General features: G+C 39.4%; 3 protein-coding genes across 7 annotated transcripts in view; 2 read left to right on the top strand and 1 right to left on the bottom strand.

The window, feature by feature from the left end:
* The window catches only part of SYNCRIP (synaptotagmin binding cytoplasmic RNA interacting protein), a 24855-nt gene extending 22793 nt beyond the window's left edge, over positions 1-2062 (top strand). For 2 of the 5 annotated variants that reach the window (XM_071548714.1, XM_071548711.1), the window contains exon 12: positions 231-2062. In XM_071548714.1, the coding sequence (XP_071404815.1) occupies positions 231-269 (39 nt within the window). In that variant the 3' untranslated portion in view covers positions 270-2062. Of the gene's footprint in view, positions 181-227 lie in introns of those variants that run through there. The other 3 variants (XM_071548712.1, XM_071548710.1, XM_071548715.1) reach the window with 2 other exon arrangements.
* A 15751-nt stretch (positions 2063-17813) lies between these two features.
* On the top strand, positions 17814-68194 carry SNX14 (sorting nexin 14). Its single transcript, XM_071548708.1, is given in 30 exon segments — positions 17814-18036; positions 18125-18245; positions 19090-19166; positions 19278-19356; positions 26490-26533; positions 31820-31907; positions 35856-35940; positions 37229-37385; positions 37668-37743; positions 38606-38650; positions 38725-38805; positions 38950-39064; positions 40616-40771; positions 41046-41170; positions 41498-41556; positions 45057-45083; positions 48664-48796; positions 49974-50175; positions 51118-51201; positions 51327-51427; positions 51716-51827; positions 53573-53613; positions 53773-53892; positions 61557-61680; positions 62169-62333; positions 63383-63478; positions 64336-64427; positions 64575-64631; positions 67958-67975; positions 67978-68194. Coding segments are annotated over 30 exon segments (2898 nt in total). The 5' UTR covers positions 17814-17899; the 3' UTR covers positions 68059-68194.
* Positions 68195-69956: 1762 nt separating this feature from the next.
* Positions 69957-95133, bottom strand: NT5E (5'-nucleotidase ecto). The gene is made up of 9 exons (XM_071548709.1): positions 94478-95133; positions 89855-90077; positions 84199-84387; positions 79599-79796; positions 78047-78198; positions 75060-75168; positions 74140-74289; positions 72380-72580; positions 69957-70736 (listed from the first exon to the last, which is right to left on the bottom strand). The coding sequence occupies exons 1-9, from the start codon at positions 94838-94840 to the stop codon at positions 70579-70581; spliced, it is 1743 nt and encodes a 580-aa protein (XP_071404810.1). The 5' UTR covers positions 94841-95133; the 3' UTR covers positions 69957-70578.
* Positions 95134-139480: the final 44347 nt, after the last annotated feature.

Below are 139480 nucleotides of genomic sequence, written 5' to 3'. Positions count from 1 at the left end.
GGCGATACAAGGTTTAAAACTTAACTTTTTAAATAATACCAGTTTGTGACAAAGTGTTATAACACCCATAGCAAAATTCCAAAGTTAGTGGCAATCAGAAGGCAGAATGTTCTTGTCTAGTAGTTTTATTTAAAAATAATTCATTTTGCTAAGATTTTATGTTAACAAATGTACAGACCAGAGTTTAAAATGATTTATCTAATTGATTCCTTTTGTTACCTGGCTAGCAGGGAAAAGGGGTCGAGGCCGGTCCTGACCTGTTACAATGAAGACTGACTTGCTATGTGGGATTACACCAGAAGCTTGCAGTGGAGTAATGGTAAGGATATCAAGCAACCTTAAATATCTCAGCTGTATAGGAGCATATTCTGTTGCAAAAGACCTTCCTGCGAAGATCATGGATTCAAATATGGGACATTTGAACTAATACTTGGACTTTGAAATGAATTTCTTTAACAGTTTTCTCTGCAGTGGAAGTTATTAAACTAAAGCTACTCTATTTCCCCAATGTGTTGAACAAAATCCTTAACATCTAGCATGGTATCTTAATAAAGAATAAAGTCGTTCTTTAAAAAATCTGCTTTAAGTAGATTTTTCCCCCAAGTTTTCTTAGTTAAGGATTCCAAAAGTGGTATTCACAAATTCTTGCATTTAATTTTTATTGCAGTGGTATAGATGAATACCATCATTGGTATCCTTAAGTTTTATTTCTGCTCATGAAGGTTAATCATGATTGTCTATATAGTAATCACTTACGAATTGTGTTCAGATACAGCAGTTTCAGGTGTAATCATCAGAGCTGGTTAGTCAGGCATTCCAGATAGTGGTTCTTTTCAGAACCTTTTTTAAAGGGTTGGTTAACTACCTCAGTAGCAGAGGATTGAACTATACCCTGTCTGTACTGTACATAGAAAATCTTTGTAGATAAAAGCAAGGCTTGTTTAATATGATATGAGGGTAAGATTATAATATACCAAATGTAACATTCTTAGTTGCCTTTAGTTCCAGAGGCTTTGTAAGACTTCCTCATGACCATCATAACAGGCCTTGCTTTTGTCGTATTTTGTGGCTGAAAAAGCAGCCTTGCTTCTTCAGATATTGTAGTTATTTGGATGTATAATAGTTTAGCAAGATGTTACTTTTGTAAGACATCAGATGTTCAAAAAAAGTGCATCAGCAACTTGTACTAAATACTGCAGTGTCCCTTTATAAAAGGTCAGACTAAAACTGACAACTGTACAGTGAAGCCTGACATTTGAAGTTTTTCATAAATCATAGAATAGTATATGGCTGTAGTTTAGCTTTTTAGGTAAAAGGTATGTTTTCATTAGTGCATTTCTTATTGCTGATCACTGTAAAAACATGTGGATCAGCCTTCCATTTCTTTTACGCAGATCATGATAACCTGTAGAGTAGAGTAGAGTACAATCATTTGTGCTATGTTTTTAATTTTCTAAAGCACCTTGATGACAGTGAGTGTTCAGTGGTGAAGCATCCTCTATTGAACCACCCTTAAAAAAAAGACGAAGTAGAAACAGAAGAACCTTGCCAAGTCCAGCTTCATATAGGTAAAAGATAGATAAAACTATGACTTACTTTGGACTTGGCATAAAGAGTTCCCTTAACCCCCTGCTCAAAGGGATACTGCAGTTATACTACATACCCATAGGCACCACAATGAAAATTGAAGCTTATACCTAATTAAGGTTTTATACACACCAGTTCCCCCAGTAAATGCAAATTTTAACAAAATTAGATATGTCATATGTTGAAAATGCTCATGGCAAACAATCATTTTGCATTCCTGCAAATAAAATTGTTTTATACTGTAAGCTGGAGGCGAGTGTAACTTATTTTTGTAATAAAGTTTTTATTTTTTTTATGTGTCATTAATATAAATGTGTGTTAGTACAGAGATCTTCTGGTTAAAAACTTAGAATCGCACACATTTCAGTATGTTTACTTGTATTTACATAATTTTTAGAATAGTGGTTGCCAATAGCCTGTATGTTTCACATTAATTGATTTTTTTTGTTATCTTAATAAACCATTTTAGTATGTTGTATGTCAATTACTGGGATAGCTGGGACATAAAGTGTAATTTAAAATTGTCAAGTATTCATTGGAATATGTAAATGTGCCTTGCCAGTTTTGAACTTTAAGACAAAGTAAGCGAACAATGGTGAAATGAGTAGTCAGTGCGTAAAAGACGTTTGCTACCACAGTTTGAAATACTGCCCTTGCTGAAGGAAAGGTTTTTTTCCTCAAATCTGAGCATAAAGCTATACAGTTGCATTAGCTTCTAAATTTTCAAATCTAGTGATAGTAATTAGACTTATGGAAAGCGAGTTTGCTAATTGTAGCCTTAAGTATAATTCTGAATTTCAATGTAATCCTTGGTGCTGGCATTCCCAGTGCCAAGGAGTTTAACTGCTCCCTTCAAAGAGGTTGCCATGCCTACTGGCACTTTGACTGTCATACGGTTTTATAAGGAACACTGTCAAGATGTGGAAACCAATTCTGAACTTGCTATGAAGGAAAAACACTGGGGGCTCTAGGAAAAGGAAAGTCCTCAGATTTCCTAATATTTCAATCTCTCCATTGCTGAAAAACTTTAAACGCTTGTGGGCTCACAAGTGCTAGTGAATAGGTTTGAGTCTGGAAATGTGTTGGGGGGATAATATGTTTATGGAATTATAACAGTAGATGGAAGTGCATGAAAACATTGCAACTAAGGCACTGCATGTGTTGAAATTATGGATTATATCCCTAATTTCAGCTCTAATAAAAGCATGGGGGACTGTTAAAAAAAACAAAAGGCAAAATTAAGAAAGTGTTTTTAATGGAATTCAAGCAATGGTGAGAGAGCAAAATACCAAGATCTTGACAGTGTTCCCTCTAATTATGAACTCAAGCCATTATAACTTTTACAATTAAATATGATTTGCACTGTTCTGATATTGGTGCAGTTTTTTAGAAAAATTACCAGAAAACTAAATTGCATGTGGTGGTTAATATTGTGCAAAAAACTAAAATCAAAAAATGTTATTTTCAAAGCTTTAAATTTGATTGTTTGAAGAAAAAACATTTAAGTGGAAATTCTGGTGAGAATGGGCAAGTGCATATATACAACATCAGTCTGGTTGCACTTGGGTGTTGGTAAACTTGAAATGTTCTACAGCAATAATGCATCTCTTAGCAGGTGCTTTGGTGACAAATGAACATATGACACAGTTCTGTTTGGCATGTTGAAGGCAAGCGTTTGACTTAATATATTGTGCTGCCTCTCTTCATTCTCATAGGAGGCTTTCTTTACTGAAACACCTACAAAGGTGTATAAGTAGCATAGTTCACATTGGTTTGTAATGTATTGCTAAATTTGAAGTCTAGCTGAATTTAATAAGAAACCGGAAACTGCTGCTGCTGCTGCTTAACACTTCTGGTTTATAAACACTCCAATACACAGCTTTTTAAATTATACTCTTGTTTTAATCCTCGTTTTTGTTTGAAAGGTTTCATTTAGGACTTGCAACTGTACTTTTCTTTTCTTGCCAGTTTTTAAAGAGGAGATTTGTTACAACCCAGAACTTAAGTTTGTGTTTTTACTGTTGGAGGAAGGCTGTTATTACAGATACTAAGAGCAGTTTCTGAATTCCTGCGTTGTACAACTGTTATGTAAATACTGTCTTAAAATCTAAACTACGAAACACTAATTCTGTTCTTGTGGAGGAGGGGTTGCGGTATGGCAGTGTAAAACAAACTCACCATCCTCTGAAGGCAGGATTCCCAACTTCAGGGTAGAAGTATTATATATAGCTGCAACTTTTTCAGAGGCTTGACTTTCCTGTTCAGCCTAGTGGTTATTTCCATGCTTCCACACATCAGTGATGGGGGACTTTTTTTTAAGATGTCAAACTGAAAGGCAACATGGACATAAACACACATAGCATTTTCTCAAAAGAATGTGTTCAAATTGATGCATTTCACAGAATTAAGACTGTTATTCCCTAACTTGCATTAGTGAAAACATAGTGGAAAACGTTAATTATTTAAAAGGAAGTAGCAAGTTCTGAAATAGGCAGTGAGGCAGCAAACTTTGCAACACAGTGTTTGGACAATTACAATGGGTAAAGTGCAGGTCTGTGTTTGTCCTGAAGCGTATGAATCCTTACTTCTGAACTGGCTATAACGGACTTAAAATTCTGTCTTTACCAAATGTCTTGATGAATTAACTCCCGGCGGCACCAGTGCATGACATCTCTTGGCTTGGGCTAGCTAGTTGCATTAGTCAAGCAGAGGAAATACTAGATTGTACTTTGCCATTTGCTCTGTCAGATGAAAATGGGGTGTGGCAACAGGAGAGGAAGTCAAACAGAAGATTCCTTGATCCTTGAGACAGGTAGTGGGGGGAGAAGTAATAAGTTACTGTCACTTTATACCATCTAATGCAAACAAACAATGCTTCTTAGAAGCTCTGATACTAAAACTCTTTCCAGGAGACTGATTTTCACATAATCATCTGATCACACTTTGTAAGTATATAGTTACTTGTGTTACAAAATCCATGGGATGAGTGACTTTGTTTTGGTGCCCCTTTGCCTTGACTGTTAAAAAAGAGATTTATTGAAAAGTGCCACTAAGACTAGCTTGTTAATTTACTTGCAATTTGGAGAAGGGTGATTGTCTCATGTAGTTACACCTTTTTCTTGCCAGTATATAGTTTTTTTCCCCAAAATACATGTTTTTAAATGGCCAGCTCCAGAGCAGATGCTGCCCAGGCGAGTTCATCTGGAAACTCTGGGTTATGTGATTATTTAAAACTATCTTCATGAAAGCGTCTTTAGATGGTCAGACTTCAGGTACCTCATAAAAGTTTTTTTTAAAAAAGTAGGGGAAAATAAAGCATCTGTGAAGCCTAGAAAAACACAGTCATAATATGTAGGTAATAGGTAATTAAATGCAGCTTGAATATTTAAAGTTTGAATCACAAAATATGTTTCAGTTAAAATGCTTGTTCATGAAACTTAGTTCCTACTCCACGGGCAACCCTTATATTCTAACAAGTCATTGCAAAAATCTAGATTCCCCCTAGTCTGATACATTTGGCAGATTAATGGTGACAGTTCACCGTTTCTGTTTGCATAGGAAGTGTGACAATGTACTTACTTTGGTCACTAACACGTAGAAAAAACATTGAATCTTACCCTTTACTTTCTTTGCACTAAGGAAGTTTTGAAATGCATTCTTAGTTTTCACAGCCAGTAGAATAGGTTATGCCATTTGACTGCACAGAAGATAATGGTAAGTAAAAATAGACTTTCTAGCACTTGCAGTACCTAAAAACCAATTTCAGTAGACTATTTAATTGATTCCTGTTTGGCAGTGATTAACCAAAGTCATACATTTTAACTCGTAATTTTAGTGTGTCCACTTCAATGCCAAGTGTAATCTGACATTGTTTAGTGTTAAATACTTCAGATCTAAAAATGTCTTAAATGCTCCATAGAGCATTTTTAAACCGATGGGTTGTTATTCATAGTAGACAGTCATTGAAAGCCAGAAATGGAATGTATCAGATCCTGAGTTCCTGGTTCCAAGTGTAGTGCTTTCAGTATTATTCTGCCATCTAAAGTAAGTTTTCAGGGTTTTTTTTTCTCTTTAGTGGGATGAAAAATACACCTAATTCTGTCAATTGTAAGTGGTTATTTAAAAACTGTATGACTAAATGTACTGATTTGGGGATTAAAAAGCTTCTTCTGTGAGAATTCAAAAAAGGTAATTTTATAGATGTCCCATTAGGAAATCAGGACTTTTCTTAAGGAGCAATTTCAGAAATCTTAAGAATGAAGCTGTATTACAGAACACTAGTGAGAGCTAGCCTAAAATATAATATTCGTTACGCAGATGTGTATCACAACTGGAAGGTGATTTTTAATATTTATTATTATAGCATTAGAGATGACATAAAAATATGTAGTCCCTGCTTCTGGAAAAGCTGAAGTGGCTATTAAAGGACTGTTCCAGTGTTGAATTGTGGTCAGAGGCTTCCTTTGGATATTGCAATGAAATGTTTTCTCTTTCAGTGCAAACAGTTGTTTTAACAAGCCAACCTGTCTCCAATCCACAGTTTTCAACAGCATTTGATTTTTGTATGTGTGCTTAAATTGATACTTTTAGCAGAAGACAAACCTTCAGTTACAGTCACTGGTGTATCTTTCACAAAGTGACCAGTGGTGTAACTGCCTTCAAGTAGTCCAGTGTAACTTCATATTTTCTACCCTTTTACAGAAGTATGTTTGGTTACACTTGCTTTTGAATTAGTGGGATACTTAAGGGGTACTTTGGAGAAAACTGGCATATACTTTGTTAAAATGTCAGAACTGGCAGATGAAGAAATACGCTGCAGGTTTTATGCTAACAGAAGACCAGGCTTGGATATAAAGAGCTGGGAGGTCATAACTTCCCACTGGAAGATCTGACAGTACAAGCTTTAGGTGGCTTCAAGCATTAGCAGTGAGTACAATGGAAGCTGGGTTCATGTAGTCGAGTAATCTCTGTTGCCTCTCTCCAGTGTTTTCAAAATGCTGACACAACCTCTGAAAAAAAAAGTCTCATGCTGGGATTAACAGCCAAGTAAGATCAGTCTTCCAATTCTGAAGGATCTGAAGGTCTTAAAGCATTGAATTTAAAATAATGTGTTGTGTTTGCATAGATCTTATAATGGAAATGGTGTAATAAATGACACCACACTTTTGTTTAATGTTACACTACCCTGAAGTTTGGTCTGTTGATGTTCTACGCCATTCACATTATCATGTTCCTATCCAACAAAATGCTCTTAATATTCATGTCATGAACTGATCAGTGAGTCCTAGACCCAACAGTATTTTGAGGTAGTTGGTCTTTTCTTAGGTTAACTTGAAGTCAGTACAGGTTTCTACTAGATGGAAGAGAGTTTCATTTTCCTGATAGGAGTATCTAAACTTCCGCAGTTTATTGCCTTATGTGTAACATTTCTAAAGGGTACAGTTTTCATGGAGGAGTAAGTGAGAAGCAGTATACAGATAAATAGTGAAAAAGGATTGCTAACTAAGCTTTTTGGCAAGTGAAACCTGCTACTCTGTAATGCACTTTAAGGTGCATGAAGGTGTACTTGCCATGCAGGTACAGATGGCATTGAGGTATATCAGGTAGTACTCGCATCTATCTCAGCAAGGTTGGCTCAAACTACCTTCAGAGATGGCCTGTGCCAAACCAGAGTATATGGTACCAAAATATGCTAAAATGCTTTTGTGGTTTGAATGTAGAGCATAGGTAGATAATGATCAACTCTGATTTTTGTAGTCTCTTGAAGAGTAAGAGACAGTTGTGCGTAATGTGCATTACACATTTCTACATCCTTGTGAAGTAACCTTTTTGTACTTTATTACAAGAAGATTAAAACATGTAAGATTCAAATTCTTTATACAGTGTAAAGATACACTACCACAGTAACTTAGTAATTCTGGTTTTAAGTTCAGATGGCTGGGTCTAGTCAGAGCCTGGTAATCGAGGCATGTATTTTAGAATCAAGGTGATTTTTTGACTGTAAAGAAAGGCCCTGTTATTAAACAGATTCAGTCTGTCGTAGAATCTCTGTAGCTAGCAAAAAGTTATATAATGGACACGGGGAGAGGGTACCAAAACAAAAAAAAAAAAAATCCCAACCCCCTTGTCCCCTATAAGGTATTTAGGAATAGGTTTGAATATGCAACACTTTCTAAGGGAATGCAGGTTAAACAGGTGATAGGTGTTGAATTCTTAGATATGGGGCAGGTGAGATTAATGTTGTAATCTTGGAACTTCTGCCTCTCAACCACATAGTAAACATGATGTAGAGAGATCTCACTTACCACAAATTGCCTAAAATTGTGGTTAATGTTCAAATGAAAGAACAGACATGTCTTGACTTGGACATTTTGAAGGGCTAAAAGTGTCCCTGTGAAAAGAAAAGCTTATAGGGTCTTCTGTATATTCTTCTGTCCTTCTAAAGCAGTGATGACAACCAGGCAAGTTCCTCCTGAGAGGAATGCAAAGGAGTTTTATTTGTCTTGTTCTTAACAGGTTGACCAAGCTCTGATCATGTTAAAAACGCTCCCCACCTGGGAAAGCTTTTAACAAAGCATATTGTTTGCTCCTTAAGAAAGTGGAAGGTAATGAAACAAATATATAATAAGATAGCCAGGGAAACAACCTGGCGAACCACGATGTAGAACTTCATTTAGCTGTGTTACAGCTTTGTAGGACAGGATCTTTCCTGCCTCTAATCTGTCTGTCCTTTTCTGTGGAAAGAAGGTACACTATAAGCCAGGCACCACCTAGCAGCCACAATACAATGTGAGGGGAATGTCAGGTGATGGATTTTGGCAAGGTTGAAACATCAGGTCGAAAGCAGACACAGGGTCCTTGGATTACATGTCAAAAGGTAAGGATATCCTATAGCAATATGATTATGGCTGTCATAGTCATCAGGGCCTCTTTATCTTGATACAAATTTCAGAAGAAAATTGTATCCCTCTAAGGGACAAGGTTTTAAACAGAACAAAATACAAAAAATGTGATAAAACCCCACGTGTTCAAAAAGATGGTCCTTTTTTCCCTGTGTGGGTGAGGAGTTCTTGCATCTTTTTTTAATGTTGTAATATTTGCCACTCACTGTTCTTAGTAATCCCTTAAAGGGTGGATAAAAGTAGGGTAGTTGGGCAAACTTCTTAAAAAGGCCTAATAATGCTCCATAATTGAATGATGCTTGAGGCGAATGCTGTAGGAAATCTTGTGTGTAAAGTCTTGGTTTGAATGACTTGATGCAAGGCACAAAGTGAGAATAGGTGTTCCACTTGTAAAGCTGATGTGAATCAGTGCCAACTGAGTAGCCTCTTTGCAGATTTAAAATTCAAGATGGGCAAAAAGAGCTTCCAGGTAAACCAGCATCTTATACAGTCGCATTTGTTCAAAGTGTGCAATACAAACCCGGCATCCTGGGAGAGAGAAGTGTCTTATCTTTTCTTGGGACTTGGCCAGGACTGGTGGTGCAAGGAGCCCATATAGGTGTATTCTACACTGAAGGGGATCATCATATGCTCAGAAATTAATGCGCTTAAAATTAACAGTATGTGCTTGGAAACAGACATCTGGAACCCCAAGAGATGAAGACACAAGAACCAGTATGAGGGTGCTTGAACTTTGTCTGAAGATGTTCTGTTTTCTTGAGTTTAGGCTACATGTCTTAATGTCAGAAAATACACTTCCTTAATGAAGAAAAGGAATTTTATTCTAAGGCTACCAGATGTTAGAGCCTGTATTGGATTGGAGGTTAGGAGGAGGTTGAAGAAGGAATGCAGGAAGGGTAGAATGCACCTGGAAGTTTTGGTTTACCAGCATGGTATCAACTTCCTGAGTTAAGATAAAGCTTTGTTCATTGATGCTAAGGATATACAGAAGCATTTGTTTTCATATATTTCAGTGGGGAAATGTCATTTTCTCTGCAGGTGTAAGCATGGTGAGAACAGCATTTCTGAACACTCCGTGAGAGATGGCAATGTACCTAGCAGTAAAAGTAATTTAAAACAAACAGCTGATGGAGATAAGTGCATGTTCTAAGTTGTTGGTGAAAGTCAGGTGAGCAGCTTTCAGCTAAGACATCTTGGACTAAATGAACTAGCTCCACATCTCCTCATTGCCAAGGCTGCTTCTCCAGATAATACACGTTTTCGGGTTTGGTCCTTTCTTTTTGCCCTTGGGCTTTGGGGAAAGAGGGTCATTATGGGTTGCTTGGCTTTGCCAGACCTAACAAACAGAAAAGCAGAGGGGAGCACACAGCTGGGCAGTGGTCCAGGAAGACACCAGATTCATAGGCTTTTCAGAATTGAGACTGTCTGATAGTCCAAGTTTCTTGACCATAATCATCCCAGAAACACCAGATGTAGACAATGCAACACACTATGGTGAAAGTTTAGTACTTGATCTATAGTTTACCATATCTAAGCTGAATGGTGACTGGTGGAGAATTTTCTACTTGTCATAGATAAATAATGGCCAAAAGACTTTCATGTAGTCCTCTTTGAACCTGAATGATACTCAAGAATCCTTTCTCTGTTTTGTCTTCTGAAGCAAAATCTTACTTTCTTCAGGAAAAAAATAACTTCTTGCTTCTTGTGTCTGAACTGCAGTGACCCCAATTTGAGGTCTGTCTGCCACATCCAAGTTCTGTGTGTTGTGTTAGAAGCTATCTTAGAATCTGTTGAAATCTCAAAGATCTCAGTCTTCACCTGTAACTTCTGGGGGAGTGGTGATGAAAATACTAAAACCGGACCTACAGAGAATACCTCAAACTCAAGATTGGACTGGAAGACTCAGCTTCTTAAGGGGAAGAAAATGTTATTCCTTACAATTCGATATAAAGACTAATAAACTGATTTTCATTTTATACACTTATAAATAGGTGTGAAAGAGGAAAAACCTAGTGTCTCATGTTTTAAGCAGTTTATGGTTCTTTCATAAAAAGATAGGTAGCTTATACAATAGCAAGTAATTAGTCACAAATCAGAAATTGATTTACTAAGTTTCAGAAAAGTACTGAGTCATAATAATAATCCCCCATATGGTATCAGACCTTACTAGCTCCAGTGCCTTTCCTTACTAGAGTACTAGTTACTTAAATAAAACAGATAATAAAAAACAAAGCAAAACTTGAATGGAATTTTGCAGTACTCAGCAAAGTCTTCCAAATAGCCCTTGTTTCTTGATTTCACAGTTTGTACCTTTTCCAAACAGCTTGAAGTCCTCTTTTCTGCCTAAGCATGCACTCTGCCTCCCCAAAGGACACTTTGGGGAAACTGTTCAAGTGCCAAGTGTGCACCATAACCAGGAAATGCATTTGCAGAACACGTGGAGGAATTTGTTCTTGCTGCTCTGGGAAGAGAGACCATGGTGTTCTGTCCTGCCAAGGTATGTCTGTTTATAGATCCACCAAGTGACTAGAAGCCCCTTTAATGCCAGCTGAAGTGGTGTATAATACATCACATTTTTCTATTAGATATACCAGAAAAAAAGAGGGCGTGGGAAGCAAAAATGCTTTGGTGTACCTCTTGGAACTTGGGCACCTGTCTTACAGATAGCATGGATCAGCTATGAACTGTAAGGACCTTGCAGAGCATGGGACTGAGCTTTACTTCTTAAATTCTTTCATTGAAACAATAATGTTCCTCTTACAGTGGAACTTTACCATGGAGCTATATGTTCCAGAAACACCACAAAGTAAGACAGGAAAGCTCCCCATGTTCTTCCAAAAGCCTCAAGACTCAAACACAGTAAGAGGAATAGCCCTCTGTCCATCATGTCTCAAAGTATCCCATTGTGCATTCTGCCTGTTTGCACAGAATGAGATTTTTTTGCTTTTATCATATATTGAATATTTATGCCCTATTCATATTTATTTTTTCTTTAACCATTCTGAAAATACTTCTGGTTTTGCTGTACATCATTTAAATGAAGGAAAATGTCAAACTGATTCCATACCTCCTCAGTCAACAAATGGTTAAACAAAACAGTATCTTGTATAAACAACTGATTCTGCAACAGTTCCTGTGAAGTCTCTGATAAAAGACTTAAATAACTTCTTGAGGGTGACAATTAACATCGTTCAACTTTTACCTTATCCTGCTTTTACATCATGTTGTCAGAGAACTGATTGCTTAAACTAAAAATACCTATGGAATTCTGACCTAGCAAAAACATTCAAGGCATTTACTGCTGTGTCCAGAGAACACAAAAGCATTGGGCTTCAAGATACCAGCTCACCAGTCACTAAAAGGCAGCCTTAGAGATCTCATCACTGTGTTTGGGTGTACGTGATTCTCTTCAGCACTGATTATAGACATGTTAGTAAAACGTTCTTTCCTGGCACAACAGCAACTCATAGTTAAAATTAGTCTTTTTTTTCCAATTTTAGCAAGTTCAGCCTCTTGATTAGAACTTCCTGAGTATGGAAATGGTTTAGATTGGGATTTTCTTTTTCACTGTTTTAAGGTGGCAAATACTAATCCATCACAAGTGAGAGTTGTATCCAACTGAGAAAAAAAAATCACAAATCTTCAAAAGGTAAAATGTGTTAAAATACTTTGAGGCAGAGCAAAGAAATGGTTAAGGAACAAATTAGGAAGGCACTAGTTCTACTAATAACAATTTTGAGTTCTTTTAAGTTTTATTTCTCATGTTGCAGCCTGTCCCTGCTCCAGTGGTACATAACAAGGAGATAATAAAATTGAAAAAGGAGAAGGAGAGCAACAAAGATCATAAAAGGTACAAAAGTTGCTCTTATGTGAAAGACTGGAGTGGGAATTTTAATTAGGGAAAATAAAGTTTGCTCAGGTGGTCAAAGTATTTTAGTACAACAATAAGCAGCGATTTTTCTGAGTAGGAAATGATTTTTCACCATATCTAGTAAACACATGAATATTTGGAGAGCTGTATCTTCACTCACATAAGTGTAAATGGTGGGACTCCTTCCTGCATGATTTTTATGGATGTTGAAGTTCATGGCCATTCAAAAAGCAACTTGAAACTTAGGAAGTACATTTTTTTCTCAGGATATCCCCATGATTACAAATCAGAGTAAAAGAATGCTCAAGGAAAGCATTATTGCTGTGCTTTTACAACTTTTTCTAGGTATATATCCCCTGATGGCCATCATCTCAAACAGGATGTGCGCATAGCTAAGCCTTTGCTGATCCAATACAGTTGTTCTCTGAATCCAGAATGTATCTATGATGAAAAACTTGAGACTACTTTAAATTTTCCAGGCCTAATCATAGTTATGAGACATAGGTGCTGCAACAGTTTGCAATGATTTAACAGAAACATGTCATCTTGCAAGGATTATCTTGATACTTTTTCAGCTGAAACAAAGGAACATGGTTCAAGTTCCTCCTCAAACTCCCTAATTTAAAATTTGCCCCAGTGACCAAGGCCGTTCAGTGGGAATTGAATTTCCTTTGAGATCTGACATAGCTATTTTGACTAAGTGTGTATCCAAGGCAGAGTATCCAGTTTAATTTTCATTTAGACTGAGCTCTTAATTATATGCTGTGGCACTGTTTTAAGTGTTTGCATTAGTACACTCCTTATTTCTTTCCCAAACTTTCTCTTAAAAATGCTTAACATCCATGTCAGCATTTCTTCATTCCTCCTTGTTCAACTAGGTTTTTCAAAGGAACTGCATGTTCCAGATCTTTGCCTTGCACATACAACCAATTCACTTAATGCTTAAGGTTTGTACCCAGATACTTGTCTGGTTTTTTTTTTCTCAGGCAAACTAAGATAAAATTTCTTTAGACAATGCCTTTGCCAAATGTTGCCACAAAACCTAATATTAATTTCTTTTAAGCATTTTCCCAATGTCTCTGTGTACATCTAGTTTCTCTCTTTATGCATACATACTCCTGCAGGCCACTATTACTTACTGTTTTGTAGTCACCTTCTGCACCCATTTCGCAACTTTCTGCTCTATTTTCCTTTAATGTCCCATAAATTGTAATTTATGACTGGACAAATTATTTTAATCTCCAATATCTAAATTCTCTCTAGAATCTAGTCTGTGAAAGAATTTCATGTTAGTAATTTGAAGAAAAGCTCTCTATATACCGGTGTTGCTCTGACCCTTTTTACTTTCTCTTTTAGAGTTACAAGTTCTTCAAGGCAAAACTGCCTCTAGAACATTGCCTTTTCCCAGTGAAATTCTAATACATTTTGTGCTACTCAGCACCATTCTGGTTTGCCCGGTATCATTCCTGTTGGGCATACTAAACTGACAATCAGCAAACTGTTCACTTGAAGTGGGTTCTTTTACTTGAATTTCTTTATCAGAACAATCTCTGTATTTTTATTTCCCTGCAAGTCTTTATGTTGCCTGGTCTCAGTCAGTGAGTTCATGGTCCTAAACAGCCTGGTAGGTACTTTCAGGTTTTCTAATTGAACTGTATTTAACAGTCTCAAAACAAACAAACAAACAAACAAAAAAAACAAAAAAAAACCAAAACAAAACAAAAAAAAAACAAAAAAAAAAGAATTACGACTTTTGAGTGACATGTTACAATTGTAACTTCTTAATCCTTCCTCCTAGACTTCAATTGCCTGCTGAATCTGTTTCTAACCAAAGACCAAAATTTTTAAGTCTTTCTCATGTCACTTGGCAATTCTTTCCCTGCAGTGATCTTTCCAAAAGTATTTTGTACATCTCCCCCATTCTAGAAGACAAAATGTGCAGGATTTTATCTGGGGAATGCAAAGCCCCCATTGCTGTATCAAGCAGATACTTTTGTCCAGATTGCTTTAATATTTATGAAATATTAAATATTTATATTTATATATGTTATATATATTTATATTTTTATATTACATATATTATTACATATTATATCAAATAATATATATAATATTATATATATAAATATTTATTAACATTTAATATGTCAATGTGTGGTCCAGGAAGCAAATACAAGAACCCACAACCATGGACAGCACACATTCCTATAGAGCTGGCAAGCACAGGTCTGTGTGGGTGGTATAGGGACTCCCAAATGCCATAAATTTTGATGATTAGAAGTTTATTAAGTCATTAACAGGCAAATGGCTATGACTTTATTTATAACAGTAAAGCTCATTTTGCTTGGCAAAGTTCTAATAATTATCTACCTACCCAAACTAGGAATGTGTGTCACACAGTCAGCTGTCCTCCCCCTCAAGGTTTCAGCGTTCCTGTAAAGGCCAAGAACCACTACTAAATGGCAGTTTTTGCCTTAGGTTTGTTGCATACACCTGAATCATCCTAGACTGAAACCAGTAATGTGGTGGATGCCCTTTAAGTTTTGAACTTGAAGAAGTTGAGTCCCAAGTGCCTGCTAATGCTTAACTTGGGATCTGACTGGCCAACTTCAGTTTCACTTCTTTATTTAAGCTTGGCTATTTGCTGAATATTAAAAATGAATGTTTTCTGCTAAATGGCAGAAAAGGCTAATATGAAACCTTCTACTTAAACGTCTGGCAAGAGCACACAAAATGAACAGGGACTTGTGGGGAATAATTATAAAGGAAAATTAATTCCTTCATGGGCAAATATCAAGGATTAGCTATTGTAAGCTAGCCTTGACAACTATCCTTGAAAGAGACAAATATGCCTTGAAAAGAGCAAATGCAGACTTGCAGAGTAAATGAAATGCAATCAGCTGGTGAGAATCTCTGTATTACAGCTAACTGCCTGGTTTATTTAAACAAGACATTTTTTAAAGTAAATAAAAAAAGCACTTTGGTAAATACAATCTCTCTTATAACTGATAGTACTCAGCCATGAATTGTAGGTTTATATTTTAAGTTGTTGAAAATCTATGCTAGTAACTTTTTGAATGCTAGAATATACAAGCTTCTGTTGCCATTAAACAACTGCCTCTGACCTCAGTAAACCCCCAAACGGGAAGAACTGGCTCCATAAGATGACTCATATGATCAGTGAAAGATACAATTAAACTACTAAAATGAAAGCCATCTTTCCAGAATAACCCAGTCCTGGCCACATTGCTTCAGAGCCCATCTCCAGATACATGCTTTTCCTTGACAGTTCTCCAGCTGACCACACAATCATCCTAAGAATTAATGTGAAGAGAGAGATACTTGCTATTGCTAGGGAATGGATAAAGTTCCTATTTCTTACAGAATTTTGAAAAGCTTGGCATTGTCAGTATTTCCCTTTTGTTCTTCTGTACTTCCATTTTGTTGGAAAACAAACATCAGCTGTCTTTCACTGTACCAGAACAATCCAGGGGTGATGATGACAGAGGGTGATGGGCACTGCCAGTGCATCCATCTGCAGCAGAGCAGGATGGGGTAAAGCAGGTTGTTGTATCTACCCAGCAGATAGGAAGTCTGTAAACTGAAGGAATTTGTACAGCTTCTCAGATAGTAATGTACAATTACTGTCAAATGTGCATGTGGCAGTTTTAGAGTAAATACAGTTCTGAACAATGAAGCTACAAACTAAAGAAACTTCACCTGAAGTAGAGAATGCAAATGGAAGCTCCTTCTGGTTTGCTGTGCAAGTCACTTCCTATGTTATAGATATGTGATGTGTGGCATCTTCATGAAATAGTGTTGCTTCTTTTTAAAAACATTTCAAGATAAGTGACTAAAAATCAAAGAAAGTAAAGCTGAGTATAAAGTGAGCAGATAGCAAAAAGAATGCATCTCAGGAAAATTAATGTCCTTTGAGTAGACTGTATGGAGAGTTGCTGTGTGAATGTGCCTTGTTTTTTTAACAGAAAAAGTGGGCTGTCATGAAATAATACTGTGCAGAGGCTCTTAAAGAAATTCAAGCTGACCCTGGGCTTTTGCCAAGCTCTCTGAGAAAGGTCAACATACTGAAGTCAAACTACAGCGTTTCACCTGCTTGAGAGGTCAGGGGAAGTGTTGCATAAACTGGCAAAACATCTGACCAAAGATTCCAAAGGCCATTTTCAGCTTTTGATTTCTAAGTATTGAATCATCTCCCAAGTACCAACTTTTGCTTAACAACTTTTGCAGGGTTCTCACTGAACATTTCTAAACAAGACTTTTCTGAATGAAAGTGGTTCAGGTGTTCTCACTCACTCAGTGTACTCAATTTTGCCTGCGTGGGGCCAGTGCAAATGAACATAGAAGGCAAAAGCAGCTTCTCAAAAGAGTCCAAAAGCAGGCACCTCTCCTTGAGCTTTCTTATTTGCCACCTAGAAGCCCCTTTATCACTAGGATTTCCCATGTTATTTTGTCAATTGATCTGATATTCCCATAACCAGTAGTGTCCTGTTAACAGAGCCTTGCATTTCTTAAGACTGAATAACTACAGAGCTGCTGAAAGGCACTCCAGTGTTTTGAAAGTTTGTGATTTGCAGTGTAACTGAAGGCATTATTATTAATGTGAAGTTGGCTTTAAATTGTCCTCACTAGCAATGAACTGCATTCCAGAACTCCTGTTTTCAATGTCTTACCCTTTTACCTTACTGATGTTAACGTGGGGTCTTGTTACGTTTCCTACTGTGTTCCTTTACAACCAATTACGATGCTTTGAGAGGTGTTTATACGGTTTTAGTGTCCCAGTCACGGAATGATTTAGTTCAGTCATCATCTAAATATAGAGCATTTAATCAGATGCAGCAGTTTCTGTCCACTTGGCGCTGGGAGCCCCTTGCTGTCCAGAACCCAAGTATTTATAACTAGGTAAGCTTTCCGTCATCAGAGATCTTCTATTTACGGGGCTTAGCACGCTATGTTACACAGCAGAGCTCCAAATACCACCGGGGGAGTGCTGGGAGGATTTCGCTGAGTGCTCTGGCGATCCCAAACGGGAGCTCGTTCCTCCTCCGCTTCTCTTCTCCCCGCGGAGAAGCGCGGCTGTGTCTCCGGCAGGCTGAGCCTCCAGCGGGGCTGTGCCTCCGGCGGGGCTGCGGCTCTGAAGGTCCCGTACCTCCAGTCGAGCTGTACCTACAACTGGGCTGTACCTCCAGCGGGGCTGCGGCTCCGTAGGTGCCGTACCTCCAGCGGGGCGGTACCTCCAGCCGGGTGGTACCTCCAACAGGGCTGAGCCTCCAGCGCAGCGGTGCCTCCGGCGGAGCTGAGCCTTTAGCGGGGCGGTACCTCCGGCGAGGCTGCGGCTCCAGCGGGGCGGTACCTCCGGCGAGGCTGAGCCTCCCTGCCCGGCCGCGCCCCCAGCACCGCCCCCGTGCCCCGCCCGCCGCCGTCGTGCCCGTCACGCCGCCGCCGTCACGGGGCGCCGGCAGCGGAAGCGGCCGCGGCTCCGCCCGCCGGCGCGGAGCGGAGGGAGCGGGCAGCGGCCGGCATGGGGTGGCTGCGGGCGGCCAGGCGGCGGCTGCGGCGGCTGCGGGGTGCCGAGGCGGTGCGGGAGAGCTGCCGGCAGTACCCGCTGTCCTGCTGCCTGCTGCTGGCGCTCGGCGCCGCCACGCTCCTCCTCCACCGGTAACCCGCGGGCGCGGAGGGGCGACCGGGCCCGAGCCGGCGCTGCCGCTTCTCACACCGCGATGTTTCTTCCCTGTGTGTCTGTAAGGTATCTGCACGTTTTGATGATCTTCTGGTCGTTCGTGGCTGGTGTCGTCACCTTCTACTGTTCCTTAGGACCGGATTCCCTCTTGCCCAATATTCTTTTCACAATAAAATATAAACCCAAGGTAAATATGTCGGAATAGTCTTTAAAGATAAGAGTTTGTATTGGACAGCAATTCTTGTGTAATTCTAGTTGCTTCCAGACATGCTGCACATCAAATGCAGCTCATGGCCCCCCACTGATAGGTATTTTGTAGCAAATAGACGATGCTTAGGACTTTGAGTTCTTCACACGTTTCTGCATGGCCTCGTCCAATCTACGTATGGCTGCAAAGCCAGTTGTTGGGAGTGTTCATGGATGTTGTTTCTTGCTTTGCTCTTTTTACTTTTCCGAGTAATTGTAACTAAATACGTTTTGAGCATTTGAGTAGCAGGCAATGGAGAAACGGTGTAGTTGTTTGCTCTGTTATTGGGGCTTTTTCTTTTCTAAAGATGCACTTCCACTGGCAAGCCAGTGCTGAGTCTTCTTTGCTCACTGTAATCAAAATTCTGTAAGTGGTATGCATTTCAAAGGAAAAACGTTCCCAAAGCAAATTGCTGTTTTCCATCTTAAAATGGTTTAATGTAGAATTTCACAGGACTCAAAAGTTATAGTTGCAGTAGTTCAATTCTATGAGTAAGGCAAGTTTTTCAGAAAAGGTATGTTATTAGACCAACTAATGTATAGGGAGATGGAATGTGAAAGGATATCTCTCCTCACGTTTTGTTTCGGTGAAAGTGATTTTTCTGTTTGGTTCATTTATTTCTCTTAGTGTGCCTTGTTATCTTGTTTTCCTACTGGGAAAACAACACTGTCTTTGTTCAGTTCTCTATAATAGTATAATCTAAAAGGAAATTCAGGAATGTGTGGGTATGTTAATAGACTTATCATTTTGAAGAATGTAAACTTGTCCAGATATCTTCTCTTAGCAGTTAGAATTGCCGGAGCTGTTTCCCCACGGTCACAGTTGCGCTGTATGTGGCAAGGTCAAATGCAAGAGGCACAGGTAAATTGAATCTGTGGTACCAGTAAGCTTAGTATTACTGACATTGTACACATCACAATAGGAAACTTTCAATTACATATTGTTACATAAACTTTCCATGCTCTCCTACAGACCTACTTTGCTTCTGGAAAACTATCAGCCATGGCTGGATCTGAAAGTACCTTCCAAGGTTGATGCATCACTCTCAGAGGTAATTGGTACATCGTTTCTTTAGTACCTTAAAGTTCTGCGTGTTCTTATTACATGTCTTTTAGACCTCATTTCTGATTCAATAAATAGCTCAGATGTACTTTCCAGTTTTCTTAACTTGTTCATGTGAAAGTCAAATCAAAAGAACATGTGCCAGGAGCAGAGGGGTGAGATGGCCTCCTTGTTAACAAGGATGTGACTGCTTGTGTGGTAGTGCACCTAGAACACAGAAGAAATGTCTGTTTAAATTTAGAAGAATATTGGTAAGAACAGTTGTAACTGAACACGTATGATTCTTGAAAAGATGACAATTTTGTCCTCCTTGGTTTGTTGGGAGTGGAGGAAAGAGATTATTTGCTCCAGCTACAAAATTTCTGTAATGAAGATGGTAATTTGATAGTAGGGAGACTCCGAAAAAGTTGGAAAGAGGCTTTTTACAAGAGCATGGAATGATGGGACAAGGGGGAATAGATTTGATTTGGAACAGGATAGGTTTAGATTACATATTAAGAAGAACTTCTTTACTATGAGGGTGGTGGGACACTGGAACAGGTTGCCCAGAGAAGCTGTGGATTCCCTGTTCCTAGAGGTGTTTAGGGCCTGGCTGGCTGGAGCTCTGATCAACCTGGTCTAGTGAAAGGTGCCTCTGCCCATGACTGGAGGTTGGAACAAGATGATCTTTAAGGTCCCTTTCAAACCAAACCATTCTATGTTTCTGTCAGTCTATTTAAAATCATCGGGCAAGGCTGTAACAACATCTAAAAAAAGCAATTAGTGGATTTACTCAAAGAGATTTAGCATAGATATATTTTTAAAAAGGCTTTAAATGAGGAATTTTGTTTTGTTCCTATCTCTTTTAAAAAGAGCTTTCTGAAGAGCAGTTTTTCTTCGGGCTTTTTTTTTTAAACTTGATTGGTAATTGATGAAATATATTCGCAGCAAAAAAGATAAGCTTTTGTTGTTTTTTGAAGCTAGGAAAATACACAAGTACCTGTGTACCTTAATATCCATTTATGTAGAATTCCAGCTTTGGAGTTCTGTGGCAGGAGGATGAACAATTGGCATGCCAGAAGTGGAAAGATTTTTGCAAGTCAGTTCTTGCAATTAACAGAATGGTTTATGAAGTGCTTATGTTTGTGGTATGAGCTATGACTTTAGTTCAGCTCCGCCTGATGGTGTCCCAGGCGAGGCCCAGTGCAGGAAGCCCCAAGAATGGCCACTGCAGGAATAGAAGAATAAAAACCTTAAGGGAAGGGAGGGATGGACCGTTGAGAATTTTTTTAAAAAGAACAGATCACAACTTGATTTCCTTTAGTTTAATGAAGTGACTTCCTCTGCCATTTCAGAAGTGAACATTTATTCTTTGAAACAACTTAATCTAATTTTGAAATAAGTTTAAGTGTATTTGACAGTAATCCTGGGTATCATTTCAAAAGGCTCATGCTTTAATAGTAGAATATAAAATACACAGTTCTATGCAGTAGCATTTTTAGAATTTTGAGGAGCAAATAGATGTGACAGTTTACCAAAGGGTGTGGTAAATGTTGAAGAACGGAATTTTTTCCTTAGCTTAAATGGAAATTTCGTGCTAAAAAGGTTCTTTGTAGTATCTTATTCATAAGAGATATGAGTAGATACCATAGTTGTCTTCTAAGACTGATCTTTAAATTGTGTTGCTGCACCTTGACATTTTGTATTTGATTTCTGTTGCTGTAATTCTGCCTTTCCAAAGCCTTGAGTTTTTCTTTGCTGTCACTTTATACTTCAGTGACATGTCTCAGGCCCTGCTTTATTTAGCATTGTGGACATGGCTTTTGTATATCTATGCCATGTTTCTCATTCCTTTATCTTGGTGTGCTTAACTAGAGGGAAGTACCAGGCCCGGTTCTGTGCCTTCCCAGGGCAGCGAGCCAGGGTAATCCTCTTCAATGGGCCCCAAGCACTCTGAGGCCCCATTTTCTGCTGTTTAGGACAGACACTATTGGGAATGAGAAATCTTATTGTATTGTTCCTCATTGCAGCTCTTCTTTACTGGTTAAAAGAGTAGCAGGGGTTCTGCCTACACCATATTCCTCCTGACCTGAGGATGGCATGCAATGCCAGCCTGGAATTGGATAGCCTGCTTCAGGTTGGAAGGAGAGACTGCTCTTACTTTGTTTTGTGGGTTAGTCATACATTAGAGAGAAGCTGATACAGTGTGAACTGAATTAAGATTAATTAGATTCTAAAGGAGTGCCCAGTGCAGCCTGCATCTAAAAAGGAGAATCTTCAAATACTTGGAATAATTCTGGGATTTTCTTTTATTATGTATTAGTTTTTCTACTTCTTCTTTTGTAGGTTGAAGAATTTTGACAATATTCCCATTTCCAAATGTTTCTAATTTGAACTGGTTGTGTAACCTTTAAGCTTGTGTTTTCAAATGCTTTCAGAATAATTTAATACACACTCAAATCAGAAGAAATCCAAGTTTTTCTCACAAGTGTGGATTTTTTTTGTCTTGGATTGTGATGGCAGTTTGTCTCACTTTGCAAATTCTTAATCTTTTGCAGCCTTGTTTTAGTCTACTTAGCTGCTGTACCTGGTTTAGAGGAATAGCAAAAATCCGTACTTGGGTATTCCTCCCCCCTAGTTATGTTTATTATTATAGTTGAACACTAAACTGTCTCAACCATGCATCTATCAATGTGTTATTATTTGGGCTGTATCCTGCACAAAAATAATGCAGTGACTTAAGTGTAATTTTATTTCTCCTTTCTAACCCATTTTGTGTTATGTTAGTTTCTTCAGTGTCTTCTTTCTCTCTGAATTAGGACATGGTATCTGTTGCTCAGTTTTATGTTGCATATAGTCCGGGTGCTGCAGATTGTAGAGAGGAGAATTTAATTCTGTTGTTCTCTTAATGAACTCATCTTTTTTCCTTACAATTTCATTTTTGCTATGTAAGGAATGGTTGCAAGTAAAATCTATGGAAAGCTGCTCAGCTATTCTTGATTGGTATCATGAAAGAAATGCCTTACTGGACCAAGGTGCTGCTGTCTGTTGATCCTACAATTTTTTTTTTTAATTCTTAACTTCTCAGGTCTTTGGCTCATCTATGGGACTAGACTTTTTTGTTTCCTAAGAGTAAGAAATGGACAAATGCATGATAAGAAATCAGTTACTGTCTGAACATGCTCTTTGCCATTCCGTAGCAGCCCAATGGGCTGCATGCATTGTTATTGGGAACAGCTTGTTCTCCCCTCAGAAAGTGGTCTCAGATATTTAGCTGGACTGTCTTTTAAGGCTTTATAATTGTCATCGTGGCTTATTACTCCTTCTAATTTGGCCTGGTAGTTCTGACCTGCTACTGACTCAGTCATCACTCTGATCTACAATTCCTCTTCTGACACCTGGCATCAGTTGTACAGCAGTCCCCAGAAAGCTTGTCTCAGCAGCAGAGATTGATGAGCTTTGCAGTGTTGTAGTGCATGCTAGAAAATAATTTCTTTTTTTCTGCAACTGCTGCTTATGTTGCTATCTGCTGCATTTGGCTTTACACTTGTAATCTCCTTCCAATTCAAAGCTGCCTACGCACAGTAGAAACAGTCATTTTGCAAAATGCTTGAAAATAGGTAGGCTTTTAATGAAATTACTCATCATTTGTATTTAAAACTGGAGACTAATAACTTACAGACCAGGAATACCATTATCTGTCATTCCTAGAGATGTCCCATCTACTTTTTTGGCGTGGTGTCATATGAGCAATTGAGCTTGAATAATATTGTAGATGTTGCTAGAATGGAAATAGGTGCACGTGTCCTGCTTTCCCAATGCTTTTTGGAAGTACAGTGGGTGATGTGACAGTTTTTTTTCTGTCTTGCAGAATCACACTGAGTCTGGAATGCTCACAGCATCCAAGGGAAAGCAGTATGGACTGTATGCCTTGAAATCCAGTTACTGACAGTCCATGGCCTATTACTCCTTGAGTGCTTGTATTTTTCAGTAGGGATGATTTCACACTGTAGCTCTCTTTTAACTTCTGTACAGCACTTTGGTGCAATGGATCGTTCTACATAACTGTCTCTGCTATGCCATTTGTTTAGTAAATGCACAAATAGGGGCTGCTTTCTGTGTGTCCACACATTTTTTATTAAGGTCATATAGATCATTTGGGGCAGTCCCGTGGTGTAAAGGAGAGCACTCTGGGCTCTGAATCCCAAGGACGTGAGTTCGAGTCTCAGTGGGACCATCCCCTGGCAGTTCAATGCCTCCCTGCCATCCCATCCCGTCACATCTCGGATGCTCAGCAGGGTCAGCCCCGGTTAGTACCGGGTGCTGTGACAGTCCTGAGGACTTCACTGTCACTGTCCAAGCTCTCTCGGCTGTGGCAGATGGACCTCAGGACTGAAACAGTGGGGCCAGTTCTGCACACGCTGTACCTCACCTAAAACATCCACTGCACAAGTTGGAAGGGCACACCCACATGGGGAGAGCCCTTCCCAAATCTGCATTCACGAAGTCTGGCCATACATACATATATAGAACATTTGAGTTCTAACAGGACATGTCTTGCCTTCTGATATCACGACCAGTGATAGGTGGACTCCAAGTGCATATTGAGTTAATTGTCTGTCTCTGTGCATGCTGTCTCTGGGTCTTTGTCTAGTGGGATTATCTGCAAGGCATTGTCCTGTGGAGGCAGTACCATAAAGCCTGTCCTTACGGTGTGACTGTGGAAGAGAAACACTGGCAAGTGTGTGAAATGGTTCAACTGGAACTCAGTTACTACAAATATGGGATGAGTCTCAAGGAGACTGTCCAAAATGGCACATGAGGCCTTTGCTTCTGTAAGGCGCTTTTTTTAAAGAGTCTGCATTTTGAGCCTTGAAAGAGGTGTATTTTGTTAGAAAGTCTGCATTAGCAAGAATAATGTTGCAATACCAGTAAGACTTGAAATTTTCTGTGGGGTAAATTGATGGTTGATATACTGGCAGTGCTATGGAAGGCATCAGGGAAATTCATTTGAGTGGCCTAATATGTTCTTAAGGCATCAGGGAAATTCATTTGTGTGGCCTAATATGTTCTTAAGGCCAATGTCCTGTGATTGCTGACTGGAGCTGGATGTGATCTTCTTCCTGTTGTATGAAGATTAACTTCCAAAGAAGGTTCTCTGGGGTTTCTTGGTCTCTTCTAGACTGAGAATTAAAGCATCTGTTGTCATCTCCTCCCACCTTTCCACTCTGCCTTTAATGGAAATATAAGACTTGGCCAGGGGGGTGACACAGGGGACAGCTTGACACAACATTTAGCTTACCTATCCATCATTAACACGTGATGGTATTATGTTTTGAACATCTATTACTGCTATAGCACATAAGATAATATAGCACGTAGGTGGGGGAAGAGACATTGGTGACTTTGTACGGTCCATAACACAGACATCTAAAATCATCCCAATTGGAGAACATCTCTTTAGAGAGGGAAAGGAACAGTGAAAGGGAACAACTGGGAAAGAGAGTGTATCTTGCCAAATTTGAGTAGGTGATATTCTTAAAAGACAGAAAAAGAGTATTTGTTCATGAGCTGCTCAAGTCTGAAGAATTGAAAGGGATTAAAAAGGCCAAGGTGTGCTTTTTCTTGAGTGTGCTTTTATAATCATGAGAGGAGCAGAGGCATGCAGTGCCCTAAAGATAGCATAAATTTAGGAAGTCTTGAATTCTTGCAGTGCATATAGTGTGAGTGAGTGCAGCAGCAGATCTTGTAAGAAGAGTAACACTTATTCTCCTTGTATATCAGCTGTTACATTCAGCTTTCCTTTCAAACAGATTTTACATTTTAATTTGTACACAGTAGCTTTGCAGAACCTTTCCTTCTATAGAATATGTCACAGCAGCCTCACATAGCAACACATATATTCTGTCTTACTACCCTTATCATCGCAGATGTTGCTGGGGACAAACTGATTTCTAAAGCCATGTTTCAAATTAAGGAATAGGTGTGATGGAAGAAAATAGGGTGGGTTATATCTTGAGGTTATAGTGAAGGAGGGGTAATCTCAAGAAAATTTCATCCTTTCCTCATTTTATTTTTTTTGTCTTGGCACTGTCTGTCGGTTTTCCTTCCTTTCAGAAGTTTTCATTTTACTAATCATGTTGCAAGGACTGTGACAGGTACTTGAAGCTTGTGTGTACATGTAAGGTGAGGTGTCAAAGCTGCAGTCCTGCAAGCAGTACACGTGTACGGGGTGTTGGCAGCCAGCCCACTGTTTGAACAAGGACTGTCATCTCCTCTGCCCTCCTCCTGTCACACTGAAAGCCAAGCTGAACCAGGGCATGACTGTGGCGTGACTGCAGTAGTGCTGGTTCTTCCTGATTAACCCAGGTTTTCTGGCGTGGAGAAGGCAAACACAGGCTTGACCTGTGTTGAACAGGCTTAATGGAAATGGTGGAAAAGATTCTTCTACAGAGATCTACAGGGGCTGGGAACAGGATGGAGGAGGCCATGAGGATATATACAGGTTAAGAACTTTGAGTAATGCTCGAGTTAGGACTTCAGGAGATGGCTGGACCACAAGGCAGGCTTTCTTGCAAGCTGTGACACAGGATATGGAGAAAGGCTGATGACTTTTACAGGAATTGCTTTTTATGACCCTTCTGCTTTCTTTGAGAGTGGATTGACTGTGCCAGCTTGAGAGTGGGGGAGAGCTGGAAAAGGTGGAGGTTTGGACGAAAAAGGATGGAAATGTTTGTTAGTGTAGGAGGGTAACTGTGCCTGTGGGACACTCTATGCTACTTCAGAAAAGAACAGTGACTGATTTGGAAAGTTAGTGAAGGACTGTTTGAGCTAAAATGATGTGTTTCATAGCATTCACCTGACAGTGGCCATGGTACTGTGCTTCCTGTTACTGATAGTACTAGTGGCAGATGTTGATATCTGATGAAACCATCACTTTGTTGCTATTTGTGCAAAGTACTGACTATGATGCAAAATGGATTATCTCACAATAAACACAACTTACATGTTTATACCTTAAAGTTTTATGACGTATGAATTATTCCCTGTGAGTTTTGGAAGATGCTTTTGTTTTTGACTCCTCGAACAGGAATTTATAGTAAACTGTTTATTTTCTAACATGGTTGTCTTTGTTCTGTACAGGTGCTTGAGTTGGTGCTGGAAAACTTTATTTATCCGTGGTACAGGTATGAGCTTTACCTAAAAGTTGCTATTTTTAATATGATAAATATTTGGCAGCCTGTTTAAGAAATAGTCACCTGAAAATAAACATTTCTGTTTCTTTAGTGAAATGTAAAGCATATATTTGAGTGCTACAGTTTCATAATTTTATTTTCTCTTAGCAGAGTAGAACAGATCTTTTAACAATTTAGGTATGATAGAAGTGGTTCTGAAATTTGTATTTCATCCTAAAATCACTTTTATATTATTTATTTTTATATGTTCATTTTCTAATAACTGTTACTTGGAAGTAAGTATGGGTTGATTAAAACCTGTGTAAAAAGTCAACCCCTCCCATACCCTCTAAAATTAGAGGCATACTGATCTTTCATATTGTTTTAAAAATAAATCAGTCACTTCACAGGGTTTTAAAAAGACAAAAATTCCACTTTTAGTTAGTATAGAAAAGGTATTTTGAATACATATCACCAAGTTCTTGGAGATCACATGGTGATTTGCTGAGTTTTAAGACTGACTGGTTATTTTGCACTGAATAGAACAGTGAATAAAGAAAAGACTGTGGCTAACTATTTTTTCGGGGGGTGGGTGGTTTTTTTAGATTTTGGGTGGTTTTTTCCTTGTGCCTTTGTATATTAATGAGTACTTTGCAGTACTTTGTAAGAAGACATTAAAATGTATCTAACTGATCATTCTGGCATTAGTGTGTTGAAACATCTCACCATAATTCTGAATTTGACTTTTTCATTGGATGGAAATGTTCAGTTTGTGCTAAAAGGAAGTATTTACTTTCTTTTATTTTACTCTAAGAATTTTTTTTCCTGTCTCTGGGATCTAAAATTTTTTGGGCAGACTTATTTGTTCTTTGGTTTTTGATCGTGGCCAATACCTGCATGCCTCACTTCCAACTTTGTGTGATGAATATACTGAAGTGTAAAAACGTCACTGCTGATGCAAACAGCAGAGGGAGCTTTAGCACCGTGTATTGTGAATGTTCAAGTTGGAAAACTCAAGGTTTTAAACTTTCAAATACGGAAAACTAGAGCATGTTCTATTGAGTTGTTTGTTAAAATAACAAATGTAAGGCAACCATCTTCTTTATTTCATAATTTGAAAATATTTTTTTCTTGGCTGGTGGAAGTTGTCTTCAATGTCTTTGTTACGGATTGACAAGGAAATTTGGCTTCCACCAATTACTTACATCTCTGGCACCTAAGACAGTGGAAGTCTGGAATATATCATCTGGTGGGGATAGTAATATGCATGGTTTGAAGTGTAGTGTAAAATATACTTGGCATGGAGCCAACCAGTTTAGATTCTGTTACATCTTGCCCTCTGGTGAGCAGTATAGGTGTTTCTGCACTGTCTTTACTTTTGCCTGTCTGCATCTCCAGGTTTTGAACTAGCTCCATAAATTCACACCATGCTGATCAAACCTACTAAGCTTTCCGTGAACCTGAAGTATTGGGAGTTCAGAGAGCTATAGTGAGTGCAAGTGATAACTGAGTAATTCTACAGGAAACAACTTGGTCCTGAAAGGCTTACTGGTTTCAGCTTAGCAGTAGGAATGTCAGATCTGGTCTGGTTTCCTGTAGACATTCACGTGTTTCTGTGCTTCCCTGTGTTTCCAGCAACAGATGTGCAGGGAGGCTTGAACTCTGTGTCTCTGTGCCACCATTTGAGGTCTGGCTTGTAAAGCATTCCAGTTCTGAGTTTTCCTAATTAGCTGTACCTGCACTGTTTGCAAAACTCAGCTCACCCAGGACAAAGGACTCCTGCATTCAGGACATGTTTTTTTTCTGAGCTAACAAACTTCACTGACTTGGGATAATTCTTGACAGAGTTAAAGGAAAAGCCTTTGCATCCAGACTATCCTTATTTAGCAGTGTGGTTGGGTAACCACCAGCAGGCAATTCATATTTGCCAGACTGGGCTGGTAAAACTGTTCACTGCTCTCCCTTGGAAAAACGTCTGGGCGTAACTCCTTATGCAAACTGCCCTCCTTTCAGGTGAATCATAGAATCAATCATAGAATCGATTGGGTTGAAAAAGACCTCTGAGATCATTAAGTCCAACCCTTGGTCCAACTCCAGTCCATTTACTAGATCATGGCACTCAGTCCAATCTCAGTTTAAAAACCTCCAGGGATGGTGAATCCACCACCTCTCTGGGCAGCCCATTCCAATGCCTGATTACTCTCTCTGGAAAGAATTTTTTCTGACATCCAACTTAAACTTCCCCTGGCAGAGCTTGAGCCCGTGCCCCCTTGTCCTATTGCTGAGTGCCTGGAAGAAGAGACCAGCCCCCACCTGGCTAGAACTTCCCTTCAGGTAGTTCTAGACAGTGCTGAGGTCACCTCTGATCCTCCTCTTCTCCAGGCTAAACAACCCCAGCTCCCTCAGCCTCTCCCCATAGGACTTGTGCTCCAGTCCCTTCACCAGCCTTGTTGCTCTTCTCTGGACCTGTTCCAGCACCTCAATATCTTTCCTGAACTGAAGGGCCCAGAACTGAACATAATACTCAAGGTGTGGCCTCACCAATGCAGAGTACAGGAGAAGGATCACTGGAGATATATATATATATATATAAATAAAAAAGTGTTTCTTTTTGGTGCTCTGCTGACTGGTGCTGTCTTGCAGCAGCTTGCACACTCTGGGTATCAGTGGCATCAGTGTTACCAGGATGTGCCTCACTCCAAAGCCTGGGAAGTGTAATGTTTGCCAGAAATGTGTGTTGCAAGATAAAATCACAGATTTATTGCTTGGGGAATGAAGTGCTATATCAGAGAAAAACTGTGTTGTTTTATGTTTATTTCATTAATAAACTGTATGAGAATTTGTAGTACGTTATTACCAGGTTAAAGTTTAAAGGCAAACATCCCCGAATTTGGATCACTTTAGGGGAATGAGAATTAATACTTAAAATCCAGTGAACTCTACTGAAATAGGTAGTTATACCTCTGTTCATTTTTGTTTGGTATTTGTTAAAGTATTCATGATGGTTATCTTTAAAGATTTGTTTTAAGAATTTTTTTCAACTATGTAAGAAGAACAGAGCATAGTAATCCAAGTTTGTAGAGCTACTGGTCAGCCACTGGTCTGAGTCTACTGTTTTTGCTTTATGCTGTACAGTAGAACTATATAATATCTTGCTTATACCAACCGCATTTTAAATAGGAGAATGTAAAGTTCGAAAGAGTCACTCTACACTTAGGGAATTTTTTTGGTCAGTGATGCTATTGCAACTCCAGTTCTCTGATTGCATTAGAACTCAGTAATTATCACATTTTTGTAACATATTACTATGAAAACATTTTTATTTGATAGTGATTAAACCTAGTGTTTTCACATATGGAGCTGCTTCTATTTTAAATTCAAGTAATGCAAGAAAAGTTCAGGATTTTTGTTGAGTTACAAACCATAGCTTTACATTTTTATTAGCTTGAACTTACTTTCTACATCTTTTTTATAGAGTTAGCCAAATTCTGTAAGAAGAATTGACACACAGAAAAAACCCAACCACTTCAGTGTTTATATATGATTTTCATTTATGAGTAGATCCTGTAAGATTTTGCATGCAATAGCAGTTGGGTCTTTCTCTCTTGAGGCACTGGACTCTGTAACTGTTTACAATTAAGAGTCAGCCTTTTTCTTTTAGCACATTTCTCCGTTATATTGACAGTTGTGTTTTTAAGTTATTTCTAAAGTTCTGGAAAAATGCAGCCAATTTTTAATATATTTCCAAGCAAGTTATTTGGACCTTCCACTATGTCACAAGAGACTTGAGATTTTACAGGTTCATGATGTTTTTTTCACCAGTCTTCTGATGATTAAAAGAAAGTGCTTGCAAACCAATGGCACGTTGTGAGGGTACGTGACTTAAAGTCATGTCCAAGTAGAGTTAGCCAAGAATCTGGTTATCCAAGTGTCAATAAAATATCAGCTTCTTAGTCCAAATTACTTCATATATCTTGTTGTCTGTCAAATACTAGTAATATCGTAATACAGTTTGTTTGCTGATCCCTTGGCAATGCTAATCCCTTTGACAGTGCTAGCCATGTTGCTTCTAAAATGTCAACTGCTGATCTTAAAACAAACCAAACTTTCCCCTACAGTATTCTTATCTGCATATGATTAGCTGTTGGAGGATGGTTGTGTTCCTTATGCCAGGCTGCTTTCTTTGAGGTGCTTCTTTCATGCAATTTGTTGCATAGTTTGACTGTCAGGTCACTAGTGTGTATACCTAGCAGTTAATCTGCAACACGGATTTGAAGGCTAACCCAGCCTAGCACTGCTTTACAAAACTGGATGCTGAATAATTAAAATGATGTTATATGCATGTTTTTTTAATTTTTAAATGTCCTTTCATTGCTTGTAGTGATTTTTTTTTAATACAAATAATATTTGTACTTCCTACATATGCACTCATTACCAAAAAATGTGTTGACTTTTGCACATGGTCATTAAGTAAAGCTGGATGTGACTTTCTTTTTTATGTCATTACTCAGCTGTAACAGTGTTGCACTGCAGTTTTACCAATATTGTTAGTAATGAACATTAAGAAATGTTCATGTTAATTTCGGTTAGATTTCTTTGGGTTTTTCGCTTGCATTTCGTGGAATGCTGTTATCATAGTCTCTTTTTCCACTCAGTGTAGTTGCCATTTCTGCATCTAAGACATAGTGTATTTCCCATTTTCTTTCAGTTTCCCAAAAAAGTCATGAAGTTAGGTAGCTTTTTTTCTGAATCGGCTTTGAATTATTTTTGCTATGATTTTTCACCGAATGTACTTTATTGCGTCAAATGGAAACTGGCAAAACAGGTAAAAAGTTTAGATGATATTTTGACATAGTGATAATGGTCTTGAAAGACTTACTGGAAATCTATTTAAATTCTTGTTTCCAAGCAGAAACCACTTAAATAATTTTAATTCAGTTTCCTTTATGCCACTGAATAAAGATAGATTTATAGTTGTAGCAACTACGTTACATTTTGCTCAATCAAAATCATGTATATAGTATATGAGAGCAGGAATTGGTATATCATTCCAACTTACTGAGTATTTCTTAAGCCATTGTGTGCAGAGATGTAGTGAGAATGCTATTCCCACTATTTTTTATTTTCCTTGAATAGAAGACTGCTTACCTTCTGGTAGCTTTCATTTCAATTAATACTAGTTGAAGTATCACTGTCAAATGCTTTTATTCCTGCTTTTAATAGTGTCGTTGAATTTTATGTATTTTAGAAATGTATTTTATTCTGTTTTCTTGCATGGGGCGCTTTACAACACTGCAGAAATATTACTGATGATGAGTCCTCAGTGGATGAACTGAGAGGCACACTGCGGTTTTTTGCATCTGTGTTAGTTCGGAGAATTCACAAGGTATGGCAACTTAAAGGTATTTGTGTTGGTTTTTCCATCAGAAATTATTGATATCCATCTGTAGTGAGTTCTTTAATTTTTTAAAAATATTGTGAGTCCAAAGTCAAGTCTTACAGAGTGTGTACACAGCTTCTAACCACCTAAGGTAGATCCTTGTGGTATCTGCTCCCTCCTTCTGGAGCTTATTGCATTCCTGGTTGTAAACCATCTCTGAAGATTTGTCATTGGAAGGGTTCAACATGCAGTTGGATCAGCCTGTTCTAGTGAAGTATGTACCTGCCATGGGAATAAGTTATCTGTGAAGTCCCTTGCAACCCAACCCATTCGCCAATTCTTGCAAATGGGTATATTTTTACACCACAGCAAGGCATTTTCAAAACCTTGTGATGATCTTCTGGCTGTCTTTTAGTGACTAAATCCAAGTGAACACAATTTTGAGAATTACTGAAAAATAACTATTAGAAAATGGTTAGCAGTGTACCTGTCTTGTAGCTTCTGCTTGCTTGACTTACTAAAGTGCAAACAAGGTCTATACATTGTCTATAAAGAATAGAGTGTAATTAGGTGAGAACATCTTACTAGAAGAATTAAAAGATACCGTTCATATATTAATGCAATTCTTAAGGAACATCCTGAATACTAAAGATAAAAGGTTTTGTTGCCGTGTTTAATCTGTTAGCACAGTCTGTTTTGCAGGAACTGCTTCTAACTTTCTGGCTGTTCTAAGCAGGAAGAGTTGCTAAAGTCAATTTCCAGAATTATTCAATGCTGGCCCCTTTGGTAGAGCATAATGTGTGTCTTTTTCCCCCTGCCTTAGTAACAATAATATTTCCTGAGCTACAAGTTGTACATGTACTCTGTCATGACTGATTAACAGCTTGATTCTGTCCTCGTTATATATCAAATCCAGATGACTTTTTTGTTTACTCTAACTCAGGCATGTTGCTTTATACAGTGAACATGGGGGAAGATTAGGAAATGTCCATGTAGCAATAGAGACATTGTATGGAGTTGTGGAAATCTTTCAAAGTGGAAATTTAGACCAAGGTCTTAAAATTCAGTTTGGACTTGTAGTACATGTTGGTGTTTGTTGCATTGTTTGTGAATTTGTTGTTGATTCAGAAAATTGTCATGTCTCCTCTACTGATCATGTAATAAGGTTTTAATTGTATTAGATCAGCTGTAGCATCTTTATGTAGAGCATCGATTTAGCACATCTGCCTTCGACAGTAATGATTTAAATGTAATATCTTCAGTTCTATGTATGTTGTTATTGCATATGTGCAACAAAAACTCAAGATGTGTGCAAGTATTAAGCACTGTCAGGGGACCTACAAAATAAAGGTAATCCCAGAAATGTATTGTTCTTTACAAATGTTTAGATTTAATTGTATTCATTCTACAAAATAACATATTTTGTCTCTTTGTGTGAAGTGGTACAGATTCTTCAAGCAAAAAGATTCTCATAGTAACTTGTATTTTGAAGTAAAATTGAAACCTGGCATGCTCAGCTGTGCAGGGAGCCTGGTGTCTCATACTGTGCTATATTTTTCCTGCTGCCTGTGTTTCTGTATATGCACACACCCACATACAGATTCAGACAGCCTCAATTAATAGTTGTGCTGCATATACTGTGAAAAATGTTGTGTAGAAATCAGAGTTGATATGTGGCATGTTGCAAATAAAGTACCAACTTTGTGTCATTTCAGGATTCCTAGTTTAAAGCTTCAGCAGTTAGCACAAAAGGATTATGGCAATGTTTTATAGCCTTTCAGCTCTGATACACTGTCCTCTCTGACCTCATTTGAGGAGAAGTTCATCACCAGTTGCAAAGTAAAATAGTTGTACCTTGGCTAAGGAGCTGTGCTTTGATGTGGATTTATTACTACATAGTTGAAGGCAATAGTTCTAGCTAATAGAGATGAAGTGTTTTAATCAAGAAGAATTGTGTAAGAAAAATGAGACTATTTTTCCTTTTTAAGGTTATATCTCTATAATTTTTTTTTGCCAAAGAATCTTCTGCTTTTGAATTGAGATGCAAAATTACGAATTGCTACAGTAAAAAGAATGCTTTTGTTTTCTGTTTAAAGGTGCCTAGGTGGAATTTTTTGAAGCACAGTTGTTGAATGAAGTGCCAAGCACTTTAGACCAGTCAGCTCTTAAGTGTCTGCTGAAATACTTGAAGTCTGGCTTTTCCTTGTTGTGGCCATTTCTGCATCGGTTTTGGGTTTTCAAGGGAAAGGGAAAGGTTCCCTTCGTATGGTGTGTAGATAGCCCTGCATCTGACTGAAGTTTTTGTCAAAAGTTCCAAGTGTCTGCTACAGTGTCAACAACTCGCTTGTTTTGCTCTTTGACTTCTGCAGGAATAAACACTGCCCTAGCCCTATGTTCCATAGGAAACTCCTGATTTATAGAAATTACTGTTGAAACGTGAGGCACAAAAGGCGGAGTTTTCAATTGATAAGCAGAAGTTCCTTATTTCCTGCTTGTTAATAGGAGTTGACCTTACTTTTAGGCAGTTCTAATCAATTGTACTGCCTTGTCTGGGCTGGCCAGGCCAGGTCATAGCTGTGCACCTCAAATATTACAGGAGAGTGTGCAGGAATATATGTTATTCTCCTTGTATGACTGAATACAATAACAACTTTTCTCTCAGCTCTGGTGGCCTTTGGAATTTCAGTCTTTCCTTGTCTGGCAAGAAATGCTTTTATGCTGTATCAAGGAGGGACAAATTCTATTAGGAAAGAAACTTGTTCAAACTGTTAGATTTTGAACATTTACAAATGTTGTTTTTGCATCCCTGAGACATATTTTGCTTAAAAACAAAGAGCATGCAAAGTGTAAATTTGTTTCTAGATGAGTTTCCATGAAAACTGCAGCAGCAGATTAAGAAAAGTCCCTTGAGACTGTAGAGGCTGGGAACTCACTGGCTGCTGAGAGAAGCTCTGCTTTCTGTAAAGGACTTGTCCCTGTGGTAGGCTCTGAGCTGAATATGAGCCATCAGTGGCAGCTTACCACACCACCAGTGTCTTGGGCTGTAATAACAGGAGCAGAGACAGTCAGTCAAGGAAAAAGATTATTTTACTTGATGCTCTTTGGATGGCATCTAGGATACTGATCCAGTTTGGGGCTCCTCTTACAAAGAGCGGAGCAGGTTCAACCAAGGGGCCACCGAGATGGTTGGGGCTGGAGGAGCTGACTGTCTTTGTCCCAGGAGGTTTTCAGCACTAGGATGGATACAGCCCTGAGCACCCTAATAACTGTCTGGAGTAGAGCTAAGACATTTCAAGGTCCTTTGGTGCCTGAATTGTTCTATAATTCTCCTTTCATTTTCATAGCCATCAAAGAATATATAAATGCAAGACCCTAGTACAGTGCTTGATAAAATCATATGTGCTTTTTGTTTGGCTTATGATCACATGGTATAATTTTTGGCACTAATGCTCATCCTGACTCTGTAACTCAAATTTTCTTTTGGTTCTGCCATCACCTGAGATGTGACATTTTTTTGTGTATGTATAAGAGATTTCTCTTTGGTTTTAGTCCTTGTGTACTTGAGTGCAGAGTGTTAAGGTACAGAAGTACTAGAAGCAGAGCACAGTTGTTGCTTTTGTTCACACAGAACTAGGCTTTCTATGCTGTGACTCAGAAATCTTACTGCATTTCTGTATTTATTGCAATGGAAAAATCATAATGGGAATGAGTTGACAATAAATATGTTACGTTAACAGTGTCATTTTTGGCATTTAGTTCTGCGTACTGTTGCATGCTTAGTCAAGAAGAACGGGCATACTGTCAGTTCATCTAGAATATTCATGGCTTGTTTCCTGATGATTCATTTTATGGTTCGAATGAGGACATAGGAGTGAAGTATATTGATAATTATCTGTAATAAAATTTAAGGATAAAAATAGAATCATTTTGGTTTTATTTAAAACTGTTCTTTAGGTGGATATTCCAACAGTTGTAACAAAGAAGATGCTCAAGGCAGCAATGAAACACATTGAAGTGATAGCCAAGGCCAGGCAAAAAGGTAATGTAAAGACTTACTGTGTTGTCAGTTTCAAAGAGCAAGTTTGAATGTTTCTTTATTCATGTTTAAGATTATATTGCTGTGTCTTTTCATCCTTATGCCTTCTTTTTTAAAAAAATAGTGATCGTTTTGCATTATTCTTCTGGTGGTTGCAGAGACAAATAGGGAGAAAATTGCAGTACATATTTGTAGTCTGTTTTGATTTTTATTTCGCCACATTAAAAAATACTAAATTTCCATCTGTGTAGTGAACAGGAATGGGGTTTTTGTCTGTTCAGAGCAATCGAGATCCTTTACTAATGCTTCTTGAAGTTTTTCCTTTATATGCCAGATGAGCAGTTACAGGTGAAAGGATTTCTGCATCTGCACTGTACTGTAAATAAGTCATAGGTAGAATGATTTCATATCTGCTTTAGTTGAGTTGATCAATATTTGAAAAGTTACGTTCATGTTTGTAAGCTATGGTGAGATTTTGACCAGTACCATGTTTAATTATTATCCCAGTAGAAGTATCTTCACAAGCCTAATGTAAAAATTATATTAAAACTGCATATTGAAGGAGTATGTGGAAACACTTGTGTTGTTATCTTTATTTTTTTCATTGGCTCTGTTCCACAATGCTCTATCTACTAAATGTGGTTTCATTCAAGTTTTAAGCATAGATGTTTACTTTAACTGGAGTCATGAACTTTTCTTCCTTCCCTCAAAAAGTCTGCTTGATATCCATAAATATATGCCATTGGCCCTGTGAGTAGTGGGTAATGAATAACATGAAAAATGAAACATAACATAATCACGTTGGATGTCATTCATGGCACAGCAACAATTTCAAGATAGTAGATAATCTTGCAGTGCTCTTTACGCCAAATTTCATATTTCCTTTGACTTCTTCCAAGGAGTTGGAAATATTTGTCTTATCAGCAAAGAACTGCATTCTACATTAACAATATAGCCATAGAAAAAGACTTTGTTTCCTAAGGGCAGGTATGTGAAGTAGCAGCTGAAAATGAATTCTTCAATAATTTTAAATGAGGAAGCATTCCGGATACCATGCAAACTGCAATTGTTTGTTGAATCAATTCTTATTTTAATGTGAGATTTTATTTTTAAATAGCTAGGCTTCCAAGTCTAAGCCAAGGTTCTTTCATAACATTTCAACATTTTATCCCTTTGGCAGTTGTATATGTATTAAAAGTATTTTCTTTTTAGCTCAAATCAAAAACTGTTGCCTTTTGTTTCATAGTAAGAAAAAACTAAAGTAACTTGTGATACTGTTTTTTACCTTCAGTAAAAAATGCAGAATTTTTGCAGCAAGCTGCATTAGAAGAATATGGACCAGAACTTCATGTTGCTTTGAGAAGCCGAAGAGATGAACTTAATTACTTAAGAAAACTTACTGAACTTCTTTTTCCTTACATTTTGCCCCCAAAGTCAACAGAGTGCAGGTATAGAAATTATTTGGAATTGTATTTTTTAAAGTATCTATATACTATGTCGTACAATAATTTTGGGAAGTGAAAGAATGAACTCCAAAGTCATCCTCCTCAACCCCTCTTCTTTTATCTCTTTGTTTATGATTTTTTAATTTGTCTTTAAGATAGCATGCTTATGGTGTTACTAAAATCCTAAACCATTTGCCAGTAGTATATAATGGGATTAGAAACCACTTAGAAAATTATGTAATGTAGTATTCGTTTGGATTTTTATTTCCTTTATTTTCTTTCCAGATCCCTGGCTCTTCTGATAAGAGAGATTCTGCCTGGTTCTGTTTTCCTTCCCTCAATGGATTTCTTAGCTGATCCTGTAAGACTCTGGAACAGAAGAGTAACCTTAATTTATTCAATATGACTGTTTTCCTACTAAGTATGTTGTGGGTGAAGCAAATGATGCAGAATGACTTACTTGCTGTGCGTTTTGACTGGGTAAAAGAAAAAAAGAATCTTTTGGCCGATTGTTCTGTTTGTTTGTTTAACTGGTTTCAGTGTTTAACTCGCTAAACTGACTAAAGTAACAGTAGAGGTGTAATCTCTTAAGAATGTATTTTTAATGATGGACTACAAGTCCTTTCAAATGGGAGAATTCTGGGCTAGTAGAAACATTTTCAAATTGCTGCTTGCTATTGCTACATTTAAACAAGGACTGAAGTACTTGAACTCTACTTGTGTGGATCTTACAGCAGTCTAAGTAAAACAGCCCTTTTTTCAGCCATATTGAGATAAATGCTTTTTTTCTTAATTCTGTAAATAAGAGGGCATTTATTTGTAAAGATGGAAGACTCCCATCTTTGATTTTGTGTAAGCATGTATTTTAATAGGCAAAATTGCAATACTTATGCAGGCACCACCTAGGTGCAAACAGAAAGTACTGTAGCTGTGGAAGTGTTACTAGTTCGTTAGATTTGTGCTTGCAGTAAAAATACTTGGTAGAGATTTCTTCCACTAGTAAAGAAAGTTTCTGTGCAGGTCTCTTCTGAAATTCCCTGACTTGTAAAAGCTTGAGGAGACTGTTGAAGGTCAATTCTCAGACATGTGTTTCCAGGCTTTGCTTTTTTAAAAGTATTAATACACTCACAGGTTTAAACTTCGGCATAACGGAGTATTGAAATTGTTTTAAACTATTTTGTTGAATTTCTTTAATATTAATTTTGTTTTGTGTTTTTCTGCAGGACACTGTCAACCATTTGCTGCTGATCTTCATTGATGACAGTCCAGTGAGTACTGACAAAATTAAAACAGTAGCAATTGGTTCATCCATTAAGCTTTCTTAATAATTTTATTTTTGCAGCCTGAGATAGCAACTGAGCCTACTTCTTCATTGGTTCCATTCCTTCAGAAATTTGCGGAGCCAAGAAATAAAAAACCATCTGTAAGCAAAGGCAACATTTATTTCCTTTCCTCTTTTGAATAAGTGTTTTGCTTTACCTGCTGTTTCTGTTCTACAACTCTTCACATTATTTATGTACTCGGAGAAAGTTTGAAAATTGGCTGACTGCATTTTTAACCTACTCAGGTACTGAAACTGGAGCTAAAGGAGATCAGAGATCAGCAAGACCTTTTATTTCGGTTTATGAACTTCCTGAAACAGGAAGGGGCAGTACATGTGCTACAGTTCTGCCTGACTGTAGGTAAGATTGCATATGTGTGCTCAAGTTATTTGATTATCTTTAAGCATTTGCAGGTTGAAGTGAATATTCAAAAGTCTCAAAACTAGGCAGCATTATTTAGCAAGAGATTACCTTTCAAGATCTGTGCTCACTTATGTCAATGTGTCCCAATTCTTCAATGCTAATCTTGGCAACATTAATGTTGGTCTTGAGTGTTTTTCTGTTTAGTGATAAAAGTTGTGCATTTTGAAATGGAATATTCTTGCAAGAAAAAAATTCTGACCACTGATACAAAGTACAGCCACCTTGCTTTTTACGATGTTGTTACCAAAGTATTTCTAAAATGAGCTTTCATCATTGAAAGCTTGTCATGTTCTTTTAGCTGTAGAACTTTGATTTCTGTAAAGAACAGAAACGTAACATTAGTGTTGAAACATTTTATTCAGTAACCTGTACCTTGGTTAAGAGGTGTGTGCTTGGTTTTGGCATTACACAGGCATTGTTTGAAAAGCTGTCTACTTTCCAATGATAGATTTTTCTGTGAAGTTTTATAAATTTGAGTGGTTTATTTCAAGTTTTTTGGTCAACAAGTAATTACTGGTTTAGCAAAGTGATGTTGCTCTTTGGTTTTTGGTAACTGAGTATTTTTATATTACATAGGGCATAATGGATGTGCCTTTATATCCCAAGCCCATGCATACATTTGGATCATGTGAAATTAGATTAGACAGACCTAATCTTATAAAATACTGCAGAAATTGTTAATCATTGCAGAAGGGAAATAATAATCTTTGTGCTTCTTATGTGTTCATAATCCTTTAGCAGGAAATTCACTCTCTTTTCCATGATCAGTTTATTTTTCTGGATAAAACTTGGCATTTTTTTCCTTGTGAACTTCTCTTGCATTTCTGTAGGTGGCAGATCTGTGTATTAGCTTATAAAACAAAAGAATGAGGTTTAGGGGTCTCCACCTCTGCTGTCCCAAATTGTCTACTGTAGGTGGTTTTTCACTTGATAGAAATATTTTAGGTAAGAAGCACTTACTGAGGAAAATAATAAAAAAAATTCAAAGAGGATTGCACAGTAATAAAGATGATATTGAAATTATTACAATGGATTTGGTCTTACAAATGAAATAGCAGCATAAGCATACGGGCAGGTGATTGGTATAAAGGGCTATTGGGCCTCTGTGTCTGTGTGTGTTTAGTATGAATTGGAAATTGTGCTAAAGAAAACTACAACTGGGTAATTTAAGAATTAAAAACCATTCTTTTGATTCATTATTATGCCAGGAATGACTTAATGGTTTTATACTTGCTGTGATAAGGAATAATTTGTTTTACTTGCATTATATTTTTAGTAATAATTTTATTAACACATCTGAATTATAGTTAATAAGAAGGCAGCTACTTTATTACCTAAGACTTTGGGATGTCTTAGGTTTCTATTAACTTTAAAGTTTTACCAATTACTGTATCTGCTGGAAAATGACTTGATGTTACAGGATGCTTCAAGATGCTATCTGTTTGCCAAGTTGACCAAGAGATGCTTTTTCTTTCCTTTGCTTCCCAGAGGAATTCAATGATCGAATTTTGCGACCAGAACTATCAGATACTGAAAAGATGTCTCTTCATGAGGAAGTACAGAAAATTTACAAAACTTACTGTTTGGATGAAAGCATTGACAAAATTAGATTTGACCCTTTCATTGTGGAAGAGATTCAAAGAAGTAAGTTTAAATTTGAAAGGAATAATGTACACTGGAATTTTACTACAACATTCTGTAGTAAAGACAAATTTAGCTATAATCCATCTTTTTTTTGTCTGTTTTTTTGCTATCCTCTTGCTATATTGTACCTTGTTTTGTTAGTTTATTTCTATTTTTTATCTGTGTAACTTAAAACATCTTGCAAAGTAGTCACAAGCTCAGACCAGAAAAAACCCCCATGAACTTTTTATGTCTGTATGTATATCTCTATTCATACTTACAATTTTTTTTATAGTTGCTGAAGGTCCATCTATGGATGTCGTGAAACTTCAAACTATGCGGTGCCTTTTTGAGGCTTACGAGCACGTACTTTCTCTGCTTGAGAATGTTTTTACTCCTATGTTCTGTCACAGTGATGAAGTAAGTGTGAAAGATTTCTTGAAGAGTAGTCTTAAAAGCAAGGTTGTATTTGTTTAGTATATGCTGCTTACAACAGTCATGTGTATGTGGGACTGAAAAATACGGCTTCATTTTCCACTTCAGTTAGCAATCCAGAGCTGGGGCGGTCTCGGTAGGAAAATTGAATTTATTCTAATTCACTACAACTTCACAGAACAACTTGTGTGATTTTGACTAACTTACCTTTTACTTCTGTTCTTGTTTCCTAAATTTTGCACTGTTGTTGCATAGTAGCCTTTACCTCAATTAATCCAGTGTTTTCTCTGATACCTTATTTGTCTGCTATAGTACTTCAGACACCTTTTAAGAGGAGCAGAGTCACCAACACGCAATTCAAAATTTAACAGGTAGGTGTGGTAGAGTTTTTAAGTGTTTTTCTTTGGTTGTTAGTTAAAAGCATCAGAAGATTAAACCATAGGAATTTTGCTACTACCTGATATTATTTTGACTAAATTTTTAGCTCAACATTTTTGTTTTTAAATTAGCAAATTACGTATTAAAGGATCAAGCAATATTGTACAAGGTGTCTCATCACTTTGAAGTGTTTTACGTTAAAGAATTAAAATGTGATTTAGACCTCAACATTTGAGAAGAGGGAAGGGAAAAATAATTGTGCACCAAGAATAAGATAACGTGGAAATATAGTGATGATTTAATTGACCGTGTATATATAGTAGCATTTTAGTGGTGCAAAGCTGGATCTTCTTGCATGTTACAGGGATAGGTACAGTATACCCTGGGTCTGACTGACCTGGTCATGCAATGGGAGTTGCTTCATGTTGTGACAAGAAGGATTTGCTATTTCTCCCTGGTCAAATGTATTTTTTATCCCACAACTCCATTGCAGAACTATAGTGTCAGAAGCTTGTTTCTGGGCTTGAACTACCTACTTTCAGACCACTTTCAGGCTCCTTAGGGCCTGTGGGGAAGAGCATCTCCTGTGGTGTGGATGGGTGATCTCCCACAGCGGGGTTGGGTTAATAAACCTTGAGGTCTGATGATTTCTTGTCTTCCATTTTATGTTAGGTGGTTTGGTCATAGACTAGCCCAGCTGAACTGCTCTTATGGTCTAGCCAAAAGAATGAAAACTTCAGTGAGACAATCTTTAATTTGGATGGACTTTCTTTACTAGTATGACATAAGATCTGTGGTATAATGGAAAGTGCTAGTGTTTATCATTTTAGGTGGTAAACTCTTTTAGAGAAGTAACAGTGATGTATTTAGCCTTTTCTGCTTTCATTAGAGATAGACCTAGCAGCAGCGCTCTTGTTTTGCAGCCTGCTGTGAGATGTGTTACTGAGACATACCTTTCTTCCCTGCTCCTCTTCTTTAAAAAAGACATTGTTGTTCTCTTCAATATATCTCCATTGGTGACATCTTTTATGTAGTCTTTATAGTTCTTGTAGGTCCAGAACTGGAGCTTTGGTGCAGTGTTTTCTCACATTGGTGCTGGCAAGCTTCTGTTTCTTAGCAAATGGGTGTGGAATGCACAAACAAACAGCATCTCTTTCCTACATGATACTCCCCTAGGAATGGTGACCTTAAAACACACTTCACCCTTCTGTTGAAAATGGCTGCAGGATTCCATCTAGACCTTTAAAGCTACTATCTGGTTTCTTTCCCCAAATTATTCATGCCAGGTGTTGAAAGTACCCTGTCACACACTTCTTAAATCTAGTTAAAGTGTGAAAATTTAGGTCACATCCTTGGTGCTTTTCTTTTAAAAATATAAAAGGTGAAATGACAGGCAGTCTCTACCTGGAGTTTTTGAAGTACATCTCTGGCCACAAAATAAGCAAATTTTGTTTGGGGACTGTTACAACATATTCTCAAACAGCATCCACAGCATTAGTGAAAATCTATCTGGTTTACATTTTGAAACAGTCAGAATTTCCTCAGTATATATGCTGGTTTACAGTACAAGATTATGTTCCTGAAGTGGTGCCTCAGTGATTATTTCCCTGAAATGGAGATCCTATTTGCAAGTAATTTGCCTGTTGCTTTGGAGTTTCCCTCTGCAGAATTTGGTACAGACAGTCACTGCCAAGGTAGGGTGAAATAAAGCCACTTACAGCATTATTCCCGGTGTTACTCCGTATATTTTGTCCTGACTTCTGTTCCCTATTCTAGCATTAGTTCCACTTGAAAGAAATTACATGCAAAGAGATGAGTTTTGTTTCCCATATCTTTGATACTTTGCTATGGGTCCCATGTGTATCTTGCTTAGATACTGCTGGTTGAAAAATCAGCTAGGAGCAGGTATGAAATTCCAGTGGAATGTGCATGTGGGTAATGTGTTGAAACACTTCGCTTACTGTAAGACAAGAAAATTACAGAGTTTCCAGAAAATACAGGTGGGAAGGTAGGAAGATGTGACTATCTGTGTAATTTTGCTTTGAATCACTTCTTTGATCTATACAAAATAATCATAGCTTTTTGCCTACAGATAGGACAAATAATGTGTGCTGTGAAAACTGCTATGCCATAGATGGGAAGCCTCAAGTGCTTCTGCAGTGTAGAGAACTCATCTTGAGGATATTCTGACAACTTGATAACCAGCTGTGGTTGTCAACAGTTTTAGCTTCATAACTTACGTTTTCTATCTCATATTTAATGTGTGTGGCCAGTGATAACTGATGCTCTGAGGTCCAATTCTGTTACCTTAAGTTGGATAGTGTGGAAGAGACGACAAGCGTTCCCTCTTCCCCTCTCACAGGCATGTGTTTTATAATACATTGCTACATTACTTAAAGGTATTCTGTGTTAGAAGTCCAACAAAGAAAGAAAAGCTGTCATGTAGTATAAAGACACAAATTTCTAGATAGCTGTGTATCTGTCTTCATTTTCTACATGCCATGACCACAAATAGAAGTAGATGCATCCTGATTTCTCATCATTGGGATAGCAATGAAATTAAAGCATCTTTTAAGTTAAAGGATGAAATAGAAAAGATACTAACAATTTCAGAAAATGGTCAGGAATAAAACCTGTGGAATTAAGTCTGTGAACAGTTCTTTGCAATGTAATAGTCACTGTAATTTCTTACTTGATAGGTTATGTTTCCAGTTTTGCAGCTAACATGGCTAAAGACAGTGTAAGATATCTTACACTCAGACCCCTTTGTAAAATGAAAGCTAAAATTTTAGTGTTTTAATCCCATAGCAGTTTGTCCAGAATTCAGTAGCTCCGGAGAATTAAAATCTTGTGTATGTTGATAATGTTAATAATTAATTTTAACATCTTGATTGGAATTACTGGCTTGGTGTCTGAGGCATTGGTTCTATGTACCAATTTATGTAGAATATCAAAAATACATGACAGTTCTTAAAGTCTATGAAAATTTTTAATAGTGGCTTTTACTATATCTATTACAAAGGGGGAAAGAGGGCATGTCTTACTACAAAAAGTCCACAACCTTTTCATTTTATTGGTCAAATTAACTAGATTCCTACCTGACTTCTGAACTTAAGTTATAGAAAAAGTTAGCTGCCTGTTTGGCATTATGGAATACTCTAAAATTAAAGTTGCTCTCTGTAGATTTATAGTTGCTTGTGCTCAATGTCAGTGAAGACCTGAAATATTCAGTAACTGAGGTTTTATATTCAAAGGCCAAGCATATGGTGATGAAATGAGCAAGTACTGTTCATCTATCGCTTTCTTAGGATTTTAGGTCTGAAACTCCTATTTGTATCACCTTTTTTGTTAACCCGTGATGATGGTCAAAGCCGGTTCAATTTTGTTGAGATAGGTGTGTCAAGTTTGGTTTGGTTTTTTGTTGGCTTGTTTTTTGATTTAAACATTATTTTCTGCTGGGCTCTGGAGGTAATTTATGTGCCTGTTGTTGCAGAAGTAGCCTGAGTTTGGATGACATACGGTAAGTCTAACACTCAATATGTGTGTGTTAGTTACGCTGCATCTCTCATGATTTCATCGTACAGCCTTTATAACAGTAGTTAACTGTCCGTTTTATTTTTTAAAAACATGTGAATGTCTTCTCTGGACTACAGTACATTTCTTCTCACAATAAGCTTTACTCCCCATGTCCTCTTGACAAGTGTTTAGAAATTGCTTAATTACTAATTTCACAAGTTTGCAATACATGTGAACATTGTTTGCTATTAACATTTTGTCTGTTGTCATTTGTTTTGAAATATATTTGCAGAACTTGAAGCATTTTTTTCAGCCTGTGACTGCTGGCTGCCCCAAAGTTTCCTTTACTCCATGTTGTATTTCCTGATCCTGTTTGAGGTTTTGTCCATTTAAGTGCTTGTTTTATCTTGCACAGCTGTATTCGGGGTGATCATTGTCTTAACATTGCATGCATATGTAACCATTTAATGATTAGTATCAACCAGTCAAAACCAAGAGCTCCCCTAATTAGTTCTCTCTTCAGTTTCTCTTGTGACTGCTACAGGTTTGATTACAACATATGCTTTTTTATATTTTGCTGTAGGTAGTCTGTGACCACTCATTAATGCCTTAATAGCTGTTCAGTGGGTTTTTTTTCTCATTAGTTGTGCCTCTTTAAATACACGCTATCCAAACTCAGAAAAAAATCTTTTCTTTATGAGATTTTTCCTTAGAATTCATCAGAGCATCAGTATGACATAAATTTCCCTTGAGACTAGTATGAATAGTGTTTCTACTTCATTTTTCAGGTTAGGAATCAGGATAATTAGATGCTTTTATATTTACGTGTCCATTCAGTGTGTTGAGCTAAATCTTGCTAGATTGTTGAGTAATAAGGAGTACTTGAGATATAAATGCAGCGCATTAATTTTCAAGTGTGGCAATATATGTTTAGCATTTCTCCTGATTCACCTGATTGGGTGTAGGGATTTTTTACCAGCCAAAAAGAAATGGTACTCTGACTTCAGATGCATATTAATATCTAGCTTGTCTGGTGTGTACAACTGGTCTGGTACTTCTTGACCCAAAGACACTCACAACAGTATTCTTCAGCTCTGGCTCATCACTTGCCTAGATCTGTTCAGTGCACTGAGCGAGGCAGGGATCCTGTGGGAAAATGATTTTGCAACCATCCATGATTAAAGAATGTCATAGTGCACAGTGGCACTACTGCAATATTTGGTCTGCAATTCCCAGTTACACAGTGAACAATTTTATTTTTTTTAATGTTAGGTTTGTGTGAATCCTAGAATGTTTAAAAAAAAAAAGTGTTCCAACCTCTTGTCACATCATTCATCAGGAATGTTGGATCCTATATGACAGTAGCAGAGTTGATAAGTCTTGAAAAATCTGGTATCTGTTCTAAACTGGCTACCTCCTGTCCTGTTTGGTCTGTCATGTCTTGAACATGCCCCTATCCTAGTTCCATCTCTTTCCTCCTATCTACCCTCAAGTTCTTTCTTCTGCTTCTGCTTAACTAATGAATCTATTAAACTTTCATCCTGATAGCTTTTTCTAATATTTATTTTTCTTTTTCCATTTCTTAAAAATGTCTGTCATCCTGTTTCCGTCCATCTCTGCTAACACCCACAGGTTTTTTGCCATGCTCTTCTAATATGATTTGTGCTCTGTGTGCTTGCTGAAGGACTTTTGCTAAATAAGTTGTATGTTGTCTCCATATATTGTGGAGGATGTCCATGTACCCTCTTCCTCTCCAGAGTTTGTTCTGAATTTGTCTCTTCATGTGAAGAGAATACCATCCTAGTTGGTCACGTTATACTTGTCCAGTTCACTGGTTGCTCTTTATTTAGTCAGTGTCACCTTTGGACTCAGCACTGGGGCTGGAGGGCTCAGTTCCCAGCTGTCAGGCTGAATCCTGGCTCCATACAGCTCAGCACAGACACTCGGTATGCTGCCTTCAGCAGGAGCATGATCAGTGTGGGAAAGAACTGTTTTGAGCCTAGAGTACTCCTATCAAGTCATTGAACTTGTGCAAATTAATGTTTTTTATGAAGTTCTTGAGAATTGCGCAAGTTTTCACAGGAATGATGAAAACTTCCTTCAAGAGTCAAACCAGAGGTCTGAAGTATTAACCTTCCAGAAAAGCTGGTTTTATCTGATTAAGGTTTGTATTTTCTAGTCCAGTGTTGAAGCACTTGAATGAGATTCAGGAAGGTCCCCAATGGGACACAGTTCAGTTCAGCACAATAATGTGTAGTAGACGGTATTTAAAAATTGAGTAAAATTTTTCAAGCATGGATTTCGACTTACAAACAGCCAAGCAACTTTATCTTTGCATAGCAGAGATAAGTAAGATAGATGGTGCCAGTCCGCTTTGGAGCTGATGATAGTATGAGATAGAAAAAGCGAAATATTTGGAAATTATGCAGTTTTAGTCAAGTACACAGTCTGTGTAAAATTGTAAACAGGAAGATCATTAGTAACACACACGTGTTTGGGGTCAGCAGTTTATCTTGGCTTCATGGTGATGAAGATGCTTTATCTCTGATCCCTGCTGTTCTGTTGGTACTACTGTAAAATAGTCAAAGATTTTTTGTTTTAAAGGAAAAAGAAACAGGATTTTTTTTTGTTCTCTAAAATACTAATTGTGCTTTCAATATCAATCCATACATTTCTTTTGAGTCTTTGATTCTGCAGTCCACTGCATTGATTTTTAACTTGCCTGTCAACTGTATATGTTGAAGCACCGTAAGCAACCTCAGGCTGATTCCATATTCAACAGAAACATTTTTCTTTCCAGAATTACTAGCATTTCTACACAAGAAGTAATCTTTGATGTTAGGACCTGTGTAATGACATAAGAATGCTACAAAGTCTGTTCTCTCAGCATGGGATGTACTTTCTGCCCAAGTACCTTTCTTTTTCCGTACCTTGTTTGTTGCTCTTTGGATGCTTTGTCATAAGTGTCAAGACTTTAAAAAGTTTTCATCTTTCAGTCAGATGAAAGATCTTCAAGCCAAGATTCTTCAGTTGCATCTGTTTTCTCTCATGCTCAGTCTTGCTTCTTGCACATTCTTTTTGTCTGTCCTTACTGCTTAAAAATTGAGATCTATCTTGAATGATTCATGTTTGTAAAATTCCATTAAGAAAATTCATCTACCGGCAGTATTTGAAGTACTTGGCAGGAATGGATAAATATTTAAATATGAGCACATGGAAGAGGACAGAGTTAATGACCTTGATGTGCATGCCTGTAGCAATACTACAGTTTCTGCTGTCAAAACAAAGTTGCTTTACCTAGCTAATTGTTTATTCTGTGTCCTGAATTGCTGGGATACTATTCTAAGAGTTTACTTGTGGTTAAGTATATGGGAATCACATATCTCTTAGAAGTGTAATGAAGAAATTTTGCTGATTGATCAGAGAACAGAATTACCATAAATGAATTTTAATCTAAGTGGAACTGTAAATAGATTGGCTACTTGTTTACAGAGTTGTTTCTCTTATCTGCAAATGGTGTGCAATGGCCTACTGAGCAGCTGTGTAATCATATGCCTTGTGAACTGTGGCTTCTGTGATCCTAGGACTACACAGAAGAGAGGAGAATCATTTGGAATCAGCAAAATAGGAAACAAAATAAAAGGTGTATTCAAGAGTTCTGCAATGGAAGGAGCTATGTTGCCTAATTATAACTTAAATGAAGGAGAAGATGACTTTGTGAGTAAAAGCATTAAGTTTCAGTCTCTGTTGATTTTGAGTGATTCGGGTTTTTTCCTTTCTTATTTGAAAATGTTAAGTTTCTGCTGTTCTAACTGCACACTTTGTGTGTGCTGGCATCTGATTAAGTTGCCTATCTTCCCTGTATTCATTCACAAGCCAAGGCCACATCACCAATTAGTGTGCCTCTGAGCTTATTGCTTTAGTACTGAGAAGTACTAAAAGTAGCAGTGTCAGACATTTTTGTAAGCAATGAAGTTTTCTCTAAAAACTTACCATGCCAGTTTATAATTCTAGATAATAAGGCATGCATAGGACTACATGCATGGCTCTTCATCTGGAGCTTGCCACAAGACCTTAAACCCATAAATAAAGTAGTGGAGAAACTGCTGTCAAGTTAGTCTGTGCTGCAGCATTTTCTCTAAAGATCACGGGCCAGTAGTCCTATCTCATTTGTCTTGGGTGTCTCCCTCAACTAGTGGTTTTCTTCCTTGCTAAACAGTCATGAATAGAGCCAATGGTAGAATTTATTGCCGGGGACTTTGTTATCTGAAGCGGAGTTGGAAGACAAATGGAAAATTTTACAAGGGGAAGAGGAGGGAATTGATCAGAAGCTATAGATAGCCATGTATTTTTTACAGCATGTCTGTCAGTTCAATCTTTTGACCTATTCCTACCTAATAAAATATTTGAGTGTTTGTCACCTTGATAAACTGCTAGCTCATTTCCCATGCTCATTAGACTGAAAAGAAAGTGTAAATATGACTTTGTATTATTCATCTGGCTCAGAATTGTTTTCAGAAGAAGGTGAAAGCACTCAGCAACTTAGAACTCTAAATAGATTTTTTTTTCTTTTTGTAATTCCAGCTGTCTCCTTTAGTACTTCTGTGTCCCACTCCCTCTTCCTGAAGTATCAGCTATGGAACTTGACAGTGCTGTAAAAATTTTCTGATCTCACTAAAAGTTGCTAATTTCAAATGAATGTGCAGTGGATCTAACCCCAGAAATTCATCTACATAAAAACTCTATTAGTGAAATGATTTTTTTTAATTCTTTTCTTACTTAGTGATGCATTCTTAAAACTTGATTTATGTTTCATTACCTTATAGAAGTTTTGGAGAAGTCAACTGTACCAATTAAAAGAGAACCAGAGATCTTTGTGTTTGAATCTTTACAGATTGAAGAAGGCGTTATGGTGATGGAAGATGATTGTCCTGAGGAGGCTGTGACTACCCCGAATACACCCCGCAACCTCGCAGCGTGGAAAATTAGCATCCCTTATGTAGATTTTTTTGAGGATCCCTCTTTGGAAAGAAAAGACAGAAAGGAGAGAATTCCTGTATTCTGCATTGATGTAGAGAGAAATGATAGAAGGGCAGGTATGCAGTGTTGTGGATAAATAAAGTGTCATTTAAAAGCAAACTCAAAATATTCTAACGTGCTCTGTTCTGGTGGCTCTTGCGGTGTGTTTTGCATATGTGTTCTGATTTTGAAACAGTGGCTTGAAATTTCTGAGGAAATGTGTTTGAGAAAGAAATTATCACATTTAGTGCTTGCAGGTTGAGAACTGATTCCTCAGCATGAATCAGTTCTATTTAGACGCTGTGCCAGAGTTCGAGATGTTCTCTTTCCAAAAATATTTATCCTCCAATTCATGTTAATAAGCACCTGGCATATTTTCTTTCACCCAGTCTGAACTTTTTGGAATAGTGAACAATAAACAACTTTTTATATAATATTAAAATATAGTTCTTAAGAAATGAAAATGTTTTGCTTATTGGAAACCATCCTGGCTTGCAGTTAGTTTATCAGTATCTAGATAGCAATACATCCATAGGAAGTGGAGGAAAATAGCATCATCCAAAGGCTGTGTGGATTTGTGTTAGTGAGGCTAATACTTCCACAATAAGCAGAAAGTATTTAAGATTAACGTAGCGATATCTTCCAGGATTAAGAGTGATCAGCATTCAAGCTGATGATGCAGAGGATTGTGTTCAGCAAAGTATATACTACTTCTGTAAATAATTTGGTTAAAAGTTTAAAAACAGATCTAACATAGCCATCCCTCAGCACTCCGTTGTTTAGATTTTAGGAATTCCCTAAATGAGGTGATAATTTCCTTACTAGGACTGTGTCTGTGTACCATACCTATCTGTCTAGGCGTGCATTTCAAAAAAAAGTATCTTAAAGTTTGTTTTGCAATACAGGGGACTAATATTACTGAGATTTTTCCTGTAACAATCCAGCATATGCTTCCTGTTGCTAATTTGTCTCACAGGCAGCATAAAACTTGGTTTATTTTTGTCTTTTTTTTTCCCTAGTTGGACATGAACCTGAGCATTGGTCTGTCTACAGGAGGTATCTCGAATTTTATGTGCTTGAGTCAAAGCTTACGGAATTTCACGGTATGTTCTCAGTCATCTGGAAAGCCATTTTTCCCATTTGTTACTGAATTGAAATTTAAAATAATGAAACCAGTGTTTATTACTGCATTATAAGAATAATTTAGTCTCCTTGTTATCTCTGTTAGGTACATTCCCTGATGCTCAGCTTCCCTCAAAGAGAATTATTGGCCCCAAGAATTATGAGTTCCTAAAATCCAAGAGAGAGGAGTTTCAGGAATATCTGCAGGTATCAAACAAACATTTGGAACAAAGAATATTCTAAAACTGAATGATGCAAAACAAATTAAAGAATATCTGCTTGTTTTTGTTTGTTTCTGAGTAACTTGAATTAGAGAAAGTATTCAAGTGGGCAAATAAAACTTCTCAGTTTCACATGACTGAAAACAGAAATGTCTTGCAAATGATGGTATCTGTGGCAGTATAACGCTCCTTGGATATCTTTTTGCTATAGAGAAAAAAATTATTTTTAAAGATGACTTTTAAAATACTTCTTTATTTCCTTCTGTCTCAAAAGAAACTTCTGCAACATCCAGAACTAAGTAACAGCCAGCTTTTAGCTGACTTCCTGTCCCCTAATGGAGGAGAGACTCAGTTTCTTGATAAAATGTTGCCTGATGTGAATCTTGGTATGTAATACGCTGTGTGTTTATACCGACAGATAGTAATACTGTGGATGCTGTGATTGAATCCTGTGAATGATAGTAGTAATGAGTAGATAATTCTTGTGGATGTGGGCAATACCAACCCTGCTTCTTCACAGCCCCTAAAATTACAGATTAGCAAGGAAGATGTGCTGATACTTCTTCCTTGAAAAAAACAAAAGACCTTTTTGAAATTCTGACAAAAAGTGTTTAAGTGGTTGCTTTTGAATTTTTGTGTCAGCAAGCAAGTTGATAAGATTTCTCTTAATAAATTTCGTAGTTCAAGAAGATTTATGGTATTGTCACAAGTCAAATCTGCATTAGTTAGTCATTGTTTACTGATCAGATGGCACAAACAATTATAGTATAAAACTACCCTTGGGATTTAGTTGATAAAAATCTGTTTATTTTATTCTGAAAGCTACAATATTTGGTATTTCTAGTGTTAGCTAGTGTTAAGATCTATTTTAACATGAGCTACTTAATAGAATTTGAGGCAGCAATATGTGTGATATAGGCAGGTCAAATAGAAATTGAGAAGTTGAGAAATTCATGATGTCTAATGTAAGAGTTCATAATAAATGAAAAAAGTAGACTGCAGCGTGACTTTACAGCTTGGCTGCAGTGTCACTGTCCTGAGCTGGTGAGCTCAACCTCATGTCTTGTGCCACTCGTGGTTCTGGCACTGGTATGGTTCTAGAGAGCCACGTCTGAACTGTGTCCTGGTCCCAGTGTGAACCTGCTGGGGTGGCCATTCTCTTAGTGTCCCTTATGAGTTGTTGAATGAGATTTAAGTTTTCATTCTCCAGTTGAAAGGTTTTTTGTTTGAGACCTCCCTTCTAGATCCAACTGTACATTGTTAAAAAAAGCTTGTAATTATGGTGTTGACTGTAATGTATTTCCTGTCTGAGACTGTGCTTCACTTCCATAAACAGCACTACAAGTTGTGGCATTTCAGTAGGACTTATTATGAGGATGAGAGTTCTTACTATTATCATTTGATCATTGTACATACTTTCCGATGTAAATTCCAAATTTAATGACATGTAGATAAGAAAAAAATGGCAGTAAATGTAATGCTTAAAATAAAACTAGTCCTAGACACTTTCCTTTTTCAGCATTCAAAGTTACTGCGTCATACCATGATAGACTTATCAGGACAGAAGAGCTGATTTTTAAGGCCAAACCTATAGTCTGTCCAGTTTATAAAGTTTTACTCACCAGGGTTTTTGAGGCTGGATCTTCCCAGAATCTCTCTAGATTAGCTGATCTTTTCATGGAAAGAGGAAGAGTCTCAGTTATCTTGGTTTCTTGTGATAAGTGTTCATGATTCCATGAAAAACTTAAAGACAGGGAATTTTGCCTGTACTGGTGTGTCAGTAGTACTGCTATTATGGTACTATAGTTATTTATGTTTAAGCCTCTAGAACAATTAAAAGGTAGACCTGCAATACTTTACTGTGGGGTATTTTAAGTATTCTGATAATAATATGTATATTTAATATTTTAAGTATCTTTTTTTGAAGAGTACTAAGCACTAAGTTACAGGATGGTTATGTGCAAGCCTATTTTCATAGCTTTTTATGCCAAATTAAAAAAAATCAGATTTAAAAAAAATTATCATATTTTTAAATAACTACTAGACAATAAGTAGATAAAATGTAGCAGAGAAAAATATCTTCAAATCAGACAGTTAACAGATAGTTTTCTTTCTTTGTTTCTAATTATAGGTAAAATCATAAAATCTGTTCCAGGAAAACTGATGAAAGAGGTAAGTCTTTCAAGTTGCCAGCATTTTAACTTCAACAACTAATTTTACAAGATTACTAATTTACAGGCTAGTCAAAACTTTCTTTGAAAATTCATTTTTTGTTTGGTTTTCATTTTCCTATAATTATGCAAGTAACAGGTCACTCATATCTTTTTTCAGAAAGGTCAGCATTTGGAGCCATTCATCATGAATTTTATCAACTCCTGTGAGTCTCCCAAGCCTAAACCAAGTAGGCCTGAACTTACCATTTTGAGTCCCACTTCTGAAAATAATAAGAAGGTACAGTAAGTTAAGTTCCTTTCTCACTTCATAGGAGTGGGGAAAACTTACTGTACTGTGAAAATGGAAAGAAGAAACAGAAAAAAAGCTCATAAATACAACAACTTACCTACTTTGTGTTATTTTGTACAAGATTTAGAATAGTAATGGAGAGATCTTTACCTTCTGATTTGTAAATAGTCTGCGTGATTTTTGAGGGTTGTGGGTGAGTTTTATTGTTTTGTTGTTGCTGTTTTTTAAATCTCAATGCATATGGAGATGAGAATACAAAGCAGAGAGACTGGGAAGTACAGAGAGGAGAAGAGGGGAAAGCAAAGGTCTAAAATGGGGACTGTTTTAATGCCATAAAGAAGCTTCCTTTTCAAAGGGAAGAGCTTGAGTGTTTGATGCAAATGTGACTTGTCAAAGTGCTGCAAGGTAAAAGTGTTAAGGTATCTGTTTTCTGCCTTCAAAATGTTCATTATTGTCTGACATCTGTACCATTTTGTGCATAGTTTCTTTTTCCAACATGGGCACAGTGAAAGCTTAGCACTTCCAGTTTTAACCGTTTACTTGACTGCAGGTCAAGATAGTTCCTTTCTTCCTGTACCTGTAGTTAGAGCCTGGTAAACTTTAAGATTTCCACGAGTTTCAGGGGCTTTAGAAAGATGCTGATCTTCATATTTCTGTGTCGGACTGCATTAGAATCATAATGTATTTGTGGAATTTACAGAGGAATATTGTTTCTGGTCTAGGATTTCAAAGACCCAAACTCAGTGCTACAGAGCTGTTAAGGTTTGGGACAAAATACGTAATGTGCATACACTTGACTGTATGAGAGGTTCTGAAGGAAAGGTCAGTAGTACATGATTCCCTCCTATCTCATTTGCTTGAAGAGGAGTTGAACTACATGGGAGACTGGACTACACAAGTGTCAGTCTTTTCCTGAGTAACAAGTGATGGGAAGAGAGAAAATTGCCTCAAGTTGTGCCGGGGGGGGTTAGATTTGATGTTAGGAAAAATCTCTTTGCAGAATGGGTTGTCAAGCATTGAACAGGCTGCCCAGGGAAATGATGGAGTCTTCATCTGTGGAGGTATTTAAAAGATGTGTAGATGTGGCACATGCTTTAGTGCTGGGTTTGGTAGTGTTGGGTTAACAGTTGGACTTAATGATCTTAGATGTCTTTTTTAACATAAATATTACTATGACTCAGTGTAAGTCAGGACACTTCATTTTGCAAAGTGATAAATTGGAGATCTATGATAGTCTGAAGAACAGTGCATAACATGAGAGGACAGGGCATAAAGATTCGGGTGGATTTTTTTCCCCTCTAGTGCAAAAACTAAGAGACACTAAATGAAGGTGGTAGAAGCCGTGTTCTAAACAAAAAGTGGTAGCTCTTGCAATGGCTACTAGATTTGTGGAACTCTGCCAAAACATTATGTGCATACAAGAAGGTTAAAGAAGGTTAAGCAATTATCCACTGTGCAGGCTTGAAGGACACACCCATGTGGGTAGAGCCCTTCCCAAATCTTCATTCATGAAGCCGAGCCATGATGAAGCAATTACGAAATGAGACAGGACAAATTCACAAAAAGGAAATCTCTTCACGTTGAATACCTGTAGAGAGACTGAATCCAGATCTTGACTGGTTTTTTTCAGTTGAAAACAATTGGAGACTGGAAGAATTTGGTGAAAAGTACTGTCTAGGATGCTTCTTCCCAGGATCTGTTTATGCTTCTTGGTAGTGATGGGCTGTTGAAAAAATGGACCTTTTGATCTCCTTCACTATGGACATTTTTGTAGTGTTATGACACTTACAGAATTTGCAGCCACAAAATATTTATACTGAATAAGTTCAATACCAGTTAAATCTATTCATTTGTTTGGGTTTCATCTTCTGAACATGAAGGCTGAATTACTACAGCCAGTATTTAGTGTTAGCTTACATGTGCATATATACAAAATGAGTATCCTTTATTTCAAGTTCTTTCTCACCTCAGACACTATTTCCAAGGTTATATTTTACCGTTGCTCTCTATTCAGAGGGGTATAAATGTATCAGCAGTCTTAAAAATCGGATGTAGAGTTTTTGACTTCTTCCAGAAACAGTACATGCATAAATAATTCCAGTGTTATTTATAAAACAGCTGACAGCACAGTACAGCAGCGTATGAACAATCAGTTAATTTTTTTACTGTGATCTGACAAGAACTGTGGAAGTTAGCAGTTTTAATACATTTAACTTACTTAAATACCTGAACTACCAGCTTTGCATTCTGAAAGATTGCTCAGTTAAAATGTAAACACATTCTTTGAAGTGTCAGTATGTTATTCTTGTAAAAAACATGTGTACAGAAATTCAGGCTCTGAAATGAGGTTTTCCCAGTGATTTTCAACCATGGTGATCTGTACTTTGGCTTTCCTTTTAGAATACTGAAGTTTCCTTATAAGCAAAACAGGGCTTCACTGCCTTCTGTTTTTGAATGTCATTTTCAGAAGTAGCATTGTGGGAGAAAACTCCTTATCACTGCTGACTAAGTGTCCATGTATGCAGTCCATTGGAGACACAAGTTTGTAGAGTCTGCGGCCAAGTTGTTCCTGGCTCTGCAGTTTAGCCTGCAGCAGATGCTTTTGTCACAGGATACGAGTTTCTCTGCAAAGAGCAAAAAGATGAGGGTAGCCCCAGCATCTCATTCCTTCTCACTGTCTGGTGTTGCAAGTTCACTGTTTTTCTAAGCACCTTTATTCTATTCAGCTCTTTTATGAATAAGTAATTGATTCTGCATATGCATATGTTTTTGAATGCTAATTCCTTTCACAGAAGAAACCTGGTTTGTTTTGGGGAGCCATTTGCTGTAAATAAATAGAAAGTTTCAGACTTCATTGTATCTCCTGCAGAGCTGTGATTAGTGGTGGGCACTCAACACACTTTGCCTTGGGGGAGGCTGCAAGACAGTTCTGTGATCAGATACCGAATACCTGTGCTCAAATTATGCTACTAATTTTGACCAGCAGAGGCATTGTATGCATGGGGAGTTCATGTGCCAACTGCTTTCTCACTAATTTGCAATCTCTCAGTTCAGCCAGGACACACACTTGCACAATTGATGGTAATTATTAGAGATCTGATAGACCGGATTGTGCTGGGTTATGGTCTCTACTGAGTTTTCCCATGCATATGGTGAAATTCATCCCTCTTGATTTTTCTGGGGTGCTTGTGCCTCTTCCAGTTTTCTCTTTCTCAAGTCATCTCACACTTGGGAAAAGATTTGTGCCAGATGCCTGGACACCAGACCATTTACATCTTGTCACTTCTTTGATTCGATTTGTAAGCAGCACTGGTTTCATTTGCCAGACCACTTTAGTTCATATCAATGATGCTTTTTGTGGAAGTAAATCTCCTAATCATATCTACTTGTCACACTTTCTCTTATACTAGGGAGCCGTCTTAGAACTCATTAACAGAATTTATTTCACATGAAAGTAAACTGGAAAATGCAGTCTAGGAGTGCAGGCCCCAAGGGTGTTTGGTTCGAAGGCCAGACCAAAGGTAGGCTGGAGCAACACCCCTCCCTACTCCCATAATACATGTGACAAAGACTTCAGCTGTTCAGTTCTGCAGTTTCACTTCTGTTCTGAGAATGTGATATCTTTGTGAAAATGTGTGGCCTTCCAATTTCTGAAGGGAGCCCCCAGGAAAACCAGAGAGAGACTTTTACAAGAGCGTTTAGTGACAGGGCAAGGGAGAATGGTTTTGAACTGAAAAAGAGTAGCTATAGAACAGATGTTAGGAAATCTTTACTGTGAGGGTGATTAGGTGCTGGAACAGTTTGCCCAGAGAGGTTGTGGATTCCCCGTCCTTGGAAAGTGTTTAATGCCAGGCTGGAGCAACCTGGTATAGAGTGGACAGTGTCCCTGCCCATGACAGAAAGGTTGGAACTAAATGATCTTTGAGGTCCCTTCCAATCCAGGCCATTCTATTCTATGATACAAATGCTGTGCAGTAGCCAGGCAGCCTCACTGCTGGAGATGGAGGTGGATGTCTACTAGGACTGTGTGAGCTGCCTATATGGAGTCAGATCTGGCAAGCAGCCAGAGATTAAAGGTTTGTTCTTTCTGAGTACCCGTCTGTGAGAAACGTACATTCTCTTGTAGCAAGAAAGTTCTTCAGTTTTTGGTAAATGGTGTAGTTGCGTTGCAGCTGGTGCTTGTATTGCCACAGTGTTCTCATATACCTTGTCTGAAGCAGACCTATTTATTCCAGTTTCAACATGTTGGAAACTGCTGAGACTACAGTGCTTTTGCTGCCAACTTTGTTACCGTAAGTAGGATACACCCAGGCTACCTTAGCAGGCTGAGTAAGAAATGCCTGAAGGTCTGTCAGGACAGGTGAAAGCTTAAGTTCAGTCAGAAATGTTCCTAGTGCTCTGACAGATTTTCTGCATGCTGCTTCCTTTTGAATATTCCTGGTGAGTGTGTCTGTCTGGATGTTTTAAATATTGGTGAAAAGACTTCTAGTTAAAAATGCACAATGAATGTGGGTATTCCACATTACTTGGATTTCATCCTGTATCAGGTCCACTAGATAGAAAAAGTTACCAACTGCCCGGTTAAAAAAACTAAGTGAATAAAACCCCCTTTTCCCCACTCCTAGGGGCACTAATGGGGTTTCTGGCTATCCCAGCCATGTTTCTGTTCTGAAGGTCTGTAGGCTGCTTGCCCACCTTCTGAAGATATGTTTGTCAGTCTTGCTAGAATAGGTCAGGACTTCTCAGCTGATGCAGACTGCAAAATATGCCTCTAAAGGCATTGTTCTTCTGTCTTGTAATGGCCTGCCAACAGCAATAAAAAATGCTTTGGAACACCAGCAGTATAATGTGTGTTTATGTGCAGTTACTTGGAGGAAGACACAGTTGCCTTTCAGTATGTTGGCTGACATGATTTAGGCACTACATACATCCTTTCTTCTTGCCATTTTGTTATAGTCCTCTGTACTTTGCAAACGAGCAGAAAAAATAGGGGAGAGGTTCATGCCACTGGCTGTGGATATGGTTCATAATCGTGGTAGTGCTTTTATGCACCTCACCTCTGCTGGAATGTATGGGTGTATGTTTGCATATGCGCTTGTTTGCCATTGAGTAACTGCTTTTTTTTGTTTCTGTGAGGCACTTTATGTGTGCATTCATGCTTACTTTGCTCACTTTTCCCATCAAAGTGCAATAACCTATGGTACAATGGGTTACTTCGGTCTTTTAGTACAGGCCTTTTATTTTTTATTTGCTTCAAGAGATTGACTCCCCTTATTAATCAATACCAGGTCATAGAATTTTCTCATTGAAAGCCTTTTAAGACTCTTTCATGATTATAATCGTAATGACTGTTTAATCTTAAATATGCTTGTGAATAATGGTAGCATTGAGGTTCATCTTGCCAATCTCAAATATTAACATACACAGAAACATTCAAAGCAAAATCCTGTGCTTATCTGAATTGCGGATGTGATCTCAACTTTAGTGTCAGATAACCAGTTCCATGTTTTTTGCTTAAATTTCCTGAGCCAAAATTCTGGAAAGCACAAAACTTAGAAGTAGAGATGTAGTGCTGCTTTGTGTTATGGCTGCTGCTGTGCATTGCAAATGACTGCAGAATACTCACTCATACTGGAATAGTATAAAGTATACTTGATAAAAACTGCTCATTGGCTCAGCTGTATTGGCATTCATTGTACTGCTGTTGCATTCTGAAATGCTACTTGCAAAAGTCTGAGCTTTCAAAGCTTGACTCTGATCAGGGAGCCATTATATTTAAGGTGCAAGACAGATTATCTGTGTGCAGAGATACTTACATCATTCAAAAGATGCTGCTTCTGGTTTGGGATGAAGTGAAAATAGTGTTTGGAAGCAAAAAGCTTTGCCCTAAGATGGCCTTCAGGTTTGATGTTTTTATAGGTCACCTGGCAGGTTGCTGTTAATGATTTAGTTTGGCCTCCAGACACTCCTGAACCTGTGTCTACATTGCACAATGGGCTGCTTTGAATTGCCTCAGTATGTATTGACTCTGTCAGGTTGTGGGGTCTTATCTGAAAAATAAAGGAGACTCTTGTTTAAGTTAGAATAATTCAGCTAAGATTTTTCCGGTGTTCCAGTTTCAGTATTGAGGAGGATCTAGACTTCAGTTTATACAAGGGTTTTTAAACAACATACCAGGTTTGCTTTCATACAGTAGGCGTGAATAATTATGTGTTCTTTTTAGGTTTGGTACATTCCTGGATACCAGTCATCCACCAGTGCATTAACCATATTTGCCCTTTCATGTAATTTATGTAATAACCTGGTGTTGTTTAGGTTGAGTGAACCTTGTCAAGGTAATCCCAGAAGCTCAGCACTTAACAGAAGAGAAGGCCTGAAGAAGTACAGGTCACAGCCTGAGTCTTGCCAGATGTGCTGATGTAGTTTTTCCTAAGAGTGCAAAGCATTCTGTTTAGAGACTTGCATGATCCAAAGCTTGTTGTGATTTGGATGTTTCATGGCTTTATTTATTTCAGAGTGAATTGCTGTACAGAAAGTGAACCACATATAAGCAAATTACTTCCTGTTCCTTAGAACTAATTTTAACGTGGGAGTGATAAAGAAAAGCCTGTGTCAGTGGCAATCATCTCAACCCAGGCAGTGCTATGATTATGTTGCATTTGTTTCTAGTTCTGTGATATTTTTTTTAAAACCTTGGCATGAACTTTTGAACTTTCTTTTCATAATACAGAGTATTTTGTGTAAATCCTACTTGATCTTTAGATCAACTATTTTGGGGATAATTTGAAATAAACTGTTAATGGGGATTGCTAGGAATTAAATATGGAAAGCACCAGGATTCAGAGACTTTTTGCTTTATAGCTTTGGGAATGCACAAACTTGGGGGCGGAAGGGACAAGGAGTACTGCCTGGGTGGTATGGGACCCTTTACGGTGTGCAGGGAAAAGTCTCCTGGGGTATTGCAAGAGACATCTTTTGGGAAAGAACCAAGGACAAGGAAATAGAGGGATTAGGGAGGATTGTGATGACATGAGAAAACAGAAGGCTGAAGGAATATAATTGAGAAATTAGGTAAAGGGAGGGAAACCCAAACTTTAGTAACTTAAAAAGATTGATGATGTTTTTTCTATAAGTAATCAAGTTGGCAGAGAGAAAAGGTATTCCTCTACATAAAAAAGCTGTACATTTTGACCAGAAACCATTCTACTTATTTCAAAATGGAAGCCAACAGGACTGTTTAGGAATACATGAATGTCATAGGCTTTCCCTGTGATTGAAATCAAGGCTGACAAACTCTATATGCTTTTTGCCCCTCATCAACAGAACAGGGTGCATGAAGGAAATCAAAGGCTATGATAAAAGTCTAGATGCATAGGATCAGAATTGTTTAGGTTGGAAGAAGGTAGCAAGAGCAAAAGGCTCATGCATTGATGTCTCAGTCACCATACTGACCAGGTATTTTGGTTGTTGTGTATCTTGGCAACATAGAATTAAAAAAAAACAAAACGAGAAACAATGAAACATCAACCCCTATGATTAGTTCTTTGAAAGCTCTAGAAAGAAGTTATTTCTAGTAAAAAACAACCCAAAGAACTGATGGCCATCCTCTTGCCTTTGAGTGAATGATTTCAGTTTTACATTTCTATTTTTAGCTTTTTAATGATTTATTCAAGAATAATGCAAACCGGTCTGAGAATACAGAAAGACGACAAAATCAGAACTACTTCATGGAAATGATGACTGTAGAAGGAGTCTATGACTACTTAATGTATGTTGGTAAGAAGTGATTTCTCTTAATTATTCATATCCTTCATGCCAAATGTGATGTTCACACAAATGTGATGTTCTTTGGTAAGATACATTGTAGGACTTGTATAAAACTCAGCACTTTCAAACTTATCAATATACAACTTAGTAACACAGTTGTTCCTTAGAAGACTTTATTGTAGTGCGAAAATGTCATATTTTATCATTCATTACTGCTTAGTTGTTTTGTTATGTCTTTCTTTCTGCATCTCAGTATTATGAGCTTATGGAAGTAGGTCCCTTCCCTTTTCTCAGATGTGGCTAGACTACTTGGGAAGTGTTTAATTAATAAAAATAGCTAAAGGATTTGATAAGCACTGTGGAGAATACCAGGTTTTTTGGTGTTGCACTAACAAAATTAAAATATTATTTGCTTGCAATTTTTTTTTGCTTTTGAATAAATGATTGTCATAAATAATAGGAGAACCTCATATATGGATGTTCCTTTAACTTTTCAGGTAGAGTAGTTTTCCGCATTCCTGACTGGCTGCATCATCTCTTGATGGGCGGAAGAATTCTCTTCAAAAATACATTGGAACTGTACACAGACTATTATTTGCATTACAAGTTAGAACAACTATTTGAGGAGCACCGGTTGGTTTCTCTGATAACACTGCTGAGAGGTTAGTAATAGTTACATCTTGGGTGTGAAAATACCACTTCAGTTTGATATTTGAAATCCCTTCTGTGAAGTTTCCAAGTACTAAACTTTGCAATGCTTGACTAAAGCTAATGGAGTATTAAAAATCAAGTGGGTCTATAAAAAGACTGCAGAAGCTCATTGTGGAAAGATGCTGAGTCAGCCATGTTCTCTGTTAGTGATGATTACAGAAAAAAGTATTAAAAGTAGTAATTTGCTAAGCTGTGCAAGGAACAAGAAAAACAGAATGATGGTATATTTAAGGTGTAGTTAATGTATCATAGCAAAATGCTTTATGCAATCTTTCAGTTACTTCACTTGTGTGCTACATCACAGTCCTTTATTTTTACTTTTTTTTTGGTTCCATTTCTTGTGGTGGGCTTTTGAGAGGGCTCGACTGTTCTTGACCTTCAAAAAGGCAAGGGGAGAGACGTTAAAAAATGTAAAAAATGACCACACAATTGCACCTGAATGCAATCTGATCCAAACACCACATCTTGCCAAAGCTCTAGTACCAAGGTGGCTCTGTCCTTATCAAGCCAAAAAGAAAACTTGTGAAAGACGACAAAGGACAGGAGTAAGTCTTTCAGAGCCTAAAATCAAAACTGAGCACCTGCTATTTCAGATGAAGAGCAGCTCTTGCTTGCTTCTTCATAGGTAAATCTGAAGTTTTTGACAGTTCCAGACAATGTTTTGGCACAGGGTGTAAATACTGCTTATAGTTTTGAAAGCACAAGGAAAATCATGAGTAGATCATAACTAACCTAAGGTAGCATTGATCCAAACTTGGAAGATAGTGCTTTAATATTTATAAAAGTATGGAAAAGAATTGTGGAAAAGTGGTTGTCCTCCATATTTAGATTTGATCAGAGTAAGGTAAGCAAAAACTATGATCCGACAAGGCTAAAATTCCCTTCCAGTCAAGGTCATTTGGAAAAGATGCTCAATTTTGAAGCCATAATCCATAACACATTTCTGTGTCAGTGATGTGTAGCTGCCTAAAGACTTTTTTCCAATATGTCTCTGCTGCAGATGCTGTTTTCTGTGAGAACACTGAGCCTCGCTCTCTCCAGGATAAACAGAAGCGAGCAAAGCAGACTTTTGAAGAAATGATGAGATACATTCCAGGTTCTGTATTTCATGATTGTGTTTATGAATGATTGTGTGTGTAATGGTTCAAACAGATATATAACCCAAATGCAGTCACATTACCTTTCCAAATCAAATAATACTTAGGCTGCTGAGATTTGAGTTGGCTGGAATACTAGGTGTAAAAATCCAGCAGTTCAGTTTTGTCACTTAAGTGTTGCTGACAAGGTTGTAGCACAGTAATTAGTGAAGACATGCTGATGGAAATCAAGAGCTTTACAAATGTACTTAATACCATAATTTCTTCATTGTTAGAATGTTCCTCTATTTTGTATTTTATCCAGATGAAAAATGGGTTAAAAAAGGAACATCATGAATTTAGAAGGTACATCTGAGCTCTCCTTACACTGTATAAACTAGGAGAGAAGAGCCTGTTTAATCAGAAAGTAATTTTAAAAAATCAGCTTGTAGTTTATAAAACAATGTGTTAGGACAATACATTGATATTATAAAAAGTGTTATGATTACTTAGGTGTGCAGCCCTGAAGTATAGGGAGGTGGACCCTGAGATTAGCTCAGTTGGTTAAAACCTGGTTGTAATAATGCCATGGTCGTGGGTTCAATCCCCTATGTGGGCCATTGACTTAAGAGTTGGACTTGATGATCCTTGTGAGTCCCTTCCAACTCAGAATAGTCTGTGATTCTGTGTGAAAAAAGGATGAACCATAAGTGTGTTTGTTTCTTCCATTTACCACTTGAGATAGGTAAAATTTGAACTCTTTATTTAATTTAAATTTTTTTTTTGGTTGATAATAACGACGACCATAATTGCAGCATATAGCTATTTTGCAGTGCTTCCTTGTGACTTGTGGTTTTGTTTTTGGAATTTGGTCTAGATTTAATAGGGAAGTGCATTGGGGAAGAGGCTAAATATGAAGGCATTAGGCTTCTGTTTGATGGACTGCAGCAACCAGTGCTCAACAAACAGGTAACTCATGTGAGAAACTTGCCTTTTCACAAAGGATTTCCTGAAGTGAATGTTTGGTATAGCAGAGGAGTGGGCTCTAATTCAGTTAAAAATAAAAAGCAGTAGTGTTGCCTTGGAATCTCCTCAGTTTTCTTTGTTTTCTTTTAGTTAACCTATGTGCTGCTGGACATTGGGATTCAAGAACTCTTTCCAGAGCTGAGTAAGGTATGTGCTCTGTTCACGAACTCTAGAATTCTTCTAGCTGCTATTGAGTCTGGTCACTGGTACATTTTTGCTTTTCTTCCCATGTAATACAAATTTTAAATTTTGGGGAAAATTGTATTTTTCCAATATACTGAAATCATCAAAATCTGGATTACTTACATATTGGTTAGTTAGCGCTTTTTCCAAATCAGCCTAGGCCCACTTGTCTAGCAGACAGCAAGTCTGAGCTGCTTTTCAGCAGAATTGGACAAAGCAGTCAGTGGTTGGGATCTCTGTGCCTTTCTCTTTGATTTGCCTCCACTCTATTTTATGTATTTCCAGATTTAGGTCAAACTGCAGCATTTTTCTTGAGAATATTTGGCAGGAGGGTTTCTTAACATTGCAGTGACCAAACTAAAGGTAATTCCAGCTATCCAGATAACGGAGACAGAATTTGCACAAGAGAAATCGCTATATAAATGCCTATCAAACCATCGTAGAGTTCTACATAGTAATTTTACAGTTTGGTCTTCATGGTAAGAAGGAGATACTTGCTAGTTAGCTAGATAGAAAATAAACCCTAAACAAATAAAAACCCCTCTCACTAACAATAAATATTGGTTGCATGAACCTTGTGTCTGAGAACAGCGAAGTGATTTGTTTTGTGTGATAAACAGAAACAAGTATTAGATATCAGAACAACCCAGGACACCATCCATTATTTTCACTGAAAGGAGGCTGACTCACCGTGTCTGGCCTACTGTGTGCTTCAGCTCTGTAGCTGCCCTCCTTGTGCCAGTGTTCAGACAGCTAAAAACAAGCTAAAGACTGAACTGACCAAGGGAATGAGGAATTAGCCTGGAGACTTGTGTGCCGAAAAAAAGACCTGACTTAACCGGGCTGTTTTACTCTGCTGAACTGGTTTTGTGTTTAATAATAGATACAGCAGCTAATAGTGTGTATATGTGTATATATATATATATATAGGAACACTGATCTTTTTCAGTTGATGATGGAAAAAAAACAAGTGGCATTTAAAGCATTTAAATAGTCTTTAAAGCACTGGTCAGGCCCACAGGGTGGTGACCAATGGAATGAAGTCCAACTGGAGGCAGGCCAGTACCTGGGGAGATATTCCAGGAGTCAGTTGTGATTCCAGTCCTGTTTAACGTCTCCAGTAATGATATGGATGGGACAGAGTGCAAGGCTGATGATGACACAAAACTGAGAAGAGTGGCTGATACATCAGAGGATCCTGGTGCCATCCAGAGGGACTTTTAACAGGCTGGAGAAGCAGACTGACAGGAACCTCGTGAACTTCACCAAAGGGAAGGGCAAAGTCATGCTCCTGGGGAAGAACAACCCCAGGATGGGTTGGGGGCTATCCCAGCTGGGAAGCAGCTTTTCAGAAAAGGACCTGGGTGTCCCAGTAGACACGAAGTTGAACAAAAAGCTGACAGTATCCTGGGCTGCATCAGGAGTGTTACCAGCAGGTTGAGGGAGGTGATGCTGCCCCCTCTGCTCAGCACTGGTGAGGCCACATTTGGAGTATTGTGTTTGGGACTGGGCTCCCCAGTACAAGAGAGACGTGGACATACTGGAGAGAGTCCACTGGAGGGCCATGAGGATGATGAACTGGAGCATCCCTCCTGTGACAAGAGGTTGAGAGAGCTGGGACTGTTCAGTCTGGAGAACAGAAAGCTCAGAAGATCTTATTTGTATGTGTAAACACCTGAGGGTATGGTACAAAGAGTAACTGGACCAGAGGTAAGAGGCACAGAATGAAACACAAGAGGTTGCTCCTGAACATCAGGAAATACTTTTCACTGTGAGGGTGACCAAGCACTGTCACAGGTTGCCCAGGGATGCTGTGGAGTGTTCATCCTTGGAGATACTTAAAAGCTGTCTGGACATAGTCCTGGGCAACCATCTCTAGGTGGCCCTGCTTGAGGGTCTAGACCAAGTGACCTGGAGGCACCTTCCAACCCCAAGCCTGCTGTGATTCCATAACTCTCTATATTTAGTGAGGTAACAGTTTTTCTTCAAAAACAAATCAAGAAAAAATTATTTCATGTAAATCAAGATCACATTTTGTACTTCTTAATCCGTTCTTTTTTTTTTTGTGTTAACTGTGACACCGCCTGCTCTGCAGTGTTTCATAACCACCTGGTGAACGGGGACCTCTAACGCCACCTTTGCTCCTGGTTAAACAGCAGAGTTGAGGGCTGGGCTCCCCCCTATCCCTGTGACTGAAGCTGGTAGGAACAAAGCAAGGCAATCACTGGTCCAGATTTCAGTAGAGGAAAGGAAGAAAAATAGTTCAACTAGGAACTTCAGCTGTTTTCTTATTTTGGATGTACTGAGAGCAACGCAGAACAAAGTGCTGCACCTGTGATGTTCGGCAGTGGGGCCAGGACTGAGAAGGGAAATGAAAGGTAGAGAGGGTATGGACGGAGTGATGGCAGTGGTTTTCATCTGGAGCCCTGAAAAATGTTTCCCCAAAATCACTGCAAACAGACTCTGAAGCCATTTGGAAAGAGAATTGTTTCCTCCTAATAATTGGAACTGGGAAGTTTAAAATATTGCCGTGGGAGGAATCAATCCAATGCCTGTTCTCTCTATTCAGTACTAGTTCTTTTTGAGTTGCTTCATACCATAATGGATTTGTAATTACAGTGAAGAACAGAAAAATACTTCAGGTCAGTCATCATTTAAAGGGAAAACTGAGCATCCTGAAAGTGTTTTTTCAAGCATTGCTCCTTTGGCAGAGAAAACAGCAATGGGAGAAATTTTCATTAGCAAGGATGTCCGTCTGCTTCCCACTCTTGAGATTGATATCTCGAAAGTATTTCCTGCTACAGCTACCAATGCAGATACATTTTGGATCACTTGATGTGTTTCATGGCAACACGCATAAGTGAGCAAGCTCTAAGGATAAGAGGTCAAAAACTCCTGAGATACAAGGAACAGCCAGTCCTTTGGAAGTCTGTCAGTCAGGATACAAGGAAAAGGGATAGCTGAGAAGAGAGAAGCATTCCTAGTAGAGGAAGGAAAGAAACCCAATTGAAAAAACATTGCTCCACTACCATTTCCAGAGCAGAAAATTGCTCTGTTAAGAAAATTGTATTTAGCAGTTAGGAATAGGGGAAGTGAGAACTTCCAGAGAGAGAAGAAAATACTTGTTTTGAGAAATAGTATTAAAACCCAGTATCCTTCCTTTCTCTTAACTCTGGTTTCAAGTGGATGTTTTCATACCATTAACAATTGCAGCTCTATTTATTCTTTTCTATGTAAATACATGTTTTTGAACTTAAAAGTAATTGGTTTTCTCCCTTACTGTTTAACAGGGTCCAAAGGAAACAAGCTCTGTGTCAAGTTGGATGTGAGTGAAGAGACCTTCCTGGACACCCAGTGGCATCTGATGTGCACTTTTGTAATGGACATGTGACATTTTAACCTTGCCTTGTATATTTTGCTGTAAATAACATAAAATCTGAGTTCTAAAAAATATCTTTATTCAATAAAGACATTAGAATTTAATACCAATTGCAAGTAAATAAAATATCTGTACTTTTTATTTCAAATTTGTTTTAGCTGTTATCAGTAAAAGTCAAATTAATTTCCCCCAAATCTCTCCATATTTGAAATTACAGGATGACATCAAATAAAACAGCTGGGAGATCAGCCAACTTTAAAAGAGCAATTACTGGATGTCTTCCTTGAAGGATATGTAGAAAAATTGTTCGAAAGAAGTTGTAGAATGCCCTCATTAATTTATTTTTAACTGTCTTAACAAATCTTACTATTTTTTAAAAAACAAAATTACACAATTGAATCTATTGCATACAGGTAAGCTCAGAACTATCTTTGGCTTTCATGCTCTCTGTGAGCATGGAAATTAGTGTGGAATTTATTCTGTTTAATACCTGACCATCAGACCTTAAAATAATAATGGGTGGGAAAAGTGGTTTTGACTTTTACCTTAGCCTTTATTTTTCGGTGGTTTCTTACCTGAAATTGTTGGGGGTTTTTTCTGACATCCTCTTTATAGGCTCAGAAAAGAGGATGCGAGTCTGCTCAGAGCAAAGCCTATTAAAAAATATATTCCTATAAAATTGTATGGAAGACTTTTCCTGTGAATCTTCATTTGTTGGCCCAGCCTTTATAAAACAGACTTTGAAATGGACTTACATGTGTGGATTTTTAACAAGGTTTACTCACAGAACAATACAGGGATTCTTTAATAGGCATTCCTTAGTTTTGATTTTCAAACAATATCCATTTTCTCCTTTGCTGCAAACCAACCAATCTAATGCAGCATTAGTGTTCTTTGTCAATACGATTCGTGTTACCTGTCTGTGTTACTACTGCAAATCTTTTCCTTATGTTTTTCAAAGGAAGGTAAGCATTACTTCTTTCTGGCTATGCCAAAGGAGTTGTTACAACTCTGAAAACTGGTGTGCAGGTACAGCTTGGTCTTTAAGGGCCCTCTCTGTTCCTGGTTTTATGTTGATTTGGGAAAGACTGGTATTGGTAAACTGTCAATGTCAGGGTATAACTAATAGTGTATCAAGGTCAGGCATTGTTTGTCTCCCTGTTCTACCACCACTTAGCCATTGCAGCTGTGCGGTCCAGAGCTTTTCATGCACAAGCTTTGAACGTATGTGAAACAAACGAGGTCTTGAAATTTAGACATATTGAGTGTTTGTCTTAGTACACCTTCTCCTTGAAATCTGCAGGTGCAGTGAATTTAAGTTGCTTCAGTGTTGAAAAAGAATGTAATGAGCTTTCTAGAAAAACAAAGCACATTTATTCAAAACACTGATAATCAGTTTAAACCAGCAATGAACAACATGGAAACACGTTGATGTCAAAACTCCCAGTGTGAATGAACTTTGAAAAATAATGGTTGTTTGCATTCACTTCTTGATAAAGCATCAGAAATGGTACACTTAGCATTTCATCTGATTTCTGATTTTATACTTGTTAGCCCATATTTACAACTGTATTTTTTAAACACAGCTTTCCCATAGGGGAGCTGGACTTTTGAGGTATAATCAGACTTATTGTAAAGCCAGGTTATGCTGTAAAAAGCCCCATTACCTGGCTATTTCCAAAAGATTTCATGGTGCTGCAGGAATCAATGCCTGTGTCTGACATTATCTCTGAACGTTTCTTATACAGAGTAACAAGCAGCAGTTCTATGCTTTGTTCTTTGGAAAAGGTATAAAATTGAGTATATTTATATGAAACATAATCAGAGATTGTGTTCTTATTCTAGTCACAGTCACCAAACTGGTCATACTACAGAATGAAGAATACTCAGTTTGTTAAAATGGATCAAAATCAAGTTTTCACTGCATCCTTTATTAATGGAAAACATAAGTGAGATGCTGTATCTTCAAAAGTAAAAAAAAAACCAAACTTTTAAAAATTGCATTATAAATGGACCTCATGATTTTAATGGCACTGAGTTTAATCCAGCTCTCTTTCAGCAAAGTAGAAATACTAGATTGAATACTTTAACCCTGACTGGAGATGAAAGAAAGGAATATACATCTATAATAAATCCATTTCTAGAAGCTTGTTTACATTACTGGAATCAGGTTCTTAACTCACTAAGGCAGTTAAAAGAATTTGACAAAAATATCCCGTTTTGGTCTGTTGTTGCTTTATGATTGAGCAGTCAGTATTGACTGCAACTTCGCTTCTTGAATCTTCACGCCAAAGTGTGGGTACTTGCTGATTCAGACCAAGACAAGTTATGAATTCCGCCCCCTCACTCTGCACAGAGTGCTTTAATGCACCACTAGATGAAAGACTGGATTGAGCTACTTACTGCTGACGTGCAGCAACCTAACTGCTCATTCATTGTTAGGTGTAAGAAAAGAGAAAAGAGAACAGTTCTCTTTTCCCTTCATCAGCATCGTCTCCTCCTGTCTTCCTCCAAACAAAAACAGAGCAAAAATCAAGTGTGCAGGAATGTTACAGTGAACAATGCAGAAATCAGGGTAAGACTTGCTTTGTTAAGACTTCCAGAAGAAAACCTTATTCGGCCATCAATTGCTGGGTAAACTCTCTTCATTCTCTGTAGGTAGCGGGAAACAACCGCAATATCAGGTTCACCTAAATAAACAAACAAACAAGTATTCTCTGCAGCAGCCAAGCTCTTGAGAGTTCTTTAGGAACCTGTCTAAAATTGCACTTTTAGCTCAAGTCTTAAACTGTTTTCTATGGCTTGCCATGCTTAATTAGTACACATTGAGACAGTGTAGGGGTGTGGAGAGTTGTTTCTAATGCACAGAAAATCATCTCTGATGATTTGTAGCCAGAATTCGTGGTAGCAACTTTTATTAAGAAAAAAAAATCTCTTTACATTGTTTGCCTTGTTTTGTTTTGTATCTGTTACAATGGTAATTTCCAGCCAGTTTTAGGTATAGGGTGTAGGGCTGTAGACCTGGCAAAGCTATCACGTACACCTGCTCAAATTTAACTACTTTTATTAGGAGGAATTTCTAGTCTGTGCTGCTGTGTGCACATGAAGTATTTTGTGGACTTTTCTGCAGTCGGACTCTCTTCAGTCACTGCTGCTAACCATGTCACAAGCCCCTTCTGATCCAAGCTCTTACAGTCCTAAAGTGTAATCCTCCATCTTAACAATAATTGCAGTTTTACCCCTTTGCACCAGAACCTTACAAGCTGTTCCTTTTGTTATTCCTGATGATTTCTCTCTGTGTGTTTATTTCTGCATATACAGATATTTACTGAAAATTACAGCCTCTCCAAATTTACAAGCTATAGGCTGAACTTGATTTAAAACACCAGTCCTACCTGTGAGAATCAATTTTAAATTGAAACACCTGTAGAAATAAAAAAACTGTAGCAAAGGTCAGAAAGAACGATTTTTTGGGGGGGATTGGGACAGTAAAGGCATGCTTTTATCATCCAGAAGCAGAACATAGGAAATTAAAGTTTGGCAAAATGCAAATTAGATCCTAGAACATACTCTTTTTTTTTTTCTTAAATACAGCACTGCCTTCTTTTATTCTCAAAATTCTTTTTAGTTTCTCTTCCTCCTAGAAGATGGACATGTCAGTTGTACAAATGCTGAATTTCTAACACCTCACATGCAATTTTAGAGGACGTTAATCCAACATTACAAAACACTTCCTTTCTACCCCTCTGGTGTGGTGTTTGTGGGATGCTGCTCACTGCTGCCTGCAGGACTCCCAAGAATTCCACTGTTCTTGGATGGGCAGACTAATTCCCGTTGAGCAGGTCAGCAGCTTTCCCCTCACCCTGTGTTGCTCACCTGAGCTGCGTGTCCTTTAGAAGTAGAGGTGATCATTCTGTCTTTCCAAATACTTCTATACAGTGGAAATTAAAGGTCTAAATAAAACAGCTCCTTTCTTTTTGTTTCACTGTTCAGTAATGAGTACAAGTTCAAGGCAGTACATGTAAGATACAGTGTACATGGTGCTGGTTTTGCTGCTTTTTTGGTTTATTATGATCTTAGAACTGCTATCTGAGCACTGTTGTATTGGTAAGGCTCAGTTTCTCTTTGAAACTTCTGCGATCTAACTGAAAAAGTTTAAGTTCCTGCCTACAACCAAAACTAGCACTCCGGAGCTGTTAGATTAGAAATAAATTTGATCTATCCAGTAAAGGCAAAAAGTCTGGGACTTGTACTACAGAATGATCTTTTAACTTTTGGGAATTGTCTGCTACTCTGTTAGTGCCCATTCTGAGCTTTACTGTATCCCACTTACCTTTGCTGTATCCCAGATTTTTGTCTTTCAGCATATTATAGCCATCTCCTCCAAATAACATATAGGATGGAAGAGTCACATTGTATATTTCATCCATCTGAAGTGGGACATAGGCTGGGACTCGGCAGGCTGTGCAAAGCACTTCTAAGCTAACAACTCTGCTTCCTGGAGCTCTGGAAAGATCATACACCACATGGATGCCTACAAAAATACATGTTGGAATGTCACTTTGTGCAGTGCCTATTGAACATACAGGGCTAGAATTAGCACCCTCCATCTTTAGCTGATTCTTTGCATTACTTTCTGTGACTGAGAGGTTGTATTGCTCTGAATCACACCAGTTAATGCCCTATTTTCTTTGCACACAACTCAACTTTTATGCAAGAAAATTCAAGAGCATAAGAATTGCTGAAGCACTGTCCCACCTCATTTACTTACCTGATTGTTCTCATCACTATTCCACAGAAGGAAATTACTAGTCATGGGATTAGGATACTCCAAGATAAAAATACCTTTCCTTATTTATGTAGTGACATGCTTTCTCATTCCCCTGGCTTGTTGGTTGAAATTTTTTTAAAGCAGGCCAGTCACCCAAACTTGGTGGCTGCTATGGTTAATAGGTACTGTCCTGAAAAAAAGAAAGCCAGGCCAGGACTCTACTTTGCAGTTTCCACTCACTGTAAGAGAAGCAACATTTCTAGTTGTGAGCTTTTCCTTGATCAAAGCCTGGGGAGAGCCAGGCCCCCAGAACAGCATTGCCAAGAAATGCAGATCAGGAAGCCACTAAAGCTCATCCAAAGCACAGAGGCTCTTCCAACCCTGGCACTCTTCCTGCTCTGGGTCTTCTGTCCTGAACCCATTCCAGAGCTACTGGTTGTCTTCTTCTCCTGTAAGGAGGCAGCAAAGCTTGCTCGTGCTTTACTTTAGTGGTACCTAAGAACATGGTAACTTACTGGTGAAAACACAAGACGTGAGTTGTTTCTGGCAAATGAGGGTTCTAATCACATCGTGGGGATAGTGCCCCCATCACTGGGCTGTGTGGGAGGAGATGTATGGAGAGGGGGAACGGCCTAGCCCCTGCCCTTGAAGTTTAGCTTTTCTGCTAAAAAACCCAATGAAATCTACACAGCATGACAGAGAGACGAGGAATAAACATGACTGTAACCTGGTATACATCTGGATAAACATATAAAGCTGCAATTCAAGAAATTTGTAGGGTTTTAATATTAAATGTTCGTTCATAAAATATTTAAATATTTAAAATTCATGGGAGCAATTCCATACCTACTTGAACAAACTCTAAAACTGTCAGCCAGTATTAGAGAATTGCACACAATTATATTGATAAACTGAAATTTGGCAATAACTGGCACTGCCATCCAGTCTGGGGTTTCAGGTAGGCTACCAGCGAAGAACTGAAAATTGGAGTTTGTTGTAGCTATTTCTGTGTTACAGCTACACTAAATTATATCTTCCTCTAGTTAACTGAAGTGTTATACTGATGTCATTATGGGTTTGGGAACCAGCTTGGGAATGCTGTCTCTGCTGAAGTGAACAGCAGTGGCCTGTGTGCTGCAGTGGCTGAATTAAACGTACACAGGATAAAGAGGGATAGCTGCCTGGCATGTGCAAGACACAGAGCTAAGATACATGGACAGCTTGGCTTCCATTCTTAAAAGAGGCTCCCAGGTGTAATAAACAAGGCCAACAGGTGGGATAGCTGGCTTGGAAAACTGAGAAGAGGAAAGAAGAAAACATACCTCCAACTTGCAGCAGCTCTCCACTTCCTTTTCCATATCTACGCACACTGTGCTCAAAAGCTTCTTTCAGAGTGGAGCCCTTTACCTTTACCATATCAAAACGACCTCCAAATGGCAAAACAGACAGCAAATCTTCCATGGTAATGCTACCTGGAGGGAGAAGACTTTATTTACTTCTTGCTTTTTTCATTTGCTTGTTTACAGAACTATTTTAGGATTGTTTAACAGTAAGGTTTTGACAAGGAATGTGGGAAATACAATTTAAGAAAATGTGGGGTGGTAGAGGTGAGAATCTGATATATTGTCTCAATCAAAGAAGCTGCATCTTTTATCACTCAGCAAGTATCAAGACCAATAAATCAGAGTTTGTTGTAACTGCATGTATTGCTACTCAAGCAATGCTGCTAAAAGAGATGAAGAAACACTGCTATTTGTACTAGACCAGGCAATTTTTTCAGTTGACTGAGATTTAGTCATGTACAACAGAAAAATTTAGCTAAACTGAAAAAGCTGTTTGTTTTCAGGTTTCATTTATGTAGTATCAGGAAAATAAAGTATTAAAATCTTAGCATTCAGAAAAACCCAGGATTTACTTACTCTACAGCAGACTACAGAAGGCTCCCAGCGCCCATACTGGATGACCCTATACAGTAGGAGGTCTTTCTTTGTTCCAAGGCAGCAAAGAGAGAGGGAAATTATAAAAAGCATTGTGTACAAACAATGCTAGAGACTTCTATTAATGTCAGCCTAAGTGCAGTTGTGCTTTAATTATATATAACCATTTGAGAAAGTTTGAAATCACTTTCAAACACCCTGCATATCCCACCAAAACAAGCCCATACCTAAAACTGTATTCAGGCTGGCATAACTTGATTTCTCTTTCTTGATAAAGTTGCCATTCATCTTGTAATTTTACATACCATTAGTACTCTGTTCATCAATGGGTGAACGTATCCCACCTCCATTCAGGATGCACATTGAAACGTGGTTCCATGATTTTTTATCCGGACGCCCGACATTTTCATAAAGCTACGAAAAGAAAATGTTTGAACGGATTTTATCTTCACTTATTCTAGGCTCTGGAAATTTACACCAAATACAATCTGAGACTGAAAAGAGACAAAAAGGTTTTACATCTTTGACATTACCTTCAGCACCACTGGAAAATGCTTAGTTATTGAAAAACTCAAATAAGTATTTCACGTTTTATAACTCTCCCCTATTCTATATGTCTGTGTCATGGCCAGGGCAGGCCAGTTGAACAAAGGAAAGGTTATTTTTTGATCAGCAGTGTGTCTCAAACAGTAGTAAGACTCTGGCAAAATGCCAGAACAGAATAATATTTGCTTGTGACATCCTAAGTATTTGCACAGTTGCATAAGGATAATAAGCCTACACTGTTAATTCTCAGAAATAACTGAATAGAACAGGAAAAGGGTGAGAAAATAAACTAGGATAGTGCAGGCGATGGACTGGTTTCTGTACAGGAATGACTATGGTCATGAGTCTTCAGTCTCACAGACAGAGAAGCACAAGAACCACATGACAGAAGCTTATAAAATGAAGAAGGTATGTGGAGGCTGGAGAGGAATCTGTGTTTTCTTGTTTCAAAAATGATAAAAACCCAAGAAAGATTCAGAGAGGATGATGAGGAGGGTCAACTACACAGGAAAACTTCTGAACATAGAATGGTGATGTAGGCTTGTACTGCCTGACCTTGTAAAGAGACAACAGAAGGAAATATTTGAGAAGCCTATAAAGTCATGAGTGATGTGAGGGTGGGCAGGAGACAGGTATTCTAAAGCAGGGACCACTTGACCTACAGCAGTTATACAGCCAGTGGGCAGCTACAGGCTACACACCGACAAGACCAAGGTCTCTGCAGGTTGTGTAGGTCACTGGTGGAACACTCTGCCTCCAGCTGTTGTGAAGACGAAGGAAGGCAAAGGGAGATGTGGCAAACTCAGGGAAGAGAAGTTCCAGCTAAGCTAGTAAATATCAAGAGAGCACTTCTGGCTTGGGGAATCCCCGAGCTGCAAGTTGGTGGGAGGCACAGGCAGATCTGAGTACACCAGGTCTACAGGCTTCTCCAAGACCATGCTCTTCTCCCACTATCCTCACGTGGTCACTCTTGGAGACAAAACATTGGGATGGATGATCCTGTCATCTGTTCCAGGTGGGTCACTTCCTTGCTGCACCCCTATGTGGAATGTTTGTGATCTCTGACTTGCAGGTGTATAAATGCTTTGTGCCTCCAGCTTAGTCATCAAAGATACTGCCTGAGGCCAGACCCATCCCCACTAACACTTGTAACTCATAATCAAAGAATGCATTGCAACTCCCAGCCCTGAGCAGAGGTAATTTAAAAGAGCTCACACAGTGCTTTTACCAGTTTCATAATCATTTCACATTTGAGTTCCTTTAAAGTCCTTTGTAAAATGCCATCTGGGCCTGTCAACCTTTTATACTGAGATTTTGGGCTACTGTTGGAGATGGATCACTGCACTAAACAGATCTCTTGTTTTGATCTAGCACAAGCATTCAGTCTCCTACAACTCTCCATCTCTCAGTTTTTCAGGACAACTCTAAATAATAGAGCTTGTGGAACAGGCAGGTCTGTTTTTTGTCTTCATACTCCTGAAAAATGTCAGTAGACAAGAAAGCAAGTGTTGAACTGGTAAGGCAAAGAACGTGAAGAGACATCAATGTATTTATTGATGACTGCAGGTTTTGTCTAAAGACATAGATTTAATTAAAGTAGAAGTAGATCCCCCTAAGACAAAATGTATGACAAGAAAATCTACATACTTCTGAAAGATTACGGAGTTACATTCTTTAAGCTTGAAAGGTGGCAAAACATTTGTTCACATTTTTTCAAATAAAATTATTAAAAGTCTAGCAGAAAGAAAAAGCAAGGTGCTGCAATTCCAGTAGAACTGTACAAAGAATTCCAAAATATTATTCTGATTTGGAAATTAGCCCATGAACTAACCACTGTTTGAACAATTATAATAAAAGCAATCACTAGGACTGGAGAAATAGCTTTAGGGACATACCTAAGTGAAAGCTCATGATTATTAAATGGCTCTTGACTTTGTGGCAATACTGCGGGACATTTATGGCAGAGCTCATTTTCTGGAAACAGTCCCATTAGTGAATGTCTTTCCCTGGAACCCAAATAAAATGGTGCTGCTGCTGGACTGTAAAACAAGCAAAACCAGGTAGTTTAAAAACTGGAAGTGACTTCTCATAGAGGCTTTCTGGTGTTCTGGGACAGTTGAAGTCCAGTGGTACCTGTCAGGATGCCACAGAGGCCTGAGGCTCCACCTGAGCTTGGGTGTTCTGTGCCTGGCTGTGTGTATGACCTTTCCCACCACTTTGCTTCAGCTGGCACTTTTTGAGCTCTTCATGGAGACAATCCACATCAGCAACTTGGGAGAAAACTACTTAGATTTTTTTCCGTGCTTGTGCATTAAAGTAAGAGCACAGCTGAGTGAGTAATGAGGGCAGAAGGTAAGTGCTATGAGAAGGGGCCCAGAGTGGGACAGAGGAGCTGAGCTCTCCCTGCCTAAGGAATGAGCTCTTAGATCAGAATGCCAGAATGAACTCTTAGATCAGAATGCCATGTCTCTTAAAACTGCAGCCTCAGAGCCAACTGTGAACAAGCTGTTCTCCATATGAGGCTATACACAAAGAATAAACTGCTCCTTACTCCATACAGCAAGATTCATTAGAGCCTCGCTTCTGCCAGGTCTTTTCTAGGGACATACTACATGTTAGATGTCACTACTGAAAAGCAGCACAGAGCCCATGTGCTGATAGTTTGGAGGCTAGATGCATTTCTTCTGATAGCTCTGGATTAATTAACTCTTAGATGTAATTGCCACCTGCAGTGGAAACATCTTACCACAGCATCACAAAGCAAATTTCCCATGTTACATTCTTGGAAACGACATGCTTGGCTTGTACCATTCAGGTAAACACTAGTTTTTCCAATCTCTTTAGAATAATTCCCCAGGTTTTCTCTCCATTTTTCCACTTCTTCTTTAATGTGCTCATCTATAAAACAATATAGAAGTGTAAAATAAGCATCACACATATCTCATATGAGTGACACTTCAGTGAATACGAATCTTAGGAAAAACCCAAACCCTGTTTATGACTAAAATGTTACACTATCCCTAAAGGCTTCTCAAGAAAATAATATCTATATTCACTTCAAACAAAGCCTATAAAGAAAGATGTTAAAAAACTAGTCCTATGCCAGGGCAAGGTTACCTCCTCTGTAACACTTCGAAATACTTTTGCCCAGTCCTGTTCTAACCTCTGACTGATGAGGTTTCTAGTATCTACCTTGAGAGGTGAGAGAATTTTTAATATACAAGTGAGATTGGTCTTTATTTGACAAAGTTGGGTTTTTTTCCCTATTTGTAATTTCCTCCCTTTAAAATTGTTCTAAAAGGAAAACTAGCTCCAATATCAATGTCAAGGAATAAACATTTATAGAAATTAATTGTCTATGCACACCTGTCTGTCAGGTGGAAATTTAATTATTTGACAAAAAAGGATACTTGTATATGCAGACAGATGTCACAACTACTTTATATGAACTATTAGTTTTAATCATTTGCTCACCCTTGTCAGCAAGAGCAACATTAATAAAATGAGAGCACTGATGTATCTGAATTTTTACTTGTACTGACATCAGAGAGAGCATGCAAATTTTCTTTACATCACCTTATCATTAATATATCACTGAGAATAACACAGTAAATCTACTAGTTATAGTTTTTAATAGTTTTAATAGTTATTAATAGAATAAATACTTTTTAAAGGATTTATTTTACAGATACTCAGAACCTAGAAGGGCTTATAAAAGCTCAGAACTTCACACAGCAAACACTGGAGAAAAAACAAAGACTAGAGAATCAGTCCCATGGGATTACAGAGCTGACAAAAAAAAAAAAACAGGTAGCAGAGCTTGGATGGAGTTACAACCAGAAAGAGAGGCTTTCCTCCTCTCAGTTCTGTGAATGTTTCAGAGCTAAAACATTGAACACACTTAGCACTGAAAACAAGAAGTCATGGAAGGTTTTTTAGGAATATTTCCACTTTCCTATATTGCACTAAACTCTGTTTTGAAGAACCCAGCCTCTGGCAAAACAGTGTAAATTAGTCCTCATAATCTTTTAAATCATAATTGTAAGAGTAGCTAAAATGAGTTCTACAAAATGGTAAGTTGCTGCATCACCTGAAATCCTACAAAAGGGCTTTCACTGATTTAAAAAAGATAAAAACACACACTGAATATGTGCATATTCACCTGTAACACAGCCTGAACCCTACACAGAAGAGAACAGCAAGCTCAGGAAGAAAGTTGAATTCTTTGACATTGCACTTAACAAGACTTGAATTGCAGCAGAGTGCTGCAGGCAAATTCAAATGCCTAGTCCACATACCTTCGGGGATCCTGCTGTCCAGCAAAATGGGGTTCCCAACTGCTTCAACTACATTTCCTTTCTTGTCAAATGTAACATTTAAGTAACCAAGATATTTTCCATAAGCGTAAGCTTGTACAACTGGCACCTTCCTCCCATCATCTGAGTCAACCATGAATGGATAAGGGCCAGCTGGCAGTTCAGTAGAGGGTGGGGTGCCTGCACAGAACAAGCATGGAAAGTGGGTCTTCAGCTTATGTGACCTTCAAGGAATTATTAGAATGACATTTCAAATGTTTCTCAGCCCTAAAAAAATCAAATAGAATACTAGGCAGAAACGATAATGAATACATTGGACAACAAACACACATTTGATTGTTCAGTTGTTTCATAAGAGACAATTTTGTTTTCAGGACATGAACAGGAATAACTGCCACAGTGTTTTTAAGTTAAGTGTTACAGCACAGTCCTCCATGACATCATGCCACAATAGCAACAAAGGAACTTTTCATTCCAATTACTACAATCTAAAACTCTCAGTAATGCAAACATATTGGCATCTGTGTGAAAAGATCACTGAGCCCTCACACTGCTTTATTCTGTACCAGATAGAAAATGAGAATCTTAGCCAAACATACATCGGACTTAAAACAAAAAAGTCTAAACTATTTATGGTTAATATGCAGTCAGAATGCCTACAAGTAGTTCCATGAATTTGAGCATACAGCCAACTGGTTTTTTTTTCACTAGACCAAATGTCTACAAAATTTCAAAGAGGCTGCAAATCCTCCACAAAACCAAACTTAATTAGCATTAGAGCTCTGTGATCAACCTGCAGTCTGAAACGTGATCAAATGTAGGACTTGGAATTAGATAGATTTAAGCAAGGCATTGGCAGAGAAAAGAGGTAGCTCAGCTTAATTAGCATAGGCTACCACAGGATTTAGAAACCACACAGTGGGGGAATGCAGCAAAGAAAACTAGAACTACATGGAACAGCTCTTTTCTCAAGGGAACCAGCCTTCTCCCTGTCTCCTTGACATATTATCTGAGTAGTATCTCTCCATGCTAGTATTTCTGTCCATATTTCTACCCCACTGCCAGCAAAGACCAAGGATGGGAAGCTCCAAGGCATCATGGGCAGCATGGCAGGCCCCACTACAGAGTCCCCTAAAAGCCTGATGCTTGCTCCTGTTCCAAAGCTGGTGGCATTTCCCATCCATGTATTGGGGAGAGCTGGGATGCCAGTGGGGCAGCAGCATGAGGGAGCAGGTCCAGAGAACATGGATCCAGAGAAAAGCAGGCTCTTTCCTTCCACTGCTTGCAGAACTTGTTTCTTTCCATTTACAGTTGTTTATGTAATATGAAATCCTAGGACAAGAAGCATGACAAATGTTTCTTCCAGAACTCCAATATGCTTCATATTTCTCTCTAATTCCTCCTATTTTCCAGGGAGAGTGTCTGTAATAAACTGCAAGTTGAACCCAACTTATCACAGAACTAGTTTTTCTACTTTCCGCCTGGATGAGAGAGTGGTGGAACCTCTTAACTATTTATTTATTTTGGAAAGAATTAAAGAAAACCTGTAGCTAATGAGAACTCTGCAGGCTTTATACACACAGAAGTGGCTTTGGGATTTTTAGGACTGAAAAAGGAATCAGTTTGGACTTCTCACAGTTCTGTAGCCATCTAACAAACAGAGCATTAAACACAGAAAGTTACTTTTTCTGGCCATCATTTTAGTTGACATCAGCTGTGCATGGTTAAGTGCTTGTCTAGAGCCTTACTCATTTCTTGCTTTCTGAAGAAATACTTTCTGATTCTGATACTTCCTTGCAGGAGTAATTACCGCTATGACATTATTCAATTGTAAGATAGATGTATTCCTTCTGAAAGACTTTTCAGCGCATTTTATTCCCAAAGAATGCAGCAGTAGTATTCATTCACCCATCTCAGTCAAAATGTGAGATGCTGTTTCATTACAAATGCACAAACATACTGGATAAGTGAAGAACATGTTTTAGCCAACACACTGACATTTTCAGAGCATCCATTCCAATCAAAACCAGAAATTAAACTGCTCCAACCCCAAACTACAATTACTGTTTGAACGAGTTCTACAAACCCAATGCTGGCACACCTGAACAAATCAAGACAACATTTGCCATATAACCTGTGGATAAACCAGAGATTGGAAAATGTCTTACAGACAGTTTAGACCAGTCCAACATTAAGCCCTTACATTAAGGTATCTCTATGGAGGTGTCAGCAGGAGCAGTATGTCTCTAAACCTCCACAACAGAGATTCAGCTGGTTTATCTCCACTTACACTGAGCTGAAGCATTCTCCCAGATTCCACTGCCAGTTATTGATTACACCTCTTGATTTAAATAAGAGCTTATAGGCTTTATATACACATAGAGATACACACAGAAACACTTTGAAATAGATGTTTTACTCTGCAGTGAAATCACCTCCACAGATGTGGCTATTTTGATGTGAATGTTGGCTGATGGCTTTGACTCAGCAGGGAATGGTTCGCAAATGTACTCATGATGTTCCTGAATGGATTAGCATGTGCTTCACAGCACTTGGAATTATCTGCTCAGACCACATTAAGTCAAAAATCATACTTTGACTAAATAGATATGTATTTTTTGTCTATCTCCCCCAGACATTACTTTTTTAATTTTCTCACCTTGCCAGTTCTAACAAAAAAACTAAGACAGTCTTTTTTATCAAAACAACAGAGCCTTTGGAAGAGGGACCAGAACTCATTCCCAGCTGAGCTTTTTAAGCTGACGGCTGCAGTCTCATGCTGTGTGATCACTCTGGCCTTGTGAATCTTGGACAGCTTCAAATGGGGAAGAATGGAACAGCTTGACCTAGTCTAGTCTGACAGCAGCGTACTCTCTGGGATGACAAGAGATGTGCATGTGAACCCCTACAGATAGGATATGAACTAAATTCCTGCAGCACTTCAGATCAAATTCAAAATTGTAACAAGTGGCAACCCTTTGGACCACACCCACTAAGGTATTTTGACTACCACGGCTACCATTATGAGACACAAAATCTCTACAGGCATTGACCTACAAGACCATGCAAAAGAGTGGATTCCACTGTGTAAATCCACAATGAATGCACACTTGGAATATGACATGTTTCCTTGGTTTTCCCATCTCAAAAACTATTCAATAAAACTGCAGACTGCACACAGGTAAGACTAAGGCCTCTGCAGGATGAGCAGGTCAGTGGTGGAATGCCCTGCTAGAGGCTATTGTGAAAGTTGAATGTAGTCAAGAGGAGATGAGGCAAGTTCAGGAAAGAGAAGTTTCAGTGGAGTTAGTAAATATCAAGACACCACTCCTGGCTTAGGGAGTCCCTGAGATGCAAGCTGGTGGGAAGCAGGGGCAGATCTGAGTAAAGTGTCTCCACAGGCTTGTCCAGTTCTCTCACCCTTCCCTCTTAGTCACTCTTAGAGACAAGATCTTAGGATGGTCTGTCCTGTTGTTTTTTCCAGTTTGGCCACTTCTCTGCTCTCATGTGAAGTGTTTGTGACCTCTTCCTCATAGGAAGGTGTGTAAATGCTTTGTGCCTCCCGCTTAGTCATCAAAGTTATTCCCTGAGGTAAAATTCAAGAGATATACTGATCTGCTTAACGTATAACTGTAGCATGCAATTGTTTCTTTTTAACAAGTGCAATAACAAAAGGTGAGAGCCTAGATAAGACAAAAAAAACATCAGAAAGAGAGAGATGAATAGGGAGAGGAGAGCATGACGGACAGTGCAAACCTTTTAACAGTTTAAGTTCCTAGAGTACATGGTGCTATCCTCTGGGAAATTTTTCTGAAAATTTCAGAAAGTTCCCATTATAATCTCAACGAATTATTAACATTTCTGCTAAATTTAATGAACTTAAAAAATGAAACAAAACAAAAAACCAAGACAGCCTTTCTTTTGCTTGTGTCCTTACACACTGGCACGGAGAAGGCAGCAGTGCTGGGGAAGCTGCTGATGTCAGGTTTCCCCTAAAGTAGCAATGCTGCTGGAGAAATCACATCAGCAATGTTTATGACATCTACCTCTAGAGAAAAGAAGAATGAAGTCAGAGATTATAAGAAGGACTGAAATAAAGAGAAGAAACTCAGGAAGGGTGTTTTAACGGCAGGGTTAATGGAGACTTACAAATATAGAATCAGATTCTAGACAAAATTGATATTGGTATCGTTCCTGAAGTCTTTTATGAATAATTTTTCAGGTTAACCCATATACAAGTTTAAAAGTAGACATCTTATGTAGTTCATTATAGGTGTGGGCTTGAAACAGGTACAGTATGTTTAGCAGTAATTTATCAGTATTACTACCTTTGCTCCTCTGTCCCACTTTGTATAGGTCACTTCGAACATCCACAGCATTAAGGAACCTTTCAGTGAGTTATGGTACTTCTTGTGCACCAACCATTTTGAACTGGTTTCCTCCATGGAAGTTATGGATACATACGAGCTATGAATCTGGTTGAGGGCAGCCAGCAGTAAACTATGTTGGCGAAAGTTCATGGAGTTTAAAGATAAACAGTTTCAGCTTTGCTTTAGAAGCAACATTTTAGTAAGTAAAATACCTGTATAGAGAAACGTGTTTGTATGTCCTCCAATCACAACATCCACTCCTTTCACTTTTTGGGCAATATTTTTGTCCACGGTAAAACCTGAATGTCCTAGTGCAATTATTTTGTTCACTCCCATAGCAGTAAGTTTGTTCACTTGCACTTGCAATGCTTCAATTTCATCTTCAAAGATTATATCATCCCCTTGGAAAAAAAGAAAAAAAGAAAAGAATTTATTTATAAAGTACCCTAATTACTAGTTTAAAAAGAAGTAGCTGATATTGGATAATATTGTGTATAGTTAATGGAACTTTGAATATCAGTGGCTCTCAAATGTCCTTATCTAGTTCAAATTTCCAATCTGATGATCTCCAGTGTTTCAGGAGCACCCATGTGCTTAGACTAACACAACATTCCTGCCCCAAGCTGTATGTACTTGCCTAAACTAAGTAAGTCTATAAAAAATTTAGTGACACCAAATATAGGATCAAAAATTGAATGGCTTTTATTATTTAACTATGGAAAGGAAACTAAATATATCAATGTTTGCACATAAACACGTGCATTCTATTATAAAGCCTTTTTTCTTTCCAAATTGCATTCCTTTGTGATCTTCTATCTTTTTCCAAGTTAAATCTCTCTTTCTTTTTACGCCAAGCTCATTTTGCTCTTTTCCTTATCCCCCCCTTCTTCAAAGTCCACCACTAAACTCTGAATTGCCTTTTTATACAAACTATCTCATCTTCTGTGAACCACTCTCAGTGACACCAATACAGGACAGCACACGTCTGAGACACTATACTGAAATGAGAACATAAAGAACAGAAAGTCTTGAAAGGAAAAACCTTTTCTGGACCACAGTGTTGGGAAATTCACTATCTTTCTGCAAGGTTTCTGTGCTTGCTGAAAGTATTCCAACATGACCAACAGTTGCACAAGCACTAGACAAACAACTGCTTTTATCCTGGGCGCAGTGTTTCAGGTTGCACAGAAGGACTTCCTATATAAGAAACTAATTTCTTTAGAGGTTTTAAGTTAGTTTAGGAATAGACTCAACCAACTATAAACTTAAACTTTCTGGTAAAGATAATTGAGTAACATTTCTACCAATTCCTCCTCTACCTAATTCCTCTCCTTCTTGCAGAATTTTTTGATCAAACCATTTGAAATAAGCCTTTAAGGTCAAAAGATTTACACTATTTCAAAACAAAGTGAGAAGTGAAACAAATTGCCAATCCACTGCAAAATGTCTCAGGAAATGAGGAGGAAGCTGCTACAATGGAAGAGATAAAAGAGGGTTACATAAATTGGTTCACCACCACACCCACTGAATAGTTCTCTTACTGCCAGAGGGAATATCTGTACTGCACATTGCAGAGTGAATTGTGCAGTGCATCCCCACATTTTCTTCCTGTGGACCTCTTCTTAGAATCAAAGAGTCATAAGTTAATTGAGGTTGGAAGGGACCTCCTGGGGCAATGTGATCCAAAACCCACTCAAAGCAGGAACTCAAAACCAGATGAGGATGCTCAGGGTCTCATCCAAGCAAGCTGAAATTCCACAATCTCACTGTTTCAGGGCTTAGCTGCCCTTACCATGACAAATTTTTTCCTTGCATCCCACGATAATTTCCTGTTGTACTACTTGAGCCCATTGTTTCTTGTCCTTTCTATTCCCCTCTGGGAAGAGTCTGTCCCTGTGTTCTCTACAAACCCCCTGATGCCAGTGGATGACTGCACTTGGTTCCCTCTTAGCCTTCCTCCTCCAGGGCTGAAGAAAGCCACTGGCTTCAGCCCCGCTTTGTACATCTTTGTATTTGACAGATGCTGGTCCTGATGTAGAGCTACTGGCAAAAAAAGAAAGTCTGGGAAATGCTCCCTGAGCGTATGCTCTTCACATGCTCATCTCACCACCATGGGCCAGTTGCAATGACCATGTGCCCCATGGTGTCACGACCAGTTCTGCAAAGAGACCTGAGGTCTCTAAACAAAGACCAAGGAGACCCACTGCCTAGGTGTGCTAGCATGCAGTTGCCTGCAGGTTAACTTCTCCCATGACACATAACCAGGTGGTCCATGGTAACTAAACTCTCCCCATCACCACCAGCTCTGTTACTTCTCTATGCCACTGCAGCCTACAAATGAACCATACACTGAAGACATATTATTATTAATCTTCAAGCCACAGAGTCATTTAGGTTGGGAAAAACCTCTAGGATCTTCTAGTCTAACCGTTAATCCAGCACTGCCAAGTCCACCACTAAGCTGTGTCCCTAAGTGCCACATCTATGTGACTTTTAAATACCTCCAGGGATGGTGACGGCCACTTCCCTGGACAGCCTGTTCCAATGCTTGACAAACCTGTTCAAGCAGAAATTTTTTCCTGATATCCAGTGTACACCTCTCCTGCTGCAACTTGAAGCCAATTCGTCTTGTCCTGTTGCTTGTTATCTAGGAGAAGAGACTGTTCCCCACCTTGCAACACCTTTAGGCAATTGTGGAGAAAACATTAAAACAACGTAATCTACTTTCATAATGAGGGGAAAAACGACGTCTGTCATATGCCAGTAAGCCCACCTCTCTCCCAGGATGGTTATGACAGGACACAGGCAGACACCAGTGCTGTGGTGGGTCATCTCACTGCCACGCCACCTGCCTGCCAATTGCCTGCTGTCCACCTTGCCCTCAAAAAGGGAATTCTGCCTGGAGATGCAGGGGCTTCTTGCACCCCCTCTCTGTGACCTAGCCATAGGATTTCCTACAGCTTTGTGTTCTAATCATCTCAGCACTTGATGTAACTGAGATGAAACGAGCCAGCAGGTTCAAAAGTTATACAGCGGGAGACACAGTTCTCAGTCCTCTAAGAAACCAGGCAAAAGGCAATAAACTGCTTAGCACTCATCTGTGCATTTTTCCAAACAATCTTAATTGAAATAACTAACTTATTTCAGAGTTAATTACTGCTCATGTCAATATTTCTCTTTCAGGATAAACTGATATGACATCCTCTTCTCTTTATAGGTGAGGTAGAGTTTCACAAGAAATATCCAAAGTGTGCTACAAATGAGCAAAGGAAAAGAAATGGATGCATATTAAAAACATTATGCAAGATAACCAGAATAAAATGGAATAAATGGAATTTAAAACTCCATTTTAGGAAATTCTGCCAAGTTGATAAGTTTAGTAAATATTTTGCTGTTTAAAGGATTACAGAGCAAGAAGCTTTGGGTTTCAACCTTATACAAAAAGACAGTGGACTAAACATCACTGCAGAATTAAAGCAAGCAAGCTGCTATCATCCAATACTAGAAAGATGGTCTTAGATTTTCAGTGCAAAGCAAAGACATGGACAACTCTGCCTATGTGCCAAGTTGTGAACAATTCTTGCAGGACATGGAAAAGTTGGCTGGGCATTCAGCTGAGACAGTCGTATATAGCAAGAGAGAGAACTTCAGAAAAACTGCCAGCTGGCTGTTATCTATAAATGTGTTTCCCATCCCTATGGTTTCCAAACAGGAACATTAACAGTACCTTCAGCTGAGATTAACTGTACCTTCCCAATAGAAACACTAAGATTTAAGGACTTCACACTGTTCAAGTCTTTTGATAATTGTTTTCAGCAGACTATGAAAAGTACAAGTTATAATGTCATACTTGTGTGAAAGTTATCGAGATCTAAGAATGGAAGAAATCACACTCAGAAAACACTTCCATGTACAGTCATAATGTAGGAATTTACATGTTTCAGCATTCTCAAGCTTCCTGTTTGCCTTGAGAATGTCCTAAGAGCATGCTGAAGTATACAAAGGCTGAGAAAACTGAATCAGCTGGAAGAAGTGCACAGAGATAAGCAAGGTGCTGAATTTAAAATTCTCTTACTATTTGAATGAAGGAACTAGGTTGATAATTATTTCGCCATTGACCCACCTCTCCCATGATTTTATCAGTCTTAAGGATTGCTAGGTCATGGATGATTTATGCAATCACTGAGTTTTATTAACGTATCCTGAATTCACCTTTTCAAAGCTTCCAAATGTTCCTTCACACACTGATATGGCAAGGTAGAAAATTACAAAAACTCTGATCACCATAACTTTTGTAGTTAGAACTTGCTCTTCTTGTTGCTCAGTTACCCAGTGGGATATACTTAGCTTAGGGATGCCTCAGCTCCATCTATGGAGCTAACAAGCTTTTCCTTTCAGCACTGCTTTCTTTTCTAGCTGTGGCACACTGAGGTATTGGATATGCTGTCTAAACGTTATGGGAAATGTATTCAAATGCTTCACAGAATCACTTCAACACTGTCTGGATTTTCATCTAGTATATTTGCAAGAAAGTTAATTTGATGATCTCACCACACCAACAGAGTTGTTTGGAAGAAGGGTGGCAACAGATTTTATTAATCCCTGATGAAGAACAATATTAGCTGTCTATTATTCAAACTTAGTATGCTGGCAGATGATATCTGCCCTCATGCCCTCAAGTACAGGTGAAATTCTATTGCCTACATAAAATACAGATCAATTTTCTTTTTTATCAGGGTGAAAAAAAGTAAAGAATCCAAAACCACAAAACTGCAAAATAGAAGTGAGATAAAGAATTCTATTTAGACTGCAGATATCCACTTCTCAACAGTTTAAACATACAGCATTGGAATTAAAAAGCATAAAAGGAACAGTTTTGTATTCTAATATTTCCTCAAAGTTTTGAGTATTCTTTTTGTCAGGAAAACCATGCACTATTTTTGTATTGTTAAGAAATGGAAAGAGAAATAATAATATGAAGTCCCTTTTTGGTGTGAAAATGCTTTAAACTAGTGCTTAAGGCATCCCTACAGGAAAACCCAGAGAAGATTCTGTTTTTACCAGAAGTAGGCTGAACTTTGAATAGTCAGTGACTCATATCTCCTACAGCTGATTTAAATGTGTTTCTCATTCTAGTAGATCACTTTACTAAAAAAATCCACTACCCCCCAAAAAAAACCAAACTCCCCCCAAATCAACAAAAAACCCTCAGAACACTCATCAAACCAAAACCCCTGAAATGTAGGAAAAAATAGCCAGAAACTGAAAAGTCTTTTTCCTCATCAATTCTAATTTTACTCATGAATGAAGCAATTGTGGTAAAAGCCAAATGGGTGTTCCTTCTGTAGTCTAATTTCTGCAAATATTTTGAGAGTCTAAAAGCACGTTGGGCAACTTTTGCTTCAAAAACACAACTGAAGCTCTTCTTGTTTTCACTAGGGCTTGAGCATGGAGGTATCCCATGAGCAAAATTTCAACACAGAGAAATGTCACATTTCATGCTAGAGACAATCTGTATTCATGTTTTAACTTTTGTTTAAATGGATAAATAACAACAAAATATTATACAATATAACTTAAAACCCTCCCAAAACAATAAAACCTCTAAAGGCCCCACAGCTCTCTTGCAATCTCACTGACCTTCTTTTATTCTTAGATATAATCCATGTCTATTTGAAAATGGCTTTTAATGTTAAAAACCATTCCTAAGGTTAAAAATCAGGCAAAGTTGAGTAATACAAGTAAATACTAGTAAAACAACAAACTTCTCACTATTCAGCTGAAAACATTTGTCTCTGGACTCAAAAAAGTGGGCAAGAAACAAAATAGTAACAAAGGATAGAAACTTAGATACCAAGGAAAACATACCTGGCTGTGAAAGAAAGGAAGTTTCTTTTGTAGTGTAGCCAACAATTCCTACTGGTTCTGAGTCAAAATGAACTATTTTAAAAGGATGAACATATTTCATCATTTCATCTGCTAATGGAGTTTTCCCTTTAATATTTGCACTTAGGACTGTAAAATTAGCATTTTTCAGAAGAGGATCCAATAATCCACTCACACCTTCATCGAACTCATGGTTACCCAGAGCCTGCAAAAAGCAAGAAGAAAATATGAGACCCAACCTAAAATATTCAGCCTAAATAATCCAATAAATTATATACATGGTATGTCTGAGAAAACAAAGTCTATTTCTAGAGAAGAAAACCCTAACTTGTCTAAACCAGCAAATTCGTGTTTCTCATGAACACGGAAATGCTATTTTAAAGTTTTTAAATTTATTTTGTTTTTGGATTTAGGTATTTGCTTTTCAGACTCTCTTACAACAATACAGATAAAAAAGTTGAAATCTAAAACCTATCTATGTCTTTGCAACTATGCAGCAGATTAAAACCCATTAGTTTTTTATCCTGTATCTGCAAGAAAGAGAATTAATGAAAACCATAAAGGAAAGTATGTATTTTGTGTATGGAAAATACATTGTTTAAATGCTGAAGAAAATGTTAAATGTCAATGACTATCTTACTACCTTTAAGTAAAAAGTGCATTTTAAGAGTTTTGCGCTTTGACCACAGTATTTTAAACACATCTAGTACACATTTAGTACAGATTCTTCTGTGCTTTAACATGCAACAAGAAAGTATCATTTTCTAGCCATCATCACCATCATTAGCTACCGGAAGCTCTAACATTTATCAGTCAGGGAGAATCCCTAGGGTGTGTGTGTGCATGCAGGCAGGTCTGTACACAGCACTGTGAAGTACCAAGACTTTCATGGAAAATGAGTAGTCCAGTTTATTTATGAGCATGGTAATACCAGCCAGATGAGAATATTTAGTTGTTCCAGGTTGGTTAAGTAGACAAAAAGGGACTTACCTCGAGGGAAATTTCTCCTACCTGCCTCTTTTTCATGCTCAGCCTAAGTTGCCCATGCCTGTGCCTGTAAGTTTGGTGATAAGCCAGAAAAACTCCACAGATGGCATTTTTGCAGAAGCACAACACACACAAGAACTTTGTAGTGTATTTAGGTGTTAGTGAAGGAAAATAGGTATATACAGAAACATGACAATAGTGTAATTGGTACATAGTAACTTCATACAGATGGCAGCTGGAGCCACACATGTTAGGAGTGTTGAAGCCAATGGGCCAACTCGTCCAGGCAAAGTGTGCTCATAATTTCACTCAGAGATTAAGAGGGGAAAGTTGCATTCATCATCTAAGAAAGATTATATACTGTTCTGTTCTACTTTGATAAATAACCTCTGCGTGCTTGCTCCAACTTTTATTCTCCAAACAAGTACATTAACCCTGATAATATTCCAAGCTGACCAGGACCTCGAGGCCACTACAGGCTCAGCATTTGGATCAACTAATTGGCAGTGTCTTTCTTTTGCAACAGACAAAGACTCATGACTCTTTTTATCCTCATATGCAGGTAATTAATGACCCTGTGGAAATAAACCATGATATCAGCAGTAACTTGCATTGGAAATCAACTGCTCCTGCTGACAGCTAGTGGAAACACCACTCACACCCCAGGGAAAGAGCCAATTTGCTTGCATGCTGCTGCAGCACTTTACTAAAAGAACCATCTTTAAGAAAATTCTGACTTTGGAAGACACACTATTCTTCAACTACATTCCATTTCTAATTGTAAACTATTTTCTGTAAAAATTAGAAATAAAAAAAAGATACTAATTTTGATGCTGCCTGGATGGTCTGAAAAGATATCCATGGAAAGGTAGAGCATCTCAAAATGTTAACATATGCAATTAAAACCCAACCAAAAAGGTTGAAAATTAATTAAGAAATTGAATTGGATATTTTTGACGTTAGTTTTTGTGGAAGAAAAAAGCAAACAAAACCAAACAACCCAACCAATCACTTACAAAGCCTTGTTTCTCTTGGCTTTGTATCTTGCACTTGGATTATTTCATGTCCATTAGGATACAAACATTGATCAAAACTTATCCCATGGTGGGGGTGGTTATAAAGTCTCTTGTTTAGGAGAAATCACTAGAGGCTAAATTTTTGCGCTTTTTTTTGATGCAACTCCTCCTTTGGAGAGGAGGATGGGGACCATTTTGGGTTCCTATACTCTACCTAACTATCCTTACACCTTATCCTTCTTGGACTCTGTACCTGTGCAATATCCCTTCACCAAATCTAAATTCACTGGCCAACATAAGTCACAAGAGAGAATAAAGAGAAATATTCAGGCACACATCATGTGATTATATAATCCTCCTTTTCACAAGAAGCAAAGCTAAAAATATTTCAAAATTAGGCTACAAATTAACAGGAGGATGCAAAGTAAAACAAAAGCTAGGAGACTGCCAATTACTGTCAATTACTGTCTTTCAGGCATTTAAATCGGATTTTAGTCTTAATTACACCAGAAAACAAGGGTAGTGCCAAGAAAATCTTTGGAAGGCAATAACTACCTAAACAGGAGAAAACAGGCTGGAGGTGATAATAGGTATATATGAGAAAAAGGCAAAATTAGAAAAGGAAATTTCTCCTGTTTGTGGAGCAAATCTCTAACTTTCCAGGCCGCCCTAAATCCTCCTATGGCTTCTGCCCACATTCTACGGCAACTTTTATGACTCACACTCCCTCTTGCATCCTGTTTCTAATCCTAATCCTGTATCTCACTTCTAAATATTTTAGTAATCCCCACCCCTTCTGTTAGGGATGTGACTCACCAAATTTTGCTTGAAGAAACACTAGCTCACCCTTCTGCAGTGTGGCCGTTACCTTGCTCACTGTGCCCCCCCAGCCACCATCACCATTGCATGATCAGCATGGTCTGCAGACAGAAGAATCAAAATAGATGCTGCAGCACTGCTCAACACTCAGCATCTGTCCTCAGACCCTTTGGCAGCAGAGAAAGGTGCTAACGTTTCTATAGCTTAACATATAGTATATCCTGTCTCCTTCTATTCAACTTATAATAAGCAGCACTTCCACAGAGAACTGGTGGTGACTAAGGCATTAGCATCCAACACTGTCCTCTGGCCATCTGGTGTAGTGCAGGTTTATTTTTAAAGCTTATTCTGATGAAAAAGCTCATGGTCTCTCCTAAACCAGATACATCCTATGTAACATGTTTCTAAAACTGAACACTTCAACACTGCTGATTTTGACTGAAAGAATTTCTTCTTGTGATATGATGAGGAACTGCACAGGCTCGCCGGCTGCCCACGAACCAGTTAAATCAGCAAAAACAAGGTTGAGAAATAATAGCAGAAACTTTGGGAAGAAAGGTAGGAAAAACCACCTCCAGCTATTTCTACACTGTAGAGCACCAAAGTGCTCCCCAGCTTTTTGTGAGGATGAGTCCTAAATGCACACACTCCTCCTCACACCTGGGAAGAAAAACCCTGTTAACATGTTTTACAATTACAAAACCATTCACTGGGCCATGGGAATAGGGAGTAGTATCCTTCACAGACCTGCCTGTATGGTATGAGGCATGTGTAGCCTAGGAAAGTACACTGGGGCATGCCTTTCTCTTCCATAGTTGTACTCAATGCAGAGGGTAAAAAACAGATAAAGCCGTTTTAACCTGGGATAGTGCAGTCCTTTCCATAGAAAGCAAAATAAGATGAAGACAGAAAACATGATATGCCCAGAGGATTTTCCACTCAATCTGTCCATTGGGATGAAATAAATATGCAGTCACTCTCAAACACTCCTCTCTGGTGTTTTACACAAGCAAAATAAGCCACTGCCCTGAAACAAAAATTAAAGGGCATGGAGTGACATCCCCCAATCTCAGCCTCAAATTCTACTTTTCTTTCAGCACTTGGATGACCAAAAGAGACAGAGTAAAGGTGCAGGACTGGCAAAGTCTCAGAGAGCTACCTCAGCGATTTGCTGTTACAATCTCTGGGCCACTTGCTCACGACCCCTCCCATGACCACAGCTCTGGTGAGATTGGACACAATCAGAATGGGACTAAAGAAAACTAAAAATCTTCACCCTTTGAAACAGCATTGCCAACATATGCCACCTGTCCCTGTCCACAAGACCGAAGCAGGACAGGTTACGAGCTTAACCCCAGACTCACCCGGCTTTTGCTGGGGTCATTTCCATGTCTTGTCAGTCCCTCTCCAGCAGAGCCCGTGCAGTTCCCTGCCCGCCCCAAGCCCCTGGCTCTTTCAAGACCTGCTCTTCCCCTGCATCACACTGTAGCCGTGCCATCCTCTCCCGGTTTGTAGCTGCCCGTGGGGCTGCCAGCTCACACCTTAATTCGGCCGATCACCCCTAGCACATCACTTCTCTTCTGCTCGCTTACCTCCCAGCTGCCTTTGACCATGATTTTAGCATGACCTACAGCCTTTTCTGATGCAGCGTTACGCACTCAAGGAGAAGGCAGAGCAAAAAATCGGCAGCCAGCGAGGAAAGGCAGAAATTGACACAGCACCCAAGGAGAGAGAGGGAGCAGCCCCACCACCGCTCCGCGCGCAGTTCCCCGGCCCGCTTTACCATGGCATCGTAGCGCAGGAGGTTCATGAAGTGGACCGCCTCCCGACCTTTGAAGCGAGAGAACCACACCGTGCCCTGGTACTGGTCCCCGGCGTCCAGCAGCAGCACGTTGCGGTGCGCGGCCCGTTCCGCCGCCACCCGCGCCGCTCTCCGCGCCACGCCGCCGAAGCATCCCGGCGCATCCCCCGCACAGCGCCGCGGCCCCGCGCCCTGCGCCTCCACCCGCCCGTGCACGTCGTTGGTGTGCAGCAGGGTCAGCCGCAGCTCCGCCGCCGCGCACAGACCCAATCGCAGCTCCAGCCACAGCCCCAACCACAGCCACAGTCCCAACCACGGCCACGGCGCGCCGGCACGACCCGCCATGCCGCAGAGGCTGCACGCCGCTCCGTGGGACCGGAGAGGGGGCGGCCGCGGCAGGGGAGGAGGCACGGGGTGCGCCGCGGCGGGGCGGGGAGCGGACGAGCCGCCGGGGGCACCGGGCAGCCTGTCGGGCGCGGCAGCCGCAGGTGCTCTGCATCTGCTGTGCGTGTGCGAGGGCTGGGGGCGGTCGCCTGGCACTGCCGCCTCTCTCCCGTCCTCAGGGCTCTCCGAGCCCCAGGCGGCGTCCTGCGCCCGCGCACGTCCCAGCCCTCGCTATCCCGTTTTCCCCACCGATGTCCTTCACCCGAAGACAGCTGCTGTCGTGTTGGAGACGGGCTTTCAGCCAGCTGCTGGAGGTCAAACGGGACGAAAATACAGCTAGCAGCGAAGGGACAAACTCCAGTGCTCACAGGAAGCCTTGGTGAATGTTTAGTAACGCTGAAAGGCGTTTCCAAGCCTTCACATGGAAATGTTTGCCTCTTCTCCTCTTTCTCCAACGATGCTTAAAATAAAGACTGCCATTTCAGCCACAAAAAGTTACAGTACTTTAAGAGTTGATTTAATTATAGCTCTAGTGGTTTTAGTGTAGATTGCTTTCAAGACTTTCTTTCCCTGGTTAAATGCAAAGCTTTTAGTTGTGGTTTGGCACAAGCACGCTGAGGGGAAAATCTGCCAATGCCTTAAATAAACATCTCGTTAGGAATATGGTGTGGGGTGACCATCACTTGGGTAAATCAAACTGACTAGGGGCCCCACCTGTTCATTTAAGTCATGCATTCACAGTTTGGGTCCAAATCTTCTTCCACTATTAAATGACAAAATTATCTGGAGAAAGAATTTTTTGCAAAGTTAGCTTTTGAAATGCTGTCACTTCTGTACACTTCCTTGCAACTTCTGGACAATCACACATTGTGAGCAGTGAGCGGTCACTTTTATTCTTAAAAACAGAAGCTCACCCACGGTGCAGGGAAGTGATGGTTTCTTAGGACATTACAGAGGCTGTACAAGCTGCTGTCTCCTTTTTGCTGGCTGATGTCACCCTGCAGTTTCCTGGGTACCCAAAGCCCATGGAACGGAATCTGAACTCATTTGGTCTGTTTGTTTCCTCAGATGGCTGGAAAGTGAATGAACCTGTATTTTCTTCCATCATGGCTATGTTCCACTGTCCCTGTGCTCCCATACGTGACTTAAATTAAAACAGCTCTGTGGTACATAGTTCTTCCCCTGAGTGACTGCACTGTGTACTGCCCATTCCACCCCAGGGGAATCCCTAATGGTATGAGCTGAGCACTAGCAAAATCTGGACGTGTGTTTCCTCCTGTCCTTTTCCCATCCTCTTTGACTGTGCTTCCCTCCTCCACTCATCTCTGCTGACAGCCCGGGTGGGATTCAGTTCAAAGCCAAAATACATTTAGGTGTCTACAAGGAGGTGCCTACATGTGCTCTAGTTTGCTTAAGTTTTCACTGTGGCCAATGGAAATCTTGTTGGGACAATCACTGGCAGCGAGAGAGGGATCCAGTCACCCTAAAGTAGACACACCAGCTGGGACTCATCACCTAAACAAAGGTGTGGTGATGTTTAGTGGTCTCCAGGTTTCCCTCCAGAAAGGGAGATCTCGTGTAGGTCTTGTGCCGTATTTGTCAGCATCATGTGGCTGTCTTGGCGGTCTGGATATCTCTGGGCAACCGAGTGTTTCATGCCATGCCTGGTCTGCTGGATTGCTCTTTGGAGTGCATTCCCTGTATTGACTAGATCTCCACTGAATTGGTAAGTTTACACAGCTTGCAACATGTTGAAAGTAAATGTGTGTCATAAATTCAGTCACATCCACTTCACCCTGATCCACTGGCCCTGCTCTAATCTATCAGACATACAGCAACACCAGCATTACCAAGTGGCTCAAATCTGCTAGGAATTCATCTGTGTGGGACACAAAAATAACTCTGGCCAGTCGCTCTGCTTCTGGATGGCCAAACTCATATGTTTGTGCACACCCAGAACATTCACCTCATTGGTGTTGATCTGACCTTGTCTCCTTTCCTCATCAATCACTGTCCACACCACAACATTTCTAAATAGATGCTGGTTCTGCCCACCACAACAAACCTCAAAGGAAGTAGGAAGTACTTGCATACACAATATTATCTTTGGCTTCCCTGCCCCAAACTCCTCAGAGTGCTTCATGTCTGGAACTTTAGCCTAACACTGATTCTTTAATGAAAAGAGAAACATTGTGAAAATGCACAGAAATACACCCAAGACTGCTGGAACTAGAGAAGACAAGAGAGCACCAGAGAGCATCTGTCTAGCAAGTCTATGAGAAAGAGAGAGGGATAAAGAGAGGAAAAAGGGCTTCATGTGTAACTTTCAGTTGACTTTTTCCTTTCTGCCCTTCTGTGCCTCTGAAAGAAGTGATTAAGACTTGCGCGAGGAGATTGGTGGTACATCCCATAACAGTAGAGATCAGACTTCATATTCAGTACTGTTGTGTATTTCAGAAAAGCTCTTCTGAAGTTTCTTTAACTATCTCCAAACCTCTCACACAGTTCTGACATGGGAGAGTGTTGCAAACATTGGCTGGTGAATCCCACAGCCAGCCAGCAGTACCTTGAGAGAGCATAAGTATTACTTCTCCTTTGTTGTAGTTTCCCTCTAGGAGTAGGTTGCTCTATATTGTTCCTCTAGGTCACTCAGAAGAGCTGTATGGTAAACGAACTCTTAGTCTTATTCTGGAGGCCAGCATGAAACAAAGGATAATTAATCCATCTTGACTTTAGGAGTTTAATGTTACTAGAAGTAATTTCTGGAGTGTGTGCAAAGGGCTTCCAGTAAACGGCTTCTTTTGTCATTGTATCTCTTCCCGGCATCTCTGTCATACCAGCCTAGCAGCTCACATCAGGCATTACAAAATACTTGGTTTCAAAATATTTTGGATGGGCCAAGACAGGGCCACTCAGCTGCACTGGCTGGCTTCTAGAGAAACTCAGGCACTGAGGCCAAGGGAGTTCTCTCTTCAGGGACTGGCTCTGAAATGACTAAAAGCTGTCACAAACTCTACCAGCCAGCTGGGTAAATGTCCCATATGGGTGGAATTTCCCATGCTCTACTACAAGCATTCCAGGGTGGTCTGGCTCAGCAATCTGTTAAGCTGCTAGCAATCATGAGTCACAGCATTTCTTTGCTTGGAGATGTTACAGGAATAACTAGACTTCCCTCTTAAGCCTTGACATAGAAAGGGTCTTTCTCTGCTATCTTTCTAGCTTTGTGATTGAGAGAGTCTAAACTGATGCCAGCCCTTCTTACCCAAGTGAGAATCCAGAACAATGAACTGTCTCAGCCAACTTCAGAAGACTGTCAGGGTCATAAACAATATCACTGGCTTCTCATACAGCTCATCACCTCCACATGCAGCTTCATTTTGCCCCAGCTCACATTATCACTGAGACATGCTGTCATTCCAGAGCTGAACAAGACACACTTCCTCCTTGGGAACACTCTCCTGACTGTAGCAGTGGGCTCCTACGTATGCCTTAGAAGACAGAATGATCCCTCACATTGTTCTTTCCCTCAGTACATCCTTTGGACATAATTTTTATTTCCATACTGGTGCAATGGGTATCCTGATCCTTTCTCTCTCCTTCCTGTGTCTTGGAAGTGGGAATTTTCATTGCAATGCTTAGTCCAAACAGACTCAATCCCTTTGATGCAACTGTATTTCTTACTTTTCTTGATATCACTGGCTCAGAGAATAGGTAAGGTTGGAAGGGACTACAGTGAACCATCTAGTCCAATACCCCTGCTCAAGCAGCGCCATCCTAGAGCACATGGCACAGCATTCCATCCAGATGGTTCTTGAGTATGTCCAGTAAGGAAGACTCCACAACCTCTCTGAGCAACCTGTTCCAGTCCTTGGTCACCTGCAAAGTGAAGTTCTTCCTCCTATTCAGGTGGGACTCCTGTGCATCGGTTTCTGCCAATATCACTAACTGTTGTTAGCCTTGTGGCATTAATTGAAGTAATATCTACTGCCTTATCTTTGGTATTGTGATTTTACTTTAATAACATCAAAAGGTACTTTGCTTTCACTGAAAATAATTCACTAACTGCTCTGTGCACATGACTAGGGACATAGGGAAAGGAGAGTTGCTATCCACCAACCATAATTTTTTTTGCGGGGGCTCTACACAGAGGTTTCTCAGGCAGTATGGTTAGTCGGAAATGTGCAAAAAACCTTCTAGAAAAAAGGCTCCTTCCTTCCCAGAGCAGAGTAGTGCTGGAATGGGAAAGTGCCAGTGACAGCATCTCTCCCTGTTGGTAAGGAACAGACACTTTCCCTTAGAAGAGAACAGCAAACACATGTGGTTGGTAGAACCCTGTGCTGCTGCTGAAAGCAAATTTAACTTCCTCAGTATCTGTTCCCATTCCCATGGCATCTGCATCATGGTTCACTATAAACATTTGACCAGGGCATTTCACTAGTACTGCTTAGACCTCCTGGCTGCAGTGACTAGATCCAGGGAGCCATGGATTTCTGGGATAAACCACTTCATTTCTACTTGATTGGAAACCATTATGATGCTGGTATTCTGAGTATTTATTGCCTCTTCTACACAAGTGCTTTTTTCCCCCACACCAAGAACTGTCTCAGAGATTAGGTGTCACTGAGACAGTACATAAAAAAGAGCCCTTAGGCCAGAGTTTACAGCCCAGATTAAGAGTACATGGAGCAGGCTGTTAAACAAAGAATTGGCTAGGAAAAAGTATCAGATGGCAAAAAAGAGTCTGGAAAAGGCAGTGTAGAAATCTGAAATAAATTTTGAGATCAAAGTTGGATTTTGCTTATGCCTTTATTTTTTGGTCAGACAATAAAGTTTGGAAATCAAATTCGCAGAATAGCTGGGTTTCTTCTTGCCTGATCTGTTCAATAGGGTAGTTGTATATTTTGCACCTACCACTAATAAAGTATGTTAGTTTTCACTAACAATGTGAAGCATTATTGTACCTTTTAAGCCATGAAGCAAAATACCTAGTTCTTAAATAAATTGTCTATGAGAAAATGGCTAGCAAGTAGATGCAGAGAGACCGGCACCCTGCCTGTCATGGATACCTACTTTGGAATAAAATCCATATTGACTGGAGCAAATTTAGATGACTGAAACTAGGTCAGATGGATCCATGTGCATACAGGATGTAAGCACGACTTTCAACATACATATGTGAACTTATACACACATAACATGCATCATAATGGTATAAAAAACTTAAGATTAGTATGTAAAATATTGCTAAATGTCAGAAAATCTCACAACCAATGTTGGCTACACTGTATTAATTTCACTTCACCGTGCATATGTATTATGATCAGATTTTAATGAAAAGATCATTACACATGCTTTTCAATTGGAATTCTGATTCATGTACTGTGCAAAGCAGACTATGGAATCCCTCACTGCTGTGACACCCCTCTGGAGTAACATCATGATGTCATTGCCATTTTATAAATCAGGGATTTATGCTGTACAGAAATTCAGATTTGAATTGTCACTTTCCCCAGCATCAGTTTTAAAAGACATGGCTTTTCCGAGCACTCAGGTGGGGGTAGTCATTGTCTGAAGCATGGTTCAATTTCAGTTGTAGCCTTTGGTAGTCCTACACACTGCAGACCACTGATACTCAAGACAAGCACCATATGACATGATCACCCCTGAGGAAGCCAAAGTGAGCAAAAAAGCAAAAGAAAACAAAGGTGACTCGCAAAAATTTCACTAAATGAATTCCCAAATATTATGGTGAACTGAGGAAGTGCTAAGGTGCTGAAGTAAAGTGCTGTTATTCAGAGTTTGTCCAGTGTCTCTAACCATGACACCACCGTTCTTCTATAAACCTCTGCCTCATGTCTTGCGTCCTTTGTACTTCTGCAACAAATGAGGTATGAAGGGAGGGAAAGTACTCTCTTTCACTGTACAAACCTGATCACCCCCAAATCAAAATTTTTCCATACAGAAAATGAAACAGAATTCCAGTGGAGAAATAGCAGGTAGCCATGTACTTCAAGACCCCACCAAAGTGTCTTTTCACAGGGGACTGGGTAAAATGCTGTCATTACCTGAGTTTACTAGATTTAACTCCGTGATCTTAGCAAGGTTAAAAAAAATTGTCTGCAACGTCCTAGTGGTTTTAAGAAAGAAAATGGAATCAAAAACAAATCCGGAAATTCTGTCATGTGGCAGCATCTTATGATCTCCATATACCACTGTTGGCTCGGGACCTCTAAATCTGCAGTATCAACTTCTTCCTGCTGACTTTTGTCAAAATGAAAAACAATCACAGCATGTTTTCATCCTTTTCAGAGCAGTGTTATATTATGTCAGATGTGGGGTTTCACAGAGACTTGCAGGGGAATGATGTCACATATGCATCCCAAGGCCTCTGTGGAGATGGGCTTTACTGGTTAACAGAATACCCTTTCAGCTTGTGCCTTCCCTCTCTGATCCCTCCTGTCTCATCTCTTCCAGCATGTTTTCTTCCTTCGCCTGTTTGTGGCTCCAGGTACTAATCCTATTATCTTTGCCTATACTACCTCTCATTACATTCTCTGCTCTGTCAGTCCTGTGAGTTCATTTATTTTCAATGTCCTGCTCTACCACTAGGCTATCAGTCAACTCTTTAGTTCTTTGGCTAACCTTACTCCACTCCTCCCTGTGTGTCTGGATCTTTCTGACTCCCACTTCCAATTCCAGGCCCAGACTTTTTCTCCTACTTTATAACCTCAACACGTCTATGTTGAAAAATACAGTCAATGACTAAGAGCATCTAAGTGTTAATGAAAACTCACAAATGGAAAGGTATAATTATTTTTCCTGTGAGCTTTATTTGCAACTGACGCCTATTATTTTATCGGAAGGCAAACCGTCAGTCGTCGCGCTCATGCACAGTTCTTCCAGGGTGATGCTGCACTCTGCTGGATGCGGCTGGTTCTGCCACTTGCATTTTTCAGTCTTCCCTATTTCTCCGCAATTAGTTTTGTGTTCAATACTTTTCAGTACATTTCTGCTTTGCAGTGCTGATTTTCATGAAAGCTGACTGCCACACCTCTTTCTGATTTGACTTCCATTATACTCAAATCCTAAGATAAAAGAAAATAAAAGGAAGATTAAAAGGGGTGGAAATACATCTGACCATCCAGGTGTTTCCTTTGTGTTTGCCAGTCCTCAGTTCTGCAAGTGCCATCTCCTGTGAGAATTTTCCATAGTCCAAGCCTCTTTGACCAAACATCCCAAGTATGATAGGCTCCAGGCATCTTTCTATAGCTCCTCTTCTTTAGAAGCACCGCTAAGGAAAAGTCTGCATGAAATTTGCAAACAATCAAGGACTCAACTGGTCTAATTAAAACAGAATGTACTAAGAATGTATAGGAAACCAGAGTGGACTGAAAGGACTTGTCTGAGTGAGTAACTAACTCAGTTTATTCAGTAAATGTCAGGCTAGGGAGGTACATCTTGGATTCATTACAAAGGAAGCAATATCTTACTTGTCCTCCGCTCCTATCCTCGGGCAGCTGTCAGCAAGACAATCTCTTCCTTCCTTTCCTTTCAGATCCTCTTGACTACAGCATTTCAGAGACACAGCCCCCAGTGTCCAACATTTCTTGCCCCTACTGCTCCCACAAACACCATTCCTTTATAGCCTGTGACCACTTTTGATGTTCAAGTTGTGACAGATTTCATTACCTTAGAACATGGGCTAGTCACAGTTGTATTTCAACAACAAAATGTCTGCACCATATGGGATAAGAGTCTCTCTTCTCTATACAGTGGTTAACACCTTCTAACATGACCCTCATCCCTGCCCCCTCCAGCTAACTCTGGAGTTATATTTCCCAATTTCCTTTCTCAGAACTTGGCATTTCAAAAGCCTCTTTGATCTTGCCATCACCTCAGCATGGCTGAAGGCTAAAGATGTGTAGACCGTGGTTTGCATGTCAGTCTCCCCTCATTCAAGGTGTTGGACTGGCTGGGTCGATTTGTTCATAAAGGAACAAGACTGGTATTTTCCTACTATTTTATTATTGATACTTCTCCTCCATAACAGTGATGAATTATTGACAAATTAAAGTCCATCCATACCAGTGACTCAAAAATTCACTGCCTTTTGGTCCACAGAGTTCTGTTTCTGGACTGTTTTTAATTTTGCATTTCTCATATCTTACGCATTTGATTTGTGTTTGCCCTGAATTGTCAGCAATGCGAAAGAAGATTCCATTAATGGAGCAACAAGCAAAACAAAAAGTACAACGCACTGCTAACCTCTTATTTACGGCAGAGACAAGCATGCAGGATCTGAAGGGCCACACCTACAAAGAGCAAGCCCAGTCAAACTTCAGAGTAAAAATGAAACCCTGGAACAGTGTCATATTATTTAGCTGATAATACCCTGATCTCTTAAGATTGCAAATGGCAGTAGTTTTGCTTCTCCAGTAGGCAGTTAAATGCCTCTGTGACATCTGATCTTGTCAGATCTCAGAAGCTAAGCAGGGTCAGTCCCGGTTAGTACTTGAATGGGAGATCCTCCTAGGAATACTTGGGGGCTGTAGATTCCTAGTCCTGAGGACTTCACTGTCACTGTCCAAGCTCAGTGTGGCCAGTTTCATGCACACTGTGCCTCATGTACAAAATCCACTGTGCAGGCTTGAAGGACACACCCACGTGGGTAGCACCCTTCCCAAATCTTCATTTGTAAAGCTGAGCCATGCACACTATGCAGCAACAAAAGGTAGTGACTTATTCTACAGAAACCCAGAATAATTTCAAATGATAAAGTTTTCACCAAAGGACAACCTCAACAATCTGTAACTCTGTTTCCCTGGCTCCAGCTCAGGTACTTTCCTTCTGACACTGTTCATAAGGTAAGCACTTCCCAATCACCACAGGCTATGAACACAGGAAGGACCCAGTAGATCTGTTCTTTTACTGTATTATTTTGCATACTCATGACCCAGCTACTGTTTCTGAGCTGTTCCCATACAGTTTAGCATGACTGTCAGGAGGCTCCTCTTAGAAAACTACAAGTATTTCCCCTTAGCCCATCCCTTTCACCGCTCATCTCACATTTTGGAAACAGTTTTTATTTTGCAGCTGTGTGCTTATTCTGCCCATTAAGATATACTGCCATAGCTAAATGGTAACCACAGGTATTGTGCGCTGCTACGTATAGATGCCTGAGACATTGGGATTTCAGAAGAGAACTGGAATTTCTTGGCACTTGTGATATCAAATAATGCTGGTGATATAATGATGATGATTATGATGATTACAATGATTATTATTATTATTCCATTCAACAATGCTTTCATTTGGAACAAAATGTCAAGCTAAAAGGATCAGTTCCCATTAATCTTGATGGAAAAGCGTGTTGAAGAGATGATAAGTTACCAGCATAACCTCCTTACATCTTAAGTTGAAACTTTTTTCTTTTTTTTAATTTGAAAGTGCACATCATTTGGACTTTTAGCTAATTTAAGCTGAATTGGTGGAAGAGTGTTAAGGTAAAAATAAAACAGCCTTTCAATTTTTCAGTGAACCTGTTTTATTTTCTATTCACATTATTTGTTCACATAAAAATGTCTGAAGTGGTGTCTTTTGGCTGGTTTCAGAGCAGTAATTCCAGTTTTATGTTATAAACCTTTCCCATTAAGCTGGAGTGCGACTTGCCTGTGACATGTATGCACAAGTTACCCACCAGGCTCACGGACAACAGCAGGCATGTGGGTGACAAGAATAGAATCACAGAACCAATTAGTTTGGAAAAGACATCTGAGGTCAGGTCCAATCTATGAACAAATACCACCACGTGAACTAGACCATGGTACCAAGTGCTATGTCCAGTCTTTCCCTGGACACCGTCAGGGATGGTGACTCCCACCCCCACCCTGGGCAACCCATTCCAATGTCTAATCACCCTTTCTGTGAAGAAGTCCTTCCTAATTGTCCAACCTGAACCTCCCCTGGCTCAGTTTAAGACTACGTCCTTTTGTCCCATTTCTAGTTTCCTGGGAGAAGAGGCCAACTCGTCCCTGGCTATACAACTTCCTTTCAGGTAGCTGTTGAGTGATAAAGTCTCCTCTGAGCCTCCTTTTCTCCAGGCTGAACAACCCCAGCTCTCTCAGCCACTCCTCCTGACTTGTGCTTCAAATTGTTCACCAACCCTACATGGGACAACACAGGAGGGTACAAAATCATCATGGAGATGATTGGCCACAAGGCTGGATCTGGACCTAGACAGACTTGGATGAAGGCCCTGTGTGGTGTAAAGGACACAGCATGGCCCAGAGTCTTGGCACAGAACCTCGGTGTCTTCAGCAAGGAGGTGCAGGTGGCAGTTGTAGGGGTGTGGGAAAGGTTTATAGCACCTAACTGGAAGTCCTACTCAAAACCCCGCCAAAACGCATAGCTTTTTGTAGGTATTTTTTTGCGAGGCAATAATCTGAATAGAAAATAAAACAGCTCCACTGAAAAATTGAAAGGCTGTTTTATTTTGACCTTAACACTCTTCCACTAGTGATCTCCCAGGCCGTTTTCCTGCCGTTTCGAAGCCGGCTCTGAGGGCTTGGAGCACACGCCGTGTGCCCCGGCTGCATCTCCCACGGCCCTGCGGGAGGGAGCGAGGCACACGTGGTGTATGTGCCGCGGTGCCCGGCATGGCTGCCACACCTGCCCTGCCTCCCTGCCACGCCTGCCCTTCCTCCCTTCCCGCGCAGTTCCCTGCGTCCCGCCCGCTGCCGTCCGCCGCTCCACAGCCATCACGGCCTTGGGGATCCCCGCGGGGCGGTGGATCTTTGCGGGCAGCAGCCGGCTCGCCCACCCCGGCTGTCCCAGCTGGCAGCGGCGAGCCCCGCATTGGGAACGGCGGTGGCTCCGCGGGCTCCGAGCTGCGGCAGGGAGGAGGGAGATCGGCCCCTCGGGGCGCCTTTCTCCCCATTTCCATGAGAGGGTGCGCGGGCTCTTCGCGTGGCTTAGTCTCCCACCGCTGCTTCCTTCCCGCAGCCCGCAGTCTGGGGGAGGGTGAAGCCTTGGAACGGGATGACCAGCGGGAGCGTTTGCGTGAAACTTTATTAGGCGGCATGTAGCTAATTTGGGGTCGGGGGCAGCGGAGGGGGAACAGCAGTAGGTTGGTTTCCTCTTCCTCGTCGCTAGCGGAGGAATTGCAGCTCCCTCCTTCAGGGGCTGGTACCGGGGCAGGAGCGACCGCGGGGCAGAGCCACTCCCGAGGCGGGCAGCAGGGCCGCAGCAGGGCCCCAGCAGGGCGCCTGCCTCCTCTTGCTCTCGCCCCGGAACATCCCCTCAGGGATGGAGAAACCCATCAGGGACAATGGGCTCCCGGGATTGTGCCCGCTCCTTTGAGGACTAGTCAGGCTGCAGGGCTTCACGCGGAAGGCCAGCGGTCTATATAGATTGATGTTGCTGAAGAGGTGCCTCATATTCCATCCAGTTCAGTGTTGGGATAATCCCAGCCTGAATCTCAGCCTGTTGCAATACTATGTGGAAAACGGACACTCCAATCATAACATCCAAGCATTGGCTTATTTCAGTATATTTAGGGTTCTGTGGTAGATGTAAAACTGGAGTAAAAGGTGTTACAGAAAGGATTGGCTACTGGTCTCTTTCATTTGAAGCTGTTACCTCCTCCTGCTTTCCTTATCAGATGGAAAATCTAGAAATGACATTTGGTTTAGAATATTAAAAACCAAGATAAAGAAGCTGTGAGAGAGCAGAGTTTGTGTGTCTCTCTTTGCTAACAGAGTGCAACAGACCTAGGACAAAATGGCTGCTGCCTTTGTACACCAGCAATGGCAAAGGAGAAGTGGGGAAAACACACACAGCTCCCTGGCTTCTTCCCTTGATGCCATCCATCTGCCTTTACACGTCTAAGGAGATGGTGTTTGCACTAAAACTTGTGGATGTTTGCATTTGTAACTTATTAAACAAAGTGCAATTCTTAGCATTTTGCCTTTTTTAAGGGTCTTCAGGCAGTCATTACTATTAATTAGTATTAACCCTAAGGTGCAGTTTATGAGTATTGCAAGGGCTTGGATATTGAAAATGTGTATTTTTTTGCAGTGTGTAATACGGAAATTGTGCAGTTGATACCAGTTTGGGGGTATTTGGTCTCACACGAAGTGTTAGCTCCAGTCCTGCTACTCCAGTGGAAGAGAGAGATGTTGCCACGTAGTTGGTATAGTGGTTGTCCTCACAGAAACCTCCAAGTCTGTGATTCTTTTCCAGCTGCCAACTCAGTTTTGAAAGGCTGTTGATATTACAGGTGATAAAATTTAAAATTATATGCAGCCCTAAGATGCTCAATACCTGACAGACAAATAAACAGGTTGGGGGGAAAAATTATTTCCTGTTTTCTCACAGTTCTTTTGTGATGTTCTAAGGATGTGAGGCCAGATTTGCAGAGGAAGTTAACATGTTTTATCAGGTTATCTTAAAGAGTTAAAAAATACATACAAACTATTGGGCTTGTATGTGCACATAAGCACTTACCTGTTTTCCCCAGTTATAACCTCATTTTTGATATTCAGCTGAGTATCTGAATTTTTATGTCTGAATTTGTTCAGAGCCTTTCAAGGCCTTTCTCAGAGCCTGTTACAGAAGTCTTGCAGTGTATGTCTTAAATTTCTAACAATTTATTTATTTTAATACTAGATGTATGCATATGCAGTACACTGATTGCATCGCTACTATGTGTGTGTGTGCCTCCTTAAATATCAATATGAATTAGGGAAATGGAAAGAGAAATATGCAAAAAGTTATTTCCAGCAAGGCAAAGTTGGTTATTGTTGTTGGTTATTATTATATTTAAGCATGCAGAAGACCGTAAATATATAGTGCAGCATAGATGATTTAGGATGTGCCACTTTCCAGTCAGCTCTTACATCCCAGTAATAGCTGCTATCCATCAGAGGGCACTCCTGATCCTACAAAGAAATAATGTGGTTTGCTAGAACAATAGTGAACAGCCAGACTTTCCTAATCTGGAAACATGCTTTACATGATTTATATCCCATTGGCATCTGGATTATGAGTCAACAGATGATAAAGTCAGATATTTATGACACCTCCATTTACCACTCTTAACAGCACAGTGCTAAATACTGTGTAACTGATGCACTTGATTTAAAAGTCACTTGCAGCATAGTAGTTCTAGTGGTTTATTCACAATTTAGTATAGCAGTTAGCTCAGGCTGTGAGGGAAGTTTGCTAAAAGAAATGATTAACAATAGGGTCTGTGTTTCTTTAGCAATGTCCATGTAAGAGTGTTAGTCCAGGTCAAGATTTCATGTCTGGTGTAGTTTGTTCTTACTGACATTCACCTAGGAGCAGTATGTAAAAAGAGAGGCAGTCAGGTTAGGTAAGCTTTAATATTTCCTTTCTTATTGACTGTACCCATGTGAATTTTGCCTTATATATCCTTTCATATGAGTGGCTTTTTTGTTTTCCTGTGAGAAATGTGCCTAAAGTATGCATTTTTTTAAAATGCGCTTCTATCCTCTCTTTTAAATGCAGCACTTTTTTTCTCCTTGGAAAAACAAAAACTTTTAAACAGCACAGTTTCCGAGTTTATAACAGAATGTCCACACAAACAACAAATCAACTACGAGAAGGTTTTTCTGTTTCCCTTGAGAGCAATGCTTGATGGCAACCTCTGACTCTAAGACAGGCATTAAAAATGGGGAGAACCTGTTGAGCCTTTACCTTTTCTTCTTATCCCCCCCCCCCCCCCCCCCGCAGCTTCAACCCCACAGTGTTTTAGCATGTTTATTCCTTGAGAATAGGTAATTTCATGAAATTGGTTGTACACAGTCTCCTTGTACCTGTGTCAAGACCGCATAGAGGGATATGCAATAAAAAGGGCTGGGTTCCTAGTTTGGTCTCTGGTCTGGACTCTGTATTCATTCCAGTGTTCCTCTCAGTGATTTATCAGAACGATGCTGTTGCTGGAACCCAGAAAAAGATTTCCATTTTACCAGGTAGATCTTGTTGCATCTTCTTTTGTAGGGAGACAGTTTTGGACTGTGTGCACAGAGGTCTGTTGTACCATTCATTTTAACTCCAGTACTCCAATTATTGAGCTTCAATATCCATGTGCTTTAAGCAATGTCCCTATGTTGCTGTAATGGTACAAACTAGGCTGACATCTACCTTGAACCAAAGTCCCAAATCCCATCCCAAAACAGTATGTCTCCAGAAGAGTTCTGGAGAGAATTTTCTGGCTTTTGCCACTGCTTTTCCTTGTCAGCTGATGGCTGGAAATCAAGTGTATGTAGGCATCTTCAGAGGTAGTTTTTAAGTTGCCTAGAGAGCAGAAGGGAAAGGTGTCTTCTTCCTCATAATAGGCATATTAACTTAGACTTTACTTCTCTGGAATTAGTTTACATGCTAAGGCCATGGGCAAATAAGACAAAAGAGGTCTGGTTACTTATTACTGTGTCTCATAGACATGACAGAAACACACAATATGAGAGTAGAGTTTGTTTTTTATGACTAAAACAGTCTTGTTTCCTGTATGTAACTTACTGGTGAGTACTTGGGGTATTAGGAAGTGTTGCTGTTGAGTCAGCTCTCTGTTTACAGTGTAGATTCAGAAATGCTTTTAACTGAACAAATTCATCCAGGACTTTTTTGTGGCTTATTAAAATGTCTTTACTGATAGCAAAGAATATGGAAACAAAGTGTGGGTTGGGAGTACATGCCAAAAGTTGATTTCTCTTCAGCAGGTCAAATGTTTCCAGGCTGGGAACAAGAAACATTTTTAATGGCCTGGCATACTCACAGGGAACTGCCTGAGGAGTGTGTGTGTGTATACACTGTGCTCCCAAAGGTTTACTGGAAGCTCATAAGCACGGATAGCTCCTGGACTGGGTGAGATTTGGGCTGGATCAAGAATGTATGATGGTTAAGATGAGTGGAGCCAAGCAATTGTCACCTGCTGGCAGGATTCTTGGACTCTCCTCTTCAGGCTGTGATCAGCTAACCTAAATCCCACCTCAGCCCCTCTGCCTAGCATATGGGGAGTGCCAGGCAGCTTTGATGGCTTCTGGAGAGCAGCCCATGGAGTCTAAACAAGGCACTGAGCAGGGAGATACCTAAAGGAAGCAGAGTTGGTTTTACTTAATAAGAAACATGGACAGTGTCTCAGTGTGCTGAGAACTGAGATTTGGGTGGAATTGCAGCTAATTAGATGGTGGTTCTTCTGTTAAGCAGTGATCTCTCCCACTTACGGAGAGAAGTACACAGCTGAACTGTTGAAGAGGCCAAAGTCAGTCACCCTGCTCATGAGATGGTTAGTATCCAACAAGATCCATATGGTCAGGGACCAAGAACTGATGTAAACCATTAAGTTTTGTGTGATTAGCCCTCCTATTTTTACTTTCTCTTAGAAGGACACTACAACAGGTTTTCTGTGGTTCAGGCTTGCAGATTACTACATGTTTGTTTTTGACTTTTTTCATCCAAGGGAAATTATGACAGAGGACTATTGTAATTATTTGGCTGGAATATTATTTTAAACTGTCTTTTGTTGCTGTCTATTTTGAAAGTATTTTTCTTATCAGTGTTCTTCTCCCCCCTATCCCCCCCAATATTTTCCTCAAACTTTCATAAGATTTATTAAATGCTTGCCTGCTGGAAAGTGTTGTGCAGGGGATTTCTTCTCCTTCTAAATCAAGGGCAGCAGTCATAGGACTTAGACTGCTTCTGATCATAGAACTGTTTTTTATATTTCCTTGAAATGATCCATTCATGGAGAAAAATGATCCAGGAATAATGAGATTGTTTGACATTCAGAAGTAAAGTCCATCTGAAGATGCCCTTCGAGGGATTTAGGTGTGGTGATGGCAGTCATTTTAGTCCTTATGATCTGCTGCCCTGGAGCAGAGATAACAGAAGAGAGCTGTTGGTACACAACAGTTTCTACCATCTCTGTGCTACGGATGGTCACCTCTGTAATTTGGAAAAGGCACACCCTGGGACACTGGTGTCTTAAACTGTCTCAACTGGGCCTGACAAAGCTGATACATAGAGCCCAAGGACAGTTAAGGGGTTGTTCAGTGACAATCTTTCAAGCAACCCTGATAAAGCTGAGCTTATCATATTTGTCAGCACTACAGAAGTGATGTATGAGGTTGGTTGAAATGCTGGGAGTGTAGAGATGCTGGAGAGAGACTAGTGAAGGGCTACAAAGATGGCCAGAAGCATGGAGGATGAGCCCTTTACAGAAAGGTGAAGGATACTCTGCTTGCAGGGCCTGGTGAGGAGGCACCTATAGGCAGTCTGCAATTGCCTGAAGGCAAGCTATGGAGATGATGTAGCCAAACCCTTCCTGATAGTTTCATGTTGCCAAACAAAGGAACGCAGCACCGAATTGTGACTATGGAATTTAGAATGGAAGTTTTCTTTGAGTGTTCACAGAAAACTTAACACACTGCATCTCAGTGTTTTAAACAATGCTAGTGCAGCTGTAGGCTTTGATTAAAATTATTTTCATCTTGAACAATCTTTAAAAATGGTCTCTTTTCACATAATTCACACAAAAGAGAGCACTTTTCTTTTCATGTCACTGAATAAGCACTGTAGCTGATTAGGTATTTCTCCCTATCCAGTCTGAATAGCTGCTGCATATGTATGTGTGTGTATATATAGGATATCTCTAAAAAGGATAAATGCAAACATTTTTTCACTCAGCAGACTGCTAGCTCTCAGTTGTCACCTCATAACTATAAATAATAGCTTTGGAGCTAGGTATATTTCAGACAGAGGTAGAGAAAGAGCAAGCAAGTAGAGGTTTGGGGGTTTTTTCCTGTCATTGGCACACCATTGTTCCGCTGTGGTCAGTGGTAGGATGTACAAACAGTATTTCAGATTCCATAGGAACCTGTTTCATATTTATACTAGGCCAGCATCATGTGTTACTTGACCGACCGGAGGGATGGGAATGATAACCAGCAGCTTGCTTGGGCAAGAAGGAAGAGGTGCTCTCCCACAGTTAATAGAGAGGCAGAAACTTGAAACAAAATCAGACTAAGATATATGCTTTTAGAACTTGAATTTGCCTACATCAGCTAAGTTTTGTCATAGCAGAAGTGCAAAAAGGAATGTGGGAATGCTTTCACCAGGTTGTCTTCATCTGAAAAAACAAAGCAAGAAAGTGAGCAAATGTTAACCAGAAATTGAACATTAGCCACTTCTGTAAGTCTTTAAATGTTAACATCTATGGAAGGAATACTATATAGGAAATGCTAAACAATAATGCTCTCCAGTTTAAGACATGAGTCATATGACAGAAGGAAAATGCACGTGTAAATGGTATATTCTGCCTTCTTTAGTAAATTTTAATGTTACTTTTTTTCTTTGTTTGTTGAAGTCAGCTTTTTGCTATGATCACTGCTGTGGCAACACTGGAGGACAGCAATGCAGTGGTTGCACACACGGCAGTAATTTGGCAGTGTCCTGCTGCTCAGATGCACTCCAGTTTGCTCCTGTTACATTAAGGGTGTTCTAAAATGGGCCATCATTTACAGAATCCATCTGAAGTAGTTCTCAGCTGGCCCTGCAACTTGTCTTTATGGCCATTTCCTCTGCTGCATATTTATCCTTGGAGAGTTACAAAATTCAGAGGCCAAGTGGTTGTTCAGGTTCACTGAAATGCACGAGAAGGATTTTTACTGATGATTTCAAATTCTGTACTAACTTCAAAAAAATATTTATTATCATTAGTAATCTGACTATATAATTCCTCTTGCCACTTTTAATGGTGTATTTTCATGCAGTTTTAAAGATGGAGGAAGAAAGAGAAGCCATACTTGAATCTGACATAATTTACTTTAAAATTTTGAAGATTTTTTTCATAGTGTTAACCTGCCATCTCAGATTCAGAGAATAATTGTTATGGATTTGTAAATTTGTATCATGGCAGAATAATGCTTTACATGAAGCTTAATTGGCAAAGAAAGTGACTTTTCTGTTGCTTCACCGATGCCCAGTCAGCTCTGTGGTTGGTAACTGGACTACTCAGGCACAGAAGGTCATAAGGAAAACAGATCCATTGGTTGCACAAAAACTAAGAGCACTGTGCACTCTTTCAAAATAAGTTTCTTTAAGTCAGGTTTCAGTTAAGATTCAATTTTACCTTTAAATTAGTTCTTGCGTAAGTTTTCTTACATCAGTAATGGAAAGGCTAAATTATCTGCTCAAAATTGCATTTCTGCTCATTTTATGCTTTCACTCTTTTCATTAAGAGAGTTCTTTGGACAAATTGCAGTAGAAGTTACTGGTGTTTTGTAAAGTATCTGTACTTTCCTATTTATTTGTGTACCAAAGGGCCAATGGCAGTTATGTACAGTAATGTAGGTTCTTAACACTTAAGTCTGGCCCTGTGTGTATAATAAATGAGATCTACTCCGAAGAATTTGGAAAGCCAGGAGGTTGCAGGGTTAGCCTGCTATGGAATACCAGGGGACTGAGGCCCTGATCCCCAGTCCATTCTTATTTGTAAAAGCACTTCAGCACATATGTATCTCTAGGCATGTGTTTAAGACCCATTGACATCAATGAGACTTTAGCTGATGCTTAACCTCTGAGCATATGCTTAAGTTTCCTGCTGAATAAGGAGGGCCTTGAGCATGTGCTTAAAAATACCCTGCTGAATTGCTGATCTCTCTCATGCCTCTAGCCTGCTCCAAATACAAACCTTCACTTGCTCCTCTAGGTCACTTGTTTTGGCTTGGACTTCAGATTTTTTCTTCTTTAGCATTTCCTTTTCACTCAGCTGGCCAGATCTATTTTCTACAATCCCCATTATCACACACACATGGTGTTCATTATCACTCCACATTGCTCCACATTACAAAGTCGAGTACCCAGTTGGCTAATTTAATTCTTTCAGTGAAAGTGCTATCTATTTATAGTTTTCTGCAAATTTAAAATCAAATATGGAAGGAGCTGTTGTCAGTGAAACAAACATGTTGTTTATATTCAGGTGCTGTTGGGATACAAACCTTTCACTGTAATCTTTTCACACTCTCACTGTGCAACATTATTACTGCATTAGGTGGGATATTTAAAAGGTTCCAAGAATCCATTGTAGCTCTCTTAGGATTTTGGACAAATTGTAATTACTCTTGGATGCAGTATTTAGTGCAGAAAATTTTCTTATCAAAAATACTATTTTGTTAATGCTGATTTTTTATAGTGTTACTTTATTTCCACTGGAAATTTTTAATTTCTCTGCAGCAAATACATCCACAAGTGGTTTTCACGCTATACCAGTGTTTCAGAAAGAAATATTTTTGAATAATTTTAATTTATACTGTTGGGGGGTTTTGGTAAAAAACTTGGTATTTTAAGTCAAAGTGAAACTAAAATACTCCTTTAAAATTCTCAAAAATTTTCCATGATGAAAACCTGCTACTTCAAAGGGAAAAGTTCAAACCGAAATTTTCCCCCTTAAAACATTTCCCATGTGAAAAAATAATTCCCATTTACTGATAGTTAACAATGCAGAATTTACCTGGTGTCTTTTATTAATAACAAGAGAAGCTTAGGAAAGAATGACCTAAATAAGGGCTCACTACTTTGAGTTATTATGCAGTGGTCATTGTGTCAGAAGACTGAATATGCTGATCTAAACCGTGGATGTGAAATCTTACAAAATTCATGGGCCTTGAGATAAGTGGGTTTTAGGTTTAGTAAAGGCTTCTGAATCTGTCTGTAGCTCATGGATTTCTGTTAGACCACAGAGTAATCTTGCAGATACCTAGGTACACATGAAAGGATAAGCATCTCTCAATTCCTACAACTGTTTTTGGAAATGATAAAGATTATTTAATTAGCAGTTGTTTTTATTATCTGATGTCCACTTTCAGATGTTTGCCATTGAACTTTCATGACTACAACTGGTTTCTGGTGCACATACTGTTTGAATACATTTCTTGGATGAATCCAGAAAACCACCAATCAATGAACTGAAACTTAAGCTCCTACTCTACTTGTCAAGAGATTCTAGATCCTCATGTTACATAAAAACATAACAAACTGCTAAGACCATTTCATGCTTTGTTGGCTTCAAATAAACCAGAGGCACCCAGAAAAAGGTTTCCTCCAATTTTCATTTGCCTGCATCTGAATTTGCCAAAATTCAGATGTTCTGCACACTTTGCTCTTGGCTTCAGTCTCTGCATCTTACTAGCAGGGCAATGTATATAATTTTCCTTGTAAGTAAGGTACAGAAGACACATTTTTTTTTCTAAGCAAAGCAGTGTGCTTCAGGGAGTGTTTGTGTTTTACTCCCCACAGAGGCCTACATTATTAACTTGCAAGATGTTGCCCCAGGTTGATGGAGTCCAAAGCTCCCTTGCAGTGGGGCAGTTTGCAGTATTGCTGCAGGCACGTTGGTGCCGTGTGAGTGCCAGTAGCTGGCATGATTAGAATAGGGATTTTCCAGGGCAGATGGAATCCAACACATACTTTATAAGATTGAGGACAGACTGGATTCTTAATTCAATAAAAAATTCCTTTAGCCTCCTTTTTTGCTGACTCAGCATATTGTTTGCAGCTGGACCAGAGTGGGAAAGCCTGTGTAGAAGAGTTATATGACTTTCTGGAAAAACTAACTAGTATGGAACTAATTGCAGCCCACCCAAACCTAGCAGGAGGCAGGGTTTTCCTTTCAATTAAAAGCATTCTGCTAGAAGGCAGCACGCAAGATCTACTGAGTGTGTTTGGATGAACGCTTAATAAGGGCTTTCATGCACTTTGAAAAGAGAAAAAAGTCTTCAGGAATGAAGGCAAACAGGCCATGGAATTTAAAAGAAAAGTATTAACCAAGGGATCCAATTCCAGACCAGAAGCTGCTAAAAGGATAGATCTGAAAGGAAAATTATGAAGGTCATTATTGATTGGACTGTTCTCATTTATTAAGATTTCCACAGCAAGCTGACAACGTGCATCTTCCCAACCCCTCTTGTTAGCAAATTTTGAACCCTCTGGTTCTTGTAAGTCTCTTGCTTATTTGTGTGTGTAAGACACTGACTTTATACTGGTTCTAAGACAGATGGTGTTAGAAGGGCAATTACCTCCTAAAACACAGGGAGCTTTGATTTAGGACAGGAATTTTACTGAGGAAAGCTCCAAAACAGTTTGGCTCAGTTAACAATTACATTTGTACTCTTATTACTCAAATTACTGACAAAAACAACTCATCCCCAGAAGGTTAAAGGATTTGGATTAAATATGGTGGCGGGAAACTCTTCAAAGCATGCTGCCTTGCCTTCCAGATGGCAAAGATGAGGTTTGAAGCTTCCTGCTGTACAAAAGAAAATTGAGAGCAGGGAAGACAGGAATGGAAATGAAGCTGTGGAGCAGCAGGGGGATATGGTCTGAACGCTAGTGAAAGATAGGCTAGAAATGGTGATGACTGAATGATTTACTCTCACCAAGTGCAATAGGGATATTTCACAAGGGGCTGGAAGACAGGGAAGGGTAAGAAACGCTAAAGGAATCTGTGTAGAGCTGGCTTTTGATGGAAAAGGGCCTGAGGAAGGTCCATGGTGCTGTGAGGTGCTACCAAGGAAAAGCACTGGGTTCATGTGAAAGGTGCTGGCCACACTGAAAACTAGTGTACAAGAAGTCCTCATGACAGGGGGCTAAAGGAGAAAGGCAGGAGTCTGCACAGAGGCAAAGGACAGCAGGAACCTGGTGGTAGTTTAGAGGTGAGGACCACAGCATTAGCTGTGGGCAGGAAGGACCACAGGAAGACTTTGTACCTACTGGGATTTTTGTGGTAGCACTGGAAGGAGTGGGCTACTCTATCATCACAGCCATTCTCTTCCTCCTATGTCACTCATTTGGGGTATTGTATGGAAAATCTCCTTTTTTAGAAATTTAACCAGTATTTTAAAACTATTTTTTCATGTTTTTTAGGTAAAAAAGCCCTGCTATCTGCTGGGGATCTTTGTCTGCTTGTCTTGAAAGAGTAGTATTTGAATAAGGATAACTTTCCATCCAGTAATAACGGAGAAAGATGTGATCTTAGTATTGTGGTGCAAGTTGCAAAAATAATTTCTGCTTGCTTGGTAACTTCATCCTTTGAAGTATCCAGATTCCCTCAGGGGTGTATGTGACCTCACCTTCTAGTTACCAAACTTTTCCAAATGTCGGATTACACTCAACACCCGATTAGGAATGTGCTTGACATTTCTTTATAAGGTGCAGGAAAATATCTGGGTGGAGATGAAAGCAGATACAAGTGTAACTGGGATATTGGAATAAATTATATATTGCTACTATTACGCTTCTCTTCCTGTGTTTCAGCTTACCTTTGTGCTGGATCTTTGACTAACATTAGTTGTCTGCATACTTGCTGAGAATTCATGAGAAATTTGCTCATTATAAGTCCAAATTACCTCAGAAAAGGGACGGCAACAGTTTATTCTGTAGCATTCACTTTCAGAAGAAGACTCTATTTTTATACCCTTGACTATTTAGGTCCTCATCTTAAATTACAAGTGGTATTGCTGGTGTTGTAGAGCTGGTGGTTTGATGACTATGGATTACTGGAAATGCCAGTACAGTGTTTTAATCTGCTGCTATTTCTATCTCAAATTTATGTGTGGAAACCCATAGACCAGCACCTGAAAATGTTTGAAAGTGATTTTTTTCTAAAATCATAACTATGATGAATCTTCTAAAGAAGAGTCAATGATCAGTTTTATACCTCAGCAAGATGTATCATCTGTCCTTCACAAACAAACTTTTTTAAAACACTGAGACAAAACTTCACAATTTGGAATAGAAAAGAAACAGAAGTTAGCTGGGAGCTACACAGGGCTATTCTATAGGAATGTTGCTCTGGCCATGACATGAATAATGGAGGCATCACCAAGATAATTATCCCTAGGCATTCAATATTTCTTATTCTTTCTTATTCAATAGCATTCCTATGGTGCATCCAGTTTTCAGTTGGCATGGCTTATGTTAATACAATTTTGGTTTTCTTAGGCAGAATGGATCTTAAAATTTGTCATAAACTTGTCTAAGTGAGTTCAATTCAAAGAGCTGAAAAATAAAGTACATGTATCTGTTGAATGACTTTTGCTGCTCTGTTTACTTAGTATATTTGGTACCTATCTACTGCCTGGTCTCTTTCTCCTGAAAAGTCTCCCTTTTCCAGCTGGGGGTGCAGCTAAAGGGACCATCTCATTAATCTCTTGCATCTTCACTTCTTCCTTATTTGAGCCTTAGTTCTGGCACTTACAGAGGTGGCCATTGCCTGTACCTTCTCCTCACCAAATGTTGCTCTGCTTTTCTCTCTTAGCAAGTTCCTTCCTTGTCTCTGGCTGTTTCATTATTTTCAGCAAACCATCACTTGTGTCTCTCATTCTGGTTTTTACATAGAGAAATGCATGTGCTCTCACTGCCATTTTCAGACTTCCCCCCCCCCCATATGACATAGTAGAACTGTAAACAGATATGTGGTTTTACCTTTTCATGGTATCTAACTCAGAATTAGTGTTCTTACATGAATGAGTTTGTAGACACTCATTCACTCTACTCTCTTCACCGTTCTTGAATAGATGGGTTCCTTTGCCAAGACATAAGTCTCTCCTGCCAACAACTCTTCAGCCCAGTGGTTTGCCTTGCCTTGACACTGCTTAGTATCTCCCAGGGAAGAAGTTGTGGCTTATGGACCTTTTTGACAGTGTAAACATCTGTTTTGCTTCCTTATTAGGTTGGACTTCAGAAAGAATTTCTTCACTCTAAGGATTGTCAAGCATTGGAATGGGCTGTCCAGGAAAGTAGTGGATTCATCATCCCTGGAAGTGTTCAAGAAATGACTGAATGCTACACTTAGTGCTGTGGATTAGTTGACAAGGTGGTGTTTAGTCAAAGGTTGGACTCGATGATCTTAGAAGTCTTTCCAACTTTAATGATTCTATAATTCTATGATTCCGTCCCCCACTAGTATATCCACAGACTTTCCTATCCTCCAGCAGGCTAGTAGGAATGTAATGGTAAATTAAGGGGGTTGAATACTGGACCTATCTATGCTGCTGGTGTTGGTATGAGTTTGTGGTCTTGCCTTACTACATCATCTACTGTCACTCACCCAGGGACTCCCAGTATGCTTATAAGACAGAAGTAAATGATAAAGGGATTCTGCTGCTGAGTAACACTGGGGTTAGCAGACCATGACATTAAAGGCTGAGTAGTACTTGAAATTTAAATGTTGACTCTTTTAATAATTTAGAAACCTGTATGTTTCTTTGGATTACCTTGTACTATACTTTATCTCATGAGGCTTTAGATATAATCTTGATTTCTGAAGTGAGGGTTTTTTGGGAAAGAGATCCCTGAGGGTTTCCTTACAAGCAAAAGCAATTCATAAAATAACCAGATGACCACAATGGTTTTTTGCCTTGTTCGTAGGAGAAGTGATAGGGGGGTTGCATGCGTGCATCTGAGATTCAGGCAGTGCCTATGGTCTCACCCTGAGTGATCTCTGTCACTTGTCAGTTAGTCCTGCACATGCAATAGAGACTGAAGCATCTGCACGTGATAGGACTAGGCAAAACACTTTGCAGCCAGCCTAGCCTGAGGGAAGTCCGTGGCTCAAGGGCATGTTTCGTGGTCACTGAAACTGCACATAACCTGTAGAGTGAAAGTTGAACCTTATCACTGGCAGAAACCTGAGAGTGACTGTGGGCTGGTTGCTGTTGTTGACCTCTGTCTGTCAGGGATTATGTTTTTGTTTTGTTTTCACTATTGTGCAATGTGCCCTACTAAACTACAGTCGATTTTGAAGGCATTCTGAGGTTTTTTTGGAAAGGAAAGAGGACACTTTTGTGCAAGTATTTAAGAATGATTGCAGACTTGTGGCTACTTTTCAAACCTGAGACAATGTTGCGGAGAGCACCAGTATTTGCCAATCAGTTATTGTTGATTAAAAAATATTGAAGATGAAGGGCATTTGTGATATTGTAATTGCACTTCCTGAAAAATGGACCAGGCTGTAATTGAAACCAGAGCATTCCTCATACACAACCCTGTCAGACTGAGATGTTTTGCAAAAATTCTTGATTAATTGTGTTTTTTCAAAATTAAGAAGTAAAGAGCAAGGATAACAGTGAAAAGGAATGGCAATCTGTATGGAATTCATAGGCTGAGATCTGGTATTTGAAAAGATCAGAAAGAGAAGATCCTAAGTGGAATGAAAAGAGCACAAAGTTATTTTTGGAAGGACTAGAAGGAGGGAACCAAGTGGGTGTACTCAGCCTCGGGGAAATATTGGGGCTATTCATGTCAGGCCAGTGGGGAGAGTCCTGTTCTGTTACTGTATCTGAAAGGAGCTGTTCTCAACTGACTATGGAGAGAGCCAAGAGGAATTAACTTCTCTAGGCTAAAATTAGCCTTCCTGAGTCCTGGAGTCTGCTTTAGGAATTGACTGAGATCTCAACTACTCCACCACTTACTCCAAGGCAATTACCTACATTTATTGCAGGCACTGATGAAAGCTGTTCGTAAAACTCTGTTAATAGATTGGGACTGTTGATTTTCCACATCACTAGTCTTGCCAGAGAAAGAAGTCTCTAGTGTCTAGCCTAAACCTCTTTTGCTGTAAGTTCAGAGCATTTTTGGCCAATTCAAAATCAGATAGGTTCATGTTGCACTACTCTATTTTTAAAGTGCTATCACAATTTGGCAAATCAGTCTGTTTTATTCCTAGGCTTAAATAACCTGTGGTCCTTCAGCAATAACTAGTTTTCCTCATATTTCTAGACATCTTTTTCAGACTCCTCACAGGTGGCTGACATCTTTTGTGAAGTGCTGTGTCACCATTTGACAGTGAGACATAGATTGGAAGAATGGCTGCTTTTTGACAATGTCCTCATTGTTGCTTCTTTGAAAAACTTCTGTTTTTTCTGGACTTTCTTTTTTTTCCTAACCTGTTACAATGGCATTTCTTGATGGCTATTTTCTTGAAGTCTGTAATCCTTTTTGCTCTTTGCCACTCTGTCTTCTAAAATATCCAGTCCCAAATCCACTTCTGCTCTCCTTACCCAATCCTTTTCTAGTCTTTAGAGGAGAGTTCAGGCAAGTCCTCTCCTGTTTGCTCCAGGACAGATACATTTCAGGAAATTGCTGGGGAGGAGTTAGCTGACATATCCTAGACATCTAGATATTAGGTCCCTAGACCAGATGACCAAGCTGTCTCTCAAGTCAGTGGATACGAACACTCCCAAGAGTGATTGACTCCATTTACAATACCAGCTCTTGTCAAATATTTGTATCTGTTCATTGACTATAAAAGTGTTTGAGCATTTGGACAACTTGGATGAGACAGGCCTTGTCATATTCCTTTTTCAGCTAAAGGCTGTGAAATTCAAAACACCAAATTATACACTTGAGGTTGTTTTGGTTGCAACCATGGCAAGCTTTGCCATGTGGATTTCCCCATGGGATATTTTGCTGTGGTCTAATCCAAGACAATCCCACTAATCTTCTACTCCTTTTAACATTACCCAAAGACCTTAAAGCAGCAGGTCTCTCTCTGGGCCTCAGAGAAAGTGTATGTGCTTAATATGTAAGACTTTTTTTCTCCTTCCTGCTGAACAAACTGAAACCTTCTATAAATATGTCAGTTCTGTGTATTGTCCGATGACTTTGGCCATGCCAATGAAATCAGAATTCTGATCTTTTGATTAGACTTTAGGATCAGTGGTCTTTTCCCTCTCAATTGGTTCACGGAAAGGAGACAGTTCATTGCCCACTATCCTCTTTTGGCCTCTATAACCTTAGTGTAACTTTACCTTTTATTATTTTAAGCCACTCCTGTGGCTGCCCTCATTTAGCCATTCCTTGGGAATTTCAAATTCAAGTGTCCACCAGTTCTAGTTTAAAACTATGCTCATTATATTAGCAAGTCAGTGTGGAAATGTATTGTTCTTTGTTAACAGAAAGCGTAGGAACTGAGGGGAGATACTGGGATGCTGGGCCACTGAGGAGAAAACACAAAGAGATTAAAATAAAAACCCTAAACAGTTGGATCTGGAAAGTATTTCACAACATGAATTTGAACAACAAAATTAAAACCCAAGTTTCTATCCAATATTTTGTGGTTTTGACAAACACTTTCACCAAAATAAAGTAAAATAGTTTTTTAAAATGCTAGTCAGCTCATATGAAAAGACAAATCAGGTTTATTTTAGCAAGACAGGTTTTCTTGTGGTTTGTTTCCAGTCTTTTCACAGTGTGCTGATGCAGAACTTGACAGTGTAGTAGTGAAGAACTTGAAAGCATATATGAAACATAAAAGAATAGAGCAGAAGTTTGTCACTGGAACTTTTGTACTGCAAGGGAGTTTTTTTTTACTCTAAGATTAGTTTGAGTCTGAGAGATCATATAAGAACAAATCCCCATGCCTGGCAGTGATCTCTGTGATTTCCATTCTGCTCCAGAGTGAAATGTTGCATTCTAGGCAGCCAGTGAAATTCTCTAATGCTCTGTTTTTTCTGCTGGCTCAGAAAAATGCCAAACCTGGTTGTGATTGTACTTAATTAAATAAAATAGCTGTTAAGCAGTATTTCATAGAATCATAGAATGGCTTGGTTTGGAAGAGAACTTAGTATTAATAAATTTCAGTTCATATTTGGTTTCTAGAGTACTGGCCCCACCTAACGCTTCCCATCAGACTTAAACAGCTTAACAGGTTTAACATTCTGCCTCAGTTTCAGAATTTCAGACGATTGTTTGAACACCAGATTTGCAAGTGAGATACAGGAGTACACTGGCCTCTTCTTGCTTAGAGGCAAAGTTTTTGCAGTTTCAGCCTATGTGTCATATCAAGCTCTTTGAAACTTTTAATTCTGAAGGCTTTTAGAGATAATGCATGATATCACTCATATCAGATCTAAACTCATCTGTGAGTCCTTTTGCTCAAGACTCCTGGTGGATTCATTGTTGGTTTCTTTTGATGGCAGAGGAGTCTGCTGGATCTTCTTTTCTTCTGTGGCAGTGGTGGCCATGGGAATCTAGACCCTCTGTGTGCTTGAAAAATTACTGAAAAATGCTGTCAGTGGTTTAGGAGACTGCCAAGAATGATGTGTGTATGTATGAGGTGACGAAGGAGAGGTTTCTGATGGCAGTGATGAAAGTGATGGAGCTGCTTAACAAATGAGCTCATAAGAACTTGGATTCATGTGTGAAAAGTAACAGTGCTTCAGAAAGCATTGTAAAAGTTCACACATTGATTTCCTTCCTTTAGGTATCAATGTACCTTCTCTGTAATTTATGGATATCTGATTAGCCTGAAGCCTAATTGCAGATCTGGGAAAAAATACTTTTATAGGAAGTCTCCTACAGAATTTGGTCCTTAATTTTGTGAATCAAGAAAGTTTAAGTATTTAGATATAAATACTTAATATTTAGATTTATAAATACAGTCTGTAAGTCTATTCTCTAATCACAGGCTAGAAGAAAACAAGCATTTTGTGACTTGAGAAAGGTTGAATTCTGAAGAACAAGTTTTTATTTATAAATAGGACTTAGAATAGTTTACTGTAAGACCACAAAGACCAGACCCTCAGAAAATTTGAAAGGTAAAATAACATGACTTCGCTGAAGTCTGAGAAGCTGCATCCATTTATACCAGTTGAGGATGACAAATATTCAAGGCCTAGAAGTGGGTGGAGGCATGAAATTACTTCAGTATTATTACTTCAGCAAGGCCTTCTACACATGTTCCTACCATGAGACCACCATGGAGCATTTGTCTGAGGAGCAGTTTTGTCACATCAAACTAAATGAGTTTCTGTTGCTGCTCTCAGCACTCAGTCTCATCAAGGGCCCTCATATGGCTGCTCCAGCACACAGGAGTGCATTCAGGAAAGAGCTGTGATCAAAGCTGTACTGAAACTGGGAATCTGGACAGAGGACCAGGGCTGTCCCACAGAGCAGCACACCCGGGGTATGTGCTCATGGGGGAAGGCGGAGGTGAGCTGACTGCAGCTGGCGGGCGTGGGTCTCAGTTCTGTTCCAAGTTACATGTCTTCACTTATACTTCCTTCAATGTGAAATTATATGTGTTTTATTCACTTTAATGATTTACTCTAATTTGTCTGTCTTTATTATTTACTCTAATATGTCTGTTTTTATTAGACTGCAAAGAAAAAAATTTAAACTGTGTCAAAGAAAAAGCCAAGCCAACTGAATTAACTTGTCATATGTAGGTTTTTCAAGATTCAGTGTCTGACATTAGCTGTAGCCTTGTCCTTACTTCATTTTTCAGATTTTGCTGAGGCTAGAGGTAGATCCTGGGTAGTTTCCTGCTTGCAGGTTACAACAGATGTCTCAGCTGGAGAGAGCTCCTCTCTCCCCGGAAATGGATATTCTGAACATGAATTGGCAATTGAGCAACCAGTTTCATGAGACAAAAATGCTGCCAAAGTGATCCCACTCCCACTCATTCTCTGCATGTACAACTACTTACCTAGGGAGGCTGTGGGACTGAGACCCCCTGGGAGCTGAATTAACTTACTGAAGTGGCAGAAAACAAGCCCAGCAAAGAAGTGGATTATTTTTTGCTGTGTAGTGAGTTAAATTGCCACAAGTGTCCTGTGAGCATCACAGCTAGCAAACTAAAGGGATGAGTTTGTGTGGCTGGGAATAAGAAAGGGAAGAGGAGTGAGACACCCTCCGTAACTCCTTTTGGGAGTACACTTCGTTGGCCTTGCTGAGCATGTGGCTGTGAATTAGTTGCCTGGAGAGTTTTCAGGCAGAGGAGGAAAGTGCCTGATTAATTTGAGTGCCTAACAAGTTAGACAGTTCTGGAAAGCAGGCAGAATGGATCACTGCTGGTGTACGTGGATTTTAGAGGCTGAAGTTTCATCTTTGTCAGGATTTGAGCAAGCTGGATCCCACCCTGAAAGATCTGCTTATAAAACAAACAAACAAGAGTTGTTCTGTGTTTTTCACTGGAATGCCACTAACTGTGTTAATGACAATGGGGACCACCAATAGTGTGAACTCCCTGTTCTAATGCAATACTTCCAGGCTTCTTTATAAGAGGCATCAAAGGCAAAAAAGTTCTGCATTAGCTCTATGGGGCTGTGTGCATACATCAGAGGGCAAATTTGGCCCCCAGTGTTCTCCCTGCAATGAATTTGAGTCTCTGATAGGATCAGTGCAAGAAGAATAGAGCAGTAGCTTAGGAGGCATGTGGCATTTCCTGGCTGGGTGCAATGGATTCCCCAGCTGAAACCAATAAAAATCAGTTCAGGAAGAATTTTTCAGAAAATCGGTGGTGAAAATGACAGTCATGAAATGCTCACACAATTCTTGCAGCTGTGGAGTCCTTAAAGTCAACGAGTTCCAGGAAAAATGACAATAGTTCTGGAAACTTTCCCATGACTGCCTCTGGGCAAGCATTCAGAATAGCTCGTTTACTTCAACGATGCTAATTCATTAATCATTAGAGATACTTTTGTTCAGTTCCCTTTGAAGTTGGCCACAACTTTTCTTTTCTCATAAGATGAAATGTGGTCAATTATATCCATACATGGATATAACACGGGGCAGGTTCTTTCCTTTGACAAATTATTTACTAGCTTTGTCAACTCAGACTTCTAGCTCTCTGATGTTTCTCGGTTGTATATACTGACCAGAAAATGTTGCATGTCATCCAGTTTTGCTGTGTTAGATCTGCATTTATTTTAGCTCAGTCCTTAATGTCCACAGTTGCTGTGGTAAACTTTGTTGTGATTAGTCCTTAATTTTCTTGTTACAGGATATATAATTTTCTGTGCTCACAGCTAACTCTAGCTTTATCCTTTCAAAGGCACTAGTAGTACAGCAGTACCCCAGCTTCAGGAACTGATAGGTTTTGACAACCTCCCTTGCCTTTCCTGCTTTTCCTTCCATTTTGGGGCGGATCGGTGACCAAACTTGAAGCATCTGGTGCCAGACCACTCCTCTGAGGAGACAGTCTTACCCAACCCAGCTTTTGTAGCAGCTTGGGCCCTCCAGCAGTCCAGCTGGAGTGGAAAGACCTCACTCTGTCTCTCCTAGTCCTCTTCAGTGTATCTGACCTCTCCAACAGGCTTTCTCTTCTCCTGCGGGTGAGGTTTCATGACGCAGCTGAGGCAGTACATGAACTTGCTGCTGGTGAAATGGGCAGGCCCATTCCTGGGCACATGCTCCATTTGTCTCCCTTTTGTCATCTCTGGGATGTGTCTGACCATTAGCTCACTGAAGTGGTGAAAACTATTCACTTTTTCTTGATTTGTTTTGTTTTGTTGGGTTAGATTTCTGACAGTTTAGTGAGTTAAATTCACTTTCCAAGGAGTTGAATGCAAGAGTTGGTGAAAGGGAAGGGTAGATCTCCATAGCTGGCAGTAAGAGAGGGAGCTAAACTGACTTTGGTTAAACTGAGATGGTTTGAAAAAAGATGGCAGCTGCTGCTGCATTTTGCATATTCCTTCAAGTACTTCCTACGTTGAGTGTCCCTGTTATGCGTTTAGCCAAGTAGGCTATGAAGTTAGGCTTTAAAGTTAAGATGAGGCCTGAAATTGTCAGATGACTTGAGCTGGGCTGAGCTGGCTAACAGCTGACTTCTTCTAGCCAATAATATTGTATTCCATACCATACTACATCATCTCAAAGGGTGTAAAATCCAGTGTGTGGGAGTGGCTTAGGCAGTTCTGCTATGGCCGAGGTACAAGCCAGATGTGATCCAGCTTTTGTCTTGGAGCAGGCCTTGCTTCTGCCCCTGCTGCCTCTGCTTGCATTTTGTTTGCATTCAGGCAAGTAGAAACATTTTTGTTGTTACTCTTTCTGTTTCTTGCTATGTGTCTCTTAGAGTACTTACAGATCTAATGTAATAGACTTTGCTTTGTATTAAATGGGGAGTGGGAAGTTATTCCTTGTTATATATATGTAACTTGTGTAAGTGTGTGTTATATTGTAGTTTCCTCTTTTCTCTTTTCTGTATAAATACATGTAGTTAGTTTCAGCATAAACCTGGTTTTGAGGGTTTTTCTTTCCTCTCTCTCTTCTTTTCCCCTTAGCTGGTTGGGGGGAGGAGGAACCCTCTTCACTCTGTCTTGGACAGTTGGCGTTTTGCCAGCTCAACCCAGGACAGTCCCAGAAGAGACTGACATAGAGCGCCTGGTTTATGGATCTGAACATGGTTCAGGACTCAGGTAGGTGTTGAGCTGCTCAGGCAGTTCATCCTGAGGTGTTTCCCCATGTTTGCCCAGAATGAAATTTAAAGGGCTTCAGGGAAGAAGTAATTTGGGGTTGCCAAGAAGCAGAACATTGTGAAATTTTGGAGATTAGTGTCTAAATTCTATTGAAGCTCCCATTTGGTTGTGGAAATTTCTTACTTCTGTGGAGCCAAGAAAGCTGTGGTGGTGAGGATGCCTGTTACAGTAGGATATCATACTGATGCTCACAGGCTCTATTGGCACTTGCAATTTTAGTATGTAATGCTGAAAGTTATCCACAATAGATGCTTAGCAATTTCAAGGGAGCTCTTCACCAATATTTGAGATATGGCACAGCAGAAGAACAAGGTTCCACCTCACTGTAATGTTAGAGACCTCAGTGTGGGTTTTGCTACCCACTGTTTTGGGGAGGACAGGATAGTCACTGAAAAGTGAGTGTGTGAGCTTCAAGGAAATCTGATGCTGACTGGGATCCCAAGCCCTGAAGGTGTCTACATTTTGTTTTGAGGTTGTTCTAGATTTCTGCATCTCAACCAGTCACTCAAAATCAAGATAAGTAGACAACTCAGGGCACATGAATCATTCCTTATTCTAGACGTTCATCCTACAAAATCTGTTTCTCTATACTGGAGAAACATAGATTTTATGGATAAACCACTCAGTGGATAATGAATTGGCTGGATGGTTGCAACTCAAAGAGTTTGATGTCCAAGTGGAGATCAGTTAAGAGTGGCATTCCTCAGGGGCTGATATTGGGACTGGCGTTGTGTAACAGTTTTGATGGTGACATTAATAGTGGTATTGAGTGCAATCTCAGCAAGTTTGCCAATGACACCAAGTTGTGTGGTGCAGTCAACACACTGCAGAGAAGTAACATCGTCCAGAGGGACCTGGACAGGCTTGAGAGGTGGGTCTGTGCAAACCTCATGAAGTTCAACAAGGCCAAGTTCAAGATCCTGCGTCAGGGTCAGAGCAATCCCAAGCACAAACACAGTGGCAAATGGATTTAGAGCAGCCCTGGGGAAAAGGACTTTGTGGTGTTGGCTGATAAGAAGCTCAACATGACCCAGCAATGTGTGCTTGCAGCCCAGAAAGCCAAGCATATCCTGGGCTGTATCAACCAGAGGGTCAAGGGGGGTGATTCTGCCCCTCCACTCTGCTCTTGTGAGAACCCACACAGAGAAATACATTGGGCTTTGTGGCTTCTGACACAAGAAGGACATGGATCTCCTGGAGCAAGTCCAGAGGAGGGCCATGAAGATGATCAGGGAGCTGAAGCACCTCTCCTATGAGACAGGCTGGAGAAGAGAAGGCTCCTGGGAGACCTTATAGCACTTTCCAGTACGTAAAAGGGAGAGACAAGAAAGCTGGAACTGGACATTTTAAAAAGGCATGCAGTGCAAAGGGATAATGGCTTTAAACTGAAAGAGGGTAGGTTTATATTAGATATTAGGAAAAAATTCTTTTACTATGAGTGGTGAGGCACTGGAAGAGGTTGTCCAGAGAAGTTGCAGATGCCCCATCCCTGACAGTGTTCAAGGCCAGGTTGGATGGTACTTTAAACAACCATGGCAGGTGGTTGGAACTAGATGATCTTTATGGTCCCTCCCAACCCAATGATTCTATGATTTGATCATCATCATCAGGGGTAGTATTGTCATCAGTTCCTCTGCAATTCATCCTGAAGGAGGAGAAAAAGGGAAGTTCACCAAAGCTGTTATCTTATATATAGGAGTGCTATTTGTGTTCCCAGTAACTGTGTTCAGGTGATTTCTGGGTAAATTTGTGACTGTAGGAAGGTTTTTTCCACTTTGCTTGAGTGGAAGAGCCAAGAGTCTGGACAGATCTACAGGCAAGTGGATCCATGCCAGAATTCTAGGTTTGAATGGGACACTTTCCAGAGGAGGAAACTTAGAGGTCTGAAATTCCAAAGTAGATTTAAAAAAAAATTAAAAAAACCCCAAAACAACAACCCAACAACAAAAAGAAGTGACTGATCTTACTTTCAGTAATCTCCTCTAGAAAAAGTTAGACCAATGAATTTACTTTAAATGCTTTTGCTGAGCAGTTGAAATGCTAAACCTCAGTTAGTCTCTAAAATGGCATCTTCAGGACAGAAGGGCTAGTTAATTCTGACTAATTTTTACTTGTGAAATTTTAATGCCAAATACTTTTTGCAAAGTGGAAGCCTACATGGGAATTAGCTATACAAATAGAGAAGTCTAGTAAGTCCTTAATTTTTTTTTCTTTATTGTGTTTTGCCAATTAGATTGCGCTCCCAACTTGCACCTGTGAAAGATCTGACATTTCTTGATATACTTTAATTGGACACATTTTCTGGTTGCATACCTTTTATTGTGTAGGAGGAAAGGAGATTAATTCCAATTATAAATGAGGTGAATTGATTATACATTAAGTAGACTTTCATTCCTTTGTCTTCCTGGTGTGCTAGGCTGTTCTTTTCCAGCACATGAAAGGTTTTTTTCCACTTCTCTTTTTTCTTAATGTCTTAATATAGCAAGAATTGCTGAATAAACTTAATTGGTAACTGTTTATTTTTCTGGACATACAACTGTTAATTATAAGACATAGATCTGTCAGAAATACATGTGTATAAAAATAATGGTGCCAAATGTTTCCCCCTCCTTTGTATAACACAGACACCTAAGATAATCTCCTTTGTCCCAGTGAGACCTCTTTGAAAACATTGGCTAAACAAGTGTGGGCAAATTTGGTTTTGATAAATGTCTTTCATGTTATTTGAGATGGCACATCAGATAGTGTGAGCTTATCTTGGAAAGATAAGCAGCTCTTGGATATTTTGAGATGAAAAGTGGCTTACACATTTGCTGGAGGGTGGTGAGGGAGAGAAAGTAAGCAAGAAGTGTCACTCAGAGAGTGAAAGAGAAAGCCTCGCATTTATCTAACTTCATGTCATGGGATACCTTGGCCTCTCAGGGACCATATTCATGCACCTGATGCAATCAGCCACTCCTATCAATGACTTCAAGCCCAAGAGTTACACCCATTTACATCAGAGGATGGAAATGTTCCTCAAAGAATACTCAACTCTTTGGGACTTTGACCTTTAAACTATTCTCCTTTATAATTTATTTTTTGACAAATCCCATTTCTGTGATTTAATTCTAACTGCTGCAAAACTTGGCTTATAGTGTACAGAACCAGGCAGACAAAGCAGAGATAACTTTATGATCTAATTATTTAAGGAAGCAACTATTTTAGTTACAAAATAGAGCTGGTTTTGCTCCAAATCTTAATCTGAGCCTTCTCTGTTATTGTTTTTATTAGATGAACTTTCAGGCATACAAGCCCTCTTTGAGATACGAAGGAGAAACACCAAATGTCAAGGGTGTAATTCCTTGCATGTGTCCATGCCCATGAACACTCATCCTACATGCCAGTCTCTGTCTGCATACTACTGTGTTATGCTGACAGAATAATTTGCAATGGCTTCTACTGAATTAGATCAGAAAACCAATGCAGGTGGGGAATGGCTGTGTTTTGGGTTTTACTTCTCAGCCAGGTGAGCTCTTTGGTGCATTGCTGCCTGAATGCTTGTGTTGACACAAGACAAAAAAGAAGGTTGACACCGAGCCAAGGGAGGGGTCTGGGCACAGCACCTCCAGCAGTAGGCTTTGTTCAACATAAAGTTAGGATTTAGCAATAGGATTCAGAACTTGCATGTAGGAGTACTGATCTCAGCTTATATTGCAAAGAAACATCTTTGAAACTACTGTTTGCCTCACCTCTCTCTTTTCAGCTCAACCTACTTCTGGTAATTTCAGTTGTCCATTATGACTCACTCCATGTTTCCCTGCTCTCCTTTCTCTGCCTTTCTAGTCTGTCATGTGTTTTTATGCGAAGTCACCATACTGAGAACTAGGAAATGCAGGAATCTCACTGTTCTTTCTTTTCTTTTGCTGTTGAACGTTTTGTGTTTCTTTTGCATGTTATCCTCTTTTCCTCCCATACCTCTTTTCTATTCCCTGCACAAACCTTGAGTTATTCTGCAGATTTATTTTGTGATATCTGCCTCTGCATCCCATTCATTATAGGAGGATAAGAAGTTATTCAGAACCTCTGAAAACTCCAGGGAATTGTACCTGAAAATGCATTTTATGAAGTGTAGGTGAGATAAATCTACTGAAACTTATCACAACTGGTCCAGCAGAGCACAGTGGTCACCATCTTCACTTTACTGTCTTGTCACAAATGCTATTGCACTGCCCCACTTTTACATGAAGGATGAGAGCTGTGCTGCAATGGATTTTATCTGTTTGCAGTAATTCTCTGTTTAATTGTGTCCCTACTTCTGAAACTAGAAACAGCACATTCTTGGGAATTATGTTTCTGAGAAACAACGGCAGCGCAAAATGGCACGCTGCACTGCTGGGAGTGACCCTTTGAAATAAAATGAATGTTCTCTGACATTCTTTCTCTCTTCATTGTAGCTTAACTGGCATCAATACAAAGGTTTACATCTGTATTAAAGATGTTGGTGATTGCTGAATGCATGATACATGAATGGCCATTATCATCTGCAGAGAGTTAGTGTACTATGCATATAATCAATCAGATTCTGTTCATGTCAGGAGCTGGCCAGCTCATTACAGCCTGTATCATATTAACCCTTGAAGTGGAGTGATAAAAGGCAGAAATATTCTGGAACAGACCAAGTGGGCATCCAATCTACATACTTTTTTGCCTGACAACCCCATAGGCTTGGAGATTTTTTAGACACCAGCCCAGACAGCCTGAATGCTTTCATTTAGCCACTCATGTCTAGTCTTGAGTCCATTTCTCACACTTTCAAGGGAGGAATTATTTTCTCACTTATTACTGTCCTGATATTCAAATTCTAGGCATTCTAGTACTGTATCTTATCAGGACAGCAACTAACCTTATCTGTCATGCTGTCATCTGCCTCTTCAATGATGGGCTAGTGCTAAAACACTCACCTGGAAAGTGGGAGGTGAAGAGGAAGAGGCAGAAGGGAGCCTGACTAGTCCTTCACTCTGCCTGGACCAGGAGCAAAATTGGGATTTCCAACCATGCTCCCAAGGCTCAGTTGTTTTGTTCAATGACAAATCATTGAATTGAAATAAAAACAGGATTGAGACCATGGCCTGTAAGGCCAGCTTCCTAATGTGCACACACCCCAGTGATCAGCAAAGCAAGCCAGTAAAATAACAGAGGATATGACGCATTTTCTGGAAGAGTTAAATAACACAGATAAAGCTACTTCAACTGTGATATATATAGATTTGAGGAATTTTACTGATTCATTATAAAGGATAATCTATTTGGCATCATAATCTATACAAGACCTTGATCCCTGGCTTCACTACTCTACTGATACTTCACAGCCACAATGCTGGCTTAACTGGCCATATCAAGCATAGGAGGAGACAAAACTTCAGCCACAGCTGGAGAAAGATTATCTGATCTGTAAATCTGTCATTTTGCCATGAACTTCTCAAGGAATATGAAAAAACAAAGAACCTCATATTTCAACTGTCATGGCAGAGTTAGGTTAGCATAACTGTGGCTTTCTGTGTTCGTCCTTGCTAATTTCCATGACAACTCTCAGGCTCTACAGGATACTGAACTGGCAGAGGGACAGTTGAATGAATGTCTGAGGAGTCCAAAGATGTCCTCAGACATGTGCTCCCACCTCTTGAATTGACTGTGCTGAGATCTGAATCCCCATAAACAGCCGAGGAACCTCTTAAAATAGCCTTAATTTTTATAGTGAGATGATGACATCTTTGAAACTGTAGTCAGGCTTTGAAGCTGACAGTAGCAAAGCTGAAGCTTCTGGAACTGCAGTCCCAGAACCTGGCACAGATGCCTGCTCTTCACCCTGCATTTGGTTTATAATTGTTGGCATAATTTTTGAGTTATTAGAATTTCAAGAATAAGAAATTCTTCTAACCTAAACAAGTAAAATAGCACTATAAATAACATCTAATCTTCATTGTGACTAAATTAAGTGAAACAAGACATTATTAAACACATTTCAATTCATTGCCATAGCTTCTCTTAAATTTTATGTGAAGCAGGAAGCTGCAGTTGAAAGCAGGGAAAGACAAAAGTTTCTGACTGAGCCAAGGATGTGGCACAGCTGGGGAATAAGTAAATATAAATCTCAAGTGAAGTATTGCTAGCAGAGGCATTAAACAAAAGGGGAATTTTCCTGTGTGGTACCAATATGACTTTATCTGAATTTTCTTACAATTTTATTTGCCTGTGTTAAAACCCACAAAAATTATTTCAGTTGGAACAGGTGCAAAGAAGGGTGGAAGAGGAAGCCTGCTTTAGGATGGCAGACTGAAAATCATTGATATTTAGCCTGACCAATGAAGGTTGAGAAGGGATGTAAATAATTTATAGATATATTTGGTGGGTTAGGAGGATAGACAATAAACCAGTTGAGAGCTACTCGGTCTTACCTAACTCTGGAAGAAAAGCACAGGGCTGAAAAGTGATATGACTGCATTTGGGCTGAAAGTTAGAAGAGCATCTGTAACCGATAGATCATGGTTATTTTGGCTTTTCCTTTTAGGACTAATTCCCAGTTCTAACCAAGTCTCCACCGATTGGGAAAGGTCTAAAGAAACATGAAACACAAGAATTAAGTCAGGAGGAAAACTGATGAAAACTGAAAGTACATGGTGGAAAGGCTGGGAAAGAGATTGCTAAGGGATAGGATGGGGGACACTGGGTGCCTGGTATGCTGGTCACTACTCAAAAACGGGGGTAAAAGAGGGAGTGCACATGTTACACACCCCAGCCCCCAAGTTACTGTGGTTCTTGCTGTCATATATCCTCCTCCTGCAGACCTGGGATTCTTGCTTGGCCAGGGCCAGGAGTTGATTGTTGAGGAGACCTCTATGAGTTGGTGAAAGCTCCTTCTAGTAGGGCTCTCAGAGAAAAAAAAAGTTAGATTTAAGTTCAGACTTCTCTAAACAGGAAAGAATTGTATGTTTTAGATCCATGTACAGCAAGGTAAAAGCAATCCACAGGAACTGTCTCTGTGGTTTTCTACTTCTACTGTCTTAAAAAAAAGCCCTCCCAAAAATACAACTCTTCCTCTAATCAGCAGTATTAGTATTACAGTCTGAAGACTTGTTTTGCCTCAACTGATTAATTACACGTAAGGCTCATTAGAAACCTGCTAACTAGCATTACTCTGCAGCTACATTTTTGGGAAACCTAAATCAGGTTTTTGGCTGTTTTATTCTTTGGTTTTTTTCTTTTCTTTTCTTGAGAAGTATGGCAAAAGGCTTCGGGTTTCATGTCAACCTCTGATCACAGTAAAAAAGCTGGACAGAGCCAGTTGTAACGACAGCTGTCTGTGTGATATTGACATACCACAGGGTTTGATTGTGAGGTTCTTTTAACCTAGAAGTGGAAAAATGCTTCTCAGATTAACATCTTTACATGTCAGTTTTTCATTCACAGCACAGAAATGAGTGAGGGACCAGACAGCCCTGAAATATTATGTGCCAGAATCTGTCTTGTGAAGACATCTTTCAAGCACTTGGCATTGTTAGGTTTCTAATGTCTCTAAGAATTAGATAAGAATAGACAGAAACTCAGGACATTGCAGCAAGAGCCAAGTGCAAAATTGCTGAAGCTGTTTCAAATGGAGTGGAAAAGAAATGACTTCCCATTGTCCAGGGGAAACCTCATTAGAGTTCACACCAGACTCAAACTGTAAGTGTAATTCCATTGATGTTGATCAAAGATTTTTCAATTACCCTTTCATCTTTCATTCTCAGCTCTACAGCTAGCTCCAGTACACAGGAATTCATTGGGACAATGGATGCCACTAGAGCCACATCGGCTTACACGTCCTTTTTTTCCTTACCAAAATATCTTCAGATTCCATTTGGTATGAAAAAGGATATTGCTGTGATATGACAAGATGCCATGTATAAGATGTAGCATATAACATGGTTGCTGCTGTTGAATGACCTTCTGGAATCAGTCTGAGACACCAGAGGGACTCTGGTTTGTCCCTGTCTCACCTGAACACATTTTCCAAACCCGAATTGTTAAGCAACCTGCATTATATCCTTAGAAGGACATGGGTTCATATATACTACCCTAAGTGAAAGCAATAATTTTTACTTGACATTTTTCTATTAACCATTCCAAAAGTAAAGCAAAAAAAAAATCCCCTCAAAACTGTCCAAGCCCAATCCCTGTTTAAGCACTTGTATTTTAACTGCACTGTGATAAAAGTTTATCAATGCTATGAAAATAAAATCATGTCCAGATTCTATAATGATGTCCATTGGGAGAGCAAGTTTCATTGGGCCATCTTGAGTCTGCAACCTCTGATGGTTCTTTGACATTAGCCTGAATAGTGGTAATCTGGATCTACCCGAGGTCACACTAATTATGGAATAATGCTTCTCCTGAGACAACATTAACATTTTCCCTACTCTGTTTTGTGCATTCTCTCTTTCAACGCTATTCTTTTTACAATAGAACTGTTGGACACATGCTGAAGCATATTCTTTTTCCATATTCTTATATGCTGTCATAATTGTATAAAGCATATTTGTTTTAATATAAATTAAAGAGAAACCATTTAATTTTTAAATGCTTCAAAGCTCTTTCTTTCAAGGAAGAATGACCAAACAATGCACCTGAAAGAAGCAGAGACCCAGAAATATTTTGCTAACAGATTTATTGACTTTGGTTAATTTTTACATTCTTTGCCTGATACCATTAAAAAGACAGTCTTACTTTTTGCTGGAATCTCACCTGAATTTAGGTTTTCAATCTGGAAAATCTACTTGAAGTTTAATCTAGACTGCCTCTATCACTGAGGCAGGCACTGCAATGTTTTGTCTTGCTGATTTTATACAGCTGGTCTAGGGTGGGATGTCCCACCCTAAGAAGCATTTCCCTCCCTCCCTTCAATACAGGTAGAATTTAAGATGAGCTTTGAACAAGTATTTGGGCTTTGAACAAGCATTTTACCTTTGAATGATCACCTTGAGATGGCATGTAAGGAACTTGCACTGTTTAGGTAAATGCAATTGTAATTCCAGGCTATTCAAACCTGTTACCATGTAAGTATTTAGTCTTAATTATGGCTATGCCTATTTTAAATAGCAAGGTTTAATGCTGACACTCTCCATAATTAGCATTTTTTTTTGTGTGGCAGGTTTCATAACCTGGTCACAAGAAGTTAGTGGTTTTTCATCTATCTTGACATTTTGTGCAATAGGTCATTCAAAAGTATTTGCTTAACTTGTATTAATTATGCTATCTCTTGGACAGCATAGTCTTGAGATAAATAAGAAGTGGGCAGTTTGCACAGATTAAAAACATGTGACTTGAAACAAACAAGCATTTTTAAGAGAAGGAAACATTTGGAATTTGTTAGCTTTCTGAGTACTTTTGCAAATGCATGTAATTCTAATGGTCTTAAGGATCTTTGCAGGGAAGAGAAGGACTTTATCTTTGTTGACCTGTGAAACAGGATGATTGGCAAGTTTTAAGGCTTAACTTGCTGGAAAACAAGTGATCTCATGGTTTCAATGGCTTTGACAGTGAGTGCAGTAAGAATTATGAAGATGTAAATCATAGGGAATGAAAGAAATTTGGTCCCACATTCTTTTATTGGTGTGAATGTTTTCAGTAATACATTTAGTCTAATATTCTCTTTGCTGATGTACAGTAACATCTGTTCATCAGAGAAGTCCAAGTTTTAATAATTGTCTTGACAAGACACAAAAAGATCAAGTAGCTTGCTCAAGGTCACACAGAGAGTGAGATTTAGCTTACGATTGCAAAGAAGTATTGCTGGATACTATCCTTTTATTTAGCTAGTAGAGCTCATATTCTCCTTAATATTTAGAACTTGTTTCATAGAGCACATGATTAAAGTGTTTGTGGCTACAGCTTCAATAACTGCTGTTATTTGAGTTGGAACCTAAAGCACTTCTATTCAGAGTGTCAATTAAAGATACTAGATAGAAAAGTAAACAAAGTGTGATTTTGAAAAGCCAAGCTTGCAGAGGATAGTGCAGCTGCTAACAGAATAGTAAGTAATGTGCAGTATTTTAGTCCAGCTGCTTAAAAACATTTTTGACATTACTTTTGGCAACTAGGATTAGAAAAATATCTATTCTTCTATTATGTATTTGTTATTTAACACGCCAAGCTGATAATTTTTAAAACACGAGATCCCTTGTATCCTTAAAATTAGTAATTTATTTAAAGAAAGATTTTCACATTGAGGTGTTTTTTAATAAAAAAACGTTGTCTAAAAGGAATATTTTTGAAATGAAATATTCTTCCTTTTAAAGGATGGAATCTGTGACTATAGGAATAATAATTCATTTTAACAAAAATTTAGGCTTGTGATGCTGAAGAATCTAAAATTTGTTGGATATTCATTCCAATTAGAATACCTGTGTTCAAGTAATAAAACTATCAGATTGGCCTTAGCAGTTCAGAGCAAGGACCCCTTTACCACTGTCCTGGCACCAACAGTGACTGTAAGCAAATGCCTGGAATGGGCAGGAACAGGACAAGGATGTGTTGGTACTGTCCCAACACTGTACTCTCAGTTCCAACTATTCTATCAGCTCAGGTTTCCTGGATTTGTAGCTTGTCTGTTTTGTAATGTTTGGTGGATTGTCGGAGGAGATCCGGGGTTTATACAGTGGCAAAAATACTACAAGAGATGGATAGACGAGGACGCCGAAGTCCAGGAACCCGCCTCCCCGAATATGGAAGCTCTGCGAGAGATTTATAAGGACTCTAATAAGCTCACACCCTATATTGATGCTTCCCCAGTCTAAATGTTATACCCTTAATGTGGCTACCCTGGTTATTTTTCCCTTGGTCGTTCCTTATCCAAGTTTCCTCTTCCCACAAAACCCTCCGGGTCGCAACCCCCTGTCCTGGCCCGACCTGGCCATGGGGGCGATTGCCGGCGGGGCCGCCCACGAGGCGCCGCTGGAGCCCGGGCAGGGGCTGTCCCTGCCTAGAAGTGCCGGAAACCCTATGGTAGAATTTCCCCGCCCATCTCATTCTCCCATTGGTCCTTTTGCCGCTCCTCACCTTCCTCCTTCCCTTCGTTTGCATGCACCCAACGAAGTGCGTTACTCCGCCCCGTTTCCGCCCCTCTTCCCCGCCTACATCCGGGGAATTCCCATGCTCTCCTCAAAAGCTAGCGCGCGGCAATAAACTTGGCTTTTCCTCGTGGACTCCTGGCAAGTGCAGACTTGTTCCGTTCGGGGCCGTCGCCGGGCCGGGGGCGGGAGGAGCCAACCTCGCTTCTAAGGGGCCTGATCCTAGAGCAGCCCTGCTTGCCGCTTTCCTAGCCTTGCTCCTGGAAGCAGAATCCTTTCCACCGTATCGGTGGGCTATTTACAATCCGCTGATAGTGGGTCTGATCATTAAGTATGTATCCTAACTTCCCTTTGGGTGATGTGTCTTATCTGCAATACTCCTTGTTGAGGAGATGCACGAGTTTGCAGGAGGCTGCCACGTCTTTCTGCTTGTTTTGGTTGTGGCTCTTACCAGCTGTGTTTGATGGCTAATAGCTCTGTGTAGTGGAAGGTGCCATGCGTAGCTGAACCTTTCTTCATGGTATTCAGAACTGTAGACTCACCTTTCAGGATAAAACATCCTAACCTACCTTGAAAATGTCTGCAAGGATTCCCAGTTCTCCTCAGGCTGTCTTTAAAAATATTGTTTACAGGTTTGCCCAAGAGACCTCATGCTTTCTGGTTTGCACTATTTTCAGTGTTTAGCAAACCAGCTTTCCCTTCAGATCTATCTAGGTTAATTTTGATTTGAAAAACCTGTAATAGACCTGAGTTTGCTGCCTTCACAGTAATCTCTAGGCCATAATAGAAAGAAAATTCACTTTGAGTTATGTTTAACTGTTTTACATTGTTCTCGTTTCCTTGTCCATAATTTAATCTTATTCTTAATTTCCTCATTTAAAAACTAGAATGCTATGACTACAATAGCTCAGGTTCTCAAATATTACAGTGACAGGACTGAAAAAAAGTAGATATTTTTAGTGCACTAATACTACTTTTAAACAATTCTGAGACCTTGCTGAAGTTTTGTGTACCATTTCAGTTCCTGTTCCCTACAATGTGACAGATAGGTCTGAAAAAATAAAGTACAGTGAAATTGCCAATGGAAGAAAGCCTTTTCAGTCATAAAGCTTACCATGCATAAATGGCTTGCTTTTCTCACAATCATAACATTAAAAATATTTCAGGCACTGCTTTAATTTTAATGGTAATGTTAGCAGTTTGCCTGAATATTCTCCAAAATGTTCAGCTTCATCACATCT

This window comes from Pithys albifrons, chromosome 2 (assembly GCF_047495875.1).
Source record: "Pithys albifrons albifrons isolate INPA30051 chromosome 2, PitAlb_v1, whole genome shotgun sequence".
Classification (NCBI taxonomy): Eukaryota; Metazoa; Chordata; class Aves; order Passeriformes; family Thamnophilidae; genus Pithys; species Pithys albifrons.
This window is presented reverse-complemented; position numbering and strand designations above follow the sequence as displayed.

Bases quoted from the DNA above. Each gene is read 5' to 3' on its own strand.
- NT5E (XM_071548709.1), bottom strand. From the start codon at position 94,840: ATGGCGGGTCGTGCCGGCGCGCCGTGGCCGTGGTTGGGACTGTGGCTG. The intron at 79,797-84,198 runs GTATTTTACTTA...TGTTCTGTGCAG, and splicing joins AAACACGTTTCTCTATACAG to GCACCCCACCCTCTACTGAA. The intron at 78,199-79,598 runs GTATGTGGACTA...ATTGTTTTATAG, and splicing joins GGACAGCAGGATCCCCGAAG to ATGAGCACATTAAAGAAGAA.